The sequence below is a fragment of the Lepidochelys kempii genome, chromosome 25 (assembly GCF_965140285.1).
Source record: "Lepidochelys kempii isolate rLepKem1 chromosome 25, rLepKem1.hap1, whole genome shotgun sequence".
Classification (NCBI taxonomy): domain Eukaryota; kingdom Metazoa; phylum Chordata; order Testudines; family Cheloniidae; genus Lepidochelys; species Lepidochelys kempii.
In genome coordinates, this window is record NC_136404.1 from 12,778,432 (window position 1) to 12,896,899 (window position 118,468).

The 118,468-nt window shown below is 44.0% G+C and overlaps 3 protein-coding genes across 7 annotated transcripts; 1 reads left to right on the top strand and 2 right to left on the bottom strand.

Annotated features, from left to right (window-relative positions):
- Window positions 1-4,058: 4,058 nt before the first annotated feature.
- TINCR (TINCR ubiquitin domain containing) lies at window positions 4,059-42,170 on the bottom strand. The gene is made up of 2 exons (XM_078850627.1): window positions 41,911-42,170; window positions 4,059-4,170 (listed from the first exon to the last, which is right to left on the bottom strand). The coding sequence occupies exons 1-2, from the start codon at window positions 42,168-42,170 to the stop codon at window positions 4,059-4,061; spliced, it is 372 nt and encodes a 123-aa protein (XP_078706753.1).
- Window positions 42,171-56,963: 14,793 nt separating this feature from the next.
- On the bottom strand, window positions 56,964-81,045 carry LOC140903100 (scaffold attachment factor B2). Of its 5 annotated transcripts, none has more exons than XM_073323857.2 (21): window positions 80,724-81,044; window positions 79,818-79,905; window positions 77,534-77,598; window positions 77,241-77,447; window positions 75,928-75,990; window positions 74,836-74,863; window positions 73,431-73,920; window positions 72,977-73,023; window positions 71,858-71,958; window positions 69,530-69,679; window positions 69,322-69,422; window positions 66,790-66,926; window positions 65,466-65,557; window positions 64,775-64,911; window positions 62,783-63,076; window positions 60,321-60,458; window positions 59,711-59,750; window positions 58,694-58,815; window positions 57,793-57,902; window positions 57,542-57,608; window positions 56,964-57,316 (listed from the first exon to the last, which is right to left on the bottom strand). In XM_073323857.2, the coding sequence occupies exons 1-21, from the start codon at window positions 80,910-80,912 to the stop codon at window positions 57,190-57,192; spliced, it is 2,793 nt and encodes a 930-aa protein (XP_073179958.1). In that variant the 5' UTR covers window positions 80,913-81,044; the 3' UTR covers window positions 56,964-57,189. The 5 variants fall into 5 exon arrangements, 4 of the variants coding, with proteins under 4 accessions (XP_073179958.1, XP_073179957.1, XP_073179959.1 ...); XM_073323856.2 differs by having other exon boundaries at window positions 77,169-77,447; XM_073323858.1 differs by lacking the exon at window positions 69,530-69,679 and having other exon boundaries at window positions 77,169-77,447; window positions 80,724-81,045.
- On the top strand, window positions 80,974-113,228 carry LOC140903099 (scaffold attachment factor B1-like). The gene is given in 24 exon segments (XM_073323855.2): window positions 80,974-81,075; window positions 81,077-81,256; window positions 81,258-81,300; window positions 81,303-81,595; window positions 84,177-84,264; window positions 88,880-88,941; window positions 89,022-89,228; window positions 90,261-90,323; window positions 91,436-91,463; window positions 92,361-92,859; window positions 93,261-93,307; window positions 100,482-100,582; window positions 102,791-102,940; window positions 103,037-103,116; window positions 104,575-104,714; window positions 105,790-105,881; window positions 106,175-106,281; window positions 107,941-108,234; window positions 109,440-109,577; window positions 110,298-110,340; window positions 111,045-111,166; window positions 112,259-112,371; window positions 112,462-112,513; window positions 112,862-113,228. Coding segments are annotated over 24 exon segments (3,159 nt in total). The 5' UTR covers window positions 80,974-80,988; the 3' UTR covers window positions 112,992-113,228.
- The last annotated feature ends 5,240 nt before the right edge of the window (window positions 113,229-118,468 follow it).

A 118,468-nucleotide genomic window follows, 5' to 3' on the forward strand; every position in this document is an offset into this window, starting at 1 on the left:
CAGTTTCCCCACTGGGGACAATAATGCTCACCTGTTTATTGTGCACTTGTTTATTGTGCACTATGGATGAAAGCGCTACACATCATGACTGTAGGCCCAAATCCTGCTTCCTGTGAGTGGATAAGGCCCCGAAGGCAACAGAATCAGTATGGTTCCACAGACCTGAAAGGATCACAGAGATCTCACCAGTATGCATGTGGGGCTGTGTTTTGTGGGAACGGGAGGGCAGAGAATCAGGGGAGCAGCCAATGGAAAGCCAGAATCAACACATTACAAGTCAGGCAGGCTTCACTGGCAACCCAAAACCTTCAAAGTGCTGGAGTATGCCCAGACATTATGGTGATGGGGGACTTATAATTGTAGGCAATAAAATAATTGTCAATGAAACGGCTGGGGAGACCACCCGGAAAGGCCCTGGCAATTCGCTGAGGGGTCTGGTGGTCACTAATGAAATTAAATTTTGAGTCGCATTATCTTTAAGCCACAGAAACAGCACCTTTCTAACCTTTACTCCCGAGTCTTCGTGAGGCAGCCTGTGAACGGTTACACAGCAATAAAGCCACTGAGATTAAGTGGCCCAGCTCCCCTCACCTTGTTTTTATACATCCCACCCTCCTCTTTGGCTTATACACACTGTGCAAAAATAGAACTTAAAGGCCCACTTTATATCTATTTTAAGCTCGCTTCATCTCTATAGCACTGCTTAGCAATTGCATTCGCCAAAGCATTTACCAGTTAAGTCTCTGTGAAGTACGTAGGTATTATGCTCCACGGGGGGAGTGAAGCGACTCCCCTAAGGTCACATGGCAAGTCAGTGGCAGAGTTAGGCCTAGAACTCAGAAGCACCTACACTTGGGCTTAGGCCATTTGCCAGACCTCACTCTAAAACTGTGGCTCGTGGAGAAAGCTATGCTAACTGAACCAGTGTAAGAGCCATCAGTGCAGCCTGCCCCCACTGGCCATCCTGTTTTCATTGGCTGTTTTGCCCCGGGTCCCCAGTTGTGCAGCAACACAGCACAAACCTCGGGGTATCTAGCCCCCACAGTTCCCAGTCTAGCTTCCTAAAGCTGTGGTTTGTGGGAGATTACCAATGGCCTTTCAACCTCCATCCAGTCAACCCTGCAGATTGTCGATAGTTTAAGCTCATTGAGCCAAAGCTTGGTCAACAAGAAGTTGCTGGACAGGTCATCATATTCCGCCCAGGAGACAAAGTGCCATTTCTCAAATAAAGACAGGCTCCTTTTAAACCAGTTTCATGTGGCTTTAGCACTGGTGGAAGATGCAAGATTACCAAGCCTGTAGAAGGCCTGATTCGCTATTGCCCCTACAACTTGGGCCTGACTCTCCGTAGCCCTGCACCTCACACCAGGGCAAAGCAACAACGGATGAGAAGAGAAGCACGAGACAGCCATGTCACACTCACATTGCCTTGGTGTCAGTGACTGCACAGAGGGGTGGAGCAACGGAGAATCCCGCTCTGAAACAGGTGCAGCACGCCACTCCTCTGGCCTAAAAGGACCACCTCTATGGAACAAGAGGAGATTTCAGTCTCCAATAGCTCATCAAGCCCTCTGTCTCTCTACTGAGACTGCCAGCAAGGTTGCCAACTGTACCAATTGTGATGACCTTTAGGGGGGACACCTGGCCACTGGAACTAAACTGAGAACTGTCAAATTCCCTTCATACAGACAACCCATAAGGCTATCGGATCGCAAAAAACACTCGGCCCGATTCTCCTTTGCTCTGCACCATGTGCAGTTATTCATACAATACACGGCAGGTTTAAGGCACTACCATTCTGTTCCCTGTGCACTGGTGAATGTGGCTGGACAAGGCATAGGGCTTTGGAGAACGAGGCCCACCGAATCAACTCCGGGACTGTTTCCGAGGCCTCATAGCCATCAGGTAACGCTGCGCACATATGCGTAAAGATCCCTGAAATCCATCATATGACTCAAATGAAATACGCTAAGCAACTTCTCCTGCCTATAAGCACATGCACCATTGCTTTCCTGTCTTCACAATCCGGTGAAACCCTTCCCCTCCATCAGCCCAGAAGCAAGGTACATTCCAGATGGTTCCCCCAGCCTAAAAAACCACACTGCACAGCCGATTAAATTCTGCTTGTTGTAATTAAGCCCGACACAATTAGCTGTCAAGCAGGGCACTCATCTGTTTTATGTTGCAATCTCTTCACCAGGCCAGGCTGCTAGACAAGATTGTCACTTTTCTAAAAGATTTTCATTACTTATCCTGGGCTCCGTGTCAGACTATGAAATATAAAAGTGTGCTCTGTAGCCAGCTCAGGGAAATTCTCATTTAATGTTCCACACAGCATTATGAAAGTAATGTACTCTGAAAATGAATGCATTTTGGAACATTTTGGAAGAAATGTAATTTGTCTGCTAAGTACGAATGGTAAGTTCACGAATTTACTGATTTTTTTTTCAATATGCCTTTCAGAAAGTTGGGGAGATTTTCCTGACCTAAAATGGGAGGAAGAGAAACTGTTTGCTTCTTCTTTTGTTTCCCTCATCAATACTGTGGCTGCAGAGCATTCTCTGTGTAACAGCCAACCACTGTCACATAAAAATCCCAACCTGACAGAAAAGAAATATACAGCCTGAAATGGAAAGGACAGAAAATAACTGAAGTCAGCGAGAAAAGAGAAGCTTCCTTCTTTCCGTGCCTTTAAGAATATAGACCAAGAAACCCTTTGCCACTACTCACAGCTAAACAACCGGCATCTATAGACAGAGAGGCCGTTACAATTTCCCTGCTTTGGTGGGACAATGAATTGTACACATTACAAGTGTCAGAGACTAAGAGGGGTCAGACTTAGACAGTTGCTGAGCTTCTCACTCTCTGAAATTCAGATTTACAGTTGGGGGAAAAGAACAAAGGATTCAAGGTCTAAAAAGCCTCTTCTCCTCCCAAAATACATGACAGATTCTGGGGACCCTCTTTATTCTAACCTAGTAGGGAGTGCATCTTTGTCTCCCTCTAATGCCTGGTCCATATAAGAGGATAAGAGCCTACTACTGCTGCTAGCTAAGGGACTTGCTGCTTCAGCTCAAGGACTATTGTGTTTTCAGCACTGAAGGTCCTGGGCTTCAGACCTCTCTGATGGCTCATGCAGGAGACTGCTTTACCTGCACAACCAGACTGTTGGGTGGGAGGGTTGGAAATGCATTCAAAATGCTAGCTGGTCTTTCAAATCAGAAGAGAAATGGCTGCTCATTAGTGGTAGGGTAGTAATTTGACCTGACTGGGCATTTAGCTGGGAGAAGAGAGCAAAGTGAAATACATGTAAATTGGGCTAATGCCAAAGGATTGGAAGGGAAGGGAACGAAGAAAACAAATGGAGAATTATGATGAGAACTGGGGCCAGAAAAGTCCCAGAGGCGTTGAGTGGACGAGGAGGGCTCATGCTTTATTCTGAAGGGGTGATTTTGACAGTTTAACTGGAACATTGGGGAGTTCAGGTGTGGACCCAATCTTCACAATCTGGGTGTAGCCCAATACTGGGCTGAAGCTCAAGTCTCCCCTTACTTCTACCCCCAAACACGAAGGTGCTTAGTTCACCTTTGGATCCAAATGTAGTCTCCACTAACCCACCTGCAGCACCCACGGACTTCAAATGGGGTCAGGATGCTCAGCACCCTAGACAATTCGGCCTTGAGTGTTTGCCCTCAACGTGAACTAATGTAACGCAGAAAAAAAAAATTGAGCCTTCCGGACACCCATCATCACCTGTTTCTATTGGCACTAAACAGGAGGTGATCTACAATGCCAAGGTGTTTGGGGCCCTGCACGTATAGTGTAGGTGTGACAGCTAGAGAGGAAACCTGGCCCAATTGGTCAGGCACTGCACTGGGAATCAGGACTCTTCCTAACACGTTCCACCTCATGCCCGACACTGTATAACCCACTTTCTGTGCGGGTTTTGTGTGTCCCCCTCTGTGCCCAAGCCACAAAGGTTGTGGGTTGGTTACAGGCTCACCCACTGAGCTCAAGCTGTAGAGGTTTGTGCTTTCAGCTTTGAAGACCCCCCGAGTTCATTCCCCAGCGTCAGCCAAGCCAGAGAGGCTATCACAATCGCTCTCTCTGCTCTGGCATGAAGGCTGGATCACGGTGTTGTTTGAGGCCTGAGGCCGCAGCTTGAGTGGCCTAAGAACCAAAGGCAACCTCAGGTGCCCATCAAGAGGGCTTCGGAGAGATCCCAGGGCAACTGAAACTAGACCACCTGGCGGACACACAAAATCTATTAGCAGGGAAAGCAGCTTTTGTGTTACTTGTCCCTGCAGCACTCAGCACAATGGGGCCTTGCCCTATGACCAGAGTTCCTAGGTACTACCATTGTAATTCTAATAACCAGCCCAGCATGGCTCCCATAGTTGGGTATCTGCAAAGGTTAGTAAAGCAGGGCTGCCCTGAGTGTGAATAGAGTATGCTTTCATTAGCATTCAGCAGCACTGCCATAGCATGAAGGAAAGAAGAAGAAGAGAAAAAAAAACTCCACAGAAGCATGAGACAGAGAGGAAATAAAAGCAGAGCAGGCGAGCCGGAAAATATGTTGTTTCTTAATTGAGCTGGGGAAGAAGAAGGAGTGGTGGTGATCAGAAGCCTGCAGATCTTTGTTTATGAGAGCAGCCTTCCGGCAATCTGTCTCTATCGGACAGAAGCAGTCAAGCTGCCCCCGGTATAGATTCACACAGGGCGGGGCTGACGTGGAGCAGCTGTACACAAAACATATGTGCAATGTCAGGGCTGCTCTCCACCACCGCAAATAGTGCACGGGCCTGATGAGAGAGGGGCTGAGAACTTTCCCTACACAGAAGATCGCCTTTTCTCACCTAGGGATGGAATCACCACGGGGCAGTGGTTAGAGCAGGAAGGATGGGTCTTGTGGCTAATGCACTGCAGTGGGACTCAGGAGATCTGGAGTCATTTGCAGCTCTGCTACAGACTCCCTCCATAACTGTGGGCAAGTTGTTCAAATCGCTCTGTACCTCAGTTTTCCCAGCTGTAAAATGGGGATAATAGCATTTCACTACCTTCCAGGGGCGTGGTGAAGCTGCATCCATAAATACTTGGGAGTTGCTCATATACTGCAGTGCTGGAAGCTCTGTGGTCCTAGATAAACTGTTCTATGCCCAGATCTGCTATTGGCTATTTCCAGCTGCAACAGAAGCAGGAAGTGCCAGCAATCTCAAGAGGTTCAGGAAAGGATCTGAGCTTTGAAGGTGTTTCGCCAGACTGACCCCCAAACTCTGAAGGTTCTCCCCTCGCTGCTCTCACCTCCCCCTGAGCAACGTGCCTGGTCCATATAAGAGGATAAGAGCCTACTACTGCTGCTAGCTAAGGGACTTGCTGCTTCAGCTGCGAAGTGAGCGATGGGACAAGAGGTATGCACACAGCGGACACCAGGAAACCAAGAGAGTGTTTGCTAACTAGCTAGCTAGCAGCCGTCTGGCAGGGAATCTTTCCTTGACACACCCTCAGAAATTCACAGGTGAAACTTACCCCTGTGTGGAGGGCTATGATTTAAATCCCACTATGGCTTAAACGGGGCATAAGTCAGAGGTATTGTACAGACCCTGTGTGCAGGGATGAATTTCCCCCAAAATGGAGCACCTCTTGATTGTCATAACCTCCATCCATAATAATAGACTCAATGCTTGATCCCTAGCCCATACTGCCCTTCTCCCTGCATGACTCAGCATCCCATTAGATCCCCCATCCATCTCCAGACCTGGGCAGCCGATCATCTGGAATGAGACTGACTGTGGGAGGAATCATCTGCTGAGCCTCTTGCAAGCGAGCACTTGGGTTTGGACTGCGAACAACTCAATCAGTGGAGGAATGGGCAAAGGGCAGACAGCGAGCCCTCTGTGCAGCTTAATAGCTTATTCTTTGTCTGAGGTTGGCCCCCGTAGCCAAGCTGGCGCAGCCGTCAGACTGGTGGATGGTGCTTGAGGGAAGATGTGCCAGCTGAGCCAGGAGACCCGGTTTGCTGCAGCTTGCTGTTTTATTGCAAATAGCTTTGGACATTTCTGGTTTGAGAACTCTGACAAAAGTGCTCCACGCCTCAGATGGCCATGTGGGCTCCAGGCAGCACAGAGTACAAGGGGTCGTCAGAGTCTGAAGGAACACAAGCCCAGCTTTTTAGGCAGTTTAACCCTTTCCTCCCTTCTTTTGAGGACTCCATTAACATTTGCTTGACACATGGATGACAGGACAAGGAGTATGCGGATGATAGGACAAGGAGTAATGGTCTCAAGTTGCAGTGGGGGAGATTTGGGTTGGATATTAGGAAAAACTTTTTCACTAGGAGGGTGCTGAAACACTGGAATGCGTTACCTAGGGAGGTGGCAGAATCTCCTTCTTTGGAGGTTTTTACGGTCAGGCTTGACAAAGCCCTGGCTGGGATGATTTAAGTGGGGATCAGTCCTGCTTTGAGCAGGGGGCTGGATTAGATGACCTCCTGAGGTCCCTTCCAACCCTGATATTCTATGATTCTATGTAGGGGCTGAGATTTCTGCTCTACCTTTCAGTGAATTTTTTTTGTGCTGGGGAGAAGAGTCAGGGTGAGACTCCACAATGATTAAGGGCTCTATCCCCAGAATAAATAGAGCAAACTTGCCCACAAAGCTACTCCCCAGCCTGCCCTGACCTCAGAGGTGACTGCCTATTGATGGCAGGGGAATTCAGTCTGTGTTGGCTGGGGAGGGGCTTTGTGGGCAAGTTTGTGCTATTTATTCTGGGCATAGAGTCCTACTGAGGTCACGATCTGCTCTATTTATTCTGGGGATAGTGGCCTATTGAGGTCATGATTCAGCACAGCACTTAAACACGTGTTTAATTTTGGACACCTGCATAAGTCCTGTGGACTTCAATGGGACTTTGTGCACATGCTTAAAGTTAAGTACATGCTTAGGGGGACTTAATGCTCTTCTGGAAGGTGCTCAGATACTACTGGAAAGAGGGTGGTATAAGAACCTGCATAGGACTGCCCTTCTGAATAGGGATGCTTTCCTGGATCGGGACCTTGATTCTTAGCATCTCTGCTGAATATTGCATTTAGTGCCTGTAGATTTTTTCGAGGTAGTCACCTGTCCACTAGGAAATGGACGGATACGCCCTAAATTCATTTCACGGAGCTCTCCGAAGAGCCATCAGATGGCAAATGACTTTTGATCACCAATACTGATGGCTCGGTGGATTGCAACTGATGCTCCAGAAGCTGTAAGAGTGATGTCCCACCGGCCTCAGCCACCAGGCCTTGTCTTTGCAGTTAAACCTACTCTGGAAAAGTCTATGAAAGTGAGGTGGGGAGGGGAAATATTGGGCTAAACTTTTCTGCAGAAAAATTTCAACTTTTTGAAAAGTTTTCAGCTGAAAATAAAAAGTTTCAGTTTCAAAAAAAGAAAAAAGAAAAGAAAAGAAAAGAAAAGAAACTTTCCTTAGACAGCAGACAGCTTCCCCTGAAAATGTTTGTGGAGTCAAAAACCTGATTTTCCATCAAAAAAGCAGTTTTGACAGAAAATGTTCAACCTCTCCTACCTGAGATGCCTTTTGGAGACTAGGAGTGTAGCGATTCTTGGTCCTATCACACACAGCATCTGCCGCAGGCCCAGATCTCTCTAGCAGCTCTCTTTGGAGCATATTTGTTATTCAGGAGAGGAACCGGAGGAGAAGGAAGAAAGAACCAGATGTCTTTGGTGGCAGCGAGCATGATTGCTCTTCTCAGGCAGGTACCCCCTACCCTCACTCTGACGTTCTGCAGAAAATATCCCTTGTGATGGAGTAGGCTCATTGACATGAGCCACAGCCATGATCCCGCTAGCCTGCTTGTCTAACCCTACGTAGGGCTTGTGTAAGTGGACAGTTAGTGACTGGCATGCTAGTAGCACTGTAGATTTACATCCCAGCTTGCCACGCACTAACTAGACATGTGGACCCTGCTAGTGCGCACTAAAAAGGTCTCTAGTGCATTCCGACCTACTCCTGCAGGTCAATGCACACTTGAGGACTTTTAGTGTGCAAAGCAGGGTCCACAAGGCCAGCTAAGTGCACAGCACACTTGTGCACCCGAGATTTACACTCCAGCTTGCCGCGCAATAACTCTCGTTCTAGACAAGCCCTTAGATCGTAAGCTCATTGGGGGCAGAGATCGTGTTTTATTATATGCATGCACATAGAACAATGGGGCTCTGGTCCAGGACTGGGACCCCTAGGTGCTACCTCAATGCAAGTCATCAGGTAGATCCCTAGATTACATGTCCCCTATGCTCCATTCCTCAGCTGAAGGCCTCCCTGGAGGTTCAGGTCCTGGCCCTTGATCAGCACTCACTGCCAGAGCTTCTTCCACCCCAGCAGCTTCCCCGAGTCTCTCCTGGCTCCACTCTTAACTGCTCACAGACAGAGTGCAGAATTCTTCCCCTTTCTCCCTGCAGCCCCCTTCTCCTCTGGGCTTCCTCCCTTTCTAGTAGGCACCCAGCTCCTCGCCCAGCGGGGACTCATCAGGTCGTGTCCCTTTAAATACTTTGGGAGCCCTCTAAACGCCCTGCCCAGTCTTCTATTACAGAAGCCACCAGCTCCTAACAGAGAAGCCCTGCGCATAAGTAGCTAGGCCTTGTAGATTGTTAGTAAACAGTCATTTGAAGCCCAACTGTGTCCATTTGGTGTCATCATATTCTCACTGTTATGTAGGAATGAAAGACACAATTTCTTACCATGGCAGATTGCTACAGCACAAGGATGCAGCAGCCAGAGGACTGGACTGTTCTGACCTTCACAAACTAATATTCTTTAGGCCTAAACCAGAGGTTTCCAGTTGGTTTGTTTTTTTGCTTCACCCCCACGTTCTCTGTGGGAGTCACATGACAGCCCAGGGCCCCCAACTCCTGCCTGTCCAGGGCAGAAAGTGACTCACTGAGGGGAGCAGGCAGTTTACAGTGGGGGCAGTGGCAGGACCTGGATGGCTCCATCTCTGGAGAAACCCAGGGCAGCATGACGTGGAGTGGACCAGGGCTCCTCACCGTCCCTTCCCTCTGCCCAGAGCCTCTTACACCTGTGAGTTCCAAAGGGTCTAAAATACGAGGAGCTGCGGCTGGCTGGGTGTCTGAGCCAGGGCAGCAGCAGGGAGAATAATCAGGGAGTTCCCAGCAGCCAGGGCAGGACAAGGGGGGGAGAACAGCAGGCTGGGGCAGGACGGGGTGGGGCTGTTTTCTCCCCCACCCCCACTGACCGCTCAGAGGGGTCCCCGCAGGCTCTCCTGCTGCTGATGCCCTGCTCTGACCCAGACTCATGGCTCCACCTCGTGCCTCCTGGTAACTTTGTTGTGACCCTCATACACGCCCCCCCCCCCCCCAGTTTGAAAACCAATGGCTTACATGGTCAGTGGCCAGGGATTTTGGATGCCTCAACTGGAATCATCTTTAAAAGGTCCTGATTTTAGAGAATGCAGCAAAGTACCCGCTCATCACTTCTGAAACTGTGGTGAAATCCTGGCCCAACTGATGTCAGCGGGGGGGGGGGGGGGGGGGGGGGTTTGCCAGGGGACCTTTACTGCCTGATTCCCCATCTCCCTGACACTGGTGTGAATCGTGAAGCAAAGCCATTCGTGTTACTAGATGACATTTTGTGTGTGAAATATTTTTTGGTGAAACCCACAGATTTGGCAACAGCGAAACATTTCCCTATTTTACCAGATTTTTTCCTGTTGGGGAAAAAAAAAGACAGTATTCAGAAAAAAATTAAAGTTTGTTTTATTTTCTAGTCAAAGTGATTTGAATTTTTTCAGTTCAAATACCTTTGTTTTGGAATCTCCTTCAAATTGATTTTTAAAAATGCAAACGTGTTAAAAAAAACTTCTAAATCTAAATTTTTTTTAACTTTTCAATTTCCAAAAATTTCAACAAAAAAGTCAACCCAAAATCCTTTTTTTAATATTGTGTGTGAACCAAAAAAATCTATTATTCATACTGCTCGCATATGCCCTGTTTACACCAGTTTTACATCCGTGTATTTTCAATTATTTCAGCTGATCCATATGCTCTGGGCCATACAAGGTGCACTCAGAAGCCCTGTTCATTTAAGTATGCAAACTTTGTCTGACAATTTCAGTTTTTTAAAAATCACAATACAGGGGAGGTGGAAATATTCATCATAAAAGATCTATTTTATACCTCTCTTTTCGGGGTGGGGGGGGAGGCAACTCTTGAATGTTTTATTTATGGGAATGCTGCAAATTACCGTAATAAATTCCTTTACTAAGCTGTTTCAGCTACTAAAACAATGTTCTTTGTGGGTGAATAACTTTTAATTTGAATGTTCTAGTATTCAGCAAAGTGAGGTAATGGATTAGCAATTGCCTGAATTGTAAATGTCATCTTGGTATAATTAGGGTGATTATTGTTAACCACTGGAGTTTAGTATTTATCTGTCACCGGGTGAGAGTGTATAACAAAGCCCCAATTAGTTATAAATGGTGGTGGGTGGTGGGAATAGAACATAGCCGCTGAACTGCTATCTTTGTTTTAAATTCATTTGACTGTTTATTTGATTTTAATCGTTCCCCACTAGTGTGATCTCTTCCCAAGAAAAGGGTGCATGCATCAGGTGAAAACATCAGACGTCGGGTGTGCAAGCCTGTGAATTACAATGTCGGGGAGGTGGGTGTGAGCTGAGGTAGTGGCGGATTCCCACTCGCGAAGAGAAAAACAGAGATTTCTCAGTCTGACGGAGGCTTGTTTCCAATTATAGTGGTTTTCTCTTCCGTTTCCTTTAAAGTCTCAATGGGAGGATGAGAGAGAGCTTGATCAATCTTCTCTGCTATGCTATCAAGATGACTCACCATCCCCTCTGCTCATGACACCAGCCTGTGTCACCCCTCTGCCCAATTATCCAATTAGTACCTTCATGCTTTCTCCCTCATGTTGGAATTTACTGGCCAAGGAGATGGAAACAAGGGTGAGAGAGAAAGAAGGGCACTTTAAGTTATACTCTCTTGCTGACTACTCTTCTTGGTACATTCCCCCTGGGAATGTAAATTACACCCCCTTAAGTCTCGCCTACACTGAGAATTTTCAGTACTTCTCCCAGTGCTGATCTAGAACAGAGTAGCAAAAATGCATCACAAAACCACTGATAGACCCGAGATACATCAATGTGAAGGGTTCATATTTAGCTATTCCACCTGGAAGCAGGCAGGGCACACCCTGACTGTTTTGTAGAAGCAATGCACACATTGCTCTATCCAAGGACAAGGGCTAGATATGAACCATGAGAACTTGATTGTTGGGACAGCAACTGTAGGAAGCTTTCTTAGCCTGGGCTCAAGGCCTGAGAACCAGGATTGTAGTAGATAAAGGATGGTAAATAAGTATATTAATCAACGTCATACATTCCTTTGTGTATCTTTTTGCGGTAGCAGTGTGTAATGCTTAGGGGGGGAGAAATATAATAAAAGGAGAAGGTGGAAGGCGGGGGGGCATAACAGCCCATCTCAGCTGACCAGCCTGCTTGCTTGCATAAAGCTGTGTTCTGTCTCATCATTGAACCGCCACATCAATGATATTTTCATCCTGTGGACCGATGAACTATACTCCCTCAGATTTCCACCACAGCGTCAACCAGCCCCACTCATCCATTAAATTCTCTCTAGAACACCCCCACACCACCATCAGCTTCCTGGAGACCACAGTCATCTCCAACAGTGGAATCCTATGGACACCTATACACAAGAAACCCATGGATCACCACACCTACCTTCACAGATCCAGGAGCTACTCCAAACATACCAAGAAATCGGTTATCTATAGCAAGGCACTCAGAGACCACAGAATATGCTCCAAGGAGAAAGTCCAGGATACACACTTAAAACCACCTTCACCAAATAAGGACACTCCAGAGCCTCAGAGCCCGGGTCAATTGACTCAGGCTCGTGGGGCTTGGGCTGCAGGGCTAAACATTTCCATGTAGACATTCAGGCTCAAACCGGAGTCTGGGCTCGGAGACCAATCCCCCTTGCAGGGTTTCACAGCCTGAGCTCCAGCCTGAACCCAAACATCTGCACTGCAATATTTAGCCCCATAGGCCAAGCCCTGCAAGCCTGAGTCAGATGACCTGGGCCAGACGCAGCTCAGCCATGGGTCTTTTATTGTAGTGTAGCTGTACCCATACAGTCAAATGATCCAGATTCAGGGGTGATGAGCAAATGGGTAGTGTGAGTCTAAGCAGGATATCTAAGTCCATGTACTGTTCATGACAAAGGGCTGGAAGAAGGTACAAGTTACATCAGTTTATACTCACCTCTGAATTCAGACCTTTTTTAGATCCATGGAGTGTAAATTATGCCAGTTTGAAGCCTTTGCGCCACCCACTTCCTAATGCATAACTTCCATTGCGTTGGCGGGAGGGAGAAAGAGATAGCTCAGTGGTTTGAGCATTGGCCTGCTAAACCCAGGGTTCTGAGTTCAATCCTTGTGGGGGCCATTTAGGGATCAGAGCAAAACTTGGAGATTGGTCCTGCTTTGAATGGGGGGGGTTGGACTAGATGATCTTGAGCCCAGGTCCCTTCCAACCCTAATATTCTATGATTCAGAATTTAGCCCTAAAGGATCTGATCAGAGGAGCACAAGAATTTCCAGACTGAATCAGATCAATGGTCCTTCTAGGCCACCATCCTGCCTCCAACAGTGGCCGGCACTAGATGCTTAAGAAGAAGGTGCAAGAATCGCTATTATGGGACAGCCTGCCCATAGGGAAAGTTTCTTCCTAACCCCATGCAGTTATTGGTTGGCTTATGCCCTAAAGCAGGAGGGCTAATATTGCTTATAAAAGCTCATCAAGCCTAGTATAACTCTGGCCATTCTTATTACTCACATACATTTCTAATCCTCTCTTTTAATCCTGATAAACTCTTGGCTTGAATAACATCAATGGGAGTTTTGCCAGAGCAAAGACTGTGAGATCAGATTCTCAGATGTTACCAAAAGATTAAAAAAAGAAGGAGAGGAAGTAGACAGAAAAATGTCCACATTGGTCCAGTGGCAAAAGCAGTCAGAGTAACACTGTAAGTTCAAGGTGAATATTTCTTCTTGGGGCTTTTAAGGATGTTCATAGCTGGAAACTGCTTTTTCCGAGTATCTAAATGACGGATGAATCAAGTGTCCAGGGAAATGTTTCCACATTCAGACACAAATGACAGCTGCAGCGCTAAGTGAGGCTGTCAAGGGGTGAGAAACGACTGGGGGAAAAAAAAGTCACAGAGCGGATAGGAAAATAAAAGACGCAGTTAAGCTGCGTCACTCTGGGCTGACCCAGCTCTCACCCAGGAGGGATTAAAGGAGTTCCAGAGGCAGAGTGGACTACACATTTTATTGAGCTTAATTTAAAGAGTTTATAAAGGGTTAATACCTTTTTAATAAATGTTAACAACAAGGTTAATCTGAAGTCCAACCCGTTGCTGTATTATATAGGAATTGGGTAGGATCCCTTTAAATAGTTTGGGAGCTTTCTACTGGGGCTTACTGCCTTCTGTTCCAGAAGCCACCAGAAGGTAACAGAGCAGCCGTGTATACATGTAGTCTATAGCAAGCTTGGAATAGCTATTAAGCATTTAAAAACCCTTTATAACAGGGGTGGCCAAACTTACTGATCCTCCAAGATGCACATGATAATCTTCAGAAGTTCAAGAGCCGGGCGTGCCTGCTGGGGCTCGGGACTCCAGCCCCACAGGATACCTGAATGCCACCACCCTGCCATGGGGCAGAAGCCCTGAGTGCCCGCCCCCAGTCTGGTAGGCAGAGAATAGGGGGAAGTATTGGGGGGGGCCTCCACAAGACACACTTTAAATGTAAAAGAGCACATGGCTCGCAAGCTGTGGTTTGGCCACCCCTGTTTTATAAGATACTTATAAACGTACCCTCCACACAACATGTCTGTTCACTCTGGGCAAGGGGCAAGCACATTATAGTGGACTGCCACGTCCGCTGTAGTTAAGATTAAGACCAGCTTTCTGTTTAAATACCAGAATGCGTTTGCTTTTCAGAGTCAGCCTTAGTCCAGACCTTGGCTGTGAACTGGTGGATTCTCACCAGCCCCAGGGAGTTCAGCAATTGATCACTGAGGCCCCATATCTCAGAGCTCCAATCACTACATCATTACCTGCTGGGCTAGGGTAACCTGACCATCCCAGCAGGGCAGGGGAAGGAAACCAGGGAGAATGTAGCAGTTCTCAAAAGGGGTGTATCTGGTTTCAGATAATTGGATCTACACCCAAAGCCTTTAGTCCCCAAAATTTCCTAGGAAGGCAGCACCAGCCTGTGCCCAACTCTCCCCAAACTCAGTACCCTTTTTTCCCCCTCCAAAGTGTTCCCCTTGCTTTCTGGAGCTGTTTTCCCCTTGGATCTCCTTCACCTTGCCCTGGAAAGGGCTAGCTCTGTTTTATATAGACCCCAGCCCCTCCCACTCCCAGCATCCTGTGAGAGGATTGGTTAATTTGAGTCAGCTGCTTGGGGATTTCCCCCACCCATGAGACCAGTCACACAGTCAGGGTGGTTTTAAGCCATGGCTTGAACTGTGGGAAGAATCTTGGCACAGCCCGTAGTTCCTAAGGGGGGACCCTAGGCACTTCTGATGCAAATCAAAAGGTCACTTCATCTCTTTGGGCCTCAGTTTGCCATCTGTAAAATAGGGATAATAAGTCTCTCTTTTTACCACCCTTTTGTTTGTCTTGTGTATTTCGATTGTAAGCTCTTCAGGGCAAGGACTATTATATATGTACAGCACCTTGCACAAAGGCACCCCAGTGCTGGTTGAGGCCTATAGGCCCTATTACAAAATAATAATAATAATTAGTGTTGCCAACTCTTGTGATTTCATCACAAGTCTCACAGTATTTGGAGAGGGCTTTTAAAGCATCAACTCCTGGAGTTGTGATTGTATCTCAGCTTTCATTTATAAAACGAAAAAAGTAAATTTCTGGCCTTGGTGACAGAAAAAAGCTGGAAACCATGAACCCAACATTTATTATTTAACAAAAACTCGTGACTTTAAGTCAGTCTCATGAGTTTTGAACATTGAGGGTTAGCAACACAGATCATAATTAGACTGGAAGGACAAGATTTTTATCGGTAAATGTTGGTAGATGTTGATTTCACTGCATGCACAAAACCGATGGAAATATTACCAAAATTTACTGATAAGCAAGATCAGAAAAATGTTGCTTTAGAACTTATTAGAGGTTGATTTAATACTATTTACTCTGTTTATTTTTCATGTGACATTAACAGTTTGTATTTTAACGGTTGTAAAGCTTTAACTTTTTGAATCTCAATGTCTACCATTATTAAATAATTGTTGTGTGACACACACACCCCATCATCTGATGCTCCCTATAATTTCCCACAACTGTGAAAATCCCAGCTGTGATCACTCTGACATGATTTTAAACTTAATTGTGAACATTTTAAATTGACAAAAATTAAAAAAGCTTAAAAATAAACTTCAACATTACCCATCAAAATTATATAAAAAAAAAAAATCCTGCCAAGCCTAATAATAATAATAATTAACGGCTTGCTGCAGCCAGGAGCTTCTGGGTGATGGGGTGGCTGCAGGTGGGGGGATCTCACTGTGGTCTCCTGAATTCTGGTGTTCTCATGGTGCCTGCGTTTAAGGGTGCAGTCTGCACTGCCCCCATCACTTGTGCCCACCACATGCACCAGCTCAGCACTTTGTTTGCCCTGCTTCTAGGTCCACTAGGCCCACTTTGGGGAGCCCAGTCTGATTAGACTGATGGAAGCCTTGTACTCCCTGGGTGAAATTCATCCTGTTTGGCCCAGGCACTGGCTGGCTGTCCGGCAAAATGGGTAGAACTGGGCTCAGGAGGCTGGAAACCAGAACCAAGGGTTGGCGCTGAAGTCAGAAACCAGGAACCAGAGCCAAGGGTCAGGGACAGAGTCAAGAGCAAGGCAGGATTCATTTGGAACAGGGCTAGAGCAGGATCAAAACAAGGCACGGGCAAGACCATAACGGGGCGGGAGCTGATGCAGGGTAGGAGCAGAAGCAAGTGGGCCGAAGCACTGAGCAGCCAGGGGCCTGCTGCTGAGCTTAAAAGCAGGCCGGCTGGCTCCCCGCAGCCAATCAGGTGGTCCGGCCAATCAGGCAGTCCTTCCGCAACCCAGCCAAGCTCTTTAATCTGCCTGGGCTGGCTAGACCTCAGGTGAAGGTGCCCAATCCTGCCAACCCCTGTGCAGGGAGCCAGCACTAGACCCATGACCACGTCAATCCCACTTAGCCCCGATTTACAGCACAGACTCTTTGGGTATGTCTACACGGGTGCTGGGAGGTGTGATTCCCAGCTCAGGTAGGCAGGTATGTCCTCGCTGCGCTCAAGCCAATGCCTCAAAAGAACAGTGTGTCTGGGGTGGCACAGCCAGCCATGGGCACCCTGCTATTTGTAGGCGCTCGCAGGCCCGTCTACTCCAGCTGGGAATCATCCCTCCCAGCTCAAATGCAGAGGCACCCTTCGTCTGCATCCTCTCTGCATAAGGACCTATGTTACATCAGGACCCTGTGCAAGGACACCCTGGGAGCAAAGCGCTACGTATCCTCTCCCCAGTGTGCAGAGCCCATCGCAATCTCATCCAAAGAGGGGACTAGAAAGGTGGGTCCTTTTAAGGCCACTGTACATTAAAACGCCCAGCACCGTCAGCAAGATCAGTGAGCAGCACGTGGTCTGTTGCGGTGTATGGTTTTGGCAACTGGAGCTTTGCCAATAAAAATGGGGTTAGACCTGCTCCTGGAGGGGGTGGATACACCTCCAACAAGTCGGCACAGGCACTGCTTCCATCGTAAACTTTGTAACACTTGTAAATGCTGCACAAGCTGCACGTGGATCCCAGTTCTAGCTAAAACAAGCCCATAAATCCAGCACATTTTTGCAAACACAGCCAAAGCTTTGCATTATTTACATGCATTTGGGGCTTACAAATTTGTAAAGATTTGCCAGTGGAAACACTTATTTTTTCCCTTCCCCCTGTAAATACTCTTCTGCTAACCCTTCCAAGGAAGAAAGCTCTGGACGGGATAAGAAAAAAAAAATCTATAAACATTTTATGGAAATCGTCAAATAGAAACATTTTTATAGAGAAACAGGAAGGCTTTTTTTTTTTCTCTTCGGCATCTATGGAAAGGTCAAGACCGTTTCTAGAAAACTTTCAGTGGTGGAGTTTTTGAAATGTATCCCAATGAACTCAGATCCTTTCACTTTCCATAGAAAACTTTCTAAGGCATTTCTGAATGGAGTGGTGGATGCACGAGGCGCCTTTTCAAAGTTAGAGTCCAGTTGTATTCCTGTTCATGCTGGTGTAAATCCAGTGTTGGCATCTCTTGTGATTTTTATCCCACATCTCTTGATGTTTGGTGTTTTTTCTGAACGCCCCATGTGGTTATGTGAGACGTTCACAGTTCTGTAAGTCCAGAGTGTCTTCAGTGGAGTTACTCACCGGGGTAAACTTAGAGCAGCTCGATGAACTTCATTGGAGTTGCTCTAGATTTATACTCATGTAAATGGGAACTGAATGCAGTTCTTAAAATATAAAAGTCTGCTCCTGCTCCCATTGAGAGTTGTGCCATTGACTTCAACAGGATCAGGCCCAAAATGAGATAGAAGCCAGAGCTTGGAACAGTTCCTGCTCAGTGATACAGGCATAGGCATGTCAGACACCACCTACTAGACCTGCAGCCAACCCCTGAGAGAAAACAGAAGTTACACTGATGAGCTGAGCAAGAGGGTTGACTCAGCAGTGCTTTTTTAATGCATGATAATCCCTGATCCCAATTTGCTTCAGTTTATTACACATCCCTGTAAATTGGGCTGATAGAAACATCACGGCACCGCAAAAAGCCAGGCCTGCTTCTGATCACACTTACAGCACTGTCATCCCATTGAGGGCCTTACCTTCCAGATTTACAGCTGCGCAAACCAGGCCCAGTGAATTTGAAACTGACCGACATCACACTGAGCATCTCCTCTTCCTAGTACCCTGTTCGAGCGAGGAGAAGCTCCTCTCTGCCCTATGCGATGTGTTTCTGTCACCTGCAGTCTCACCTGGCCCCCGTTGTTGTAATAACTAAGCAGCTGACATATATTAATGAATATCACTTCACCACACCCCGGTGACAAAGATAAGGATCAGATCGTCATCCCCTTTTCACATATGGGAAACTGAGGCACAAGACAAATGAAGGCTGATTTACAAAGACACATTTAGATGCACAATTCCCATTAAAACTAATAGGAATCAGGCGGCCCGTGAGGTCACGCAGAGCTGGGAACTGAGCCCAGAGTGCTACTTCAGCATCCTTTCTTCCTCTGCTGGGTCTAATGGCCATGGTGAGGACAAGGCGCATGGGGTAAGTTAACCTGCAGGCAACAAACCCTGGCCCTTTCAGCCATGCCCTTCCGTTATTTCCTTCACAGCTGATCTGAGGAACAGTATCTCTGCAATATTTCAAAGGGGCCACGTAATGGGGGGCTTGCCCCTGGGCTGGAGATCCTGGGCTAAGCCAGCCCTGGATGCAAAAGGAGTCACCCAAGAGGAATCAGAGGATGCCAATATAGACGGTGGCAGGAAGCTGCGGGGTTTGGGGGTGGGCGGGGCAGACAGAGGAAGGAAGCCTGAGCCAGAATGCTAGGTGCCTGCTGAGCAGAATAAGGCCTCTGTGGAGGGCAGGAGCTCAGGAAATGGGTATGAACAATGAGGCTACTATGATGGACCTTGCATGTGGGACACTGAGGACCACTTTGAATTAGTTTGGGCTACTGACCCTGTTGCAGGGGAGGGCTGGTGATACCCCTGAGAGAGACTACACCACTCCCAAGGACCCTTGAAAAGAGGGAGCCGAGGGAGGGCCATGCAGAAAAACCACGGGGCACATGGCGAGCAGCCACCCTGCTACAGGCCAGAATTGGGGCCGCCAGAGACCATGCTGCATGCCCCCTGATGCCTGTGGGACTGCTGGTATATGCCTGCTTGCACCGCTGGCCAGAATTTGGCCTCAAAAGAGGAGGTGATACGAATTGTAATGGTGCTCAAATAAATAATAATCATAATTAATGAGCCAGCATGCTCAGGACCCCGGCTTTACATAGCATCTCCCGCAACACAGCGCCGCCAAGGACCATGCTGGTGCATTGGTACAGCATTGATTGGGGGAGTGGTAGGAGGCAGGGGAAGTGAGCCCCCTTGTGAATCCCTCACACTGCCTCCCAGTTGGTGGGAAAATGCTGCCTGGATTACAGAAAAGATTGCCTGCCTGTGCATTATTGAAATATGCTTTTCTGAAGCCCAGAGCGCACTACGCCGCTTGCATCTTGAGAAGGCAGACGAAACATTTTTTTTCCTCGTGCTTTGCCACTGCCACTTTGCTTTGATAATTTATTTTTAATAGTCCGGTTACAAATGAGATTGAAAAGGAAGCGCATTGCCCGAATGCTGAGAACATGCATTTCTGAGTCACGTCTCTAGCTTTCCCCTCATGCCTCCTAGGCCTCTAATAAACTACAAAGTAACATTAAGAAAACACTAAAAACTCTTTATCTGTTGAGATTCAGGAATCAGTAGAGTGAGCAGTCAATAATTAATTCTGCATATTTGCCATACATCACTGCAGGCAGGAGACAGGCAAGGGAGGCTGGGAGTTCAAGTGCTCAGAATAAGGATTTCCAGATTCAGGTTGTTAATAAAGGAGGCCAAATAGACACATCTAGTGATATATGTTGGGAGCATTGCTACATTCAAGGTAGGACATAGGGGCAGCCAGAATTAATTCCACATCACTCCCAAACTTCTTTACTCTTTGCTGTCAGTTTCATGCCCCTCAGCTATTCACTGGGGGAGGACACCTAGCCATCTTTCCCAATCCCTATGCTTCAACTATCACATGTTAAAAAAATGCTTTAATGGCCCCAGATTCACTCCATGCTATGCCATCTTACCTCCAGCTATTTCAGTGATGAACAAGCTCCTCGAACTTGGCCCTGTAACAGGCTCAGTGCCTTTGACTCCCAATGATAGAAGTAGAGGATAAAGATGTTCAGAACGGTGTAAGAAGAGCTCAGGATCTACTGAGGGGAGAGATCAGGGTCTGACTCAAAGCCCATTGCAGTTAATGGAATGAATTTCATGGACTGTGGTGGGCTTTGCCACAGAGCCTTGAAGAAGGCAGTTTTGCCTAGTGGGTAGAGTAATGGACAGGGCCTTGGGAGACCTGGATTCTACTCTCAGCTCTGCTATTGGCCTGCTGGGTGGCCTTAGGCAAGTCACATCCTCTCCCCATGCCTCAGTTTCCCCATCTGTAAAGTGACCTCCTTTGTAAAGTGCCGTGAGAGCTACTGATGAAAAGCACTAGAAAAGAGCTTGATATTATTGAGAGCAAAATGTCGCCACCCCAGAGGTGACACAGGAAAGGGAGACATGCTTCTCGCCTCACAGATGTATAGTCTGGAATTTAGACATGGCATAAGTGAGTGTGAGGTCAGGTGAGAAAGGGGAGTGGAGCAGCTGTTCTGTAATATGTAGGAACATTGAGAACCATTGATCCAAATCCAGGGGCAAATGAGAAAAACCAGTTGTAAACTGAATCCCAATTTGTAGCTGTGGTCTGAATTGATGCAGAAGAACGGCAGGAGGGAGGTTGGGTTTGCAGTTAAGGCAATGACTTGTGACTCAGAAGACAGAGGTTTAGCTCTGCCCTAGATTCCCTGTGTGACAAGTCACTTCAGGGCCAGATTTTGAAAGGTGCAGACAGGTGCCAGTGGGATTTTCAAAAGCTCCTATGCACCTAACTCTCATTGACACCAGTGGGAAATGGGCAACCAAATACCTTGGAGAACTGAGCCCTAACTCCCACAGAAAAGCAATGGGAATTAGGTAGCTGACTGTTATTTATGCCTTACAAAATCTTCCCCATGGATCCTAAGGCCAGAAGGGACCCATTATGGTCATCCAGTGTGACCTCCTGCACAGCACAAGCCACAGACCATCATCCCACCAAAGAATCTATTATGCACAATCAGCCTGGGGCCCTCTGTCGCACCCCCACCAGCCTGCAATCCTCCCCTTCCCTGCAAGCCAGGTGCGGATCAGAGGCCAATCTGACCCAGCAAATCATCAAGCCAACTTCCCCCAAAAGGGGGAGAAATGAATACAAAAATCATGCCGAGGTTAGAAACACCTACCTAGGGCTAACGACAGAGATGGCGCTGGGCTCTGGGATGCTGAGAGGCTCTTGATGAAGGGATGGCACCATCCAGGTAAATGGTGTGGTAAGCCTCAATGGTTTGGGCTATGGATTTATGTATTAATGATTCCTTGTGTAGGTCAGATGTCTTCCCAAGGGGGTTTCTGCTAATCTCCCTCTTAGGATCTCAATTACACACTCAACACAGATTAACAACAACAGCAAAAAAAAAAAAAAAAAAGATAACAGAACAGTCAGAGCAAAAGGAAGCCTCTGAGGAAAACACAGTGCACTTAGACCAGAACAAATAGCAACGGATTCACTGGGAAAGAAAATCAATGCAGCTGATATTTATTACAGTCTTTATGGAGGGAGATGGGACTCCAAACAGAGCCTTTTTAGAGTTCTGGTCCACTTGGGTTTAGTCATAAAAATAATGAGTGTGTGTTCAGCCTTTCATTATGGCTTCATGGCCACTACATTTTAATTAGAGTGAGGGAAAAAAAACCCACCAGCTAATTCATAATTTAGTATCTCTTCTGCTGCAGGCATCCATTCAATCTTCCAAAAGCAACGGTCCCTTTCATTCAGTTTGGGTAGTCGCTGTTCAAACGGCCTTTTGATGCCACACATGAAGTGAAAACAAACAACCCAGCGAAGGGGGGGTGGGGTGGAGGAAGACAAACAATGCAATATGTAGAGAATCTAGCACAACATAACATCACGCAACAGGAGGCAAAGCCCAACATTAGTGGCTGTAATTCAACACACGTTGGAGCAGACATCACAAAGGAAGAGCATAGCAACACAGTGTTCGGCGCATTTGGCTCATCAGATCCATCCTGCTTCCATGAGTTGCCAATTCCTGAGTCTTCAAAGGAAAATGAATGCCCTGGCCACACTCACACATACCTACACCTACAAAGACACGTGGCATGCGCATAAATGCACATGCACAGAGATATGCCTCACGTGCATTCAAATACATACATCTGCACACACTTGCATGCATATAAACGCCTATGGCGAGATATACATGCATATGAACACACATATACATGCACGCAGTTCCTTGCACACACATACATGGACATGCATGAAGGCATGCATACCCACATGCACTAAAGCACCAAGGAGCAGCTTCTACCCTGAAGCAGGAGATTTGATGGCCCTTATCTTAATATGTATCACTGCAAAAGCTATTATTGGTCATAAAATTATCCATTAGCCTGAATCTCCTGGATGCGCTTGTGTCAGGATCTTTGTCCCTGGGGAGATCATCTAGTACAATGCAACTTTATTGTGTAGCGCATCCTCCACGCAACTCAGGTCAGGAGCAGCCATAAGGGGTGGGCAAGAATGAAGGAAAGAAGGAAGATCAAGGAGGCTGAGGGGACAGGGTGGCAATAGGGCATGCTGAATGTCCTGGAGCAGAGGCAGCACCTCAGGTCCTCTACTTGGTTAGGTGGGCAAGACAGCATGAAGCCAGGTGATCAGCAAGACAGAATCCAAGTTTTAGGTGGTAAAGGACAGTAGGGTAAAAGAGGAAGAAACAAAGACTCTGCTGGCTTTGTATCATGTTCTGCATGGTTCTGGGAGATGAAGGGTGAGTGTGGGATAGATAGATAGACTAGATAGGAAGACGGTGAGTACTAGCAGAGAAGATGCCTCCTTCTGAAAGAGTAGATACCATGGGTTAGGCCCCATAGTGGGTGCAGATTCCTCACTGGTCTCTTCAGCCAGTTGGCAAACTGCTTTTAATGCTGTCCGGCTGGACCCATTTTAAAGATAAGGTAACTGAGGCACAGAGAAATGCAGCCTGAGACCACACAACAAGTCAGCGGTGGAGCAGGAACAGAACCCAGGAAGCCTGCTGCCACAGCCCTCCCTGTTCTATTCACCCTCTTACTTTGCAGCCCCTTTGCAGACATTTCGGAGATCAGTAGCACTGAGGTCTGACTCACGCTGGAGAATTTGAAGTTTGATTTTGGGGTGTTTCCTATTCCAAGTATAGCTCAAAATCAAATTATTTTAGTTAGGGCAGGGAGGGGAAGAAAAACAGAGCAGGTAAAGTCAATAGCTCCTGTCTGGCAAAGATAAGCCAGGCAGGGCAAGATATTAATTCTGATTCCATTAGCACACCAAACAAAGAGAGCCGTAATTCCACCCTTGTTGAAATCAGAGGAAATTATTCTCACCAACAGTGCATAATTTGGGAGAGACAATTCATTACAACCAGAGAGAAAAAGTAACACCCAGTTATTCAATACCATTTGTAATGAGCCCTGTCTGAAAGAGAGCCTCTGAGCTGGTCACTTGCATCCCCTTTTCAAGTGGAGACACAGAAAGGCTATTTCTAAATTAACGTTAAGCCTAGAAAATATGCTGGGTTTTGCAGAGCCTAATAAAAAATGCCGTGGGCCAACACCTGCCCTTCTCTGGCTCTCTCCTATCGCCACGCTGGTGACTGGAAACTGGATAGGCTGCTCCAGTGTAGCTGCATGGTATCATTGGTCTAAGCTAGCTCATCATCAACAAAGGAGCACAGGAGGGTTAAGTGACTTGCCCAAGGTCACACAGCAAATCCGTGGCAGAGCTGGGAATGGAACCGGGGAGTCCTGGCAAACAGTTCTCTCTTCTGTCTCCCCACAACATTCTGCAGGGTACAGAGAGGCACAAAACTCTCTAAACATTTGCAAGAGTTTTACTGATTAAGGTAAATATTTTCCCCCTTTCTAAAGGAGCCACTATGGGACTTTGCTGGCACAGCAATAGCTTCAGCCTCCTCTCCTCAAATTCACAGCCATGCCGGCTCTGTTCTCAGAATGGTATTTTTGTGACAAGTGGCAGTATGGTCTAGAACAGGGGTCTCAAATATGCGGCCTGCCGCCCACATGCAGCCCATGGAGTTATTTGCTGTGGCCCACCAAGGTCCCCATGTGCCCCCCCCGAGTTATTTCCTCTGGCCGCCAAGCTCCCCGTGCCCCTCTGCCCCCTCCAAGTTATTTCCTGTGGCCACCAAGTCCCCCTCTCCCACCGTCCCTTTCCCCCCCAGTGCGCCACGTCCCCACTCCTATGCCTACCTCCAAGCGCTTAGCGCTTTCCAGGGGGGAGGAGCGGGGAGCCACACGCTCAGGGGAGGAGGTGGGGCAGGGGCGGAGATTTGGGGAAGGGATTGGAATAGGGGCAGGGAGGGGGCGGAGTTGGGGTGGGGACTTTGGGGAAAGGGTGGATAGAGGCAGGGCCAGGGTCATCGCGGGGTGTGTGTGTCAGTGATACAGCCTTCGGGCCAATGTACTAGTCCTCATGTGGCCCTCGTGGTGATCTGAGTTTGAGATCCCTGGTCTAGAACCTAGAGCAAGGGTGTGAAAGTCAAATAACCTAGGTTCTGGTCCCAGTTCTGCCAATGAGTTGCTGTGTGTCTTTGGGCAAGTCACTACATCTCAGCTGCTTCCCCCTTGGTAACTAACAATACCTACAGGGCTGCTAATTAACCAGTTAATCTCAGTTAGATCTGTGCAACTTCACTGGAGTCACAAGAGTTGCCACATGGATCAGAACAACAGTCCACCTAGTCTGACACATACTCTCTGACAGTGGCTGGCACCAGTCAATTGTTGGGTTAACTGAAAGCAAGCAGATGAAACAAAGAGAACAAACTGTTATTACGAAATTCTATTTGCTACAAAAATCGGTACATTTCCAAGGGGCCACAGCAACTTTATGGAATCTGTTCCAGTCTCCCATTTCTCCCTGCCGACCCAATCGCTTTGGGTTACTGGAGGAGACAGAAAGCAATCACAATGCCAGGCACAAAACAAAGAAGGAGAAACCTCCCAGCTTCAGGGAAGAAAGGGAAACGGGTATCTCAAGCTGTTTCTCCATATGAAATGGAGAAAGCTGCAGCTTTCTGCAACCACCTGGTGCTTAATTGCCACTTAAAATAATTATCTTCAACCTTATCCCTAGGAGAAACAGCTTTTCACACAGAACAGACAGACAGACAGGGAAGGAGGCTAGCAATTGCCTTCTAAACCTCCCGCTGCTGTGAAAGGAAGGGGAAAAGATAAAATCAATCCATGCAACAGGTCAGTTACACATGCTGGGAAGGGACACAAATCTCCATACATGAGGCTAATTTATCAGTGCTTTTGAAGTCTCCATGTCATCGTGATGAATATTTTTAATTTGGTGATTCATAGATTCCAAGGCCAGAAGGGACCACTATGATCATTTAATCTGCCATAGGCCAGACAACTCCCCCAAAATAATTCCTAGAGCAGATCTTTTAGAAAAACATCCAGTCTGGATAAGCAGTTATCTTGAGCTGAGGATCTACCCAGAAGAACATTTCTTATCCCTACCTAGAAAAATAGGGAAAACATCCCGACTTTAAGACAGACAAGGGAATGACTCCTGGCCGAGACAAGTGAATGTAGTGTTGGTGAGAAAGGTGCATCCTGTCTTCAGCTGCCTCAGAGGAAGGCACAAGAACCCCAGCAGTTTAATGAATTTAGGAGAAGCTACTCCCTAACCCCAGCGAGTTGTCAGCTTCTACCCTGAAGCATGAGAGTTTAAACCCCTTCTGTACTTCTTATTTCCTATTTCATGATGCTGTGGATCTTCTCACCACCCAGCTCACCTTTCTTTTGAACCTTACCAAGCTCTTAGCCTCAAGGATATATCGATGGCAGGGAATTCCACAGACTTCCTAAAGCTGCCCTTCTTCCAATGTCCTTCACTCCAGTAGTACAGAAGGACCTCACAAAAGTGGTTTCAGGTTTCAGAGCTGTCACCCACACTTGCCTACCTATTCTTTCTTATTGCCATATCTATCTAATCTAATCTAGCTATCACCACGTTCTCATCATCATGATACTCAAAACACCTCTTTTCACCAGCACTCAATTCACTTAAATGTAATAATACAGAATATCTTCCATGCTGGTGTGTTCTAGGATTCACAATCAAGAGCTTTTATATAAAAACTGGGCTTTATATTAAAAAATGTAAATTATGATGATTTTCTCAATGAAATGCTTTAATTCACGTTACCTGCACATGCTTAGGAAGCCAGAGAAGATAATAAGAAAGCCCTCAATCACAGCATCACTTTAAAAGAGATTCTTTCAAGGGCAGCACTGGGTCACCAAGCCATGGACTCCAGACATTAATATCCCAAATGGACAGGATTGTCAGTTTAGAAGAATCAATTTTTTAGCAAATAACCTGTCACGCAGAGGAACCACTTTCCTGGTCAGATGGTCTCATATCTAATAAGACTGCGATCCATTTTTTGTTTGTTTTTCTCTTCTTCTTCTTGGCCCAGATCCTCAGTGGTGTAAATCAGCATTGCACCACTGAAATCAATAGAGCTACGTCTATTTAAACAGCTGAGCATCCAGTCCAGCACTCAGCCTTTGTTACAAACTGGGTTTAAAGCTATTCTTGGCAAAAAGAAGCAAACAAAAGTCTTCTTACTCATTTAAATATCTCACAGCCAACACAGCATTGTGGGAATTATTCAAATAAGTTTTTAGAAGAGTAGAAACAATAGAATTAATACAACAGTTAAACATTTTTTTAATGCATCGAGATTGTAAGAACACTGCTGGTTTATAGTGAGGTTAACTGGTTCAGAGCTCATAATCACTGAGCCTGATTCTGACTTCACTTAGGGCCCAATTCTACTAACACTTTGAGCCAGATACCGATCCCCTTATTGACATGAATGGGATTATTTGTTCCTACCTGATTTAAGAGGCATGATGTGGCCTCTAATCATCAAGGTCCAAGGGACTTACTCATGTGAAGTTACTCTATTTGGTGAGGTTTATTTGTCTGAAAGGGCTAATCAGGGTAAATCAGGAGTAAATCCACTGAGGTCAATAAAGTTTTGGAATGTGAGATCAAATAAGGCCCACCAGGTTAGGTTCTGGCACCCTTACTCATATTGAATAGTACCTTAGCCTGCGAATAGGGTCATCAAAACCAAGGGGATCACTCAGGCAGTACTGCTCATGATTCTAGCCAACATAGTTTAAGTCTACCGTTATTGGCTATGCATCTGATTCTGCTTTACATTACTGACAGAATCCCTTGCCCTCTCATTCTCTTGAAAGAAGGGAGCTCAGACTGAAGATTTATCCAATTTCCAATGAACCTTTTTACCCTTCAAACATTCTCCATAACTGCTTTTAATGAGTTTGCTAATTACCAACACTATTTGTGTTTGGCCAGTTTTGACCACCCAGAATCCCCTCCTCTTAGGGTTTAATTTTGTTTGTCTTTTTTTTTTTAATAATAATAAAAATATATTTTACCAATTATCAGAAGAGCAATGCTAACCCAGATAAAAACCAAATTATAGACCAAGCTGGGTAACCCACATTCATCTTCCAATGGAAGAGACTAGCACAGTTATGATCTTAATCAGACCTTGTCCTCCAATTACTTTCCTCTGTGGATCCCAGTGTGCGATGCAGATGCTAATTAAGCCTCACAGCCTCCCCCTTGAAGTATTCAGATCCCTGTTTGCAGATGGAAGAACTGGGCCACAGAGGGGTGAAGTAACTGACCGCAGGGAACAGGGCACTGGCGTGATAACAGCCCCATTTATGGCTTCCTCCTGAACATCTCTGTCCAGTGGCACAATGATAATATTAATAATAATAATATTAACAATCTATGGCATGGTTTCTTGCACTTTTCTCTGAAGCAGCTGGTACAGGCCCCTTCTGGTGGCAGGACACTGCACTAGATGAATCCCTGATTTGAAACAGCCTGGCAGTTCCCATGTTCCCATGGGCTGATCTGTGGTGTGTATAGAGATATGCAGGGCAGAAACTTAAATCTTGGGGAGGCTTGGATCTGAAACCAAGCTGAGCACTTCAGGCTCATCTCTAAAATTCTGAAAACACTAGAGGTAACAGGGCTTGTTTGTAGCTGTTTGTTTGGTGAGGTTTATTTGTCTTAAAGGGCTGATCAGCTGTCAGGATGCAGAGGCGCTTGCTTAAATGAAAGAAAGTAAGAAATTGTTCAAATCTATTCAGATTAGGCAGCGTGATTGTGTTTCAGTGGCAGTATGCATTCAGCTAACAAATTCTGACCCAGATCCAAGCATACATTTGGAGTAACTCCACTAAAGTGAATGGGCTTGTTCCAGGTTTACTCCACTATAACAAGGAGCAGACTATGGCCATTTACGTTTGGTGTGGAGGATGCATTTATCTCCTATTTTCCATAATTCAGTCAGTCTTCACTGCGTGCTGAAACAGTCTAGGCCAGATTCTGATCTCATTTGCATTAGGTTAACTCCACTGGATTTACAAAGAATAAAAGAGAACAGAAATTGATCCACTCTAATTGAACATTTTTTCTGGAGGACATTAAGTACCTGGGGTGAAATCCTGACCCCACAAAAGTCAATGGGAGTTTTGCCATCAACTTCAATAGAGCCAGAATTTCACCCAGCTTGCCAAACTGGTCCTTAAACGGATCACTGAGTTTCCATGCATCAATAGACTGCGGCTAAATAGCAGGGGTACTTTGGGGATGAAGTATTAGTAGTTGAAAAGCTCCTTCAAAACGCTGCTAGGTGCAGTGCTAAAGAAATGCAAAATATTGTTTATAAATCTTTCTTCAGACAACAGATTATTATTCTGTCACAGTAGCACCTAGAGAACCCAACAGCGATTGAGGTTCTATTGTGCTGGACGCTGTCTATACAGAGAGTGAGATACCTTCCCTGGCTGGAAAAAGCTTACAACCTTAAAAGGGGGAGAGAGGAAATAGAAGCAGAGAGTGGAAGTCACTTTCCAAAGGTCACACCACAGGTCAGCAACAGAGCCAGGAACAAAATCCAGGTTTTCTGATGCCTAATACAGGACTCTAACCACTAGATCACATTGTCTTCTCATCTCTATATATTGAAATATGGAGAGGGGGGAAAACTACACCGCTGAGGGCAGGGAAACCAAACATTACAGGCCTTAATCCCCTTCCCACCGCGCTGGCTGTGTAAAAAGGTCTTGCGGCCACTTTGCACTACTGGGTGTGTGGGTAAAGTGGCCAGAGTGTAAATGAGAACAAGGCTCTTCCTGCTTATACTCAATTCTTTTAAAAAGTCATTATAATGTCAGAGGGGCCTGGACTTTTTGCTCATGGCGCATGCACAGTTTATAACCCAGATTACCCATGCTCCCTTTCACCTCTTACAAATCATTCTCCCTTGATGCCTTTTCCCCTCTCCTTGGCCCTTGTTCAGTTGTAACTGGAAATGTTAGGAGTGATACACTGATTCTTTGGTGGATAAGGCTGGGTCTGTCTGGTGGAGAGATTGGGTTATTACTTATAACTAGGTTATCCCCAGCAATGTTTCCAATCAAATGGATTTACTCCTCTCCATTGAAGCTACTTATTTCTCTGCTGGCGAGGGAAATAAGGCTATTTAGAAGCATTTATGGTAGCTGCAAAAGCCTTTCCAAGCAGTAGTATGAGCTACGTAGGTGTAGCTTCTAGCAGGTCATTGAACCCATCTCATTCATCTTGTTTCACAACCTCTTGCTCCTGTTCTCTGCACTTCTTTACAAGCCACCATTTCAATGGGATGCATACTGGGATTGCTTTCTACCTGAGGCTGACAAGAACTGTACAAGTCCAGCTAACCCTTAAAACACTTGCCTCTGGCTGTCAGCCATAACATATGCATCAAGAAACACAGGTTGGCCAATTTAGGCCCCAAAGGTGGGTTTTGCTGTGAAAACAAGCTGCCTGATTCTCCACGAGCCTCGCCTCATGCACTCATTTACACCAATGCAAAGTGAGTGCAAAATGCTCCTAAATCAGAACCTTATCACATCACACCCCTACTTGGCACTGATTTTGAACAGGTGTAAAGGAAGACACAGGGCAATGGGGAAGAGCTGAAGAAATACTTCTTCCACGTCCATTTGGGTTTTTGTTTAATTCCCACGAAGCGGGGTTTGTTGTTTTTTTAAATATCCATTTGCTTATTTATTTAAATATTCCTCTGAATTTCAATATCTGAATTTAAACGTTAGCACCACACATGGGAACACAGCAATGGAAATATGATAATAAAATAAGAAACAATGTTGCAAGAGTACTTTCAAGGCTATCAGGATAGGGGGGGTTATTGTGTACAAGAGAACTGTAGATAGATTCATTGAAAACATATCTGTCCGTCATCATATTATCCGAGCATCACTCAGGCATTGATGCTGTACGGAGATACTGGCAATTATCCCGTGGCATAGGCCTGCGACTTACAGGACGGAGCCATGAAAGACCACAGCTACCATCAAATTTTTAGGAAGGTCGCAATCTTGGCCCGTCTATTAAGTTTAGGCACATACACATTATTGAGGCCTATGAGTGCCTAAAGGCGGTCTTAAACAAGACAAGTCATTCCTATGAAATAGAAGGACACATGGGGTTTGGTTCTGTTTAACACTTCATAATGAGCAGCAGTTGAGAGGTGCCCACAGCACAGTGGCAAAGGATGGAATAAATACTTTTTTTTGACTGTTTTTATTCCACCATGCAACAGCATTCCTGCTGGGCCCTACTTCTCCATTTTAGCAGGTAAAAGCAATCTGATACAGATTATACTATTCAGGATATACTGTGAGCCTCACAAAGGAGAGCTGTCACCTGGAAGGACACCTTCCCGGTTTCGGCGTGTCTCGGCCTTGGGTGACTGAATGAACAAGCAGTGTTGCTCAGGATGAACATCGACAGCACATAATGAAGATGAAGGTGGAAATTTGGTCAGCCAACAGAAAAGGGCACCACAGCCTTCCTGAGACAGGCGCTCTGAGGTAACATGGCACAGCTGCCCTGAGTGAGACAGCACCTGTGAGGTAACATAACACAGCCCTGTGCGGTAACGTGGCACAGCCACCCTGAGCAAGAGGGCTCCTGTGAGATAACGTGGCACAGCCGTGTGAGGTAACGTGGCACAGCCCCTGTGAGATAACGTGGCACGGCCGTGTGAGGTAACATGGCACAGCCCCTGTGAGATAATGTGGCACAGCCACCCTGAGCGAGAGAGCTCCTGTGAGGAAATGTGGCACATCCCTGTGAGGTAACATGGCACAGCCACCCTCAGTGAGAGAGCTCCTGTGAGGTAACGTGGCTCAGCCGTGTGAGGTAACGTGGCACAGCCACCCTGAGCGAGAGAGCCCCTGTGACGTAACGTGGCACAGCCATGTGAGGTAACGTGGCTCAGCCGTGTGAGATAACGTGGCACAGTCACCCTGAGCGAGAGAGCTCCTGTGAGGAAATGTGGCACAGCCTTGTGAGGTAACATGGCACAGTCACCCTGAGTGAGAGAGCTCCTGTGAGGTAATGTGGCACAGCCGTGTGAGATAACGTGGCACAGCCACCCTGAGCGAGAGAGCTCCTGTGAGGAAATGTGGCACATCCCTGTGAGGTAACATGGCACAGCCACCCTCAGTGAGAGAGCTCCTGTGAGGTAACGTGGCACAGCCGTGTGAGGTAACGTGGCTCAGCCATGTGAGGTAATGTGGCACAGCCATGTGCGGTAACGTGGCACAGCCACCCTGAGCGAGAGAGCAGCTGTGAGGTAACGTGGCACAGCCATGTGAGGTAACGTGGCACAGCCACCCTGAGCGAGAGAGCCCCTGTGAGGTAACGTGGCACAGCCCCTGTGAGGTAATGTGGCACAGCCGTGTGCGGTAACGTGGCACATCCACCCTGACTGAGAGAGCCCCTGTGAGGTAACGTGGCACAGCTGTGTGCGGTAACGTGGCACATCCACCCTGACTGAGAGAGCCCCTGTGAGGTAACGTGGCACAGCCGTGTGAGGTAACGTGGCACAGCCGTGTGAGGTAATGTGGCACATCCACCCTGAGCGAGAGAGCCCCTGTGAGGTAACGTGGCACAGCCGTGTGAAGTAACGTGGCACATCCACCCTGACTGAGAGAGCCCCTGTGAGGTAACGTGGCACAGCCGTGTGAGGTAACATGGCACATCCACCCTGAGCGAGAGAGCCCCTGTGAGGTAACGTGGCACAGCCTCCCTGAGTGAGATCCTGTGAACCAGTTAAGATGGCACAGCCACCGTGTTGTACTAAACTGCGCCTGTACGAGAAGCTGGAGTATTCCCAGGGCCATCAATGCAATGTCACTGATTAGAAGGCAGGGTAGAAAATTAAACGAAGCAGATGAATTAAAGCCAGACTCCACAGGCTGCATCTGTTCCTCCATTCCCTTCGGGCACAACATTGATATAGCTTTAAAAAATAAATTTAGTGCTGAGGAAAGCTGCCAAGCTGATGGCCCTGGAGGCTGAAGCCCTGAATGGTTCCCTAACTCGGGTAAAGCAGAGGCACGCAGCGACGGTTCCAGCTTCCTATCAGCATGCCTCAGTCTGGACTGCGTCTTCTGGAACAGGCAGCTAGGTGGGACTGTCCTGCCTGGGCTTGTTTTCTCCCATAGAGAGGTTAGGTTGGGGGTTACTGTAGTTCAGAGCTGGAGGGAGTTGAACACAGAAGCAGTGTTCCTGATAATCCAATCTGAGATGTTGCAGCAACAGTCGGACCCCGGAGACAAACAAATCCAACACAAACATCCGTGGTGTACAGAGCAGACTGGCAAACACCTACGCCCCGTGATGATACCGGCATGGAACGCGGACTGGAGTGTGCACATCCTGCAGCTTCCTTGCCCACACCTGTAATTTACAGAGAAAAAGGGGAAGATCCATTTAGGAGTCATTTGAATGATAGGCATCTTCATGATATTAAGACATATAATAATAGCTTGACAAGCTAGTCTGAAGATCCTGGACTATTTCATAGTGGATACAGAGATACCATGCCATACATGAGACCCATCTTGCCACCTAGGTATGTAGGGGGAACCTAAACATACTTCTATATATCAAAGAATTATCTTATTATCTACCCCTGCATTCATAAACCCTTGATGCCTGAAACAGACAGATTATAAATAGCTGGCTTGGCCAATTCTGTGAGAAGCTTAATGGTTTGATCCCAAAATTTAGCAAGAATCACCAACAGAGCAACTGAAAATGAAATGGTAAGGCAGTGGGGGAAGAATAATAGCTAGAAGATGCAAGGGGGGATGAATTAGTAGTGGCAGTATTACTCCTACCAGCTTTCCAGCCACCCAACCACTAGAGGGCAATGTAGTCTCAGTCCCCGAACTTTAAAAATCTCGTAACGAGAAATGACAACACAACAAAAATCCAAGAAAGAAGCAGATCCAGTACCTTAGCCAGCTATTTCCAAACACAGGTTACTTTGTATTGCACCATGGGATGGGGGAGAAAAGTAGGGGTGTACCTCTAAGAAACTTGACTGGTTTTGTCCCCTTTCCATACTGTACCTTTCAGTGTTTCTGGGTGGGTTTCCACCCCTCCAAGCAATGCGATCCATCATTTGAAGGATGGCACCATGCTGGTTCCTGCTGCTCTGAAGAAAGGCAACAACTGCATTTAGAATAAAAGATTGTCAAGCAGATCACAGATGTCATTCAAAGCCTATCTCAGAGAAAAACAATAATACAGGCAGCTCCCTGCATCACCATAGTTAATTCACTCCTTGTAGATATCCCCCTGAGCTGCAAAAAGGCTCCCTGAGTCTGGCAATGCTGCCAGCTATAGGCGCTAGGTATCTGAGCAGATGCATAGCTAATTCAAGGCAGGTCAGTTTGGCTCCTACAGAGCAAAAGACTGTGATTTAAAAGGCAGGGGAAACAAAAATGTGTCTTCTGGATTTCATCATGTGAATTCCAAATTTCAAAACAACAGTAACTTGAAAGTGGAAGTCTATTTCTGAGTCAAGAAGGTCTCCACATTATTGTCCTTTGGTGGCTCAGACCACAGGCTGCGCTGGTGAAGAAATGTTATGTGTTGCTCAGTTTGAGTTAATTATTCCCGGACACTCTGCTGGAACGTTCTGAGCTGATTACTGAACTGTCTGGGGAGCCTGCGCGTGACGAGGAACTCACCAAGAGCCAGTAATCAAGGCCAAGTGCTCTTCCAGCAGCTTCCCTTCCGCCTTCGTTACTTGCCCCATCTCTTGTTGCCTGGGCTCCGCTGCATGGCGTTATCTAAATAAGAAACAGTGTGTTCCCAGCATGGTGCAGACCCTCGGGGCTCAATCAACAGCACCTTTCACCAACATCGGGGTGGTGGAGCCAGCCCGGCTAGCGTGGGGAGAACTCAGAGGTAATCCTCACTCACAACACACACGCCTCTCTCCACCCAGCCTTCTGTCAACTGCCTAATCCTCCGTGGCAAGACCTCAAAGGGGCATGACCCCACTTCTAGCTTCTCAGACCTGCTCCCCGTTGCCACCCCGCCCCCAGCAACTAAATGCCCCCACACTGGATGCTTCTCTCTCATCACAAGAGATTTGAAACCTCCTCCCCGCCCTCCAGCTTTTCAGCCATCCTGCAGATTTCCCTCTGGAAGCCGCCATAACCCACCTCCCTCCCACTCCTCCCCTTCCCTTCCAGTATGTGCACCTGGACAACCCACCTCCCGCACCTGAGAGGAGGAAAGCAGCTTGCCTATGCCAGGGATTGGGCAGGGATAGGCAGCATGAATCCTTCTTAGCAAGACGCCCATTGCACCTCACTCTCACCAGCCACCCCGCTGCTGAATGGTTCCTACTCTCTTGATTATCTGAACTCTCTATTATCTCAATAAAATCCATGTGGTCCCCTGCCCCCTCAGGCTATTCGGATAATCATGAGTACACTATATACATAAAGACTGCCTTCAACCAAAGGGATGGGGAAGGCAAGCCCCATCCAGGCTATTGACTGGGTAATGGATTTCTGTGGGGCTATTTTTAAAGCATGTGTTATTTATCCAGTAGATGGTACCAGGCTTATTATTAAGGCTACTCCAGGTCCGCACACGTGCTAAAGATCCTACTTGGCTTTGTCTGAGCAGAGAGACTCACTGAGTGCTATTGAAGGCTTGGGACTGGGGCTTGCTGGGCAAGGGGGTGGTTCATGGCAGTCAGGAAGGAGGTAGAACCTGCACGGCCTGGCTGATGAGTGACATCTGAGGATGAAATCCATGCCTGGGCAGAGAGCAGCACAAGGTCTAGGCACCAGAGAAGTCATATTCCAGCCCTATGTTGAGGACTGCAGTGGTGCAGGGACCTAGGGCTAGCTTTCCGCACAGGAATTTCACCCATCGGCTGTTACCGCAACCTCCAGGCAGTAGTGGTGGTGGAGTATGGGGGCAGGGTATGTGCGTACGTGTGTGCGTGAACGGTGGAGGAGGGGGGGGTAGGTTGGGTGATGAATCTGTATAACTGTGGACCCACCCTCCCTGGCCAGTGTACTACACCCTCAAATCCCCCTCCAGGCTGGCATGCAGAGAGCCCTCCACTTTGGCCCAGAGAGGATACAGCACTATTGAGTTGGCACCATGGAGCAAATCTTGTGCAGTCCTCCTATGTTCAGGTCCCTCCACACCCCACAGGCCCAATCTTGCCGCTGATTCATGCAAAAAAAACACCAGATGAATTCTCTGAGCGCTCTGTGCACATGGCCACTGCAGGGTCGGTACCCCCTTGAGTTCAGCTCTGTTGGTTGCATGTGCTATAGTGCGCCGAATCCCCATTCACGGCTGGGAAAGCTGCATGGGCATATTGAGTGCATAAGATCCAACAGAGTTCTGGACCAAAAGCTGTTGCCATCTGGTGGCTTTTTGGAAATGGTGTGACAGATAGATAGAAGGGGTATATGGGGATAGATAGATAGATAGATTAGATGAGATTATATAGATAGACGGGGTGGATGGAGATAGATAGATAGATTAGATAGAACAAAGAACTCTAAAGGCAGATCTGTAGTTTGGTTCAGATATTAACTATTATTGTGATTCAGAAGGAATGCAGTATAGAAATTCAAAGCATTCCTGTTCTTCAGAGTCTGCTGCGGTGCACAGAGAGCACTTCACAGAACAGAGGATTTTGCCTTATTGTACGGTGAAAGCCTTCATATCTGCCCAGCTATCCCAGTGCAGCCTCACGGAAGTCAGGAGGGTGTAACTGAAAAGAGAATGTGGCCTGTTGCAGAGCCAGGAGGTGGAAAAGAGAGGGAGGAGAATGATGAAAAGCTTGATCATCTAGATACTTTATTTTACCAGATTCCACGAGATTCCAGGACTAAGTGGTTTGAGAGGAAATTCCTCCCTTTACAGAGAGACACCACAAGAACTATGCCCCCACTTGAACCTCACTAAACTCCTATTCTGTGAACAGAGATGCAATGCTGTCCAGTAGTAGGGACACTGACCTGGGAGTCCAGAAACTTGGATTCTCTTCTTGGTTCTGCCACTGAGCTACTGTGAGACTTCGGGGAAATCATTTCCCTTCGCTGGGCTTGTTTCCCCTTTCTCCTCCCACTCCCACCCTTGTCTGTGTAGCTCTTTAGGGACAAGGACTGTCTCTTGCCATTTTTCTACCCCTCCTAGCACAAGGAAGCCCTGATCTCAGTTGGTGCTACTATAATCCAATTAGTGAGCATGCTGGCCCTCCATTCAGGAAGATGAATTTTATTTGCCCAGCTCTGACCCTTCTGTATGTTTTGCAGGGGAGAGAGGTCATGTTGATTGAACTCCAGAATGGCTTGTTCAAACTTTTGAACACTATGGTCCAAATAAATGCTCAGTATTAGCGGCTGGGCTGAGCCCTTTTCTGCCAAGCTGCAGCCTTAAGTGAATGTTTATGGCTACGTTATAAACCCCAGAAAACAGAGGCAGGCAGTGGAAGTGCTGACTCGGCCTTCGCTAAATGCCAATGATCTACAAAAGCATTAAAAGGGGGGAGGATGAAAAATAGAGTCATTTTCACATTTTCATGTCCCACGAGCCCCTGGTGAAGGACACGCTGCACGCAGTGTCACTATTAATATTTATGGGCATGACACTGACCCACAAACCTTGGCAATCAGAGCAGCTCCACTTTGGGAATTAATATAGCTCTGCTTGGCTGGGGTCTTGGTACAGAGGAGCAGGCAGGGGATGCTGGGATGTGCAGGGAGATCTTAACAAATTAGGGACTGACCTTTGGAGGGCAGGAATCACGCCAACCAGCTTCTCAAATCCTTGGGCCTGCTGACTAGAATTGCTTTCTCTATTACCCTGGCACACCCAGAAACACTAGCCAGACCCCAGCACTGCATTTCCTCCTACCCAATGTTCCTAGGCAGACCCAGGAGCATGTTCTCTACTACCTGATGCTCCCAGGGACCCAAGCCAAAACCAGCGCTGCAGCCTGCATCACAGGGAAGTTCCCCGGTCCAGCTGCCTAGCGCTATGCTTGTATTCTCGGCTGGTTGGTTTGAGTAATACAGGGCTCTCTCAAGAATGGTTTGCAAACAAGCACCCCAGTAAAACCAGTCCCTGATTGTACACAAAACTTGGCCAAGCACTGAGTCATGAAGGCCACAACCTGACGGATACTGAATAAGAGCCAAGCCCCACACCCAGGACAATAATTACTGTTTATCCACATGTGTGAACATCACCCACAAATATCCCAGTGGGGAGTATCCCACAAATACATAGAATCATAGACTATTAGGGTTGGAGGAGACCTCAAGAGGTCATCTACTCCAACCCCCTGCTCAAAGCAAGACCAATCCCCAACTAAATCATCCCAGCCAGGGCTTTGTCAAGCCGGGCCTTAAAAACCTCTAAGGATGGAGATTCAACCACCTCCCTAGGGAACCCATTCCAGTGCTTCACCACCCTCCTAGTGAAATAGTGTTTCCTAATATCCAACTTAGACCTCCCCAACTGCAACTTGAGACCATTGCTCCTTGTTCTGTCATTTGCAACCACGGAGAACAGCCGAGCTCCATCCTCTTTGGAACCACCCGTCAGGTAGTTGAAGGCTGCTATCAAATCCCCCCTCACTCTTCTCTTCTGCAGACTAAATAACCCCAGTTCCCTCAGCCTCTCCTCGTAAGTCATCTGCCCCATTCCCCTGATCATTTTTGTTGCCCCCCACTGGACTCTCTCCAATTTGTCCACATCCCTTTTGTAGTGGGGAGGGACCAAAACTGGATGCAATACTCCAGGTGTGGCCTCACCAGTGCCAAATAGAGGGGAATAATCGCTTCCCTCGATCTGCTGGCAACGCTCCTACTAATACAGCCCAATATGCTGTTGGCCTTCTTGGCAACAGGGGCACACTGCTGACTCATATCCAGCTTCTCAGAGTGACCCATGCACCCCTTCTGAAACATACACCCCAAATACCTGGCCATTTACCATTTGTGCCAGGTTGAATCTTATTTGTGGAGGGCATTGGCAGAACCCAGTGATCCTTCATGATTGCTACGAGCTCATGCTTAGGCACCAGGGGCTACAGAGCAGAACTAGAGGACTACCAATTCCTGATGCCCCCAGGAATGTGGGTTTGTAGCAGGTGGGGTAAATAGACACTGATGACCCCCGCACGGTGCTTGCTTTGAAGCTGATCTCCAGGAGCTGGCAAATTTTGATAAAATTCAAGGGAAATAATATTATAAATCCCCCTTTTTAAAAAAACTTCTACAAATTTGAGCCATAATGTACCTAAAATAAGCACTAAGTCCTACATTTTCAGAAGTGGCCAGTGGTTTTGGATGCCCAGTTAGAGACACCACCTTAAAGGGTGAGATCCTGGCTCCATTGAAGCACTGAATGGCAAAACGTCCATTGACGTCTCTGGTGCCAGGATTTCACCCCTGATTTTCAGAAGGTAGATGGTCAGCCCTTTCTGAAAATCAGGCCTTTTTAAAGATGTCTCAGGCTGGGCACTCCAGTCACTGAGTTATGCAAAATCACTGGACGTTTTTGAAAGTTTAGGCTTAAAATTCCAAGAAAAAATAAAGATCAGAAATCAAAAAGTTCCCACCACTAGAGAAGAGGTAAGGCAGAGGAATAAAGATACTGATCCAGATTAACCTGAGTGGTCTGGGTGTGAAGCTGAATCAGCGCTTGGGGGCAGGTTGGACAATGCTGAAATCTCATGAGTTTGCCTTGGCTCGGGTAGGAAATGGCTAAAATCTTGTGAGATCAGTGTTCTCATGAGATTTCAGGGGCCTCTGAAGGAGCAAACAGGCCCATTCCGGATTGATCTCCAACCAGGTACCAAAACTTTAAGGGCAGGTGTGGCTCTGTGAATTTGAATCTCACCTACTCACACACAATTCAGTGGGGTTTGGATTCAAGGATCTGAGCTGGAGACAATGTGATTCAGCTCCATTTTGTACAGCACCTTCTCTATTGTGTGCCAAAATGCTTTACAGAATTTAGCAGAGCTGATGGTGATGGGCCAGATTCCAAAAAGATGGTGTAGTGGGGTGGTGTAAATTACACCTCTGTGTGTTCACTGGACACCCTGAGTGATCCTGGTGGAGGAAAGGTCTCTTTTCCACTGTGGTTCTCTGCTTTAACTCCTACTAGAACATAAGAGCTGCCCTAGTGAGAGCACTGAATCTAAAGCACCCAGCATGGTTGTGTCTAATCTCATTGTGCTTCCTGGCCGGTCCCGCTCACATCTCAGTGCTGGCCCTTCATGGTCTATGTCCAGCCCCATAACACACTGGAAGGTGTGTGGGGCTGCATCAACCATGCATCATTGCAGGCTTGGCACCCTGCTGACTTCCCACTGCTGAGCACCTCAGACAGATGGTGGCAGCCCAAACCTGGCCCACAGAGATAGCTAGTAAATAGGGAAGGAAGGAGCAAGTTACTACAAGGTAGAATCAAAGAACATAAGAACAGTGCTACTGGGTCAGACCAAGGGTCCATCTAGCCCAGTGTCCTGTCTGCCTACAGTGGTCAGTGCCAGGTGCCCCAGAGGGAATGAACAGAACAAGGAATCATCAAGTGATCCATCCCCTGTCGCTTATTCCCAGCTTCTGGCAAACAGAGGCTAGGGCAGGGGTGGGCAAACTTTTTGGCCCGAGGGCCACATCTGGGTGGGGAAATTGCATGCAGGGCCATGAATGTAGGGCTGGGGCAGGGGGTTGGTGTGCGGGAGGGAGTACGGGAGGTCAGGGGCAGTGTGCAGGAAGGGGCTCAGGACAAGGGGTTGGGGTGCAGGAGGGGTGCAGGGTGTATGAGGGGGCTCAGGGCAGGGGCTTGGAGCGCGGGAGGGATGCGGCGGGGGCTCAAGGCAGTGAGTTGGGGTGTGGGAGAGGGCACAGTGTGCAGGAGGGGGCTCAGGGCAGGGGGTTGGGATGTGGGGTGCAGGAGGGGTTCTGGGTGCAGGCTCCAACCCGGTCCAGCAGCATGCGGTGGGCTCAGGCAGGCTCCCTGCCTGCCCTGGCCACGTGCTGTGCCATGCCATTCCTGGAAGCAGCCAGCACCATGTCCCTGGGGGCTCTGCGTGCTGCGCTCGCCTGCGGGTACCTCCCCTGAAGCTCCCATTGGCCGCGGTTCCCCGTTCCCAGCCAATGGGAGCTACAGGGGGCCGTGCCTGCAGGCGAGGGCAGCGCAGAGCCCTCTGCTCCGCACCTCCCCAGGGGCCACAGGGACGTGGTGCTGGCTGCTTCCGGGAGCGGCACGGGGCCCGCAGCGCCATGGGGGTGGCAATCCCACAGGCCAGATCCAGCCCTCAGGCCGTAGTTTGCCCACCCGGGACTAGGGACCCCATTCCTGTCCATCCTGGCTAATAGCCATTGATGGACCTATCCTCCATTAATTTATCTAGTCCTTTTTTGAACCCTGTTATGGTCTTGGCCTTCACAACATCCTCTGGCAAGGAGTTCCACAGGTTGACTGTGCGTTGTGTGAAGAAATACTTCCTTTTGTTTGTTTTAAACTTGCTGCCTGTTAATTTCATTTGGTTCTTGTGTTATGAGAAGTAGTAAACAACACTTCCTTATCTACTTTCTCCACACCAGTCATGATTTTATAGACCTCAATCATATCTCCCCTGAGCCGTCTCTTTTCCAAGCTGAAAAGTCCCAGTCTTATTAATCTCGCCTCAAACGGAAGCCGTTCTAGACCCCTAATCATTTTTGTTGCTCTTTTCTGAACCTTTTCCAATTCCAATATATCTGTTTTGAGATAGGGCGCAGTATTCAAGATGTGGGTGCACCATGGATTTATATAGAGGCAACATGATATTTTCTGTCTTATTATCTATCCCTTTCTTAATGAGTCCCAGCATTCTGTTCACTTTTGTGATGGTCGCTGCCCATTGAGTGGATGTTTTCCACTGAAGCTGGAAGGAGATGCAGCATTTCCTTGCTCTGCAAAACTCCCTTAGCCCAGCACATTTTAATAGGATTCAAGAAGGTCTGTCTTTGCTCTCCTCTATTTAGAAGTTGACTGAGTGGTCAGGAATGGCAGAACCAGCTGGGGACAGGGATTGGTTAGATCAAGAAGAATTTTTTTCCTTCCTACCCTCCCCCCATCCCCTGCTTTAAGCATAGAGCATGAGATTTTCAAAGAAGACTAAGGGAATTAGGCACCGATATGCCCACTGAAAGTCAGTGGAAGCTGAGTACCTAGGCCCTTTGCAAATCCCAGAGTTCCAACCAAGAATCAGTTGAGCATCCCCTTTCTCCCCCATCCCCGAGTTCATCTCCCTGGAACAGTGATGATCTCCCCCCATACCTCTTGTGGCTGACGAGAAGCAGGACGGAGCCATTCTGGATTTTGGCCTCCTTGACAGTCTCCTCCTCCCCAAGCTGCCTGGCGTTGTAGTAAAAAGTCTTCTTCCAGGATGTGATGCCCTCTCGCACCAGGTGAGCCCGCAGGTCCATCACCTTGTCTGTGGGCTTGACAGTGAGGGGCATCAGCAGGTCCTCATCGGCCAGGTGCACCTTGATGTGGTACCTCTTCCAGCGGGAAAGGCTCCTTCGCAGGGTCTCCATCCTCTCGGGCCTGGCAGGCTGGCCAGCGCAGCACTGAGGGGCATCCAGGTGTGTTGGTGAAGGCAGAGACGTGGCGCCGAATGAGCTTCCTGCAGTGAACACCCTACACCTCTTGCCAAACCTGTTCCTCCCAGCTGCTACACTGTGTGCTTTCACATTCCAGGGAAGAGCTCATCTCAGGGACTGGCTTCCACAGACACATCCCCTTGCTGGCTGGGGAATATGTGTAGGAGTGATTTCCCGCCCTGCAAATGCCATAACAATTATAATTATATTTGCAAAGCGCAAAGGCTCCCAAAGCACTCCAAAGACTGATATTTAAAGACCATGGATGGGTGGGTGCATTAAAGAGCTGGAGAGCTTCAGTAAGATCCCTTCCACTAGTACTAAAATGCAGCCGCTTCTGAGGTGGAACCCGGCAACTGGTTAACAGTCACATTGCACCACACCATGTCAGTTTAAATCAGGAAAAGAGAAACACTCCCTCCAATGGAGATTAGATAGGCAGAGTGTGTAATTAGACATGCGGAAATTTGGGCAGGACTTCAAAGCTAATCAATACCTCCTCCCAGGTGAAAAGTGCAACGGAATCTATAACAACCGCAATGTTCTTTGTTTTACATCTCAGCTGAGACACTGTACATTGAATAAACGACATTCACCAGGTGCACAGGCTGTTTGTCATCCCCTGCTCCTAAGGCCACCGTGTAGACTCAGCAAGCTAGTTAATCAGCACTACTTCCTGTTCCTGGAGGATGTTCCGTCTGAGTAATGATCTCCCTAAGTCCTCTTAGCACGGGAGAAACGACAGCATCACAAGGCTGCAGAAAAAAATGCGCACGAGCACTGCAACCAGCCTAGAGACCTAAACCAGAGAAGGGGGGAAATTTGCTGCCAAAACTTTTTTTTTTTTCTTGGGCAGAAAAATGCACATTTGGTGACATCAAAACATTTGGCAAATTCGTGTGAGTTTCACCAGATGCTCAAATACATTTGTTAGTCTCTAAGGTGCCACAAATTCCTGTTCTCTTCACCAGATTGTTTCCAGTTAAAAAAAAAAATACTGAAAAAAAATCCAAACAAATGGAAACATTTCGATATTTTCGGTTCAAAATGACTTACCGAATTACTGGCAAATTGAAAAATCCATTATTCATACAGCTCTAATCTAAATACCAGTGGTAACAAACTGTCCCCTTCTAAATCTAAATATACCACTGTGACAGAAGACGTCATCAGCTATAGGAGTCATTTATAATTGACTGATCATCAGGGCAGTTGGTGGCAGATGTGGAAGAGAATACTTTAGAGCAAAGATCAGCTAGATGAGGAAGTCGTGTTTTTTCAAAAAGATCACGTCAAGATCTTATCTTGTACGCAATTTCCTGCAGCCATATTACATGAATTAATTCCCTGTGGCCATTCTTTTGTACCCGGAATAGTGTCTTTTGACCAAAGTACTGCAAGCCATTTGTCTTCAAAGACTTTGCTTTATTATACACCGCCAAATTCTGAAAGGAGTTTGGCTCCCGGTTATACTTCTAAATGAACTGGCCAGATTTTCAGATATGGTGAGCATCCAGCAGCTCCCATTGAGAACAATGGAGAATCCCAACTCCACCCCCCCCCCGCAGCCCGTTAAGAACAATGGAGAATCACCCCCACCATCCCCACTGAAGACAACGGAAGTTGCTGGATGCTGAGCACTTTTGCAAATCTGGCCAATATAATTCAGGGATTATGGTTTGATGGGAGCCAGGACGCCTGGGTCCTATTGACAGCTGTGCTACTGACTCACTGTGTATGTGTGGGTAAGTCACAGCAAGCTCTGTGCCTCAGCTTCCCCTTTTGTAAAATGGGGGTAACGAAAACCTACCTGGGAGGTGGGTGGCTATTATGAGCCCCTCAGATCAAATACTAACGCACTTTTCACTGCAGTAGCATCTTCCACTGGAGGGTTTCAAAGTGTTTACAAAAAGAAAAGGAGTACTTGTGGCACCTTAGAGACTAACCGATGAAGTGAGCTGTAGCTCACGAAAGCTCATGCTCAAATAAATTGATTAGTCTCTAAGGTGCCACAAGTCCTCCTGTTCTTTTTGCGAATACAGACTAACACGGCTGCTACTCTGAAAAGTGTTTACAAACATCATAAGCTCGGCAACTGCTCCAAAGGCAGGTCCTCAAGTAAAGTCAGCATAAGAGCACCATGTTACAAAAGGGGAAACTGAGGCACAGAGTGATGAAAGCCAGCTTTTCTAATTTGGGTGCCTAAAGCTAGGCCGCTAACATCTCATCTTGGCACCAGAACTAGGGGTCCAGAAGTCAATAGGAGCTGCTGGTGCTCAGCCGTTCTGAAAATAACCCCCCTGACTTAACAGCCAAAATATGGATCTAGGGGGTAAAATTCACACACACACCCCCGAGCAGAGGGTCTGGTGCATCGCCTCTGTAATGGATGAATTCCACTCCAAGGGCCAAGTTCATCCTTGGTATAAAGCCATACACTTAGCTTGAGTCAGGATTGATCCGTTTCCCACTGATGTCAAAGGACAGCCTCTCATTGACACAGATCAGAGCTGAATCACTCCCTATACACCACCAAGTCTGCACATGTGGCCAGCACTACTTGCCCAGGGGGTGCCAGGGGAAGTACAAAGCACTCTCATTTCAAAGGAGCCCGTCTGCTGTCAGCCCCTTCAGCTGATTCATTCTTCTAGCCTACGTGTCAGCCTGACAACTGACAAATACCTTTCAGACAGCTCCTGTTTATTTTTAGAGCTGCTCTTTCCAATCGGTCCTCGGATGTGTATCATTAAATAGAGAGGGAAAGATCGCAGCAGAAGGAAAACACTCAGATCTAGCTGCTGGGGTTTATTTATTTTCACCTGCAAGAAGTTTGCAAACTTCTTCGGGCTCTTCCACCAGCCCCTGCTATAGAGGGTTTAATTTGGGGGAAAGGGCCAACATCCCAGCCTGTGGAAGCAGAGTGTGTGGCAGAGAAGGTGGGTGATGAAATATTTAAGCTCGGCAGCCCACACTGGGCCATGTGAATGTCTAATGCCAGTTCCAATTAATTTTGAATTTTTCATTAAGCCATTATTAAAAGCAGAAGGACAGCAGAAATAAGGGGAATTGACTTGGGCAGTATATTAATTACCTTAGTTTTGCCTGAGGATGTTTTATTATCTGTCAAAGGTAATTATTTCACAAGCTCCTGGTGGTTTGTTGGCTAAACAGAGGCACAGGATAAAGTTCTATGCTCTTCCCTCAAAGTTATTTTAATCTTCCTCCTCCGCTCATCCTGCTCGGGTCATGTGTCCAGCCTGTCATATCTGTCTGGAGGACAAGACAGGGAGTCAGAGTTCTGTGCCTGTGTGATAATACATAACCCCAGCGTTATTTACAAATCAAATCAAACCTTATTGACGTAAACTTTTTCCCATATCGAAGGCAAATAGAAGACGCACAAACTTCCAGAGAAACACACATTAGGAAAACAAGAAAAGCAATTTAAAAGCAGGTGGGCTATGAAATGCAATATATTTTTTAAATGAAACAAAACATCAATATTTTTAAAAGTCAGGCAAGTCTCCTTGCTCCTGAAAGGGACTCATGCTCCTCTGTCATCATTTACAAAATGCCTAAAAAGAAAAATTCCCCTGTGATTTGCAACTTCAATCACTGTAAAGAGTTCGGCCCAGTTCTTCTATAAAGGAATGGACAAAGTACGCTCAGCAATTAAATGTATTTCGGACCTATCCAGAGCATGGGGAAGCCAGCAGCAAAACACCTGAGTATCAGTAAAACTGCAGCATATGACTGGTTAAAAAGCAAATGGCCATATTCTCTGCTTTGTTATGGTGGTGTAAATCCAGAGTAACTCCATCAGCTTCAGTGGAATTATGCCAGATTTACACCCGTGTAACATAAAAGCAGCTTTTAGCCACACCAAGTACTTACCTTGTCATCATTTAGAGTGAAATTCACCCCTATGCAGAGGGCAAGCGCAAGGACCATTAACATCCCACTCAGACCCGTAGGGCTCGCTACGGTTTAAGTGTGTCTTAAAGGGTGGCTAAACCTGGTGCTGGATCCTTACACCAGTGTGAAATTCACCCTCAGAAATTATACAAGAACCTAGGAGTCATTGTCCAGCAAGGCAAGGATAACTCTGTCATCAGTGCCCAGAAAAACAAGAAGCTGCATGATATCCCAGTGATGCAACACTCTCCATAGAAGCAGTGATGGGGGAGGGAGAGGAATCCCTACCTGACCCATGAAGAGATCAGCCCTGAAGCATGAGATCATAAGCATACCTATGATGAGATATACAGGAATACCATATATATAAATATCACACTGGATGACAAGAGCTTGGGACAAATGCAACCTCAGGCAGCTTAAATGAAAGCAGGGCCTGGCCCCTCTGATAGCAGAATTGGTCCCATTGTACAAAATAATGCAATAATGAATGCATGTAACTGAAAGCAAAAATTATGTCTGTATCACATAAATCAGTGACATAAACACTCATATACAAGTAACAAAAGGGCATAGGTAACTCTACAGTAAAAGGTTTCAGAGTGGTAGTTAGTCTGTATCAGCAAAAAGATCGAGGATTCCTTTTGGCACCTTAGAGACTAACAAATTTATTTGGGCATAAGCTTTCATGGGCTAAAACCCACTTCATCGGATGCATGCAGCGGAAAATACAGTAGGAAGATATATATACACAGAGAACATGAAAAAATGGGTGTTACCATACCAACTCTAACGAGACTAATCAATTAAGGTGGGCTATCATCAGCGAGAGAAAAAAAACTTTTGTATTGATAATCAGGATGGCCCATTTCCTTGACAAGAAGGTGTGAGTAACAGTAGGGGAAAAATTAGCAGGGGGAAACAATTTTTACTTTGTGTAATGACCCATCCACTCCCAGTCTCTATTCAAGCCTAATTTAATGGTGTCCAGTTTGCAAATTAATTCCAATTCAGCAGTCTCTCGTTGGAGTCTGTTTCTGAAGTGTTTTTGTTGGAGTATTGAGATTTTTAGGTCTGTAATTGAGTGACGAGGGAGGTTGGAGTGTTCTCCGACTGGTTTTTGAACGTTATAATTCTTGATGTCTGATTTGTGTCCATTTATTCTTTTACGTAGAGATTGTCTAGTTTGACCAATGTACATGGCAGAGGGGCATTGCTGGCACATGATGGCATATATCACATTGGTAGATGTGCAGGTTAACAAATCTCTGATGGTGTGGCTGATGTGACTAGGTCCTATTATGGTGTCCCCTAAATAGATGTGTAGACACAGTTGGCAACGGGCTTTGTTGCAAAGATAGGTTCCTGGGTTAGTGTTTTTGTTGTGTGGTGTGTGGTTGCTGGTGAGTATTTGCTTCAGATTGGGGGGCTGTCTGTAAGCAAGATCCTGTCTCCCAAGATCTGTGAGAGTGAGGGATCGTCCTTCAGGATAGGTTGTAGATTCTTGATGATGCGCTGGAGAGGTTTTAGTTGGGGGCTGAAGGTGATGGCTAGTGGCATTGCGTTATTATCTTTGTTGGGCCTGTCCTGTAGTAGGTGACTTCTGGGTACTCTTCTGGCTCTGTCAATCTGTTTCTTCAATTCAGCAGGTGGGTATTGTAGTTGTAAGAACGCTTGATAGAGATCTTGTAGGTGTTTGTCTCCGAGGGATTGGAGCAAATGCAGTTGTATCTTAGAGCTTGGCTGTAGACAATGGATCGTGTGGTGTGGTCTGGATGGAAGCTGGAGGCATGTAGGTAGGAATAGCGGTCAGTAGGTTTCTGGTATAGGGTGGTGTTTATGTGACCATCGCTTCTTAGCACCATAGTGTCCAGGAAGTGGATCTCTTGTGTGGACTGGTCCAGGCTGAGGTTGATGGTGGGATGGAAATTGTTGAAATCATGGTGGAATTCCTCAAGGGCTTCTTTTCCATGGGTCCAGACAATGAAGTTGTCATCAATGTAGCGCAAGTAGAGCAGGGACCTTAGAGGACGAGAACTGCGGAAGTGTTGTTCTAAGTCAGCTGTAAAAATGTTGGCATACTGTGGGGCCCTGCGGGTTCCCATAGCAGTGCCGCTGATGTGAAGAACGTTGTACTTCTACAGAGCTTTTACATATGAACATTTAAACGTGCTTAACAAAGGCAGCCGAGAGAAATGCTGTAGCCTGTGTGCATGACAGGCCAGGCTGACCCATCATTGTGGTCTCTTCTGGTCTTAGAATCTGTAAAACTATTAATCCCACTCTTCAACCCCATCCTTCAGGGGTCATGGGGAGGATAGGGTTGCCTGCATTGCCCTCAGCGGGCTCATCACACTTGGAGCTCTGCATTAAGACAATATGTATAATGAAATGTCATGCTTCAGGGCTTCAGCCAGTCACCTGTAGGGGTCAGGAAGGAATTTATTTCCACCCCAAAGCATCAGAGATTAGCCACATCTGGAAATGGGACATAGGACGGGCTGGACACATGCTCTGGAGGTGGTACAAAGAATCCCCTTTCTTAGATGCTTGGGCTGGTGGGTCTTGCTCACATGCTCAGGGTCTAAGTGATCACCAGATTTGCGGTCAGGAGAGAATTTCCCACCAGGATAGATTGGCAGGGGCCATGGGAGGATTTCACCTTCATCTACAGCATGGGGAGTGGACCGCCTGCTGGGATCATTTAGGTATATCCAACCTAACCAATTCTCAGCCATTGCAAGGGCCTCAGGCCCTGGTGGCACCGTTGTCTCTCCTGATCTTTGCCTGTGGTACACTACAGGGTAATTTCCTGAAGACCAAAATATTTCAGTCTAACTAAAGTAATTGAGCTCAATATAGGGGATGTGTGTGAAATGTAATGGCCTGTGGTATACAGGAGGTCAGACTAGCTGACCTAATGCTCCCTTCTGTCCTTAAACTCTGTGAAATGGGTCATAGGTCCTATCTGGCGAACAGCTAACAGAGATTTTACTTTAGCTCAATGGGTGGGGACTGCGCTTTGGGGCAGGAAGTTCTGAATGGAGCATAATGACAAATACGAAATCAGGGGATGTATTGACTTTAACAGGGTTCAAAAAAGAACTAGATATGTTCATGGAGGATAGGGCCATCGATGGTTATTAGCCAGGATGGGCAGGAATGGTGTCCCTAGCCTCTGTTTGCCAGGAGCTGGGAATGGGTGACAGGGGATGGATCACTTGGTGATTACCTATTCTGTTCATTCTCTTTGGGGCACTTGGCATTGGCCCCTGTCAGTAGACAGGACACTGGGCTAGAAGGACCATTGGTCTCACTCAGTATGGCCGTTCTTATGTTTTTATAAGTATGAGCCACATTTTACATAGGGGAAACTGAGGCATGGATCAGTGAAAGTAACTGGCCCGAAGTCACTGGCAGAGTGAGGCATAGGGTCCAAGTAGCCTACTTGCTTCTCTTGCCAGAGCAGTAGATTCAGTTACGTAACATGTACAATGACAATGTTCAATTGTTAGCCTAAAAGAGAATAAGCATTGTCCTTATAACCACTGCATTTTTACTGCACACCTCCAAGCCAGGGTTAATGCTGCAGCTTATTAATTATTATCACTTTGTACATCTATATCGTCATCTACTTCTTTGATTCCCTGCCATCAGCTCAGCAGTGACGGGCATAACAGGGCAGGGAAAGAAGAGGAGCCAGGGGAACAAATACAATAGCAATAATAATCCCTAGCCTTTATCCAGTGCTTTTTCCTCAGTAGATCTCAAAGCATTTTACAAAGGAGGTCAGGATCATTATCCCCATAATAGATGGGCACAATTCTTAGCTTTTCAGAAGCTGTGATCACAATTCGCCACCTGCCAGGCTGTTTTCCAGCTGCCGTTTTCTTATTCTAGTATGACGTAAGAGCCAAGATGTTGCTGTGGAGGGCAATGAGCTTTCTTGCTTTTTGGACAGAGACCCACATCTGGGAAAGTCCAGCAAAATCATTCAACTTTTCCAACAGAGCCACTTAGTCCATCATTGGGGAGGCTTGTCTGATTCCCAGAGCTTTGTAATCTCATGTCTTGCAGTCAATAAAACTGAACGGTACTGATTTTCCCCAGTGTTTGCTGCATGTGATTTCATGGCTGGGAGCAGGCAGACAGCAGGGGATGAAGATTCCCTTATTTGAGATTCGATTGCCCTTATCTTGCTCTGCATAACTACAAATGTTATTATCGACCCCAAAATTCTCCAGCCCTTCTTTAAATCAGGTCCCAGCATTTGATTTGCTGACCTGTGCCTCCAGTCAATGCCATAGCCAACAGCACTCCATGGGAAGATGCTCTTCCCTTTATTTCATCTAAAATGTAACCTGCCAGCTAGTTCATCAAATGCCCCAATCTCCTGTGCTATGGGACAGCATAAATAATCATTATGAGTGTTACAGTAGCAACCAGAGACCCCCCAGCTAGGATCAGAGCCAGATTGTGCCAGGGGGTTTACACACAAACAGGAAGGTGCCTTCCCCAAACAGTTTACAAACTCAGTGACAGACCTTGTTTTGTACAGTGTAATACTCTCCTGGGACAGGGATCTGTTCATTTATTAAATAAGCAGTCCCACTGTGTATTAGGGTTCCATTTATAAATATAAAGGACTAATAAATTATTAATATTTTAATTAATGGTTAATCAACTAGATAGATTGTTAGAGCCCAACGGAGTTAATAAACTGCTGATAAGCATGGCTTATAGCCATCTATAATGTCTTCTACACATGTGCTTAAACCATGAAAAATGTCAAGCTTTCAGAATTTTGCTCCATCCCAAATCAGGATGAAAAGCCAAAATCTTGAAATTTTTCATGAACCAAAAATCCAGAAATTTTTTTTACGTCAATTGAAATGTTTCATTTCAATAAATTTGAAACGTTTTGTTCAGATCTAAAATATTCTTATTTAAAAAACACTAATGGAAAATAACGCACATTTCTAAATGAAATTGTGAGCTGAAAAATAGAAACATTTCATTCCAAAAATGTCAAAACAGGACAGTTTCAATTTTTTTTTTAAACAAAAACATTCATCAGAACCAACATGCTCCCGTGCAAAGTTTTGATCTGGCAAATTGGCATTTTCTGATGAAAAATGTTTTGTTGAAAAATTCCCAACCGACTCTATTTCTAACCAACTAGAACATACACCGCTCATGTATGTAACATGCTTATAATTGCTATTAATCACTTCTTAAAACTTTATAAATCATTAATAAATGGAACCTGAATATAAAGTGGAACTGAATACTCTCCTGTGGGAATAGGTGGATTTCCCATTGCTTAGGACATTTCAGACCCGGAAAGGTAAGAATACGAGGAAATATACCACACAGATCGACACGATGTGCTGCAATCGACACGATGTGCTCATTGTAACTTCTATGAGAGAAGCAGATAACTATGGAAGGGTAAAGGCTAAAAGTCCCTAGTTATGCTATAACGCTGCCAAGCTAGTATGGATTTGTAGAATGCTTGTGCCCTAGGGCCACATCACCTTACTCTACTTTACTAATCCACAGTGCACCATCCTTGACCAGTGCATATGGAAAGCTCCCCTTTGCCCTGCTCCAAACAGGCAAGCGATCAAGAGCTCTCCGTCCCCATCAAAAAAATATAGCACTCACAAAAAAGGGGCCTGATGCTGATCTCATTCACCCTGGTGCTGATCAGAACTAGTTTTGCAGAAGCTAGTGGAGTTAACAACCAAGGTGAACCCCAGCATGAGATCAGAATCAGGCTCTGAAAGTCCTCACAACTTCCTTGGCCTGCTGCCTGGCATCAATATTGCATTGACGGGAGTTTGGGGAAATTGCATGGTGTGGGACTGAATTTAAAACTAACAGCAGCAAAGGCGCGCGCACACACTCTCTCTCTCTCAGCTCCAGCTTTGAAAGAGCAAACTATCCTGGTTTCTGTGCACAGAGGACACCTGCAAGTTTACAGAGCAAGAGTTAGAGGTTACTTGGTGGAATTTTCTGGTGTAGGGGGGAAAAAAGAAACAACCCGCATGTTAAATGATCTAGTCAAGTGCGGACAGCAGGAAAGCTGAAAAATGGATCAGGGGGAAAGTATTTTCCTGTGGTTATTTGTTGCCGCGGTTCTTTATAACTCCCCGGATGGGAGATTCATGAGCCTGAGACAGAACCCTCACGCTCTCTGGCTCAGCCGGTGGCAGCGACATGACTCACAGGCTGCCAAGCGTGGGGGCAGCTGAAAAACAAGCGAAATTGCAAAACGTCTTGCAGAAACGCCAGAAATAGAGACAAACGGCTCATCGCTGGAGAGTCTTGAAAATAACCTCCATGCCTGGAAGTAACCCCAGGTGGGGAAGAAAGCAGCTCCCTCACCCCAGGGCCGGGAGAGTTTCTAGCATCCTGGGGTAGAAGGTTAAGGCAGTGCATTTCATCCGCAGGCAAAGCGGATTCAGAGATGCGTTGGTCTTAAAAGGTGAAGTGGGTAGAAATAAAGCATTTGAGGCTCTTCCAGCTATTCCAATAGCCGCAAAATGGTAACCCAACAATCCTGCGGCACAGGGAGGCAGCGGATTTGTTGATCTGTGCTGCCATCCGGTGGCCGGAAAGGAGCCAAGCAGACGTGCAGCCAATCCCAGAAATTAAGAGCTGCAGCAGGTTCATGTACTCTAACCAGGGAAAGCTCGCTCCCTATAGTACTTCTTCCGGTGTTTTAAGACCTGATCCAAAGCCCATTGGAGTTAATGGAAACAGTCCTGTTGCCAGAAAGGAAGGATTTGAGCATTTGACTGGGAATTGGGAGAGTTGGGTTCAATCCCCATATGCCGTGCCCCCCCGCTTTTCCTGCATGATGCATCCTTTCGGACCCTACATACTTTTGAGGGCCTGGGCCTTCGTCTCTCTGTGTGTCTGTCCCCTACCTGTAGAGTGCCAGAGTAGCTCTTCCCTAAGAGTGCGAAGTACTCAGAGGGTGGGTCCCTACGCTGCAATAAAAGACCCACAGCTGGCCCTGGGTCAACCAACTCTGGCTCGCAGGGCTTGGGCTGTGGAGCTATAAAATTGCAGTGTAGATATTCAGGCTTGGGCTGGAGACTGGGGTCTGAGACCTCCCCCCTTCTTCTCCCCCCGCCCCAGAACCCAGGTTCCAGTTTGAGCCCAAACATCTACGCCGCAAATTTATAGCCCTGCAGCCCAAACCCTCCAAACGGGAATAGGCTGATCTGAGCCAGCCACAGTGGTGCTGCAGTATACAACTGCGCTTTTATCACAGGGCAGACCTACACACAGAGTACGGGAATAGAGGCCCTGTAAGTACCATAGATCGATAGGAACAGAGACAGCTAGCTGGTCTAAAGCCCCAGGGAACTTCCCTTGGGAGGTTTTACCCCGCAGACTAGACAAGCTGGCTGTCGAGAGGTTTCCTCTGATATTCAACCTAATTTCATCCCATTCCTCCTTGGCGGATTCCCCCTCCCCTTGTTGCAGCCCCAAGAAACCGTATCCCTTCTTGCTGTAAGCACAATAGGCAGAAGTCTGGTCATATCATTTGGAGCCACTGAGAATCTCATTATTTATATTACAAGTAGCGCCCAGAGACCTCAACCAAGATCACATCCCAATTGTGCTAGGGGATGTACAGACACCTAGGAGGAGATTACCCTTGCTGCCAAAGATTTCACAGTCTGAAGGTATAAGACAGCAAATGGAAGGATTGTTACAGAAGGTGATGTTGAAGCACAGAGAGATTAAATGACTCACCCAAGATCAGACAGGGAGTCTGTGGCAGAGCCAGGAATTGAACCCTGACTCCTGAGACCCAGTCCCTCAACCCCAAACTAATCTTTCCTCTCTGAGCCAAAGCAAGGGGCTAAATTCTCTGCACTTTACACCACCTCCTGCTAAAGTAAATCATTCCAGGGACTCCAGCAGCGGAAAGCCCAGTGGGGAGGGGGGAAAGAGACTGCAACAGTAACAGGGCTGCCACAACCTCCTACAGGCAGGGCTGACTACTAGAGGTTGCCTGAGCAGGGTATCACATTCCTTAGAGGCCTCATTTAGCAGGAGCCCAGTAAAGTCCCCAATGGAAACCCCAGTTAAATCTCAAGGGAGGATGGTGGTGGAAACACCACATGCCCTTGCCCTAAAGGTATGTGTCCCCATCTTACTTATGATGTAAGCGGCATCACTGATGCAGAGGATGGCACCAGCCCAGTGAGGATAAGGACAGCCAAAGTCCTAGATAAATAAGCTGATTGAGTCACGCCTGGCAAGCCTTTCCTCTCTGCATACAGCAAAGCCTGCACTATTAGCCAGGAGCATCGGTATGTGTGTGGGATGGGATTCGCTTCGCTCTGAAGCATCAGATGTTGGCACTCGGAGACTGGTTGCCTGACCAGATGGTCCTCTCCGAAGATAAGACCGTGGGATTGACCACGTCAGGCCCTTTGAAACATCAGCACGGTGGCCCAAAGGGTCAGGATCTCAGGGCCCTATTCAGAGGTGCTGAGATATTTCTGCTGGCTCACCAGGCGAATCCCATTAGCTCCAGCCCAGGAGTATATATAATAAATGGCTTGAACCAGGCACAGCAAGAGAGGAGGTCTAGCAGGGAGAAACCTAGGGACAAGCCAAGCCTGGATTTTAGAGGATGAAGGTTTTATGCTTTTGTTGTTTTCAATGGAACACAGCGGAAGCCCAGGATTAGGAGAGTTTGATGCTGGGATGTGTGAGCATACATGAGAAAGAGAGAGAGTCTTTGAGATCTACTGATGAGCTGCATCATATACAACTAGCTGTTCTCATACTTGGGGAATTCTTGTCTTTGTCTCCCTCTAATGGCTAGTACAGATAAAATATTTTTGATTGCTGCTGCCTCATTATTAGACCATGTCTTTTAGTTGGCGCAACAGAGGCTCATTCAGTTCTGAAGGTCTTGGGTTCAAATCTGTTTACTCCACTGGGGTCAGTTACACGGATTCATGCTATTTTGGGAGCAGGTTTAAGTGCTCAGCTACTCGTGGGCTGATTTTCAAGTGTGTTAAACACATGGCCCGAGTTTCCAACCAATTCAGCACCTTTGAAAACCAGGCCTTTGCACTGTGAAACGGTTCTCAGGAGCCTGAAGACTGGGATTTGTTAGGTCAGGAAGAGACAAACACACCAGACCATGAATGAAGAAGTCATACAATTAAAATTCTCCAATTCCACTGATTGCAAGCCAGAGAGCATATATATTTGTGAACAAAAGCTACATATAGTGACAGAGTAACAGCCGTGTTAGTCTGTATTCGCAAAAAGAAAAGGAGGACTTGTGACACCTTAGAGACTAACCAATTTATTTGAGCATAAGCTTTCGTGAGCTACTCCTTTTTTTACATACAGTGAGAGTTCAGGAAACAGCAGGACACACCCATCCATCCAAAACCTTAGAAGCATGGAAATAAGGGGAAAGCATGGGCAGCATTTGAGCCAGCTAGCCACACAGCCCTGCCCCTTCAGACAGAGGCCCTGTGCCTACCACCCCCCCTCGTCTACCAGAGCTCTGAGGCCCCCATCCCGTAGCCAGAGGAATCCCGGCCGAACCATCCCAGGCCGCTGGCACCAGTACCAGGTCACCCGCGAACCCCAGTGCTGACCCCAGCACCAGGTCACTGGCAGGCCCCAGCTGCTTGCTGGCTTCTGACTGGAGCTGAGCCCCCACTGGCTTCAGGGGAGAGAGAGGAGCATGAGGCGGTGCCAGGACCTGGCCTATTATACGTGCCTCCCATGGGGGAAAAGGTTTATGCATTCCTTTCCACCTTCATATTTCTTACAATACTGTGGAGAACAAACTCCAGTGCTTCATTTCCATCTTCAACAGGTATCCAAAAGCAATACTTACCCCCGTGTCATCCCACTCACACTCTGATGCTCTATGTTGGGACCTGCTATGCTTTTTATCACCGATATCCACAGATCAGCACATCTGACTGTCACACATTCCATGCGCTGGGGCAGTTACTCGGCCTTAATACTGCTAAGGTTTTGTGTTAGAGGGCAAGCGATGAAGCTGGTCATGGAGTGTATCGTTTTTGTGTATCTGTTGCCATTATAGCGAAAAAGTTACCAAACACTCCTGATGCCAAAGTGATGCTTTAGGACTGAGCGTATGAGAAGCAGCAATACGATCAAAGGAGAGCGTCCCAGAGCGCGTTAGATTTCTTGTGACTACAATGGTGGCTGTGCTTGTGTACAGTCAGCAAGGGAACAAACGCCTTCGGGTAGAGAGCATTGTGCACCATCTTCCAGATGAAATGAAACAGATGCCCTGCCTACTCGTGGTTAAAGGAATCGGGGGTATTTTTGTAAGAGCAGGAGTTATTCTTTACTTCGCCTAAAGAAGCTATAGTGTACTGTACCAATACATCGCACTCTCACGTATACACAACGCAAACAATTCCTTGTGCTTTCAGAGGAATGGTTACTTTGCAGTGGAGATTTAAGTAAATGACTTAACAGGGTTCAAAAAAGAACTAGATAAGTTCATGGAGGATAGGTCCATCAGAGGCAGGATGGGCAGGGATTGTGTCTGTTTGCCAGAAGCTGGGAATGGGTGACAGAGGATGGATCGCTTGATTGCCTGTTCTGTTCTTTCCCTCTGGGGCACCTGGCGTTGGCCACTGTCCGAAGACAGGATACTGGGCTAGCTGGACCTTTGGGCTGACCCAGTATGGCTGCTCTTATGTACTTAAATTCACATTTTTTTATACTTCTCTTGTGATACAGAATGGCCGAAGACCATGAAAACAAAGAAGAGCGTTAGCTGTAAACTAATTTTATTATTATGAAAAATGGAATGTTTCATTAACAGAAACTTAAGTGGTGTTTGAACAAGAACACATTTATTACAAAAAACAAACAAATGAGTTCACATAGTTTTCTATTACAATATGGCAGCAGATTTTTAATTACATAAATTCAAGGTGACCCTGGGTAATAGAATTCACCACTGTAGCCATCTTACATTCAGAGAAGGTTAAAAATTTCAGTAGCGGTGCGTGAAGCGGGGATCACTGGGTCTGTTTGCTCTGTCCTGGTTTGCAAATGCTCCTGGCACTCCACTAGCCTGCACTATCTGGCTCTGCGTTCCACTTTGCATGAAGCCTCCACGCCTAGGAGCAAAGTCAAGCTTTTTAAAATGTGTGTTTTAATCTTCATTGCAAATTTGTAACATTGCTGTGATTTTGTAGTATTTACATTTTTTTAATGATTTTTATTCTTGAAATAAAATGCACCAGATAAAATCACGGAAACATTACTCAACTGATTCAATTACAACATGCAGAGGGAAAGGAAGTAAAGGAAAAGGACCAAAAATCTTTGACTAAGCTTCTTACCCAGATACTGCTCCTCGATTCATCACATGGGCTGGTGTGGACTGAGCAGGAATGACTCTATCAGCACCTACAATAAAGTGGAAAGCGTTTAAATAAAAATAAAGCATTTTTAAAAAGCAACACCTTATTCCCAGAATTTTGCTTGCTTGGTAATGCTTTTAAAGCTCAGTATGAGTTTTAACTACCACTACAAGTTCAACAGCAGTAATGCCTACAAAAACCACAATCACACTGTTAAGCAGCAAGTATACCTTGCCATCTCTCATGATCCCGTCCCATCACTCCATCTGCACTGCCCTGCCATGAACGATCTTGATGCCCCTCTAACTTTCGACCATGATCTCCCCAGTCACGTCCATCTCTTAAAAAACAAAAGAAAAAAAATGAAAGAAAATCTTCTAGGTGCGTGATGGTGAAGCCAAATACAATACCCCATACGTAAACTTATTAAAATCATTTACCAAGCTATATCTATGCAAATCCTACATTTACAGTGGATACAATCAAATTAGGAAGATTGTTCAACAAGTTTCTAACACAGAAAACAATTTTCTTAATTGATCTACAGACAATCAGTTAATATCACAACATACTGCAACACTCAATACTTAACATGGACCTACTAATGGAGTAATATCACTTCAGGAAGTGTAGGTGTAGATTTAATATACAGAACAATAATGCAAAATCTGGATGTTTTTTTTTAAAAAAAAAACATCCGGGATTTCAGATTCGTCCCATCTCAGGTTTTCCACCAAGATTCTAGCTTGCTTTCTATTAATACATACAATCTCAAATCCAGACTACCAGCCCTAAATTAGCTCCTTTTCAGAGAATTTCTGGAGCGTGAGTGAAAGAACTGGATCTTATCCCGGGAAGAGGAAGCCCTTACAAGAGAACCATGATTCCACTGGCAGAGCAGCTTGCACAGCAGCTCTTTACTCACTAGAGAGCTCCATTCTCTTGATGCACAAGGGAGCTACATGTAAATTCACTGCACACCCAGGAGAGAACAGACCCTCAATGAAACTATCTGGAGAGAGGATTTACACTTGTAAAACTGATTCCCACTATGACCCTTCAGAGAGTTTATTTGACGTTTCGAAGAGCATGAGCACTGGTGAATGACTGTCCTCATTTACACATACTAACCGGGACTGTGGAGGTATCGTTCTCCCTTCGCTCGTTCTTCTGTCAGACCCATAGCCAGCCCAACTGTCCCGTGAATCCCGCGAGTGACGTTCTGGTCCTCCATGGCGCTCATCTGGATAATGCTGAAAGACGAAAGACACAGATGAATGCTGTAATTTAATTCTCAAATTGGTAAACGCTGGTCAACAGAATTTAACCAGTGCCACAACCTATCAAGTCACTAGGGCATTTTTGACAGCAAGATTCCATATAGCCCCTCTATGACCATCTACTTGTGTGAGCTCTTGGAGCAATATTTTCTCCTTTAAATAACTTTCAAAACTCTTCACTGGTTTCCTTACTACTCTAAGGCTCATTCTGTGTATTAATTAATATTTTGGTGGAATGCAATTTTACTCCAATCCCTTTAACCATTTGTCTTTGCTTCAGTTCTTTCTCCCAGGTTCAAATAACTTTACATGAACTATTCTCAGTTCAACTCTTCCACTTTGGTAAAGTGTCAACAGAATTCTTAGATTTCCAAAGTACCAATCCAGCCCCTACCTCAATGTTTTTAAAAAGGTAATATTTGTTGCACGGTTACATTTGCCCCTCTGTATTATGGCACCTTTGCATTTTCTATAGACCATTTTGCTATATTGAAGACAATGGGTTCTTTGCTGTTCATGGATAGAGTGCCAGAATAATTACCTTACACGTTACATTTACTGATAATGCATCTGACACCAATAACCAGAACACACTTTCTTTTCACCACCTAGCCCCAAAAAGAGAATCCATATGGTAACTTCAATCATTTAGATGTGTTTTTTCCTAATCTATGACAACTACTGTAGTTAGCAACTGATTTATGCATTGCATATTCAGTGTGGGAAATCAGTTGTTTATTAAACAGCTGTTGCGTTTCATGCCAGTGGCGGCTGCATTTAAGAGCCCTGTGCACCCAGGGATCCTTCCAAATGAAAGGCACTATCTAAATGCACATGTTTATGACGCAAGTGTTTCCACTTAACCCACCTGCCCATCTCGATCTGCCACTGCCCTTGAAACTTCTCTCCTGGGGTGAAAAAAAAGAGAGCAATTCAGTAACGATGGATAGATCTTCCAGTTAAATTATACTGGGGTTTTGAAGAAGTAATCTACATTGAATGCTGGTATTTGTTACACTGTAAAGTATGGAAATGGGAATACTTATTTTATTAGAAATATAGTTTTAGGATTAGAGAAACTGGTTTACCAAAAGCAAACACATACCACGGCACTAAAATTGTGTGTGCCAGGGCAACACAAGCGGCAGTATCACTGAAATGTGACAAAGCACCGGAGGCAATAGCTCTGTGTCAGACCTGACAGGAAGGAAGGGTTGGGACCAAGAAAGGGTACACAATAAACACCACAAACACAAAGAGCTGGAGAAATAACCGAAGTGGCACAGAAGTAACATACACAAGCTTGCAAACAGCAGATACACATATAGCCATAAGAACACACAAGTTCTAATCCCTACTTTTTTTGCACTATTTTACAAGCAAATAGTAAACCTGATACGACACTAGGTATTTTCTTTTCTTAATTTCAGCGAATACAGGAGGAAAAAAAAAACAAAACAAAAAAACACATCTCTAACCTATCCACAGAATGATCTTGGTATCGGCCACGATCCCTGTGATCAAAATCATGGAAGCGATCTTGGCGGGTAAAATCAGAATGGTATCTATCATCCATCGCCATGCGCTTTGCCTCTGGCCAGTAGGAGTCATCTCGCCTGTAAGAAAGTGCACGTTTAATACAATGTGAAGCAATAATTTTTCCATCTTGGTCTTTCTAAACCAAGTCTCACTTAACGCAACCTGTGGTAAGCTGAACATTCAATAGTTATATTTTTGATATGATAATTAAAATCCCTGACGTGCCAAACTGACTTCTCATTTCAATTTCAGAAAAGAAGTTAATTGCACCAATACTGCACACACCCTAATCTCGGCGTATGTTGAAATGAGAGTAGAAAGACTATTTAATCCTTCTGACATTTGTGTTTTATGATTCAAGTCCACAATTTCTACAACCCCTTGTGTAACTTCCCTGGAGAGAGTAGTTTCTGTAGGAGTCATAATTGAGTGCTGTCACGTAGTATTATGTACATCGCAGCACAGCTTCCAATTGGCTATTTTTTATTTCTGCAGTAAAACTGGTGACTGTAGGTGACCGAGTAAGGCAAAAAGGGTAGGTGACTGAGGGCAAAATTCACCCTGGTGTAACCCCCCAGGAGCACTTCACCAGAATTAAACCAGGGTTGAATTTGTCCCCAAATGACTACATTTCAGGTATATCATCAAAAAAATAGGTATGAATCAGCTTTCAGAACATGTTAAATTCAGGCAACTCACTCCGATATTCCTCTATCAGCCTGCAGCCCTCTCAGACAGACACTGCAAAGGTGAACTGATATCTAGCAGACAAGACACATTTGAGAGCACTATCATCATTTGTAAAGCTGTGTGCAGCTGGATTGTCAAATATCAATATTGTTCAGGATACCTGGTTAAGAATTAATTTGGAATGATCGTACACTATTGCATTGACTCATGCTCTAAAATCTTAAGAGTTCAAAAGTCACCAGCAATATAATTTATACTCACTGGGCACTCAGCTAGCTATGTGAACTGAAATTTATTGTGAATATTTGCCTCAGAAACAGACAGAGTCAAGGTGAAAAGCTGGCAAGGCACAAGTGATTAAAATGCTTCTTGCCTTATATGTAAATCAAGATTTCAAGGACCACACAGAAATAATCAAATTAGCCCAATACCATGATTTTTTCTACAGGTGAGAGGCAGTAGCGGGGACTCAGCTGCTCGTGTGTGGTGAGGGCAGGGAGGGTATGGCAGCAAGAAGGGCCAGCACTGACAACGCACAACAATTAGGAGCTCCAGCTCAGCCTGCCACATTGCTCCCCCAGCGGGTCCGGGGGAAGATACCACAGCATGGGCTGGCAAGGAGCTCAGAATGGGATCATCCACTTGGAGCATGGGTGGGAGGGGATCCTGCCCTGGCAGAGGGGAGTGGAATGGGGGATGGATCCTGGTCTCACCCTGATCCAGGGCTCCTCACACACTTTCAGCTCCTTGCCAGCTGGAGCTGCAGTATCTCCCCCAGGCCTGTGGGGGGCCACTATGGGATGGGGCTCCTGATTGCGATGCATTAACAACATTGCCCCTCTCCCCCCACCCGCCAGGACGCAGCAGCAGACAGCCTGGGCCAGAGGTGGGCATGAAGAAAGCCAGGCCCCAAACCCTATTAGGCCAGGCTGCATAGAGCCATCGGCTGAGACACACCTACCCCAACCACCACCCACCCTACTCCCCAGGATCCAAATGACCTATCACCTCTGAACCCAGGATTGGAATCAGCCTGTTAACCCCCTGGAGTAGCTGCAGCCTTAGCAGGGAAGTGGAAACAGGGATGCCTGCTTCTGCCTCCCTGCTGCTGGAAAAATTGCAGCACTTTAGGGGGGATTTGGCAGCCATCCGTATCCACTGAAATTCAAATACTTACCCTTGAGACTACTATGAATTTATTTGTTAAAAAACACAATTTCTTTAGGTCCTTACCTAGAAAAGAGCATCTTTAATGCCAATGAGGAAGATACTTCCACCATTCTATGGGTCGAGGTAGATAAAAGTCTGCTTCAACGAGCAGGGAGAGAAAAGAGTTCCTTCTCCTCAAGAATCATAGATGTAACCTTAATTTGTGTAGCTGCACTTAACACCCCATGGTAATGGATTCCTCATTTGCTGTGGCTGTTTGACTGCATTGTTTTGTAATCTACTTTGGATGTGCATTTACTGCTTTTTGAGTTTATTAATACACATCTGTGTGTTTTGCTGATTGTGCTTATTTAAAAACATCAAATTAACTAGAAAAAAAAAACAAACAAACCGAGCTAGAAACAGGGGTGGAGCTCAGAAGTTTAGCATCTGTTCTAAGAAGAGTTCTTCCTAATTGCATAAAAAACAATCTCAGATTACAGCCTTAAACTTCCTGCTATAAACACACTCTAAAATTTGGAATTTCACTGCAGTCACTTACCTTGCATCAGTGTCATAAGGTCTTCTAATTGCCGATCGCCGTTCTTGCTCATAGCGCAGTTGTTCTTGCTGACGACGCAGCTCTTCTCTTTCTCGCTGTATGCGATCTTGTTCCTTCCTCCTTTCTTGCTCGATGTGCATCCTCTCTCTCTCCAGCCTCTCCCTCTCCAAACGCTCTCTGTCAAGCCGCTGCCTTTGAAATTCAAGTCGGTCGCGCTCTCTCTGAAGCCTCTGTCTTTCATCCCGTTCATGAATGGCTTGAATACGCTGCTCTCGCTCTCGTCGTTCTCGTTCTCTGAAAAGGGGAAGTAGAGATTTGTTGGTTTTAAAGGGTACACTACACCTTCAAGTGACGTATTTTTTGAAGGCTTCCTAGATCTTCTCCCACACAACCCAGCTGACTTTGTTATTTTCTACTAAACAAACATCACAGTCACTTGAAATAGTTTTTAAAAAAGCAACAATATACACACACAATGAGACGAGAGGCAAGAATTTAGTAGTGATAACACCCCTTCCTTAGGGAGCAGTTTTGAAAATGCTTTCCTCTAAGGTGAGGAGTTCTATGTCCCTCTTTACATTCTTCTGGAAGAAAAGGTAGCAGGCATGCAACTCCCCGAAGGGAGACAATAATTTTATTCTCCCTTCAGGGTGAAAGTTCAATACAAGCGAAGTTAAAACCAAGGTATTTTAGCAAAGCTAAATGCAAAATTTGAAAATACCTAAGTGTTACTGAATAACAAGAAAAGATTCTGCTTCTGTTCAAAAGATTTACTGCAGGTTCCATTAAAGCTCATGGAATAAATAGCACCAGAAAAATATAAACCCAGACCAATGGACAAAGATACAGGAGACTAAACTTTGAAGTTGAATACAACAATGCATGAGGTGACAGCTCCAACACTAAATTGTCATTTTCATAACAGACTGTGTCAACAGAACTGTATCATCTCTTGCTACTACATAAATGCAGAGATTTTCAAAGCAGGGTAAATGATCCTGTAACATGTTCTGTGACAATTCGTCCCTTGCATAGCAGTAAGGATAAAAAGTCATATAAAAACATTCCAGTTTTGCCCCGTTAGCAAGGAAGGAATACATTTAATTTCTATTACACCAAATGATTCATGTTGGTGCATTAGGGACAGTTCACTGCATTCTAAATATTGAATACACAATATAGTACCCACTACGCCTAAGTACATTTGTTAAACTGTACACTAAACCACTATGAATCACAACCCCCTAAAAAGTCATCATTTCTGCAGACAATCTGCGATCAGAACAAGGAGCCAAATCTGAATGGTTTGAATTAATAGTTCAATCAGGTTGAATCATATTTTACTCCTGGGGGAAGCCTGTGCCACTGCGCATGTGCAGAAACATGCTCCCTGCAGATTCTCTGTTTCCCACAGAAAAATGGTTTCTGTGGGGAAGCAAAGAGAAGCTGCACCAGTGCGCACTCACCCTTCCCTGGCAGCGCAGGCACATCTGTTCAGGCAGATCAACCCCCAGAAACCTCCCCTGGCCGCAGGAAGCTCTGCACGGGGTTGGGGGATGGGTGTCTGGATGCAGGAGGAGGTGAGGCTCGGTGGGGTGGGGGTTCCGGGTGGGGGTTGGATATATTGGGGATGGGTGGACAGGGAGAGCAGCTCTCCATGCAATGACCCCTTCCCCCACATCCTGGCCCAAATGCTGCTCAGCCACAGGGGGAGGGATCACTGTATGGGGAGCTTAGTGGGGGTCCAGATGCAAAGGAGTTCGGTGGGAGGTTCTGGGTGCAGGGGGAATGGGACTCTGCAGGGGAGTCCAAGTGAAGGTGGTTATAGGTCAGCATTGGGGCAGTCGGGGGGGCTCAGTGGAGGATCTGGGTGCTGGAGGAGTCGGGCTTGGTGGGGTGGGAGGTCAGGGTGCAGCTGGTTGGAACTCAGTGGGGTGGGAGTCTGGGCGTGGGGGCTCCCGATGCTCAGGGTAGCGATGACGCTAAGCTCACCGGCGTCTCTCCGTTTCTCTGATTTCTCGTTCTCTCTGCCTCTGTCGCTCACGCTCTCGCTGTTCTTTGATTTTATCAAATGATAAAATATCTTGTTTCTCCTTGCTCTCTGACTTGCGATCCTGGCTCTTAGTATTCTGCATTTAATCAAAGTAATACATGAACCAGAATAAAAGTGTTTGGATTACATTTCCAGAGACCAGATAAGATAAATGCCCACAAACAGGACCACTATTATCCCCCCTTCCTTACCAGAGCGACAAATAATTGTAGGCACTTTGCAGGTGAACTAGAAGGAAGAGAGTTGTAGGCAGCACCAATAATTTGGCTACAATTTTTGGGGAGTGAGTCTGCTAGCTAGTTTTGTCTCTGGGGCAACACAAACCATACCATTTTAAAGGTGTAGTGACACCCACTGCTCCTGACTCTACACATCTGGGGCAGCGTGATGTCTTAATGGCCTTGTTCCATTAAATATGTGCAATTCTGCCTATAATAGCAGTGAAGAAAGCTGTAGCATAGACAAGGCATAATCATTTACCAATATAGTGTCATATGACTTGCCAAATCCCCTTATTTAGAAAGAACCACCACAGTTTTAAAAATGCAAGTCAAATACTCTGCAGAGGTACAGGGAAAGTTGGTTTAAATCTATTTTCATAGATAAGTTTTCTACTGAAATTGTACTTACTCTCTCTTTTGATGTGGTAGAGGTTTTCACACTAATAACTGGTTCTCCTTTGGATTTATCCATTATTACTGTTCTTTCAATTCCTCGACTTCCTAAACGAACCAAAAAAACCAAAGATTGTGTAATGAATATAACAAACTGTGGCAAGTGCAATCATTTATATCTTAGATTTTTTTTTTAATAAATATTACAACCACAGAACTATGTTCATCCTTTTTTTTTTTTTTTTTTTTTTGAAGTGAGAGGCTGGAGGTTAAATTTTTTTAACCTTAATATGAGATTTATATAAAAGAAAATGGAGTATTAGTAAAATTAGGGCTTCAGAATGCTTGCCTTCGTTAACTTTTGGAAACAAGAAAAATAATGGGAGATTACAGTAAGACTTCTGCTGTTATCTGAAGAGGACAAAAAAATTCAAAATAGTGAATTTAAGTCCACTTTTGCACCTTAAAATGCATTTTTTTCACACAATGTAGGACAGAAAACTAAGTTTCGCATTCAAAAGACAGACCATGAACTGCACCAGATTCTATACATATCAGCAAAACTTTAGACTAAATTTACTTCCTGCTTATAACCAGAGGCAAGAGTTTCACAGAGAATAAAAAAAAGATACAAAAATCATACATTTTTATTCTTTCCACAAATTTTTCAGTTTTATAAATCTAAACCCATTATGCCCTAAATCAAACAGCTGCTGCTCTGTTGAGAGTCTGACAGAGAAACAGCATAATGCTGTATGAATTAGCTTCAACCATTCTTCTTAATGGAGTGTTAAACTTGCTGAAATACTATCTGTTGCTGAATAGAATAAATATTCTAAATTGCAATAATTTAAGTAGAATAATAAAGACTTCTTTAAATTAGCTGTGTCTTCATAATTAAAATGTATTTTATACTACATGTGAGGTTTTTTTATAATATAAAAACACACTTTGTTCAGAATAGAAAAATCCTTTGGGGAGAGGAAAACAAACAACTAAAAGCATTTATCTACAATGTAATAAAATTGCAAATATTTTGAAGGACACCAAATTGCCACTAATATTTAGATTACAGGTCTAAATTCCAAAGAGTCAACAGTTCTCAAACAGTTCCCTATTTGTACTCTTTTTTAAAACACAGGGTATTGAATATTATGAAAACTTCTCCAGCACAGAGGAAGAATTCTCCATGTTTTATCACTTTCCCCACAGATTTCACTGGATATGGCATGACAATCTAATCTATATATATGTCTGGAAAGTCTATCTTTTGTCACTTAGTTGTCCATACAAACCATGTCTGTAATACAGTTCTCTATTTAGAAAGCAGTTTACATTACCTGATTTGCTAGTCCTAGAGCGATTGGAGGATGTAGTTTTCTGTTCATCTTTCTCTTTTTCTTCTTTTTCATCTCTCTCTGTTTTCTTAGTATCGTCTTTTTTATCTGTCTTCTCGTCCTTTTTAATACTGACAGACCTATAAATAAACTGAGCTTTAATAGTACAGTACATAGGAACACAGTTATCTACACAATTCCACTTCTTTTGGATTTCTACATGAGCCACAAAAGACATCCAAAAACTGAAATTTAGTAAGCTCTTCCAATTTGCCAAATCCTGAATGCAACACACACTTGCACACATTTTCCTTAATTTAGCTGACTGAATATGAAAGCTAGAAAGATCCAAACAAATTAGAAAGAACAGTAGGTGATCCTTTTGAATATTAAGTTTTCCAAATTGTTGTTAATTCCATCCATAATGAATCTTCACATATAGCGCACTCTGCCATTTAAAAACAGACATCCATACAGAGTGAACTAGAGTAGGATAAAAGCTTTTGCAAATATGTTCTGTCATAAAAAACTGCTCAAGTAATACTCAAATCAGTAATCAGGACTTTGGCAAGTAAATTAAATAGAGTGTAACATCTAAGGGCATGTCTTCACTAGCAACATTGGTGGTAAAAAAAAAAAATAAATAAAACCCACCTCCATGAGGGGAACAGCTCCCAGCGCTGGTGCACTGTCTACACTGGCACTTTACAGTGCTGAAACTTGCAGCGCTCAGAGGTTTTTTTTCCCCCACACTCCTGAGCGAGAAAGCTGCAGCGCTGTAAACTGCCAGTGTAGACAAACCCTAAGAATACTGTGAAATGGAATGCCGCTCAAATAAGCAGTACAGGCTATCATGCCCCAGGGAAAATAAATATTAGCAGACATCTCATGACCCATTCTAGCAGCCCTTTTAGAAATCGGGATTAGTCTTTCAAGGAAGCTACTTAAGTAACAGGAAGATTTGAAAATTTAGGATGCTGACTCCGTTCCATTAACATTACAGGAAGACCCTTTAATACCTCATTTATGAGGACAATGTATATGAAACAATTATGACGACCACAGTGTCTATGCTGGTTTACATAAAAATGAACGGGATCAGGAGATACCAATATAGGGCCCAAAGCAATATGACCAGGTCCCAAGCTACAAATAACTGGACTAAGCCAATATGGAAGGAAAAGCCACACTATGCAGTGCTTTACTGCATTGAGGATTCTTGGTCACCTTATTTGTCTCACACATTCAGTGTACTAGCATCCCAGAAGACACTACTTATCTCTTTCTAGTATCCTTGAAAGGCATGAATAATTCCGAAAGGAAACAATCGTGATATTGAACATATCAGCTCCAGATGTTAGTTACTGCAAGTAGTACTGAACTGTCACATTCCAGAAGTACAGGATTTATCAAGGCTAGTCAGGCCTAAGAAAGGGAACGATCACTACATGGATCGGGAGTCTGACATGACGCCCCCTGAAGGCCTAAGGTGCTGAAGTAAAGTTTGCACCACTTTAAAATAGAAAGCAGATCTAGGATTTGGAAACAGAAGTATAAATTGCAATCTAAGTAAGGCCAAGTGTACGCTAGAAACTTCTGCTAATACAGTGTCATTTAGTGGTGTGATTTTTATGATATTTTTATACTGGCAAAAGCCCTAGTGCAGACATAGTTGTACCAGCAAGAGAGCCTTTGCAAGTATAGCTTCTTTCATTTGAGGAACTGGTATAAGCTATACTGGCAAAAGCATATTTCTGACAAAAGCTGCATCTACACTAGGAGGATATGACACTAGTTACACCAGCAAACCTTTTCCAATGTAGATTAGACATGAGAGACCTTTTCTGACTCTAAAGAGGTATCAGCCTTGGATCTTACAAGACTAACTTGATGCACACAAATTAGAAGAAAAAAAGAAAAGGAGTACTTGTGGCACCTTAGAGACTAACCAATTTATTTGAGCATGAGCTTTTATTAAATAATAAATTTAATAATTTATTTATTTTAAATAAATTGGTTAGTCTCTAAGGTGCCACAAGTACTCCTTTTCTTTTTGCGAATACAGACTAACACGGCTGTTACTCTGAAACAAATTAGAAGTTAACTATATCTATCGCTAAGAGCGAAGTGTATAACTAAGTCAGAAATGTGTGCACCAGGGCAACAAGACAGCTTTGAGGCCGTAAAAGCAAACGGAGAGTACTGAACTGAATCAGGTACACAAGTTTACATAAAGGGGAATCTATGAACTTTCAAAGAAAGAAAGAAACTACAGGTTATATAACCTCTTGATATTTCCATTTCATGGACTCTCAAGGTCACAAAAACAAGATCCATGAAGCAAGATGTGCAGTGCAATAAAAATGCTTATTCTTCCTTGATATCAATCAATCCTTCAGGTACAGCATGAACCAACAAAACATGTTTGGGTACTTTATAAACAGTTATATCAATAAAACTAAACTCTGTTCAACTATTACTTGTCTTTCACAGTTACATTTCACAGTTTTGTTTTGTTTTTTAAACCAACTTTACTTTTCAGACTTGGAATCTGTAGAATGGTGCCTGTCTCTCTCCTTCCTTGCTTCACTTTCTTTTTTGTCTGAAGGTTTTTTCCCAGCTGGTTCATTTTTTGCCTGGAATAGTATTTGCCAAAAATATAATCAATTACAAGTCTGAGATCATTAATGCATGCATTCTTATATTCCCATTATGGTATCCATCTTGGAAAATTACCACTTACTTTTTCTACAGAGATCATTTTCCCATGTAACTCTGTTCTGTGGAGGTGACCAATACATTTGGTGGCTTCCTCAGATGTTGACATTGTAACAAAACCGTAACAGCGAGCCCCAGGACTGCGAGCATTAGTCACCACTTTTGCACCAACCACCTTTAAGAAATGTTATTTTTTATTATTGTTTTTGCAACATCTTCAACCATAGTCTCAGACTAAGACTCATAGACTTTAAGGTCAGAAGGGACCATCATGGTCATCTAGTCTGACCTCCTGCACATTGCAGGCCACAGAACCTCACCCACCCACTCCAGTGATAGACCCCAAACCTCTGGCTGAGTTACTGAAGTCCTCAAAATCATGATTTAAAGATTTCAAGTTACAGAGAATCCACCATTTACTACTTCTTTGATACAATGTACTTGGTATACAGAATAAAATGCCAGCTATGCCACGTGTACCAGGAACGTTGGTTTTGCACCATTCCATTGGAACACCATTTTCATTATTATTTGTATTATCGTAATGTCTAGAAGCCACACGCATGGGCCAGGACCCCAAATGTGCCAGGTGCTGTACAAACAGAACAAAAAGACAGCCCCTGCCCCGAAGAGCTTACAGCACTTCAAAGAAACCACCTGACTTCAGTTGTCCAGATTTTGATACTGGCATCAAGATTACATTTTGGAACCGAGGTGTACCCAATCTGGCCATGAGTATTCTAAAAATGTTGTGCTGAGAAGCACCTATCGAAGTGAAGTATAAATACTAATAGTATTTCCCTACATGCCAATGGCAGTGCCAACATTTCTGAAAAGACCAGAGTTTAAAATTCTAGAGCAGATTCTAGTACTGCTGAAATAAGTACTAGAGCTTGCTGGAGCTTCCATCCTGACAGTATCAAAATTAATACCAAAAACTTAGACAGTGCTACTATAGTAGTATGCACAAAAACACTAATTCAGTTTATGTAGTGTGACGTGATAACTGCAAAATTACATCCTCTCTGCGGCACTGAGCAATACCAGTGCACTGCCTTATTAACATCACCATCAGTATGACATGGTTAATATACTTCACTTAAATGATATACAAAAATGAGAGGAATAAATCTCCAAATGAGCATAACCAATTTCTTCATTTAATCCCGTAACACAATGCAGCATTTACATATTTCTCAAAATACATTTGCAGTAGTACGATTTTCGCTGGAACATTTATAAGCATGTTCAACAACACAAAGATGACCTTTTCTGAAGAGATAAATGACACAAGGAATTACTGAGTCAGAAAAACCTCCCTGACTTCACGTTGGGTCTAAACTGAAGTTAGGTCAACCAACTATGTCACTCAGGGGTGTAAAAAATTCATACCTCTGAGTGATATACTTAAGGAAATCTAAGTCCCAGCGTAGATCCATGGAAGAATTCTTCCATTGAGCTAGCTACTGCATCTCAGGAAAGTGGATTAACTACAGCAACTGGAGAATCCCTCCTGTTGGTGTAGTAAGTGTCTACACTGGAGCACTACAGCAGTGCAGCTGCAGTGTTTAAGTGTAGACATAGCCTCAGACTGCCTCTCACGTAGCAGTGGATCCAAGAAGTCCACCAGCTGACCTTTCAGAGCATCCCAGTTAATTTTTTTTTTTATAAATGGGAAAAGCCATTTGAGGAGTGGAGGCAGAAGTGGCTACCAGCTGTTCCAGATTCCACTTCCTTGCTGACACTAAAAAGCTCCAGGAGGAACCATACTGTCACTGACCTGGTTTCTCATAGTAGCAACTACGGAAGGGTCACCCCTAAGCCAGTACTATGTGATAGAGAGCATTAGATTCCAGTGGGATAACCAGGCGGCGAAGAAGTGACTATGATGGGAAAGGTGCCAGATCCTGGCTCTGCCACTCCTGTATTCGAACAGGCATGCCACCTCTCATGGACACCCTCTGCAGAGGGGTCAATCTGGGCAACCATTGCATTACTTTACCAGATATTTCTGAGAACTTTTTGATAGAGGACTATACTCTCGGGGGAGATTTTCAAAGGCATAAAAGGCAGCCAATTGCCCAGCTCCCTTTGCCTCTGACTCTGGAAATCTGACACTCAATAATTGACAATTCTATGTTCTATTAGCTTAGCCTGTTCAGTCATACAGCCAGTTCGCTCCCATTTTCCTCTTAAGGTTTTACACAAGTAGGCAGAAGACAAAATTTATTTCAACATGATGCTCATTATTACGTAAACAATAGCAAGATTTTAAGTCACCACTTAATTTTAATAAGTTGTTTAAGTAAAAAAATTGCATTTAATTTAAAAGCACTATATAAAAAACACATACCTTTCCATATTTGCTGAAAAGGTTCTTCAAGTCTGTTGCTCTGGTAGAGGAGGAAAGTCCACTAACCCACAAATTTCTACCAGAACTGCTACTTGTACGACCTAATTAAAAAATAAATCACTACTGTATCAGAAAAATGTCGCAGTGAAAAGCAACTGTCCTAGAAACTCCATTTCCTTCAGACCATTTTGAGCTTAAAAATGTTGAGCACTTTTAAATACATGAAGTTTAACTTTTGCAGTTTCAAAACACACTATTTTTTGACATAACTATTAGTATGACATGGTAATGTCAAGGCTCCTAGCCTTTGTTTGCCAGAAGCTGAAAATGGGTGACAGAGGATGGATCACTTGATTGCCTGTTCTGTTCATTCCCTCTGGGGCATCTGGCATTGACCACTGTCGGAAGACAAGAGACTGGGCTAGACGGACCTTTGGTCTGATCCAGTATGACTGTTCTTATGTTCTTATGACATGCAGAATAATGAAAGTGTAAGAAATTTTCATCTACTGAAAGCCTGATTCTACTGGACAATGGAAAATACTACCGGAGACTTGAATGCTTTTGAAGAGTGCCACAAATGTTATAAATCTAATCATGAAGTATTAGATAAAATTTCTGTAATCCTTGCCTTTGTTTTAACCAGTAAGCAAGAAGTTTTTATATAGAATGACATTAAATCAAAATGGATAGTACCACGAAACATACCACCTTATGCTAGTAACTTTAAATGGAATCAATGTTCACCACGCACTAAAAGCTCACCTCAGTGACTACAGAGTGTAAGGACTCATTGCAATGACAATCTTGATTAGAAATTATCAGAACCTACATTAGAAGTAGGAAGCAACTTTTTACAGCCAAGATTATATTTTTGAAGATGCATCCCAGTCCTATCAACACACCTGCACTTAACTTTACTACTGAGAGTAGTCCCATTGACTTCAATAGGACTGCACTGTAGTGAAATTAAGCATATGGCTAAGTGTTTGCAGAATCAAGCGAAAAAATGCAACTGGAATGTGTACTCAATTACTCCCTTGGATCTCTGATGGATGTGGAAGAATAAGATTTAGTATTTTAACATTTTTCCAAATCAGTCTCAATTTTACAACGTACCTTTCTCATCTTTTGAGACCGTCTTTGTCTCTGCATCCTCAACAAAGCTAAAGACAAAAAACGGTGTTATTCAACCAGGAAAAAGTGAAAATAACTCTTAATTATGTGTGCTAGAATTCAATACCTACCAGAAAATTAGTTGTGAAATAAAAGACACCTTTGCAAACTTTTTCAAATCTGATATGTGGGAAGTCAGATGTTTAAACAGACAATTAATTCTGTTTGCCAGAAGATAAAAATTAGGAAGAATTTAAGAAAACAACCTTTGAAGGTTGAGGAAAGGAAGGAAATCAAACCATCAGTTAAAAATTGCACAAGAAGAAATAAAAGATTCTTTAGGAATAGACTACAATTTCATCAGTCTTGCTGGCCAATTGAAGGAAACAGCTTATTTGCATCACTTAATGACCAATGAAAAAGATAGCATCTGGTCTAAAACTGAGAAAAAACAAACCTCTTTTTCTGATCACCGCCCTCATTGGTAGAGGACTCTTTAGTAGCAGATGATTCTTCAGAAATAGCTTTGTCTTCTGTTTTCTTGGCATCTTCTTTACTATCTTTGGTTTCAAGACCTGCATCTTTATCCGCTGTTTCCCCACTAGAGGCTTCCAGACCTTCTGATGGTTTGCTACTCTGATCACTTATTACTAAAGATTCAGAGTCCATTTTCTCTTCATCTATTGTCTGTTCACTTGTCTCCCCTTTTGCTACAACTAAATGCTTTGCTTCCTTCCTTGAAAGATCTTGTGCTGACTTGCTGTCCAAATCTAAAGCATCTTCCTCCGACTGACTGGCAGCAAGAGCGTCCTCTTCCTCTGCTAGCTTTTTGCCTGCCACGGCGTTACTTGCTTCCTGTGCATATGGCTGCTCCACTTCGGAAATTTCTTCTTTAAGTGGTTCAGATTTACAAGTTTCCCCCAAAATCTCGAGTATTTTCTCATTTTCTACGGATTTAACAGGAATAGAATGGCACAAGATTTAATCACCAGGGAAATAAAGCAATCACAAATGTGGAACTGGCATGGCTGCCACACTAACACCAAGAGAAGTTCTAAGCTACACAGAGATTGGAAAACCCTAATGTACACAATATTAAAGTTCTAAACTGTCTGCAGTCTAACAAACTATTATATTAAAGCCTGGAAGCTACATGGAAGAAAAATGCCCAATAAACTTAAACACAAAACCTTCTGTCTCATCCTTGACAGTCTTCTTCAAGTTGAGTTCTAGTTCTTCCTAAGTTAGCTTCCAAAGTCCAAGATGCTTAACTGACTGCATCAATTCTTTGACAGTTCAATTCCCAAATTCCTGTGAAATTCTTTTAGCAGAACAGTCCAATATGAAAACCGGAACATCTTCTGATGGTGCATGAGTATGTTTGCAGTCCAGAAAAGTGAACAGTATCTGTATGAAATTTCCATGAAGAAACTCTGTCTTCCTTCTTCTGAAATCCAGGCACTTTTTAATTTTAGTTCCCTACTATAGTATTATACTACGTGTACTTCTCCACTCAAAATTACAGAGTTAATGTACTGTGTGATATCACAAGATCTGTTTTACATGCAGAACCTTTTTAAGGCTTAGGTTAATTACCATGCTTACTTAAAGAGGTTTTAAAGCAACCATTTCATCACACTGAATGTATTTCTCAAACAGAGATGACACTGTCACAGATCTGGTGATATGACTGGGTTTCCAATCTCTATGATCCTTGAATGATCTGGACTGTGCACCATTAGAATAATGCACACTATAGTAATGCAGTTAAATAAAACAAATAAGTGTACAAGAGGAATCGGTGCAAGAGCAAAACCATTTCAAAGCCTAGCTTTTTATTTTCTTTCCCCCCAAAACAGTACCTGGCTCCAAAGGTAGTTCTTCAATTTCCTGTAGGGAAAAAAAATATATATATATATATATTACAAAACACTATCCTATGTAAAGATGCTGAGCTTGTCTAAAATTATTTACAAAAGAGAATATGGGGAAAAATTACTGTAAGTTTTATTAACTCTTATAAACCTTGAAAAGGTTAGATTTTAAAACAACTTCCTTACAACAATCATTTTTTGAGTAAGATTTTTAAGGTAAATACCTTATAATTTCTACTGATGAAATATAAATATAAAAAAATCTAAGACTCACCACAGTGAAGACACCACGGTAAGTTGATCTAAGTACGTTGACTTCAGCTACGTTATTCACATAGCTGAAGTTGCGTAACTTAGATCCATCTCCCCCCACCCCACCCCCCCGGTGTAGACCAGGGCTAAGTGTTTTTGTGGGTATTCAAAGCATATTACAGTACTAAGGTCATGTCCATCATATAAAGGATGGAAAAAAAATCACAACAGTGCTATTAAGTCAGCTGAAGTATATACTGTACTGTTCACTCTAGTGCCTTTAAAATACAGGCAAACAAATCAGCAGACAACAGTTTTATAAATACATGTGCCTATGTGAGAGAGACCATTTTCCCAACACTATGTAACTACTACAAATTTGATTTGCTGAAGTACAAGTCACCTACAACTCCTGTTGAAGTCAACGGGAACTGTGGATCCTCCAGACGTCTGAAAACCAGGCCCTATGTTTCAGCTAATTTATATCACACCCAATCATGGTAACAATGAACATTATAAACATGAGTGTATACAAAAGTTTAATGGTATATGAAATATAGCCAAGTATATGACAGTTATATTTTGACAGTAAATTATTTTGGAACAAAGCATAAAAAAAGGCCCAATTCTTCCAATCACCAGATAAATTCAACATAGGGAAAGGTATATAATTTTGTTACTATGCATAATATAACTTAGAATTTGACTGTTTTCTGAAGATAAGAATTAGGTATTTGTATTTTCCCCCCAGAAACTAAGGGTTTTTTTAGCTCTTTATACAGCATGTGTCATAATTGACATTAAATTTAAGATTAAAAAAGAATTTACCTTCACTACAGTTAAATCAGAAGAAGAAACATCTAAACTGTTTCCAATGTCCTCACTTTCTGCCTAAAAGAATAAATAGGAAAAATATGTCACTGTATACAGAAGATTCATCACATCTTTACTGATAATGAAACCTGAATGAAAAATTGTGAGGTTGGCAAAATATTTTATCTGATTTTTTTCAGATAACTGCTATTAAGCAATTATTTGCTAGCATTCAACAGAGCAACAAAGAAAGTGAAAAATGGTTACGGATGACTGCATTTAAAAAAAAAAAGACAGACAGACAGGCAATGAGCTCTCTCTTTGTCTCCAGACTCTGCTTGCCTACTTTAAAAGTCTGAGCTTTTTTAAAAAATAAAAACTTTCAATCTTAACAGAAAATCCTATATGGAATTTTTATTTGCCTTTCAATCACAGCTACAAAACAAAGCAAGAAAATCAACTTCTAAACAACAAGTTGATTTAAATAGTGCTTAGAAAATCTCAGACTTCATTAGTTTTACCTTAATAATATAATCAAATCTGAATTATTTAACTACTTCCTTAGTTATTCCTGCCGTTTCTAAAGTGAACCAAAAGCAGCAATCTGGATCCCCATAACCCAGGTTGGAGACAATGCATGTCAGAGGTAACATCTGTACTCCCTATCTGAGGCTGGGCAATAATAATTATCTTTCGTTGCCCCACTGAACATTTCAAGTGAGTTTTAACTTGTAGATTCATGAGAAAGATTATCATCAACCATTAATGGACAAAGCTGAAGTGGCAGTCTATTACCAGACGATAAGCACAGAAAGCCAGCATGAAAACATTCTAAAAGTCAGAATGGAAGCCCCAAAGCTAACAAGAAATTTGAAATACACTGAATTATTCCAGAAGCAACATACTGTACAATTATGAAGTCCCTCAACTAAAACATATGGATCCCTCCACTGCCCTCCAGAACAAAGGAAAACAAGAGAAAATGGGAATGTAAACTGAAGGCAAAATAGAGAATTCAAAGATTTAATAAAAATGATGCTTTCTAGACTACTACTACTACTGTGGGTAGCAATATGATGCATGCAAACAAAACCTAAATATGTTTTAAAATCAAAAATGCTATTTCCACAAACAGAAAAAAATCAATGGCCATAAAAATTTAGAACCCCAAATTATTTCTGCTATTGTTTAGATAATGGTGCACTAATTAATTTGAAAAAAAAAATTCTGATTCCACACATGTAAGAGATCCATACCATCACTACTGGTATTTCTCTTGATTCTTCTTTAATTTCTGAAAACTGTGGAGATGCCTCCAAGTTACCTACAGCATATTCTGTAGGCTGATCTGGAAGTTCTTTCATTTCTGCATCAGCATTTTCTTTACTATCAGACAGTGAGTCAAGAATATTATCAGCACTGTAATCCTCTCCGCAATCTACAGCACTGCCATTATCTATTTCAGCTTCATCTAACACACTAATATCCATCATGTCAATATCCTGCAAGTTATCCAAACTTGCTTCAATATCCTCCTGTAAAAAGAAAAAAAGTATATATAATAGTCATTGTGACTTGAATGCAGCACTATTATTCTTCACCTCAAATGTGGTTCACGTACCTGCCCATCTCCAGAATCCTCCTCCAGTCCATTATCTTCAACTCCCTCTTCTTCTAGTCTACGCCCTAGTAACATTATGATTATTAGAATGATGAATTCATACATTGCTAATTTTCAGATGTTTCTTCCTAGAATAGGTATTAAATCCACTTTCTTACAGAAAAGTAACATACTTTGCCTTATTTTCAACAGTCCTATAACTCTGAACATCACATTTCTTTCTGTAAGTTACAATAAAAGTTCTGAATGTTCAATAACACGTAAGTCGTAAAAGACTAAGCTAAAGGTATCTTTAGGCCGACTATGCATGACTGTAGTTCTTAAGTATCTCAAAGACCATTAATTTTCTCTTTTCAAAAGCTTATTATAATGATCTGTCTAAAAATCTTACTACACCAGGAATTCATTCAGCAGCTTGATCCATAAGTAACGCTCATTACCGAAACAACACACTTCAGTTCTAGCACAGATCAACAGGGAACACATGAAAACAGACAATTTCTCACACATTTACAAGTGTATTTTCCTCAAAGAATACAAGCACAGCAGAACAAGAAATGGAGAGAGGTTTTAGAAACAGTCCTTCTACAATGAGAAACACAGCTTGAACATTTTCATTCTATTAACATACTGACATGTCGCAATCATGTTTTAGATATTTTCTGGGAAGGGAAAAATTATCCAAAATAATTTACAAGTGAATTTAATCCACCCAATGTTAAGAGTGACTATTAACATTGGTCTGAGCCAGGCATAGTATTGTTAGGTGAGCATTTGTGCATCACCAACAACTCCACATCTAACACACTTCAAAGCTTTTAACTATTTTATATTAGGAATTTAAATGGAAGTTAGAAGTTTTTTAAAATCCCTGTTGTATACAATTCTAGTATTAGAACAGATTCTTTCTTTAGTTTGTTAGTTATGCAGCTGTAACACACCACCACCCCCCATTTCAGAAATAGAGAAATTTCTTTCATACACAGCATAAAATGACTCCAGACCATTAGAAATCTAATGACTTGTTTTTGTTCAAGTGAAACCTGGTATTCTGTAATTATAAATACTATCTGAAGGAAGCTTTCCAGGTAAATAGGAAATTAAAGGTAACCCTAACAGCCCTTTAACTACAGCAATGCAAATGCATCACTGTTATAAACTCTAGAGGTTTTAAAACTATAAGGAACTCTCAACCTGGGATATGAAACTTTAACTTGAAGTACTAAATTCATGTCTTCACATGTAGCACACCTATTAAATGACTTTCCCTTCTGCCTTGCAGCCCAATATATACTGAATTAAGTTTAATCTGGAATCAATTTATTTATATTTAAAAGGGTGTTTGAGTCTTCAATGTGCTATTTGTTGAAAAAGCTTTAGAAACTCCCTTTGTGATTTCACCTTCCATCACACAAACAGCTATTCTATATTTGTCATGTAGCTAGTTGCCATCTCCATATATCAACAGGAATGTGAAAAATACTTGAAAAGCATATATTAACTTCCTGTTGCAGACTAACTTAGGGGAGCTCATCTATATTGATTAAATTTATCACAGCAAATGGGTAACACATTTTAATTTTAACATTTTGGTTACAAGCTGAAATAAATTAACACCCCAACCTTTCACCTCTGGAGGCTGGGTCTCAAATTCTGAGTTTGGTCATAAGTGTAAATTAATTTGGTTGTTTCACCCTGTTTCTCATTTGTCCACAACCTGACAGGGCTAGCAACCACACCTCAAAATGGCTCAAACTAACCTCCTGCAAAGACACATCATGATAAATTTTCACTACGTTGGCAGTAGAAGTCAATCCTTTCTAAGCTGGTCTTTCAGGAAATTCTGATTAGCAATCCAACACACTTTGTTTGGGAGTATTCCCAGTTATGCACGGCCCTGTGATTAATATTTAACAAAATGTGCAATTCACTAATGAGGGACTTGGTATCATACTGAAACTCACATAAGTAGGGAAAAAGAAAAAGAGTACTTGTGGCACCTTAGAGACTAACAAAGAGTGTCAGTAACACAAGAGGTTGATGGTAAGATTGAGCTGCACTGGCCTAAACTGTACATTTTATATTACAGTGCTCCTGTTTGTGCTATATCTGACTCAACCAAATACTATTAAACACAAATTCTGAAGCTCTATAAATTCACTCTGCCAAAATTAAGACACTTTTCAGAGTGAAAGCAGGGAAAGAAAAGAAAAAAAGAGGGAAGCTAGATTCTACTTTGTAGGTGCAAGATCCAAAAAAAAATCCTCTCTCAACTCCCTTGTACCTTTGCTGCTTCTCTTTGGTGTTTTCTTGATGATTATCTCTGACACCATTGGAATTTCATCAGGATTTCCCCCTTCATCCTCAATAGCCTATTGGAAAAAGATATAAAGCCACTCTTTATTTACAGAGCACTCTTGGTCTTGGGCACTAAACACACCATAGAGAAAAATGCTGTCAATAGAACCTTCTAAGCATTACAAGTAGGACCAAATGAAAGTGAAATATCAAAAATTCCCAGGGCACTGGTGGAAGAGCAACGTGTGGGGTGCTTTCTATAATGCACCCCATCCCCTTTCCTTTGCGCCCCCCCCCACCGGTGATCAGATGAATTATAGTGTCTCCGTTTCAAGGAAGTGGAGAATGGCAGCCATGGACAGCTATGGTCAGTGGTAGCATGACCACACAGCAAGCGTGAAAAACAGGGGCAGAGGACGTGCGGGTAACAGAGCCCTATATAAGAAAAAGCCCCAAATATCAGGACATCTGGTCACCCTTGTCAGTGGCGCCACAACACTGCCATACGGCACAGCCACCTCGGCGCACTGCACTCACATCCTCTGACTGGAACACGGCACCCGCGGCCCAAGCCTGCAGGTGCCATGTGCACGAAAGTGTGTGTGTGGGGGGGGGGTTCCTGCGCATGGTTACTAGAGGGGCCGGTGCGGGGCTCCCCCACTGTCCAGGGACGGGGCTCGAGACCACAACCGGCCTGGGCGGAGGAGGGGGCAGCACGTGACCTGCACCGAGTGGGGCACGGCGCTGCAGCAACTGCTCGCGCCGGGCCCGGCGGAGTCACGTGACGCCGCTCGCTCCCCGCTTGGCGCCATTTTCTCAGCAGCGTCCCCCCGCTCCCCCCCCAAGCCCGGGAAAGCCTCAGCGCCCCTCCCCCCGCGGTCCCCCGCCTCACCTTCCGGAGCCGCTCCATCAGGACGCTCTTGTTGCCGCCGCTGTCCAGGTTGCGGCGCTTGAGCTCGGCCCTCAGGTCGATGACCCGCAGCTCGCTCAGCCGCCGGGTCTCGGGCTCCGAGCCGGGGGGAGCCGCCCCGCCCAGGGGCGCGGACTCCCCCAGCCCGGCCGCTGACTGATTCTCCGCCATGACGCCGCTGCTCCGGCTCTCGCGCGCGCGGGACTCGGCAGAGCAAAGCAGCAAAAGCCAGCGATCCTAGCACAAAATGGTGGCAACGAAGCCGAGAAAGAGAGACACGCACAGGGGCTGCGGCGCAGGCGCACTGAGGCGAGACTATAGGGCACATGGGCTGACGCGCAAGCGCCGTAGCCTTGATGCGTGACACGGGTCTGAACCTGGCGCATGCGCCCGAGCCGCTTCAGGGCCGCAGTCACCCGCATGCGCAGTCAGCAGGCACGGTGACGGCCTGTCTGTGCTACAACGGAAAGCAGCCCTTCTTTCTGGAAACTCGTGCGCCTGCGCATACCCCTTCCCCCCCTCCTTACTGCGCCTGCGCGCCGCACCCTCTCCTCCCCCCCGCCCCGGGGCGTTTCGGCCTCGCCACCATTTTGTGCTGGCGATCGCGGCTCTTGCTGCTTTGCTCTGCCGAGTCCCGCGCGCGCGAGAGCCGGAGCAGCGGCGTCATGGCGGAGAGTCAGTCAGCGGCCGGGCTGGGGGAGTCCGCGCCCTTGGGCGGGGCGGCTCCCTCCGGCTCGGAGCCCGAGACCCGGCGGCTGAGCGAGCTGCGGGTCATCGACCTGAGGGCCGAGCTCAAGCGCCGCAACCTGGACAGCGGCGGCAACAAGAGCGTCCTGATGGAGCGGCTCCGCAAGGTGCGGGGCGAGGCGGGGGCGGGGGAGGGGCGGACGGGGGGACGCTCCGCCTGGCTCCTTTGTCCCCGGGCTGAGGCGCCTTGGACGCATGCGCGCCCCGGGCCCGGCGGAGCCCTCTGCCCGGGCGGGAAAATGACGCTAACCGGAGCCCGGTGCGAGCTGCTCAGCTCCTCCCCAGGTCCCTCGCGCCGCTCCTAGGACCACTGACGGCCCCAGCACAGCCCCCTGGTGCGAATACCCTTCTCTGGGGCCTCTAGCGCCCCCCCCAATCCTCCTACCCCCTCCTCTGGGGCCTCTAGCGCCCCCCCCCCCACAATCCTCCTACCCCCCTCCTCTGGGGCCTCTAGCGCCCCCCCCAATCCTCCTACCCCCTCCTCTGGGGCCTCTAGCGCCCCCCCCAATCCTCCTACCCCCTCCTCTGGGGCCTCTAGCGCCCCCCCCAATCCTCCTACCCCCCTCCTCTGGGGCCTCTAGCGCCCCCCCCCCAATCCTCCTACCCCCTCCTCTGGGGCCTCTAGCGCCCCCCCCAATCCTCCTACCCCCCTCCTCTGGGGCCTCTAGCGCCCCCCCCCCCAATCCTCCTACCCCCCTTCTCTGGGGCCTCTAGCGCCCCCCCCCACAATCCTCCTACCCCCCTTCTCTGGGGCCTCTAGCGCCCCCCCCACAATCCTCCTACCCCCCTTCTCGGGGGCCTCTAGCGCCCCCCCCCATCCTCCTACCCCCTTCTCTGGGGCCTCTAGCGCCCCCCCCAATCCTCCTACCCCCCTTCTCGGGGGCCTCTAGCGCCCCCCCCAATCCTCCTACCCCCCTTCTCGGGGGCCTCTAGCGCCCCCCCCAATCCTCCTACCCCCTTCTCTGGGGCCTCTAGCGCCCCCCCCCCACAATCCTCCTACTCCCTTCTCTGGGGCCTCTAGCGCCCCCCCCCCACAATCCTCCTACCCCCCTTCTCTGGGGCCTCTAGCGCCCCCCCCCAATCCTCCTACCCCCTCCTCTGGGGCCTCTAGCGCCCCCCCCCCACAATCCTCCTACCCCCTCCTCTGGGGCCTCTAGCGCCCCCCCCACAATCCTCCTACCCCCTCCTCTGGGGCCTCTAGCGCCCCCCCCCACAATCCTCCTACCCCCTCCTCTGGGGCCTCTAGCGCCCCCCCCCACAATCCTCCTACCCCCTCCTCTGGGGCCTCTAGCGCCCCCCCCCACAATCCTCCTACCCCCTCCTCTGGGGCCTCTAGCGCCCCCCCCCCACAATCCTCCTACCCCCTCCTCTGGGGCCTCTAGCGCCCCCCCCCCACAATCCTCCTACCCCCTCCTCTGGGGCCTCTAGCGCCCCCCCCCCCAATCCTCCTATCCCCTCCTCTGGGGCCTCTAGCGCCCCCCCCCCAATCCTCCTATCCCCTCCTCTGGGGCCTCTAGCGCCCCCCCCCAATCCTCCTACCCCCCTTCTCTGGGGCCTCTAGCGCCCCCCCCAATCCTCCTACCCCCCTTCTCTGGGGCCTCTAGCGCCCCCCCCAATCCTCCTACCCCCTCCTCTGGGGCCTCTAGCCCCCCCCCCAATCCTCCTACCCCCTCCTCTGGGGCCTCTAGCCCCCCCCCCAATCCTCCTACCCCCTCCTCTGGGGCCTCTAGCCCCCCCCCCCCCCAATCCTCCTACCCCCTCCTCTGGGGCCTCTAGCCCCCCCCCCCCCCCAATCCTCCTACCCCCTCCTCTGGGGCCTCTAGCCCCCCCCCCCCAATCCTCCTACCCCCTCCTCTGGGGCCTCTAGCCCCCCCCCCAATCCTCCTACCCCCTCCTCTGGGGCCTCTAGCGCCCCCCCCCCCAATCCTCCTACCCCCTTCTCTGGGGCCTCTAGCGCCCCCCCCCCCAATCCTCCTACCCCCTCCTCTGGGGCCTCTAGCGTCTCCGCCCCCCCCCCCCATCCTCCTAGCCCCTTCTCTGGGGCCTCTAGCGTCTCCGCCCCCCCCCCCATCCTCCTAGCCCCTTCTCTGGGGCCTCTAGCGTCTCCGCCCCCCCCCCCATCCTCCTAGCCCCTTCTCTGGGGCCTCTAGTGCCTCCGCCCCCCCCCCCCCCCCCCACACACACACAATCCTCCTAGCCCCTTCTCTGGGGCCTCTAGCTCTCCCTCATTTCCTTCCCCCTCCCCTCCCCCCCCCCCCCCCGCACACGCCCTTCATTGAGCCCCTTGGGACTATTGTGCTGCTGCTGTCCCTCTACTCCTTCACTGAGCTCCCACGAGGCTGTGGGTGAGGAAACGTTGTTACAAATTTGTATTCTAATGGTACCTGCTTTAGGTTCTGTCCAAACCCATAAAGAGCTAGTCCCTGACCCCAAAAAACTTAGACTAAGTAATCTTCCGAGCCTTCAGATATGATGCTGTCATGTACAGAATAGATGTCCTAATGCTGATTGTATTCTGATTTTTCTGGGAAATTTTGAGCAATGCACCTTGATATAGCTCCTCCTCACTCCGAGCTGTTTACTGATGGCCAATATCTGCCTCCCCTACATGTGAGATGATATTGGGGAAATGGAAATGGGCTCTTGAAAACTCACTAAAACAAAAATTACTTTCTCTGTTTACAATAGGCCATTGAGGAAGAAGGGGGAGACCCTGATGAAATGCCAGTGGCTTCAGAAGTTAACAATAAAAGAACACCAAAGAGAACTAGCAAAGGTACAAAACAGTTGACACTCCTGGTTCATGTAGTCTTGCTTATCTTTCTTTTGTTAGTTTTCTCTAAGATTACTTGTCTTGTAATTTTCCATTTTTCATTCCAGTTTGTTAATGTGCCCCTAAAATCATGCTATCAACAACTTATTACATGTTTAAGCTTAGAACTGTTTCTTTGACCAGGGAAGACTATTTAAAATTGTATTATGAAGTTCAAATATACCTTACGTTAGTATACCTTTAACCATAAAGTGGAAGTGGTCTTAAATTGCAAGTGTATTTTTAGTACTCATGGCAGTGAATACAGAATTGTGCCAGGCATAGGAGAGACAGCTGCTCTGAAAGCCCCCTTAGCAGAGTTTGTGTGTTAGAAAGAAATCCCTCCTTTTCTGAAAGGAGTTAGTTTAGTCATAAATAAACTATGTAGTTGCAAAATCTCAGAAATTGGCTTGGGGCATGCATTTTCTGAAATTGCTTGTAGCTCATTTTTATAATTTGACTAGATTTCAAGTTGTTGTTTTTGAGTTTATATTGGGCCAATTGCCTGTATATCCATTATGGTAGTACCTGAGAACCAGAAAGTGAAATTGACTATTTAACATTTGTATCATCATAACATTTGTGATCATCATCACAGACACATGATCCATGTCCTGAATACCTTAAAATCAAAGGTTTCAGAGTAACAGTCGTGTTAGTCTGTATTCACAAAAAGAACAGGAGGACTTGTGGCACCTTAGAGATTAACAAATTTATTTGAGCATAAGCTTTTGTGAGCTACAGCTCACTTCATGGATGCATTCAGTGGAAAATACAGTGGGGAGATTTATATACATAGAGAACATGAAACAATGGGTGTTATCATACACACTGTAAGGAGAGTGATCACTTAAGGTAAGCTATTACCCGCTTGGGGGGGGGAACCTTTTGTAGTGATAATCAAGGGGGCCATTTCCAGCAGTTGACAAGAACATCTAAGGAACGGGGGTGGGGGGGTGGGAGGGAGGAATAAACATGGGGAAATAGTTTTACTTTATGTAATGACCCATCCACTCCCAGTCTCTATTCAAGCCTAAGTTAATTGTATCCCGTTTGCAAATTAATTCCAATTCAGCACTCTCTCGTTGGAGTCTGTTTTTGAAGTTTTTTGTTGAAGAATTGCAACTTTTAGATCTGTAATCGAGTGACCAAAGAGATTGAAGTGTTCTCCAACTGGTTTTTGAATGTTATAATTCTTGACGTCTGATTTGTGTCCATTTATTCTTTTACATAGAGACTGTCCAGTTTGACCAATGTACATGGCAGAGGGGCATTGCTGGCACATGATGGCATATATCACATTGGTAGATGTGCAGGTTAACAAATCTCTGATGGTGTGGCTGATGTGACTAGGTCCTATGATGGTGTCCCCTAAATAGATGTGTGGACACAGTTGGCAATGGGCTTTGTTGCAAAGATAGGTTCCTGGGTTAGTGTTTTTGTTGTGTGGTGTGTGGTTGCTGGTAAGTATTTGCTTCAGATTGGGGGCTGTCTGTAAGCAAGGACTGGCCTGTCTCCCAAGATCTGTGAGAGTGAGGGATCGTCCTTCAGGATAGGTTGTAGATTCTTGATGATGCGCTGGAGAGGTTTTAGTTGGGGGCTGAAGGTGATGGCTAGTGGCGTTGCGTTATTATCTTTGTTGGGCCTGTCCTGTAGTAGGTGACTTCTGGGTACTCTTCTGGCTCTGTCAATCTGTTTCTTCACTTCAGCAGGTGAGTATTGTAGTTATAAGAATGCTTGATGGAGATCTTATAGGCATTTGTGTCTGTCTGAGTGGTTGGAGCAAATGCGGTTCTATCGTAGACCTTGACTGTAGACAATGGATCGTGTGGTGTGGTCTGGATGAAAGCTGGAGGCATGTAGGTAGCAATAGCAGTCAGTAGGTTTCCGGTAGAGGGTGGTGGTTATGTGACCATCGCTTATTAGTACCATAGTGTCCAGGAAGTGGATCTCTTGTGTGGACTGGTCCAGGCTGAGGTTGATGGTGGGATGGAAATTGTTGAATCATGGTGGAATTCCTCAAGGGCTTCTTTTCCATGGGTCCAGATGATGAAGATGTCATCAATGTAGCGCAAGTAGAGATGGGGCATTAGGGGACGAATGCTGAGGAAGCGTTGTTCTAAGTCAGCCATAAAAATGTTGGCATACTGTGGCGGTATGCGGGTACCCATAGCAGTGCCGCTGATTTGAAGGTATACATTGTCCCCAAATGTGAAATAGTTATGGGTGAGGACAAAGTCACAAAGTTCAGCCACCAGGTTTGCCGTGACATTATCAGGGATAGTGTTCCTGACGGCTTGTAGTCCATCTTTGTGTGGAATGTTGGTGTAGAGGGCTTCTACATCCATAGTGGCCAGGATGGTGTCTTCAGGAAGATCACCGATGGATTGTAGTTTCTTCAGGAAGTCAGTGATGTCTCGAAGATAGCTGGGAGTGCTGGTAGCATAGGGCCTGAGGAGGGAGTCTTCATAGCCAGACAATCTTGCTGTCAGGGCCTGAGATGATGGGATGTCCAGGATTTCCAGGTTTATGGATCTTGGGTAGCAGATAGAATACCCCAGGTCAGGGTTCCAGGGGTGTGTCTGTGCAGATTTGTTCTTGTGCTTTTTCTGGGAGTTTCTTGAGCAAATGGTATAGTTTCTTTTGGTAACGCTCAGTGGGATCAGAGGGTAATGGCTTGTAGAAAGTGGTGTTGGAGAGCTGCCCAGCAGCCTCTTGTTCATATTCCGACCTAGTCATGATGACGACAGCATCTCCTTTGTCTGCCTTTTTGATTATGATGTCAGAGTTGTTTCTGAGGCTGTGGATGGCATTGTGTTCTGCACGGCTGAGGTTATGGGGCAAGTGATGCTGCTTTTCCACAATTTCAGCCTGTGCACATCGGCGGAAGCACTCTATGTAGAGGTCCAGTCTGTTGTTTCGACCTTCAGGAGGAGTCCACCCAGAATCCTTCTTTTTGTAGTCTTAGTAGGAAGGTCTCGGTGGGTTAGTATGTTGTTCAGAGGTGTGTTGGAAATATTCCTTGAGTCGGAGATGTCGAAAATAGGATTCTAGGTCACCACAGAACTGTATCATGTTCGTGGGGTGGAGGGGGAAGAAGGAGAGGCCCCGAAATAGGACAGATTCTTCTGCTGGGCTAAGAGTATAGTTGGATAGATTAATAATATTGCTGGGTGGGTTAAGGGAACCACTGTTGTGACCCCTTGTGGCATGTAGTAGTTTAGATTAGTGTCGTTTTTCTTTTGTAGAGAAGCAAAGTGTGTGTTGTAAATGGCTTGTCTAGTTTTAGTAAAGTCCAGCCACGAGGAAGTTTGTGTGGAAGGTTGATGTTTTTATGAGAGTATCCAATTTTGAGAGCTCATTCTTAATCTTTCTTCAACAAAAAAAACTTCAAAAACAGACTCCAATGAGAGACTTCTGAATTGGAATTAATTGGCAAACTGGATACAATTAACTTAGGTTTGAATAGAGACTGGGAGTGGATGGGTCTTTATACAAAGTAAAACTATTTCCCCATCTTTATTCCCACCCCCCACTGTTCCTCAGACATTTTTGTCAACTGCTGGAAATGGCCCACCTTGATTATCACTACAAAAGGTCCCTCTGTGTGTTGTCCCAGTCCCGTCCCCTTCCCCCCCACCCACCCCCCCCGCCTCTCCTGCTGGTAATAGCTCACCTTAAGTGATCAATCTCATTACAGTGTGTATGGTAACACCCATTGTTTCATGTTCTCTATGTATATAAATCTCCCCACTGTATTTTCCACTGAATGCATCCATGAAGTGAGCTGTAGCTCACGAAAGCTTATGCTCAAATAAATTTGTTAGTCTCTAAGGTGCCACAAGTCCTCCTTTTCTTTTTTTCTTAAAATCAAAGTCCTTGATCCTGCAAAGAGATGATATGGACCTGCTTGCAATATTGGGATCTAAATTATAAACTAATAATTGACTAATCTGTTTTTGAGATGAGCAGAACATAAATGGAGAAAGCAAAATATTATGATTCTGTTTATTATAATTTCTAAGGTGGCTTTTTTAAAATTTTATTTTTATAGTGTCCTTTTATTGAGGTGTATAGGGGTAAGAGAATGATGTAGGGAAATCTAAATAGTCACCTGGGGTATGACTACACTGGAGCCGCTAAAGCGGCATCGCTGTGGTGCTGCAGCAGCACATAGTGTAGATACTTCCTACGTTAGTGGAAGGGGTTTTTTCTGTTGATGACAATCCACCTCTCCGAGAGATGGTTGCTAGGTTAACCTGGCCACGTCTACGTTGGGGGTTAGGTCAACCTAACTACAGAGTTCAGGGTGTGAAATCTTTCACAGCCCCAAGTGACATAGATAGGTCAACCTAAATTTTAGGTGTAGAACAGGCACCAGAAACACTACACTTGTTCAAGTTGATGCCATGTAATGACATTGTAGTGGTAAATACAGCCCAGATTATCTGCAGCTCCAGAATCGGGGTCTTAATGATTAATTTTTGGAACAAACTCAAGGTTGAATAGCTAATTTAGCAAAGAGTGTGTATTCTGAAACAGATATTGCTCTTAATCGTTTGAATAATGCTTTTTTCAGGGCGAAAACCAGAAGAAGGCATTGAAGACAATGGACTGGAGGAAAACTCTAGAGATGAACAGGTATGTGAAACCATGATGAAGATTAAATAGTGTTGCTTTCAAGTCACAATGAATATACAGCTATTCTTTTCTTTTTACAGGAGGATATTGAAGCAAGTTTGGATAATTTACAGGATATTGACATGATGGATATTAGCGTATTAGATGAAGCTGAAATAGATAATGGCAGTGCTGTAGACTGTGGAGATGATTACAATGCTGATAATATTCTTGACTCACTGTCTGATAGTAAAGACAATATTGATGCAGAAATGAAAGAACTTCCAGATCAACTTACAGAAAACGAGGTAAGTAACTGGAGATACAATTTATCATATATTTAATTTCTGAAAATTGTAGATGATATGCATCACTTAAATGTCAGGAATCAATATTTATTTATTGCATGTTAGTGTTCCACTTAATGGAAATAATTTGGAGGTTGAACTTTTTTGATTTCGTCCACACCATCTATGTAAATAATGTCCTTGTTAAAAATATTTAGGTTTTAAGTCTTTGTGTATTCTATTTTGCCCTAATTCTACATTTGCATTCTTTTAAATTATACCTTCGTATGTCTGAGAGCCTTATGAGAGACCCACATATGCATTATTGTACAATATATTTTCATTGGGCTGACACAGAATTTTAACTAATTTGCTCACTTCAGGGCTCCCCCAATGTTACTTTCCTCTATTTTGGGAATGCCAATTTTGTACTAACGTTATTACTCTTACATTTTAAGTTCTGCCATTGCAGCAGTGGCCCCTTAATCTGGAAGGCAAAACCTGGTATTCTACAAGTTAAAACTGCTCTAAATCATATAGCAGCGCTTTGAGCTATGTGTCTTATTGTTCATTTCTCAGCAGGGTCCAAGTATGTTACTTGTAGGACATGCTTTGTCTCCAAAAACCCAGAGTATGAGTCTTGTGTTAACTAATTCAGATTACTTTTTTCCCTTTAGAAGCAGGAGAAGCAAGGCAATGAGACATACTAATGTTAAAAGCTGTCAAACAAATTAACGAATTTTCTCTTCAGATCAGGAGCTTTAAATGTGCAAGACCATTGTAAACTGATGTTTTATTGCTGATGAATAATTTCATTAAATTATTAGAATAATTTTCCTGACATTTTTCAGCATTCTTGGGTAGCATTTTGAGGTTTGGGAGCAAAAGTTCCTCTGATTATTGGTAAATATTTATACAAATGCTATCTCCCTGGGAAAGTCAGATAAAGTAGTGTTGTTTCTCCTACCTTCCAATATTTTATTTAGGTTTTTATCTGTAAAGCTATAGTTAATTTTTTGTAAGGAGTGAAATATTTTCCATTCAATCTTTCAGGAAGACTGTGAGGAAATTGGAAACAGCTTAGATGCTGCCTCATCTGATTTAAATATCATGAAGGTAAATTGAAATTTTAGCTCTACTGCGGGTTATTTTCAGTACTACATAGAAAATTGCCAATTAATCTCTCAACATAATAAAACTGAACTCACGTCTTTTACTCTAATTGGAATTCATATTATGATTTAGTATAGATGTTGTAATACTTAATAAAGTCATAATGACAGTGGGGTCTCAGGGCAGTGCCTACTTATTTTGGAGTCTGGACACTATCTTTACTCATATCTATAAGCTGATTGAGCACATTTGCCAGTTTTGGCTGCCCACTTTGAGAAATCATCATCATCCTCTACTATCTGAGTTGTAAATAAAAGTGGTTTTAGTTTGGAAAGCTTAACTTCCTTTTGTGTGGGCACCAATAGAACTTAAATACCCCCTGCTTATACATATTTTGATGAACTTTCTTTTAGAGAGGAAACAAAAATACCGCATTAATGCTAACATTACATAATCTGATTTTCAGTTCACTTCATTTCCTTTTTCATCATTGTGAATTACAGTGGTTAGTACAAATGTGCAATATGTTTTCTCCATATTTATTATTTTCGGCATAGTAGACATAAATGTTCTTTCTAAGGCCTTTAGTATTCTGAGGCTTTTACCCAACAAAAGTGTTAGTGTAGACAAATTTTTGTCGGTTGGGGTGTGAAAACAAAACAAAACACACCTTTCTGACCAACAAAAGTTTCACTGACAAAAGCGCTGGTGTGGACAGCGGGAGATGTTCTCCTGCCAAAATGACTGCCACTGCTCATTAGGAATGGTTTAATTATGCCAGCAGGAGAGCTCTCTGGGGAGCTCAGGGGAGACCTTACAACAGCACACCTGTGCCACTGTAAACAGGTCCATAGTGTAGACATAGCCTGAGTTAGCTAGAAAGACACATAACAAATGTAGGTGAACTCAGGTAGTCTTGATTTATTTTGTGGTTTTGTTTATGTAAATTTTCATTATTTATATAAACATTCGTTTGAAATGGTTCTAGGTGAGCCAGTTTTAAATACAGTAACTTCAAATAGTCTAAATTCTATTTTTGTTCATAATTTAGACTCAGTTTATTAGGTTTATAAAAGTGTTTGCAAATGTTTTATTTTATTTTATTATTTTTACAGAAAATCGAGGAATCACCCTTGGAGCCAGGTACTATTAAAGAACAATGTAATCCCATCTTTTCAACTAACCCTTTTTAAAACACTAGTTGTTTTAACAAAAAATGCAATGTTATAGTTTGCATTATTCCTATGGTGGACAATCCAGATCATGCAAGGGTCATAGAGATTGGAAACCCAATCATATCCCCAGATCTGTGAACTAATGTCTGTCATTTAAATATTTTCACTGACATAAAGTGGTTATTTAAAAGCCTCCTAAACTACATAAATGGATCTAGAAAAGTTAATTTCAGTTTAAAAGCTAAAGATTCTACATGTAAAACAGATCTTGTGATATCACAGAGTATCTTAATTCTTTAACTAGTAGAGCAGAAAAGGCAGTATAAAGCCATTGTAGGGACCTAAAATTTAAAAATTAGTAACTGGATACAGAAGAAAGAAGACAGTTTCTTCATGGAAATTCCATACAGATTCTATTCACTTTCTGGACTGAAAATATACTCATGCACCATCAGAAGATGTCCCAGTTTTCATGTTGGAGTGTCTGCTAAAAGAATTTCACAGAAATTAGAAAATTGAACTTTCAGTGCATTGATACATTCAGTTAAACATCTTGGATTGTGGAAGTTAAATTGAGAAGAACCAGAACTGAACAATTTCATGAAGAATGTCAAGGATCAGCCAGAAGGTTTTTGTTAAATCTGTGGGGGCGTTTTCTTCCCTATAACGTTTGGGCTTAATATAATTTGTTAGGCTGCAAATAGTTTAGAACTTTAATATTGTGTACATTAGGGTTTTCCAATCTCTGTGTAGCTTAGAACTTCTCTTGGTGTTAGTGTGGCAGCCATGCCAGTTCCACATTTGTGATTGCTTTATTTCCCTGGTGATTAAATCTTGTGCCATTCTATTCCTGTTAAATCCGTAGAAAATGAGAAAATACTCGAGATTTTGGGGGAAACTTGTAAATCTGAACCACTTAAAGAAGAAATTTCCGAAGTGGAGCAGCCATATGCACAAGAAGCAAGTAACGCCGTGGCAGGCAAAAAGCTAGCAGAGGAAGAGGACGCTCTTGCTGCCAGTCAGTCGGAGGAAGATGCTTTAGATTTGGACAGCAAGTCAGCACAAGATCTTTCAAGGAAGGAAGCAAAGCATTTAGTTGTAGCAAAAGGGGAGACAAGTGAACAGACAATAGATGAAGAGAAAATGGACTCTGAATCTTTAGTAGTAGAAAACATAAGTGATCAGAGTAGCAAACCATCAGAAGGTCTGGAAGCTTCTAGTGGGGAAACAGCGGATAAAGATGCAGGTCCTGAAACCAAAGATAGTAAAGAAGATGCCAAGAAAACAGAAGACAAAGCTATTTCTGAAGAATCATCTGCTACTAAAGAGTCCTCTACCAATGAGGGCGGTGATCAGAAAAAGAGGTTTGTTTTTTCTCAGTTTTAGACCAGATGCTATCTTTTTTTATTGGTCATTAAGTGATGCAAATAAGCTGTTTCCTTCAATTGGCCAGCAAGACTGATGAAATTGTAGTCTATTCCTAAAGAATCTTTTATTTCTTCTTGTGCAATTTTTAACTGATGGTTTGATTTCCTTCCTTTCCTCAACCTTCAAAGGTTGTTTTATTAAATTCTTATTTTTATCTTCTGCCAGACATAAGTTTTAAGAATCTGACTTTCCTTATTTCATGTCAGATTTCTTAATACAAGTTTGCAAAGGTGTCTTTTGTTTCTCAACTAGTTTCTGGTAGGTATTTTAATACCATAATTTAGAGTTAATTTTCCTTTTTGTTTCCTCATTGATTAACATTAATTTTTGTCTTTAGCCCTGAGGAGGACAGAGCTACAAAGACAGTCTCAAAAGATGAGAAAGGTATGTTGTAAAGGAAAATAATCTTCATCCTAGGATTCATTTGGTAAAACTTGTGTAATTCCTTTTGCTTTTTTGCAGAGTAGGTTATTGTAAATGATTTGAAAATAATTGAAATCAGTGGCAATGATTGCAAGATTTAATTAAGGCTTTCTATCTGCATTATGTAACCATTGTTTCAAAAATACTTAGTGTGTATCATGGAAAGCTTATTGTTCTAATCATTTTCTATGGATATTAGGTGACTATATCCTACAAATTGTAACAGTGACTTCAAAGAAAACTTTTAATACATGGCAGATACGTCCTTCAGACCAGTGAAGGTGCTTATGGACATCTCATTGAGTGAAGAGCCTTTCATAATTCTACTCAGTTTAAATATATGAAACAAATTTATCATATATAATCTTCTGTTTTGCTAAAATAAGGATTCTAATAATTGCCTATACATTTAAATTAAAATAGCTGTACACTTCTGTGACAATCTTCAAAGGCAGTCTCCCTTAGTCAAATTATTTTGTTTCTTCATGGAATCTGTCTTTGTGGATCCCACTTATGGGACATGTACATACCATATGCAAGTGAGATCATAATCTTTCACCCAGCAGTGTCAGCTGGGCCCCATTGCCTGTGCATGTCCTTATATCTGTCTCCTCTCCCATTCAAGGATATGTAGGGCAGTGCAGATCCAATTGCCTCCCCGTTCGCTCTGACCACTCCAGCAGTAGAACAGAACTTGGCAGTGTCTGCCTGCTGACACCCTTTCATCAAATCAGTTTTGTATATATTAGTAATTGCTATAAGTATTTTAAGGACACTTTTCTGCCCTTTTGGCCGTGTCTTATTTGTTTTCTTTGCATTTTCTTCTTCCTGACTCCTACTTGGCATCTCTTCACCTAGTGGCTGAGCCTAAACACTGACATCGAGCCAAATGGACTTACTTCATTAACGGATAGATACTCTTAATTTATTAATCTGTTTTTATGAAGGCCACATTCTGGACCATATGCTGATCTTTTTCCGCCAGAATTCATCACTCTAGATATTTCTGCCTTCTTGAACAAGTCATATAGGGAGTGTTGGGTTTGGAAAGATGTTCCTCTGACTCCAAAAAGGAACTTTGACTCCCAGAGATTCTACCTCTTCAGTGCCTTAGGTCCCTCACCAAAAAAGTAAAGTAAGCTGTCATGGGATAAGAGGGCACAGTCCTCTCATGGATTGGTAACTGGTTAAAAGATATGAAATAAAGGATAGGAATAAATGGTCAGTTTTCAGAATGGAGAAGGGTAAATTAGTGGTGTCCCCCAGGGCTCTGTACTGGCACCAGTCCTATTCAACATATTCATAAATGATCAGGGAAAAGGGGGTAAACAGTAAGGTGGCAAAATTTTCAGATGATACAAAACTACTCAAGATAGTCCCAAGCAGACTGTGAAGAGCTACAAAAAGATCTCACAAAACTGAATGAATGGGCAACAAAATGACAGATGAAATTCAGTGTTAAGAAATGCAAAGTAATGCATATTGGAAAAACGTAATCCCAACTATACATATAAAATCATGGGGTCTAAATTAGCTGTTACTACTAAGGAAAGAAATCTTGGAGTCATTCTGGATAATTCTCTGAAAACATCCACTCAGTGTACAGCAGCTGTCAAAAAAGTGAACAGAATGTTGGGAATCATTAGGAAGAGGATAGGTAATAAGACAGAAAATATCATATTGCCTCAGTATAAATCCATGGTACACCCACATGTTGAATATTGCGTGCAAATGTGGTCACCCCATTTCAAAAGAGATGTATTGGAATTGGAAAAGGTTCAGAAATGGGCAACAAAAATTATTAGGGGTATGAAACGGCTTCCATGTGAGGAGAGATTAATAAGACACGGACTTTTCAGCTTGGAAAAGAGGCAGCTAAGGGGAGGGATGTGATAGATGTCTATAAAATCATGACTGGTATGGAGAAAGTAAATAAGGAAGTGTTATTTACTCTTCATAACAAAGGAACTAGGGGTCACCAAATGGAACTAATAGGCAGCAGGTTTAAAACAAACAAAAGGAAGTATTTTTTCACACAACACACAGTCAGCCTGTGGAACTCCTTGCCAGAGGATGTGTGAAGACCAAGTCTATGACCGGGTTCAAAAAAGAACTAGATAAGTTCATGGAGGATATGTCCATAAATCACTATTAGCCAGGATGGGCAGGGATGATGTCCCTAACCTCTGTTTGCCAGAAGCTGGGAATGGGCAGCGGGATGGATCACTTGATTACCTGTTCTGTTCATTGCCTCTGGGGGATCTGGCATTGGCCATTGTCGGAAAACAGGATACTGGGCTAGATGGACCTTTGGTCTGACCCAGTATGGCCATTCTTATGCCTTTGTAAGTAGGGACTGTGCGCTAAGTCTCCTTACCAGTTTTGAGACAGGGTCAGCAAACCCTTTGTTCAGCCTCTGGATCCTCCAAATTGAGGTTGGCCAACCCAGTCCATAGCATTTTTATAGGGGCTTTTCTAGATTCCAATACAGCAAAGGAATATCTTCCTCAAGACAGATTTGAGGCTATCGTTTTCCTGATCTTCATCCTCAGGGAAACCCTGCAAGAACAGCAAGAATCAAACTGTTAAGGTACATGGCCTTGTGCACTCATGTGACACTCTTGCAAGTCTTCACCTTCAAGGCCGGCTGAAGTCTTCTTTACCAACCCACCAAATACAAACATTTGCCTTGTGTTTCCAAATCCTATAGTATTTCCCTGGACTGATGGACCTATCCCTAGTTGAGCTGCAAAGAAGAGATACCATTCTACACCTCTCTTCCCACAGCAACAAAGATTACAAGTGTCTCCATAGCAGGTTTCTGGTCCATTTAAACCACCTGCAAATGCAAGGCATATTGTTCTGGAAAGAGTCCTTACTCCATATCAATTTGCTGCTCTTGAAAAGAACCACAGTAAAGCAACACCTTGGTAAAGTAATATTTTATATCGATAGGCAGGAGGGTGCCAACTCATCCTTTCTTTGTCAGGAGACAATCAAGCTGTGGCATTAGCGCCATCTTTACAGGATAACTACCAGGAACAAACAATTGGCATAATTGCCTCGACATTCAGTACTCTGCCAACCACTAGTAGTTGCTGAAGAACTCCATCCTCAAGCCTCTATTCTGCAAATAGAGCCCTTCCATAATAAACCTGTTTGCCAACAAGAACATCAAATACTTTTCCTTTTTCTTCAGAGCAATTACCATCCCAGGATCCTTCCCGGATTCTTGCCTCTGAAACTTTGAGGCCCAAGGTCTGGTGGAAGGACCCAGGACATCCAGAAACATGTCATTAATAGACATGCTCAGTAGCTGCTTCTGAAGCTGCGGGAGTAGCATTCATTTAGGGCGAGCAGTTGTTCAGGTCCCACACATTCACCAGTTGAGAGCTGTGCCAATCACAGTTTAGGTGAGGGAGGAGGTGGAGGTTAAAAAGGGGTTTTGTCCAAAAGAGAACAGAGCAAAGGTAAAGGTTTGTAAATTCTTACCTGACTTAGGTGGGTTTGTGAGGGAAAATATGGTACCCTACAGAGTGAGCGCTTCATAGAAATGTTGATTCCAGTGCCTCTACCACTTTGGTTATAGACTTCAGATTTCTATTTCACCAACAACTGAGACCAGGAACTATTAATCCAGGGGCTGGAATCCTCCTAGCTGTAAGGATCCCCAGATTTTTGTTTGTTGACAAAGCTCTGATGAGTTTGGCAAAATCTCTATTCTTTTCCATTCTTCTCAAGCTCTGAAGAATCCAGGTGATACTATACATATTAGGGCCACACTATAAAGACTGAAAAATCCTCTGAAATCGGATCAGTGGGGTTTGTTTATATGTGCGTGCTAAAGTATAGAAGTGCAAATGTTACGTTGAAACCTTAACATTTAAAAATATATATATATATAACAGCAACAAAATGGGACAGTCTGTAAATCTACCGATGTTTCTATTACATTCTAAAAGACGTTGTTTAAAAATATTCATAAGTATTCCAAATACTATTTACAATATTTTTGTGTCTTAAATCTTTGTTTATTTAGAAATTGTATAGTACTCTCTTTGAAGCTGACTGGGAACAGTTAACAGCTACATTCAGGGTTTTACATACAGTAGCCATGAGGTTTAACTGCATAATGCATAAAGAGAGAACTCTGGCTTGTACCTCAGAAAAGTGTTAAACTGAGATGTAGGAAACGGGGGAGTGTAATAGTTATATGTAATATTTCTTCATCTACCTCCCTTCCTGTTACACAAATAGTGCCCAAAATTGGACTTGAGGTTTAAACAGTTTTATCTGATTTCTCTTTCTGAGACAATCAGTATTATTCAGTCAAAGAGAATAGAGTGGTAGTATATGTGTGTGCATGTACTGTATTGATTCTATTGACTAGAGTCATGGACACTTGCAGACATTTGGGCCGAATTCCTACAGACCCATTTCCATCAGTGATGTCTCATACTGACAGTACAGAAGCAATAAGGTGGGCTGATAGGTGGGCATATAGTCAGGTAACTGATATACAGACCTTTGAAGGAGAGTGGTTTTAAATGTTTTGTGAATTTCCAGATCTTGCCTCCCTTAATACACAAGGGGAGAGAGTGTGTGAAATACACAGATTAGTGAAGAAATGGGTTGTGATATCTATTCACCATAGGATTATGCTACTTATTTCCACTAGAACTGCTCACAGATTCCCAGCACAATGAGCATGGGGATCCTGAACATTCTGATGGAGGATCTGATACTGACAGACAGTTTACACATGTGACTGACAAAGGAGAGGGTTAACAGGTAGTCATTCAGTGGAAGCAGCTGTTGCTGCTGTAAATCTTTGTCTTGTTTACAAGAGCAGGTTTTGAAATCTACCAGTGAGACAAAGAACGACAGATGTAAAGTTTAAACTGAAATGTTTTTTCGGGCAGTTCACCCAGACTCAGTGGAGAGGTTGATTATCCTGCCTGGCAAGCTCAAACCAGAGACTTTATGAAAGGTGATGAAATCTCTGACAAGATAAAGAGAGGTAATATCACTGCAAATGCATTGACCCCAGCAGTGAGGATAATCATACTAGCTGGTATCAAGACAAGTGCTGGAGATGGTTTTTAAGAGTCTAGAAAAGGCATATGGAGCTATAGAGAGAGCATCAGAGCTTAAGCGTCAGTTTCTGAAACTGATCAACATACTGGAGAACAGCTGTGTACCTGAGCAGATTACATGCATTAGTCCAAAAAATTCTTGAGGTGGAGTGAAATATGCAGAATTAGACTCTTGTAAACAAGACCAGTTTTAGAAGGTTGTTGGCACAAATCATTGCTAACCACACTGAGGATCACAAGGGTATTAGTCCAGATGGTTGACAGAGAAACATTTCCAGTGTACAATTCTTGTTGAAAGTGAGAACCTATGGAGAAGGAATGCTGTGATTTGGAAAAAGAGAACATTGTCAAGAGAAGCGAAGGGCTTTAGTAAAGCTAGCCTGCATTTGGTGAAGGAACTGGAAGGAATATCAGAGCAGTTCTAAGAGACTGAAAGAGAAATATCTCCAAACTGAGCAACTGTTGGTTCAATTGCAGATAGCTAGATCAAGATCTACTCCACCCAGTTAAGGAGGACATTTGACCACTCAGAAGCCTAAGGAAATTGGTAAGCGAGGATTGATAAAAAGACTTGGAGTACTTGTGGCACCTGAGAGACTAACAAATTTATTTGAGCATAAGCTTTCGTGAGCTACAGCTCACTGATGAAGTGAGCTGTAGCTCACGAAAGCTTATGCTCAAATAAATTGGTTAGTCTCTCAGGTGCCACAAGTACTCCTTTTCTTTTTGCTGATACAGACTAACACGGCTGCTGCTCTGAAACCTGTCATAAAAAGACTTGTTTCAATTATGGACAGCAAGGATATTTCATAGGTGGCTGAAAGAAAAGGAGTACTTGTGGCACCTTAGAGACTAACCAATTTATTTGAGCATGAGCTTTCGTGAGCTACAGCTCAATTGGTTAGTCTCTAAGGTGCCACAAGTCCTCCTTTTCTTTTTGCGAATACAGACTAACACGGCTGTTACTCTGAAACCTGTCATAGGTGGCTGAAAACTCTCCCAATCCCAATTTAATGCATTGACAGCTCATTAGCAGGTAATCAGAGCAGAGTAGACCCACACCTGTATAAGGAAGAACAAGGGATTTTGCAAGGCAGAGTTGCCGAAGCTCATGCTCAAAGAAATTGGTTAGTCTCTAAGGTGCCACAAGTCCTCCTTTTCTTTTTGCGAATACACACTAACACGGCTGTTGCTCTAAAACCAGCTGGAGGATGTGTGTGCAGAATACAGCTCAACTGGAACCCAGTAAAGCATTTCAACAGCTAGTAGAACCTGCTTTTCAGGGCTATGCTTATGTGGATGGATCCAAGTGGATCACTCAGTGCATTACAATTTGTTACCAACTAGTAGATAAGCCCCCTCCGTTGGGCATCAGGGCCCACACAACTAAAGCGAGACAGCCTTTTCAGGGTGCCTAAGAAGTTTTCCTATATCAGATCTGCAAGGCTGCCACTTGGAGCTCAAGCCATACCTTTAACAGCCATTATATGCTGGATTAGGTGATTGAAAATTTTACTTCAGAAATACCGAAAATCCATTTTTTTTTTCAAGTCACTTAGGTTCCTAGAACACGTAGGCCCATATTTTTAAAGGTATTTAGGTTTTGCGGCACTCAGCACCACAACTAACTAATTTATGAGCCTAAATCTCATTTTCAAAAGGGATGTAGGCAATTAGGAGTCTAGATTGAATGGTCAAAAATTTCAGTCTCTCACACATGAGGAATATTTGTGCCATAAGTGGGATCCACATGGACAAAACACCTCTAAGAACCACAGTTACCTAAGGTGAGTAACCATTCTATTTAGTGAAGTCTGAGTCTTTGTAAAGTAATGTACTATATTTTTATCATGCATGTCAAAACTTGTACTTTGTTACAACTGCAAATACGTCGAACTTAAAGGTACTATTCACTTTGAAGAATGTCAATCAGTGAAGGTAAATTTTACACTTTATATTTCAGTTGACCTGTGACTAAAGAATGTGAACTGGAATTGCTTTTTTTAATTATGGTGAAATGAGTTTTCTTTTTGAATTAGGTCGCACTAGTAGCAGTTCTGGTAGAAACTTTTGGGTGAGTGGACTTGCCTCCACGACTAGAGCTACAGACTTGAAGAATCTTTTTAGCAAATATGGGAAGGTACAGTTTTTGATCCTTTTACCCCAAACTAGCTAACAATATTTCTTCTCTTGGTGTTTGCTATTTAAAGTATTTTAATGGAATACCAGTACCACAGATGAAGTACAGGTAATTGGAAGTCTAAATTATCAAAAATATTCTTGTTGCACACAAAAGCAAATAAGATGTACTAATCTAAGCTATTTAAGCTTTTGTATTTTTCCCTCACCCGTACAAAAAATATCCTTTCCTCTCCAGATCCTGGTTTGAATTAATTTAGGCTAATGTCTTTGTTATATATATTTCTCCATTTCCTATACTGTAGTGTCACCCTCATGGTCACTCAGCGTAAATTTAATAATATGAAGGGGCTATATTTGAACCTGAATGAAATAATATTGGAATTTAGAGCCTTCTTTCTGGTGTAGTATGTAAGAATGGTGTCTCCATTCTTTTGGATTAAACTAAGAAAATAAGTAAGTCCAAAGATTTGTTTGGTCTAAAATTGACACTGATACTAAAATTAACACTTGAAAAAGGTTTTGTATGCTGCTGTTAATGGTGTGCTGAATTAAATCCCATATCTCCTGTTAAGAGGAAAATTGGAAGGGCTGATTTAATAGATGATGGATGCCAAAATTAATAACTTCCCTCGTATTTGAAGGAATATTTAAGTATTTTTCTCAGAGGTTCAGTAGTGTACTTTAAAATGACGTTGTCAGATGCTGAGAATGCTTAAATACCGTTCCCACTGCAAGCGGCGGGAATGGCTTTCTGCAAATTCACCTTGAGAAAAAACAAAACTTAACATATTGTGATCTTACATTAAATCAAATGAATTAACTTCAGCACATCTGGGTATTTGTTTGAATTGCATGTGGTTATTGCATTTGATGCCAAGAAAATTAACTGTGTCAAATTACATTATTAAAATGAGGTGTACTCATTTTCTTAGTTTAATCCAAAATTTCATCCAGTGATCTGGGAGGAGATGATTCTAGAGAAATGGCACAAATGTGCATCCAAAATACCGGTGACAGCTGTCTTTGTATTTGCCTGAATAATCTGACAGCAGTCACTGTAATTCAAACAAAAGAATCCATATTCTTCTTTGAATATTAATTATGGACAAAGTTAAATTTTCAAGAGGCAAAAGTACACCTGCGGTAAAGTACATGTTAAAAGCATATTCCACCTTCAGCTGCACTTTAAAATGGGAAGCCTGTATGAATTTCTGATTTATTCCCCCAGTATTAAGTGTGCTGTATAGACTTTATCTGCATAAACAAAGAGCTTTTATGGAAATACTTATCTATACATGTTGTTTCAATGTTTTCTTCCCTGTCTTCTGTAGCATACTTGAAAATTGCATATAAGTAGGCTTTTTAAAATCATATTTTTGGTGAGTGCTTCCCACCTCTCAAACTGAATTTTATTTGAAAAAATTTTTAATTCGTTAATATTTTGTGCATACAACTACCAATGACTGAAAAGTTACATTTTTGTTGGGACTCATCCTAGCAGATTGTTGAACTCGTATCAACATGAGTGGAAATTATACTTGCCCTTGACTGTTGTTCCTTTTATTACCGTTCATCAAAATGATGCTGGTGATGCACATTTTACAGGATTTCTTATAAATAGACTTCACATAGTCTGCTTTTCACCATGACAGGTTTCAGAGTAACAGCCGAGTTAGTCTGTATTCGCAAAAAGAAAAGGAGGACTTGTGGCACCTTAGAGACTAACCAATTTATTAGAGCATAAGCTTTCGTGAGCTACAGCTCACTTCTTCAGAAGTGAGCTGTAGCTCACGAAAGCTTATGCTCTAATAAATTGGTTAGTCTCTAAGGTGCCACAAGTCCTCCTTTTCTTTTTGCTTTTCACCAGTTGAACTTTTGCAACATTGCACTTATAATGCTTGGTTCCAAAATGTTGTTTTCATAGTTGTTTGTCGCTTAAAAACAGATAATCCAGGTATGATAGGCTGCATTAGAGTAGGTAAAAGACATGGTGAATGTGTCCAATGAAGTGAGCTGTAGCTCACGAAAGCTTATGCTCAAATAAATTTGTTAGTTTCTAAGGTGCCACAAGTACTCCTTTTCTTTTTCCGAATACAGACTAACACGGCTGCTACTCTGAAACCTAATATTTTAAGGTTATAAATGGGCTGTGTATGAGTGTGTTGTGTACTTATAATAAAGTGACACTGTAATTGTCCTCCTTAAGGTGGTTGGTGCAAAAGTGGTGACCAATGCTCGCAGTCCTGGTTCTCGCTGCTATGGGTTTGTTACAATGTCTACAGCTGAGGAGGCAACAAAGTGTATTACACACCTTCATAAAACAGAGTTACATGGGAAAATAATTTCTGTAGAAAAAGTAAGTGATCATTCTCAAGAAAAGATAGAATAACCTGTCTAAGAATTCCTATATTACTGAAATGTTTCACCTGGTGTTTGTCAAATATAATTTCAGGCAAAAAATGAACCTGCTGGGAAAAAACCTACAGAGAAAAAAGAGAGTGAAGTGAAGAAGGAAACAGTTGTCAGTGAGAGGTATCATTCTATAGATCCCATATCTGAAAAATAGTTTGATAGTTTTGGGGTATTTTCTGCTTTGTCTGGAAAAACAAAGCTGTGTTAAGAAGTGAGCAAGGTGAATATATAAAGAGGTCTGGAGTGATGCATGCAAAAATATGAATGAAGCAATATTTGTGTTTCATTGTCACATTTCTGGTCAAGTGTATGCAGTCACAAATTAAATCTTTATCTGATTATCTAGGAACTAATAAGGCTTAAGTAGCAAAAAAGAAACCACTGAAAACACAACTCCCTGATGGAATTTCATTAAAAGGTCTCCACCCTGACTCCCCTGTGTAGACTTTGAAGTATCCTGATTATTGTTGTGGGTGGAGAAATCTCAGAAATTGGTTATTTTCCTTGAATGCTAACTTTCCCTTGTATGTGCTTGGAACCTTACTCCCTAGCTCAGTTGTAATTCTCAGTTCCATTTTCCAGTTCAGTTTTTTTTTGGCTCTCTGTTTTATCATAATGACTGTTTTTTCTGATCTTTATTACCAAATATACTATTATAAAAGTTAACAGTGAGTGAAGTGCAGATATTTCAACTGCATGCCTTGTTAGGCATATATAAGACCCATGTTTTCTCGGTCATAGGCTTTTTGGTATGTCTAGATCTTCTTATGCCAGCCTGCAATAAAGCCTGCTACACATCAATATCATAAACCTATAAAGAGCACCACTCCAGAGTTCTGATCCATTCATTAGTCTGTTCCCGTACTAGAGCTTTTTACACACAAGAGATTCTCTCATGGAACAGGGCTACCTAGGGCTACTGTTGGAGATCAGATGTTCAAGATTCTGTTCCCACCATTTGTTCTCATCAGCGCCACACTGCTTTTTCTTTTTGGAATACTTAGAATAGCCAGAAGGGTTAAGATAACTCCTCTGCTTTAAATGTTTTCTTGAAGTATAACTCTCTTGTCAGATGCTGTTTGATAACTAGATTTTGGCTTTGTTTAATTTAGCTCTCATCTCTGGAAACTTTTAATTTTATGAGAGGCTCTGCCCGCCTACTGTATGGGGTCAGTTTTGTTGTGTTCAACGGCCATGCTACAAAAATTCTACTAGGTTTGACGTTGGTTGCCATGTTTTCTCTCAGGAATCTTTTCTGGCATTAGGCACACCATAATGTGTGTGTTCCTATTGTGTATAGTTCAGTTATCTTGATCTTATGCTAGGCCAAAACTTCTTTGAAGCTGTACAGTAGGTTCTGATCTTTTTCACTTCATGCCAACAGAGGAATTAGCATTTTCAGTATCAGTGCCGTTGGGCATACTGTGCATCTCTTCCAGAGACTTAAGCCAAAGCCTTATATGTAAAAGGACATGTATTTCAATCTGCTTTTAGCTCAGACTTTCTGCACATTTATATCATTCTTTGTCAATGTGTTGAGTTTTTTCCTTCAGTTTTAAATCAGTTTATTTTCTATAGGTCTGGCAGTGTTAAAAACGACGAGATGACTGACCAACAAGATGATGCTAAGAAAGCAGAAGGAAAAGATGAAAAAGAAGAGAAGGATAAAGATGAGCTGAAGTCTGGGTCCTCAGATCAACTGAAGACTACAAAATCAGGTAATTTAACTGCTGTTTTGTTACAGAGTATTAGGCATGATTCATGTGGATGCTTACAATTATGTCTTCCCAAACCAAATGATTTAAATGTTTTGTAAGATGGAAGGTAGGATAGTACTTTTTAAAAATTGCTATAGCTGACTACGTTTTGGTCATCATATTAAACAGAGTTACAGTGCATAATTTTGGGTGATGAAATGCTGCTGGAGTTCTGTCAAGACTTTGTGGCACTGATCATTTGAAAAATGGAGGTATTACATGCACGTATGTGAAATAGTCACAGTTACACAGCTACCTATGTTCTTATTAGCCTTGATGTCGATCAGGTCCATTTTTAGGGGGAAAGCTTAGAAACAAGCACTGTTCGCTATATATGTTAGGATACTTCAAGTGAATGTAATTAGAAATAGGATGTGTAATCAAAAAATGTCACACTGGACGTTTACATCACCCTAGTTATGTAGTAAATGCTGGGTAGAATGAGAAAACAGGGTTTTGTTTTTCTGTTTCGACTTCTCTTATGTCTCCATGCCTGATATATTTGTGAATATGCGGGGTGGGTAATTTAATCAAATATAACTTAGTAGTAAACTAAACAGTAAGTAAAATTTAACCATAACTAGTCAGTAGAAATCTGATGGAAACTGCCAAAATTACAAAACTTATAGATATCTTGTTTATGGATTTGGTTTCTTTCTGTTATAACAGTCATTATTGAATGGTTCAGGTTATGCTGACAAGTGCATTTCATATTTAGTATCTATTGGTTTTAGAAATTGAAACAGTTGTATAAAAATGTATTCACTATGTACCTGATCACTTTGATATCAAGTAGCATCTAAAAGTCTTACAAGGGATCTGCCCCTGGTGTTACTCAGTTTAAGTAGAAAAGATAAAATAAAAATGTTACTTTACTTTATGGGTACAAATTGCAGAGTATTCAAAAGTCACTACTGTCAAACAGCATTTTGAAAAGGAGTTAATGTTAAAAATGTTCACATTGCAAGGACTTCTACCATTGAAAGTCAAAGCTCCCATTATATTATGTAATCTCCTTTTGTTGTGGTTTGTGTAGGAAGTAAGGGAGCAGAAAGGATAGTAGTAATGGACAAATCCAAAGGAGAACCTGTTATTAGCGTGAAAACTTCAACTACATCAAAAGAGAGAGTAAGTTTAATTTTTCTGGGTTCAAAATTCCCATTAGTCAAATAGCTTTTAAATGGCTGACATCACAAAACCTGCAGCACTACACTCAAGCTAAGACATATTTCTTTTGTGTGTTTTGTCTGCGCTTATAAAAGGAATAAATATGTTTAAAAAAATTCATGCAGAGACTAAGCTCTCAGACACACCATTTGTGAAAGGAAGGGATGTTATGAGTATTGTTTGATTGGTTATCATAATTGTGTTCTTATAAATGCACTCCAGTAAGCCTTTATCAACTTTTATATTAACTATAGAGCCTTAAGAGCCAGGACCGCAAATCAGAGAGCAAAGAGCGACAAGGTATTGTGCCATTCGACAAAATCAAAGCACAGCGAAAAATTAGAGAGGCGGAACAACGCCGGTAAGTTCAATGGCAAAGTTGTGTGGAATTTTTTTTTCTTTTTAGAACTTTGGTGACTGTCTTCTCACTAAAGCTATTTAAAGGGGACATAGTCCCTTTATGGTTGGTATTTGAAGTTTAGTTTTTTTATTCAGTTAAGTAAGCATTGTCTATGTAGATGCCCACTGTCAGGTCACACATCGGGAGGCCACAAGCCCCAGAAGAGACTGCAGAGCACTGATTGTTGAGGTTATTCATATACCCTCTTTGGATCTGAACATGCAGTGTGAAGTTATATGTGAAAACATAGCTCAAATTGTCCTCCTCTGCCTTTTCTATTTTGTACATAGGTTTAATTAATGTTAAGTATTCTCTGCTGCTTGGCAAGAAAAAGGAAAATCCCCCAAAACAATTCCATCCCACCCAATTCAGTGCTTTCAGGAAAATGCCTGAGGGGAAGAAGGAAGATTGTCTCAGAATCAGGGACAGATTTCCATCCAGACTCATTCCATCGGGCAGGGTGAATCTTAACTCCCTTTTAGGTGACTCACCTTGTCAGACCATTCAAAGTTTACATGTAATTTGAAATTTAAAAAAAAGCTGGTTACACATGTATGCAAAGAGTGGGCTTAAATTGCAGCAAAGGTGGTTTAGGTTGGACATTAGGAAAAACTTCCTAACTGTCCGGGTGGTTATGCACTGGAATAAATTGCCAAGGAAGGTTGTGGAATCTCCAACATTAGAGATTTTTAAGAGCAGGTTAGACAAACACCTGTCAAGAATGGTCTAGATAATACCTAGTCCTGCCATGAGTGCAGGGGACTGTACTACATGACCTCTTGAGGGTCCCTTCCAGTCCTATGATTTTATGTATAGAAATATAAATAATGGTTTACTATCCGTGCCTCAAAGCTACATTCTCTGTGTCCTTTCAGCTCAGAGAGGGACCCTAGTGCAGATGCTTATTTTTTTCTGATACTCCTTTCATAGTGTTCTGTAAAAGGATAAAGGTAGTACTGTGTCCACATTCTAAATTCCTTGGCCTTTACTCATCTTAATCAGTGCATCCATTTCCCATCCTTTGCAAAATTTCACAGCTTATCTAGGGAAAGCTAAATCTGGGTAGGGTTTTAAAAAAAAACCAAAAACCCTTTCATAAGACTTCAACATGGTTTTTAGTATTTTTTTGGACAAGTCCAGAGAATCTGTATCTGTTTGTAGATCTAAATGGATTAGACCCTGTATTCAGTTTTCAGCCCTCTTAATAGTGGATATTCTGAGGTAATTCTTCTTCGGAAGAGAGAGGTTACTCACCCACCTGTAAGTGGAGTTCTTAGCCTTAGCAGATTCACGCTAACCCACCCTCCCTTCTTGCTTCTTCATAGTCCTTGGATGATATTTTGAGTAATAGGAATGAATTTAGGGCATTTAGTATCATGGTCCCTTGGCCTTGCACCTAGTGTTCAGATCTGTGAGGATGTGCGTGCTTCTGCAGAGGTGATATAATTGAACTCCAGTTACAGGTGAGCAGCCATCCTCAGTGCTAAATACCCCATAGCCTGGTTAGAGGGAACCCCCAACACAAATCTAGGATTATTGCAGTTTCTATTTTTGCTTTGTAGTTCATTGTCAGCATTGAAGGGTTAAATCTTTAAGCCTTTTACCTTGTTATTTATATAGCACCCGTGAGCGTCGGGAGAGACAGCAGCATTTGCAAACCATACGGGAACGAGAAGAAAGAGACAGGCTTGAGATAGCTCGAGAGCGCCTACAAATTGAACGAGAGCGCCTTGAGCGAGAGCGGATGGAAAGAGAGCGCCTGGAGAGAGAGCGAATGCACATAGAACATGAAAGGAGACGAGAACAGGATCGCATACAGCGGGAGAGAGAAGAGCTGCGTCGTCAGCACGAGCAACTTCGCTATGAGCAGGAACGGCGATCGGCATTGAGAAGACCATATGACATAGATGGGAGGTAAAAACTACAAATACAGTGAGTTAATGATTTCCCGTTTGATGCAAGTAGAAAAGCTAGCAGTCCTTAGATTCTCTCTGGAAGTTCCAAACCACGGAGAGAACTACGTAGGCGGACAGTCATTGATGGGCTTTTGTGTCAAATGCTCCACTAGATTAATAGTGACAAGCACATTTTTGCATGTAAACAGTTCAATCAGTAATCATTCTTAAACACATTAAACTCTTCATAGAGTTACCCATACCAGTTCTCTCTGAATTGAAAAAACTCAAAATATAGTAAATTTCCCTACAGGTGGATTAGAAGATCCATGTAATTGCAAAAAACCTAGTCTGTCTTTCTCCCTGTGTTGCTGATCAGAATCTCGTTTTGACTGGAGTTAAAGCAGTCTGTTTTATAAGCCCTCAGGGAAAAGTTGACTGAGGGATTGTGTGTGGCACGCTGGAATGTAAAGCTACCTTGTGCTAGCCTGTCATGTACTAACTGTCTCTGTGGACCCTGCTGCTGCCCATGAAAAGTTTCGTGGTGTACTGAAGAGGGGTAGATCAAAGCGCAGTAGGGAACTTTTAGTGCACAGCATCAGAGTCTACACAGTTAGTGCGTGGCAGGCTAGCACAAGGTAGATTTACATCCCAGCGTGCCCTGCACTAATAGTTCATATAGACAGGCCTTGTGACAGATGGACAAATTACTGTAGAAAATCCTAAAACAAATGCAGATAGAAGACAATATTTCTTCTCTTGTTTCAGCACATGCACAATAAGGTAAAGATTGATATAGGTTAACTCAAAGCAGTCTTTTTTCTGAAACTCAAAGACACCATTTTGGCAGATCAGATTTTAATAATCAAATCTAAATAATTATTGACTGTTCAGATTAACCCACAGAATAGAAATTGAATAATGTATTTCCTTAATTTAGATTCAAAGAAACATGGACCAAACATGGATGGAACTGATTAACAGTGTAATTCAGATAATTTTGGTAATTCTGTGTAACTCATAACTTGTACTGCCTTAGTTCTGCTGTATTCCTTTCTCATGTGTCACTTTTTTCCTCTTCTGTAAGAAAATACCTTATCCTATCAATTATGCTTACCTTTAAAAAAAGGTAATAACTAAATGAGACTAGATATGAAGAGAACAAAAGAGAAAGATAATTCTGTCTGGACTACAATGTTGTATTAAATCTGAACTTTCTTGTAGGCGAGATGACTCCTATTGGCCAGAGGCAAAGCGAATGGCGATGGATGACAGATACCATTCTGATTTTAGCCGCCAAGATCGCTTCCATGATTATGACCACAGGGATCGTGGCCGATACCAAGACCATTCTATGGACAGGTTAGTGATTTGTTTTTCTGCATTGCCTGAAATCAGGTAACAGCAATAGAATATTTAGTATGACATTTTTCTCTATTTATTTGATAAATGCTGCTTTTTTTTAAAAAAAAAAAAAAAAAAAAAAAAAAGACATCAGAGCTTGTCTATTCTTGTTCCATGCTGAAGTTTGTAATTGTCTGTGGGGTTTACTTTTGAAACCTGTGTAACCAGAAGAAACCTTACAAAACAAGGTGTTTGAATGTACTGTGTCATCAACTAAAAGCTTCCAGCAGATTTGTTCAAAATGTGGGAAATAGCATTACAAGCAGAACTGATTGCAATAGGACTCATAAAGTCCTTGAAATAGCACTGTGAGCACCCAGTGCCTTTTTCCCATGACTAATTGGTTTCTTTCGTATTTATATATTCCCAGTGTTGCAAGTCAGAAAGTTGCCAAATGTTTTAAAAGCTCACACTAACATGTAGACAAGATAAAAGTCTTTATACAGTGAATATTCTATTTACCTTCTTACGTTGGGACTGACTAGGTTTTTAAACTGGCCAGAATGTTTCCCAGTTTCCATATGTGCAAGTGAAATTTGATAGTTTGTAAAGATTGAGAATCTGCAATTCCAGCAGAAACCTGTGCTCAGCACCTGTGAAAATACAGCCCTAAATACTTCATGTAAATTAGTTTTATGATGTCATCGCAAGATTCTGATTCGAATTGCTCCTTTTCAGGAGAGAAGGATCAAGAACAGCGATGGGAGATCGCGATGGGCAGGTGAGTTGTATGTGGATATGGACCTAGAGTAGCTTAATTTTTATAAACTGATTTCCTATACTGAGTGTCAGATTAATATATAATGAACTAGTGTAAGAGATGCAGATAAGGAAAGGAAAACCTATGCATTATAAATCTTAATTTCTTTTTAAATAGGTAAAAATGAAAACACTTGAGTAATCTGATCACTTGTTCTATTTACTGGTACACAAATACATCAGAGGTAATTCCTCTGGCATGACAAACCCAACTAGTGAGTGTCTCAGTATGGTAAAAAGAAAAGGAGGACTTGTGGCACCTTAGAGAGAGGTGCCACAAGTCCTCCTTTTCTTTTTGCGGATACAGACTAACATGGCTGCTACTCTGAAAGCAGTATGGTAAAGTGTACCAAAAGTGTGCGTAGAAAATGCAAAGACACAACAGAGGTAAAGGTGAGTAAGGAAGTCATTGGAAGAATTTAATTCCACAGAGTAACTTTCAGATTAAACTAGGCCAAAATGGAATTAGTGAAAAAGTTTTGAAGTTGTTCAGAGGAAAATTTTTGCTCCAGTGGTGACACTCCTGGATGGGCTTTCTGAAATCTTGGGATCCTAACGTGCTCTCTACTGATGGATAGGTTATTGAATTGGGTAAATTCTATTGATCAGCTCTTACCAAGTTGAGGATCAGGTTACAGCATTCCAATGTGTACCTTCACCTTTCAGCATTATGGAGATGAGCGCCATGGAGGACCAGATCGTCATTCACGAGACTCACGGGACAGTTGGGGTGGCTATGGGTCTGACAGAAGAATGAGTGAAGGGAGAGGGATACCTCCACAGTCTCGGTTAGTATGGGGAAACGAGGACAGTCTTTTACCAGCACTTGCAATGGTCATGCTTCTTTGAAACTTCAAATGAACTTTTTGAAGGGTGATAGTAGGGAAGCAGTTTTACCAGAGTAAATCCTCTCCAAATAGTTTTACTGAGGGTCTCCTCTCTCCTGGCTGTGCAGTGGATTTACACATGTAGTGCCCCTGTGCATCATGGAGCTCTGTAGTAAAGAGTTGCTGTGGTTTGCCTGTATTCACAGTTCTCTTGTAAGGCTTCCTCTTCTAAGGGTCAAATTTGATTGACCCTGGTGCTCCTGAAATTCTTTGAAGAGGGAGTAACTTGTAGCTAGTGGACTGAATTTGAGACTGTTAAATGGAAGAGAAGCCAGAATCTTAATGGAAAACCCAATATGGGACAAACTTGGAATCCCAGACTGTTCTTGTTTAACCATCATGCCAGTCTTAGCATGAATTAAAATTTTCCAACTGTATAGTGGGGAGCACTCACAGGTATTCAGTGAAATTACTTCTCCTTTTATCACAGTATTAAGATTTACGGTTTGTTACTTCTGTGTCTATACACATTTGTCAGTTCCACAGTGGGGTTTTACCTCTGATTTTCAGTTGAAGTGGCAGGGACCAGCCTGGAATTTAGCGCCCTTCAGGAAAACAACCCAGTAAAAATGTTTCCAAAGCTGAACATTTTGTTAACTTTAAAATTAGATACTATTTCCCCTGAATAAGCCACTATACAGAACATGACAACATACATTGTTCTCAGATTGAATTTTGATTAGTGGGTTGGTCAGAGTGGCCAGCCTGGATACTCGGGGAAGAAGTCATTGGGCATCAAATATACCCTGTTGCAGAAATAGAATTAAGGAACTCCTATTTCCTCATTTGTTACGTTAGGTGGATTGTTCAGCAACTTTATTACTGAGATATGGTTAAACCAGCTGAACACTGTAGATTCAGGTTTGGTAAGCTTGTATCTTGGTAAAGGATACTAATATATTTATGAATGAGATGTTACGTTTGGCTTCACTGCGTGCTATGAAACTGGTAAGAAACATACCTAAAGATTTTTCTTTCTTTCTTTCTTTCCAGTGACGGACGTGATTGGGGAGATCATGGTCGAAAGTTTGAAGGACATAAAGATCGTTCGTGGCAGGGCAGTGCAGATGGGGGAATGATGGGACGGGATCATGAGAGATGGCAAGGTAAACATAGAGCATTCTTAGCATAAAGAAAGCAAAACTGGAATAGGGGGAATGATGAAGGGAATGTTTGAACATTCTTTTTAATTCTAGGTGGTGGTAGAGGCAGACCAGGCCATGCAGTGCATCGGGGAGGCCTGTCAGGGTAAGCAGCTTTATCAAGGATAATTGGGGTTTGTACCTTTTATTCCTGTTCTCTTCCCTTTGTAACAGTCATTCCTGTGCATGTTTAAATTATTCAGCGGAATCTTTTGAGAGAGAACAAAAGTAATTTGGAGTTATGCAAAGTAAAATAATTCAAGAATGTTTGTGATTTGTCCTTGATATAATATCCGTGAGTAATGAATATTCCCATGATTATATCTGGTGCATCTTACTGAACGAAAATCATACAAGAAATGCAAATGGCACTAATTGTATCCATTTGATAATCAAAGTTGCAGTGAAAACTTAAACACTTTGAAGATAAATTAATGTGTGACTCTCTTTGTAGGCGTGGAGGCTTCATGCAGAGTGGCAACCAAGGCCAGATAATGCATGGCGGAGGGATTCAAGGGGAAGGATTTGCAGGCCAGGAGAGAGCAACCAGACCCAATGACCCCCGTTTCAACCGTCGCTACTGAATGTTTTAATTTTTTAATGTGAGATGGCAACAGAGGTGAATTCTCTATTACCCTGGGTTACCATTAACTGTAACTGATGGGTTACCCTACATGTGTAATTTTTTAAGCTGCTGCCACATTATATAGCTCACTACAATGTGAATTCCTTTGTTTTTGTAATGTGTTGTTCATACCCCATTTAAAATGTTTGTCGATGAAGCATTCCATTTTCCATAAATAAAACCAGTTTACAGTTAACTGTCTTCTGTCCCAATGACACTGCAGACGCCAGAGTTAGAATTTGACCAGGATGTTGAAACTGACCAGGAGGTCCCAAAAGGGACTGCAACTTTAAAAGGAGGATTCTCTCACCAGCCATTTTAGGAAGAGAGAAACAGGCTAAATGGAGAAGAAAGAGAGGAGGGTCAAGGGACACAGAAAAGACACTGACCAAATCCCATAAGGCTCTTGGAGTGATGAGGAAACAGGCAGAGATTTGTGTCCGGTGTTCGTTTTTCCACTAGGTCTCTCGAAGTTCCCTTGTGAATAATTATACTGGAATTAACTCACTTTTATTCTGGAATCATGTGTGTCCATACAGGGAACATTGGGAGTGGTGCCCCCAAGCAAGGCAGAGGACCATTATTCTTATGGGTTAGTCTACACTTAAAAGTTAGCTACGTAGGTCAAAGGAGTGAACAAAACACACCGTGACTGACATAGCTATGATGACCTCACCCCCAGTGTAGATGCAGCTATGTCGATGGACAAAAGTTTCCTCAATAGAAACAAACTTTTGTTTAGGGAGATGTTCCTACATCAACAGTAAAACCCCTTCCATGGGGGGTAGGCTGCATCTATGCTATGAGGTTATGGTCGCACATGTAAGCATATACTCAATGCTTTTTTTGCCCCTGTCTTCATGAACAAGGTCAGCTCCCAGACTGCTGTGCTGGGCATCACAACATGGGGAATAGATGGCCAGCCCTCTGTGGAGAAAGAGGTGGTTAGGGACTATTTAGAAAAGCTTGACGTGCACAAGTCCATGGGGCCGGACGAGTTGCATCCGAGAGTGCTAAAGGAACTGGCGGCTGTGATTGCAGAGCCATTGGCCATTATCTTTGAAAACTCGTGGCGAACGGGGGAAGTTCCGGATGACTGGAAAAAGGCTAATGTAGTGCCAATCTTTAAAAAAAGGAAGAAGGAGGATCCTGGGAACTACAGGCCAGTGAGCCTCACTTCTGTCCCCGGAAAAATCATGGAGCAGGTCCTCAAAGAATCAATCCTGAAGCACTTACATGAGAGGAAAGAGATCAGGAACAGTCAGCATGGATTCACCAAGGGAAGGTCATGCCTGACTAATCGCCTTCTATGATGAGATTACTGGTTCTGTGGATGAAGGGAAAGCAGTGGATGTATTGTATCTTGACTTTAGCAAAGCTTTTGACACGGTCTCCCACAGTATTCTTCTCAGCAAGTTAAAGAAGTATGGGCTGGATGAATGCACAACAAGGTGCGTAGAAAGTTGGCTAGATTGTTGGGCTCAACGGGTAGTGATCAATGGCTCCATGTCTAGTTGGCAGCCGGTGTCAAGTGGAGTGCCCCAGGGGTCGGTCCTGGGGCCGGTTTTGTTCAATATCTTCATAAATGATCTGGAGGATGGTGTGGATTGCACTCTCAGCAAATTTGCGGATGATACTAAACTGGGAGGAGCGGTAGATACGCTGGAGGGCAGGGATAGGATACAGAGGGACCTAGACAAATTGGAGGATTGGGCCAAAAGAAATCTGATGAGGTTCAATAAGGATAAGTGCAGGGTCCTGCACTTAGGACGGAAGAACCCAATGCACAGCTACAGACTAGGGACCGAATGGCTAGGCAGCAGTTCTGCGGAAAAGGATTTGGGGTGACAGTGGACGAGAAGCTGGATATGAGTCAGCAGTGTGCCCTTGTTGCCAAGAAGGCCAATGGCATTTTGGGATGTATAAGTAGGGGCATAGCGAGCAGATCGAGGGACGTGATCGTCCCCCTCTATTTGACATTGGTGAGGCCTCATCTGGAGTACTGTGTCCAGTTTTGGGCCCCACACTACAAGAAGGATGTGGATAAATTGGAGAGAGTCCAGCGAAGGGCAATAAAAATGATTAGGGGTCTGGAACACATGACTTATGAGGAGAGGCTGAGGGAACTGGGATTGTTTAGTCTGCAGAAGAGAAGAATGAGGGGGGATTTGATAGCTGCTTTCAACTACCTGAGAGGTGGTTTTAGAGAGGATGGTTCTAGACTATTCTCAGTGGTGGAAGAGGACAGGACAAGGAGTAATGGTCTCAAGTTGCAGTGCGGGAGGTTTAGGTTGGATATTAGGAAAAACTTTTTCACTAGGAGGGTGGTGAAACACTGGAATGTGTTGCCTAGGGAGGTGGTGGAATCTCCTTCCTTAGAAGTTTTTAAGGTCAGGCTTGACAAAGCCTTGGCTGGGATGATTTAATTGGGGATGGGTCCTGCTTTTGAGCAGGGGGTTGGACTAGAAGACCTCCTGAGGTCCCTTTCAACCCTGATATTCTATGATCAATACAACTATGCCAACATTGTCTCTGTATTGTAGACATATCCTTAGTCAAAGGATGCTTCTGTGACAGCAGGCACCCAGAGCCGGTCAGAAATCTCAGGAAATCAACCCAGAGCTTAGCAGCTACTGCAAATCGGAACATGAGAATAATCAAGGGGATTGCAAGCACTGGATTAAAAGCAAGGGAGAGGAACACCTGGACGGGGAGGGAGTTGAGTTTCATAGGATGACTTGGGAGGATTAAAATTTCTTCTAAATTAATACCAATTACCTTCTGTGCCACTAATAATCCCTGACATAACTTGGACAGATGGAAACTTTACCATCTTCGCTTGTTTTCACCCTTCTCCCTACTTAGATGGCCAGGTCGGACTGGGCCAGTGGGGTTCCCGTGCGTCCTGTGCAGTGGTTGCCATCCCAATCACAGTCTCATCCCAGCACAACCCAGGAATTTGCTTACAAGGTGGGGAATGACCCTGTCCCCTTACCTTGGTAACCATGTGGTGTTACATATCATGCTCCTGCAATTGGCCGGTTGGCTGAAAGAGAGAATTGGGTGGGTTTAAACGTTGGAGGCTACCATATGTACAGCTCAGTTGTACGCTGAGGATGGGTAACTGCTGGGTCCATGTGTAGCCTGGGAGCCCCCACGCTCCTGGGCCCAGTCACTCTCATCTCTCCAGGTCTCCATGGGAGTAGCTGTCTGCAAGGCCCAGGAGCTGGGCTCTGCATGCCGGGTTCACTCCCTGCCCCTTCTGATCTCTGGGGTCACTCTCAGGCTGCTTCTGCGTCCCTCCTGAACTCCGGTGCAGACCCAGCAGTATTTGTCTCTCTTGCATACAAAAGCCTCTTCAGCTTAACACATTTAGAGGCTTTTTTTGTTTTTACATTTTTGGTGGCCAGAAAAGTAACCCGTCTGCTGCAAACACCTAATCACAGGGCGACTGACCAGGGTCCAGTGCACCTGGGACTTGTCAGCTGCCTCCCAGCTGGGCTTAAGAGAAGGCATCTGGGCCATATAAAGGAGAGCAACTGAAAGGGGCAGAAAAGAGCGGGAGCCATAAGGCAGGGAAGCTTGGGTGTCCTTGCTCCCCCAACACATGGCACACTCCCAAGGCAGTGAAGGGCATGGGAGCCAGACACCGTGAGGACCCGTCATTGCGTGCACTGTAAGTATGAGCTGTAGGACACAGTGCATGGATGTGAGTCACTGCCCAGAATTGGGAATCAGGCATTTGCCCCGGTGGGGGCAACTTGCTGGGTGGTCTCGGGGCCCTCTGCTCAGCTGGGACCAACCCCCACTCCACCCCACCCCCATTGCCATTTGCTGGCAGAGCCTGTCCAGCCCAACTGTCTCCCCTGGGTCCCTTGCCTCCCCCCTCCTCTCAATCCCCTGTGACTCCTACTCTCCTGCCTTGTCCTCCGTCCCCTGTTTGTGACCCTCTGCACCATCTCCCAGTGCCTTTTATGGAGCCCCCTCACCCCGGTGTATCTTCAGCAGTACTCCCCGCTCCAAACAGCCTGCTTGCTGACCCTTCCCTGTCTCCCTGTCTGATACTTCCTGGGGGTACCCAGGGTTGTGATGTACGTCTCTGCCACTTGCCCTTAGCTGGGGGGAAGTCTTGTCTGGGCACAACAGGGCTCAGCTCCCCGACTCACCAGCCATGGCAACACATGAGCTCCACTCTGGACCTATGCAGGCCAGGTGCCCTCTACAGGATGGCAATAGGCACCCTCCAACCACCAAGCCCTCCAAGCATGTCCCTGAGCATCCAGCCCCTGTGCTGCTGGAAACTCGATGTACAGTATTCATGGCTTCACTGCGGCCCTTAGCCATGTCTACCGTTTATGTGATGATACACAGAGATTCAAGTGATGGTAAGTAGAAGCACTGGGGGCAAATGATTACATAGAATAAAATCGACGTGCATTCTAGAGGCTAGACTTGCCGGACAATGGTCACCCACAGTCCTTCCAATGTTTTACAGCCAGGCTTGGCTGTGATCTTCCATTCATGAGACAAATTGTGCTGTCAGCTTACCTCCTTGGTGAAAGATCCTGGATGCCTGTTTGCACCCCCAGATAGATCAGAACAATATGTTCTCACACCCCCATTGTTTTTTCCTGTATACTCCTCTCTTGCAGATTTTGCAATCTATTAATCTGGCTCAGTTTGCAAATTCTCTCTCCCTCACCCTGAGGGCCTATGACCAGGCAGTGGGATATGCAGCTTTTACCCCTGGCCCGAAAGGAACCTGCCCGAAAGAAGTCACCCCTGGTTATCTGCCTTAAGAACATAATTTTCAGTATAGACACACGATTCCTTGAATATTAGCGGTACGTACATTTCACAATGATTGATGACCAGTGGGCCACGGGCTCTTGGTAGAGCTCTGGATCGGGGAGGTTGTGGAATCCCCATCATCGGAGGGTTTTGAGAACAGGCTGGACAAGCTAGCAATACCTCCTTTGTAAACCATGTTGGGATTCACTGCTGAAAAGTACGATCAGGAGCTGGGTTTTATTACTGTGTAGCACTTTGGGTGTTGTGTAAGTCCTACAGCTAGATAAGACGCATCCTTCTAAACCTGGTAATTGACACCGTTCAGATGCCCTCAGGCAAGTAAGTGGACTTAGGAGTTTATCCCAAACTGGGGAGTGGATACTGAGCACAATAAAATCAACTTGCTCTAAATTTCAGACCGGTAGCTGTGTTAGTCTGAATCGGCAGAAAGAACGAGGAGGACTTGTGGCACCTTAGTTTGCTAGTCTCTAAGGTGCCACAAGTCCTCCTCGTTCTTTTTACTCTAAATTGTTTCTGTTGGTTGGTTGATTTTATTATTTACACCGTCCACAGTCATAAGGGTTTGCAATCTCAGGTGCATTCCTAGGTGAATTAGACTGTAGAGCAAACCTCCAAACAGGCACT

What these genes read in the sequence shown, in the direction of transcription:
- TINCR (XM_078850627.1), bottom strand. Translation starts at nt 42,170, where the DNA reads ATGGAGACCCTGCGAAGGAGCCTTTCCCGCTGGAAGAGGTACCACATC. An exon ending in CTTCTCGTCAGCCACAAGAG is followed by an intron (nt 4,171 to 41,910) that starts GTATGGGGGGAG and finishes TTTGGTTCTTAG; the next exon opens with GCCACTCAAGCTGCGGCCTC.
- LOC140903100 (XM_073323856.2), bottom strand. Translation starts at nt 80,912, where the DNA reads ATGGCGGAGAATCAGTCAGCGGCCGGGCTGGGGGAGTCCGCGCCCCTG. An exon ending in TTTTCAGCAAATATGGAAAG is followed by an intron (nt 69,680 to 71,857) that starts GTATGTGTTTTT and finishes CATTTCTTAAAG; the next exon opens with GTGGTTGGTGCAAAAGTGGT. An exon ending in CTACCACATCAAAAGAGAGA is followed by an intron (nt 64,912 to 65,465) that starts GTAAGTACAATT and finishes GATTAAATGCAG; the next exon opens with AATACTAAGAGCCAGGATCG.